The 144,179-nt window shown below is 43.9% G+C and overlaps 1 protein-coding gene and 1 pseudogene across 1 annotated transcript; both read right to left on the reverse strand.

Moving 5' to 3' along the window:
• Positions 1–29,630: 29,630 nt before the first annotated feature.
• On the reverse strand, positions 29,631–120,598 carry LOC124597070 (protein tailless-like). Its single transcript, XM_047135916.1, has 4 exons — positions 120,583–120,598; positions 103,308–103,388; positions 93,389–93,550; positions 29,631–30,025 (listed from the first exon to the last, which is right to left on the reverse strand). The coding sequence occupies exons 1-4, from the start codon at positions 120,596–120,598 to the stop codon at positions 29,631–29,633; spliced, it is 654 nt and encodes a 217-aa protein (XP_046991872.1).
• Positions 35,708–35,825, reverse strand: LOC124559565 (annotated as a pseudogene).
• Positions 120,599–144,179: the final 23,581 nt, after the last annotated feature.

A 144,179-nucleotide genomic window follows, 5' to 3' on the forward strand; every position in this document is an offset into this window, starting at 1 on the left:
TACAAAGTACGAAACTTGTCTAACTTCAAGGGGGAAACCAGATGGCACTATGGTTGGCTCGCTAGATGGCGCTGACATAGATCAAACGAATATCAACTGGGTTTTTTGGAAATAGGAACCACCACTTTTTATTACATATTCGTATAGTACATAAAGAAATATAAATGTTTTAGTTAGACCACCTTTTTTTTCTTTGTGATGGCGCTGTAATAGTCACAAACATATGGCTCACAATTTTCTACGAACAGTTGGTAACAGGTAGGTTTTTTAAATTAAAATACAGAACGTAGGTCTGTTTGAACATTTTATTTCGGTTGTTCCAATGTGATACATGTACCTTTGTGAACTTATCACTTCTGAGAACGCATGCTGTTACAGCGTGATTATCTGTAAATACCAAATTAATGCAATAAATGCTCAAAATGATGTCCCTCTACCTCAATGCATTTGGCAATACGTGTAACGACATTACTCTCAACAGCGAGTAGTTCGTCTTCCGTAATGTTCGCACATGCATTGACAATGCGCTGATGCATGTTGTTAGGCGTTGTCGGTGGATCACGATAGCAAATATCCTTCAACTTTCCCCACAGAAAGAAATCCGGGGATGTCACATCCGGTGAACGTGCGGGCCATGGTATGGTGCTTCGACGACCAATCTACCTGTAATGAAATATGCTATTCAATACCGCTTCAACCGCTCGCGATCAATGTGCCGGACATCCATCATGTTGGAAGTACATCGCCATTCTGTCATGCAGTGAAACATCTTGTAGTAACATCGGTAGAACATTACGTAGAAAATCAGCATACATTGCAACATTTAGATTGCCATCGATATAATGGGGGCCAGTTATCCTTCCTCCCATAATGCCGCACCATGCATTAACCCGTCAAGGTCGCTAGTGTTCCACTTGTCGCACCCATCGTCGATTTTCCCTTGCCCAATAGTGCATATTATGCCGGTTTTTTAATTAATGTCGGTGAGTGACGCTTCGTCGCTAAATAGAACGCTTGCAAAAATGTGTCATCGACCCGTAATTTCTCTTGAGCCCAGTGGCAGAACTGTACACGACGTTCGAAGTCGTCGCCATGCAATTCCTGGTGCATAGAAATTTGGTACGGGTGCAATCAACGTTGATGTAGCATTCTCGACACCGACGTTTTCGAGATTCCCGATTCTCGCGCAATTTGTCTGCTACTGACGTGCGGATTAGCCGCAACAGCAGCTAAAACACCTACTTGGGCATCATCATTTGTTGCAGGTCGTGGTTGACGTTTCACATGTGGCTGAACACTTTCTGGTTCCTTAAATACCGCAACTATCCGGCGAACAGTCCGGACACTTGGATGATGTCGTCCAGGATACCGAGCAGCATACATAGCACACGCCCGTTGGGCATTTTGATCACAATAGCCATACATCAACACGATATCGACGTTTTCTGCAACTGGTAAACGGTCCATTTTAACACGGGTAATGTATCACGAAGCAAATACCGACTGCACTGGCGGAATGTTACGTGATACCACGTACTTATACGTTTGTGACTATTACAGCGCCACCTATCACAAAGCGAAAAAAGTGGTCCAATTAAAACATTTATATTTCTTTAGGTACTAAACGAATATGTAATAAAAAAATGAGGGTCCCTATTTTTAAAAAAATCGGAGTTGATATCCGTTTGACCTATGGCAGCGCCATTTAGCAGGACAACCATAGCGCCATCTGGTTTCCCCCTTCAAGCTAGACACGTTTCGCTCTTTGTAGTTTTTTCGTTTGACGCTTATTTCGTGAGATTTGGCGCGGTCACTAACAATGGGCATATATATGCGCGCCAGTGTTTACTGTTAATCAGTCGTACGTCAGTTGGTAAGGAACAGCTGTCGTGCCCGACACTCGTGTATGTAGTGGCAACGCTGCGAGACGTCGGTCACACTTGCGATCTCGTGTAGACGCTCAGCTTTTTGCGCTGACAGAGTTCACTCGCTGTACCCGATAAGAGACTCGAGACGAGTTCGGAGATGACGTCGCAGGACCCACTGGAGAGTGTAAAGCGACAATACAGGACTCGTCTGTTGTCTGCGCTATTAGAAACACTGTCATTGAAGCAGAACGTCGTGACAAGTGCAGACGTGGTGTGTCAGATGACGTGAGGTGGTGAGGCGCAGCGGCTGTGGCCGGCGTCACCACCGCGGCAGAGAGAGCCAGGGCGGGGCGAGGTGCGAAATCCCCTCCTGCCCTCTGCCCTCTGCTCACGCGCCGTGATCGGCCTGGGCCGTGAGTCACGGCGCGGCGGGCCGTGGGAGGCGCCGGCTGCGGCTGCCAGCCCGGGGCGGCCCACGCCGTTAATTCGCAACACGCGACGCAGCCGCCACCCGACTGCTCTGGATCTGCCTCGCCGCGCCACTCAAGTGTCTCCATCTCTGCGTAACTGCTGCAACCAGCGCACGTTTGAAAGTCCTCATTTCTACTCATCGCACTACCCCTATGGCGGGTTGTTACATTGGACTCATAGACAGCTTTCTGCAGGACAGGAAACTGTATGTCCGAGTCGACAATAAAAACTCCGAAATGAAACTGATCTCCGCAGGAATTCCGCAGGGCTCAGTCATTTCGCCTCTGCTTTTCAATTTATATACAGTGTTACAAAAAGGTACGGCCAAACTTTCAGGAAACATTCCTCGACACACAAAGACAGAAAATATGTTATGTGGACATGTGTCCGGAAAGGCTTACTTTTCCATGTTAGAGCTCATTTTATTACTTCTCTTCAATATTATTAATCATGGAATGGAAACACACAGCAACAGAACGTACCAGCGTGACTTCAAACACTTTGTTACAGGAAATGTTCAAAATGTCCTCCGTTAGCGAGGATACATGCATCCACCCTCCGTCGCATGGAATCCCTGATGCGCTGATGCAGCCCTGAAGAATCGCGTATTGTATCACAGCCGTCCACAATACGAGCACGAACAGTCTCTACATTTGGTACCGGGGTTGTGTAGACAAGAGCTTTCAAATGCCCCCCATAAATGAAAGTCAAGATGGTTGAGGTCAGGAGAGCGTGGAGGCCATGGAATTGGTCAGCCTCTACCAATCCATCGGTCACCGAATCTGTTGTTGAGAAGCGTACGAACACTTCGACTGAAATGTGCAGGAGCTCCATCGTGCATGAACCACATGTTGTGTCGTACTTGTAAAGGCACATGTTCCAGGAGCACAGGTAGAGTATCCCGTATGAAATCATGATAACGTGCTCCATTGAGCGTAGGTGGAAGAACGTGGGGCCCTATCAAGACATCACCAACTATGCCTGCCCAAACGTTCACAGAAAATCTGTTTGATGACGTGATTGCACAATTGCGTGCGGATTCTCGTCAGCCCACACATGTTGACTGTGAAAATTTACAATTTGATCACGTTGGAATGAAGCCTCATCTGTAAAGAGAACATTTGCACTGAAATGAGGATTGACACATTGTTGGATGAACCATTCGCAGAAGTGTACCCGTGGAGGCCAATCAGCTGCTGATAGTGCCTGCCTGGTCCTAGGACCTCTCATGTCCTCCCCTGCCCCCCCCCCCCCTCCTCCCAGCCATTATTTGGCTGCAAAGTCCCTGATTTTCCTGTGGATCATTACTGAAATAGCCAGTTCCATTTCTAGGTATAGGGAATGAAAAGTATTAATTTAAAAAATTGAAGCCTTGTCCTCCCTCTATGACTTCTACACCATTTCCGTCCACTATCAAACGAACCATTCCTTGATGGCTTAGAATGTGTCCTTTCAAGCAATACATTCTTTTGCTCAAGTTGTTCCATAAGGCGCTTTACTACCTAATTTGACAGAGTACCTTTGTGTTAGGTACTCATTCTACCCATCTAATCTTCGGTTCTCTTACTGTCTAACTTCCATACAAGGCTACACTCTAGACAAATACTTCCATAAAAGACATCCTAACACTTAAATCTACGTTCGAACACGGTTGGTCAAGTACCACATCGTCACGATGGAGAAATAACAATCCTCATCTTTGAAATTGTAATACTTCTAACAGTGTCCGATCACAAGCGTTTACTTTGTCCGATAATTAGTTTCAGTCAGTAACGGTCATTTTCAAAACATTGTGTGTCAATAGAATTGTACAAAAAGTGTGAAATTTCTGCCAAGACTGTCAGTGTCAGTGTATAATATATGTGATAAACTAATGTACACATACAGCAACGCTCCAACGAACTCGCTAAGGCAAGCCTGTACTGCGACGCTCAAGTCCGAGCTAGCTGGTTCGAATCCCGGTGCTGCAAGAAATGTTTAGCACCGGTATTCGCTCTGGATGTCCTGGATTAAATCTTATAAGGAGTGTGTCAGAACTCCACACTAAATTGAAAACAATACAGCGAACTTAACGCTATTCTTTGCATTGTGTAAAATTGAAAGTAAATAAGCACTCAGCTATCGATATTAAAAATCTGAGGGCAAAACATGGGAGTGCGATTCTAAGCATTGTTGTAAGTAGTAGTAGTAGTGTCGGTCGAGAGCTCGGAGACAGAAGACGTGTCACGCTGCCATCACGTAGGTGACGGCAGATCTTATCAAACTCAAGACCTGAGTTCATTCATATAGCCAGGAGAGATTGAGATGGCTTAACTACGCTTGAAGATGGAATTCAAGGTAAAATTCGCAAGCTTAGCGCAAAAGTAAATGCAGGGTTAGGCTCGTGATTGTTAGCCCGAGTTTGCAGTAATCCCATGTTTTGCTTGTCAATTAAAGAAGCCTCCTTATCTTCCAAATAATAATAATTATTATTCTCCACATCTAAATAATATGCTGTGGTTACTGAATGTTAATGCAACTTTGAAATTGAAATAATTTGTTAATCTGACACTCAGCCATTATTGATACCTATGTCATTGTAATTGTCATTGACTATTATTGATTATGGGTTATGATGATCCTGAAGTTTTAAGTAGATTGAATTTACGAAACCCCTTCTCAGAAGCTATTTAGTAGTTAGCAGGACCAAAGCAAACTCCTTTTTATTAAATTCATTCTTACTAACAATAAGCTTTAGCCTCTGCTGCTGTAAACCACTTGGAAAAAGGCTGTCATCTTAAGATGTGAGTGCCAGAACAAAGACACTGAGGCACCACAACATGTCACGTGCAAATTCCGTTGCACAAGCCAGATTCTGTATCACTTGTAAATTCTTATTGAAATACGCAGTCAGATAGCTTATCCAAATGCTACTCCAAGTTTTTCATGTAATAATCTGTTGAGGGCTTAAAGGACAGTGAAACTGACACCCATACAACACGTAAACAGTGTTATGCAGGTTAGATTTCGATTACTGATCGGTCAGGTTGCTTATCGAGTTCATTTTCACAGATGAACATGGGCTTTATTTATTGTAGGTACGTTACTATTGCTCACGGGCCTGTCTGCAAGGCATAGTTACTGTCCAACTGAGCATACGAATGAAATTCGCAGGTTTCACGCTGTGGTATCGGAATGTTTCCTGTTTACTGTCTCTGACAGCTGCCCGATGAAACTGCGCTGCAGCGTCACGCGTTCATCCATCGGCCCCCAAAGTTTACAATTTTGCATTTTCCGGCGATACCTGTATGAATATCAGTTTGTGACCAATTTACTTTTTTATCTTAGTGTGTACATAGATAGGTACATCCACTTTCATGAGATACACATACTATTTCTACTATACTATATACCCATTTACCAATATACTACACCTAGCGAGGTGGCGCAGTGGTTAGCACACTGGACTCGCATTCGGGAGGACGACGGTTCAATCCCGCGTCCGGCCATCCTGATTTAGGTTTTCCGTGATTTCCCTAAATCCCTCCAGGCAAATGCTGGAATGGTTCCTTTGAAATGGCACGGCCGACACCCTTCCCCATCCATCCTTAATCTGATGAGGTTACACTCGTCTGGTGTGAGACGTTCCCGGGGGGGTCCTCCGCGGGCCGAACCGCACAATAACCCTGGGTTCGGTGTGGGGCGGCGGAGGGGTGAAGCGGACTGCGGTAGTCGTCGTGGGGTTGTGGACCTCTGCGGCTGCGGCGGGGACGGAGCTTCTCCGTCGTTTCTAGGTCCCCGGGTAACATACAATACAATACAATACCCTCAATACGAAACTGACACAACTCAAAAATCTTCACTTTTGAATTTTTAATGTGACAATGTTGAAGAAACGATACTTGGTCAGATATCAAAATTCTGTTTCTGTAATTTTATGATTTTATCGTTAGACGGCAGTTGTGTCACTTTAATTGTTTGGAATGGGAACATTCTCAGAACAGAAAGAGTGTTGCATTCTTAATTGAATAGTGAATTTCACAGCGAACGGACCGTTGTTAAGAGGAGGTAGGACGTCAAACGGGCCGACTTGGAGCAGGAGAGGCATCACAGGACATTTTAATTTCCAGTGTCTATACTTTTACAAATAAATTCATAAAACTTTGTCAGCATCACCAGGAAGGATTCAGAATTCGCACTCAGCAGTGGAAGTTCGAAAACATAACAAAATATTTTTTTTCATGTGAAATTTCATCATTTTTTCACTTACTACTGGCTGCATTTGTTGATATAGGTACACTTTTCTTCATAAGTTACAGTGATGAATTTTGCTCAGCATACATACCATACTTATAAGTGTATGAAACTCTAGAATTTATTTAATTCATGAAAAAAACGAATGATCTGTTGTATTTTAAACTTCATGTTTAGAAAAAACACAAATTTTGTAGTTAATTACCTCAATTTTTACCACAGTTTTTGATATTTTTGGAAAAGTCTAGAGTTTCATACACCTTTAAGTATGGTTTGTATGCTGTGCAAAATTCATCGAACCATCTCTCTTACTTACGAAGAAAAGTGTACCTATAGCAACAAATGCTGCCATCAGTAAGTGAAAAAATGATGAAATTTTACATGTAACAAAAATTACTTCGTTATGTTTTCGAACTTCCACTGCTATGAATGTGAATTCTGAATCCTTCCTGGTCATGCTGATAAAGTTTTATGAATTTATTTGTAAAAGTATAGACAGTGGAAATTAAAATGTCCTGTGGTGTCTTTCCTGCTCCAAGTCTGCCCGTTTGACGTCCTACACCCCTTAAGAAGTTCAAAATTGTGCTATTTTGAGTTGTTTCGTTCTTTTGGACTAAAGTCACGAAAAACAATGTGCTAGTTTTATTTGTGCCCGTTTGGTTGATGACAGTAATCGTAGAGCGGTTTAATAATATGGATTTACCAATGTGGGATAATCATTTCAGGGAATTTATATTTACTTCAGTTTTAAATAACAGACTGAAATGTCCCATTTCTGTGCTTTGGCCATAAGAAGTTCCTAATTTTCTAATTTAACCATTATTAGCTCACGAAGTAGACACTATACTTTCGATTAGAGCAATCAGTAAACGGAATTTAACCGGTGGAAACGTTAAGCCCGGACTGACGAACATAGGTGTATTTGTTGCAGATACGTAAGATATTGTGTTATGTTATGTTAACCAGGGACCTAGAAACAATGGAGAGGCTCCGTCCCCGCCGCAGCCGCAGTGGTCCGCAACCCCACGACGACTACCGCAGTCCACTTCACCCCTCCGCCCCCCCCCACACCGAACCCAGGGTTATTGTGTGGTTCTGCCCCCGGTGGACCCCCCAGGGAACGTCTCACAAAATGGTGGTGTACGCGTGCGTGGAGAACTTGTTTGCGCAGCAATGGCCGACATAGTGCAGCTGAGGCGGAATAAGGGGAACCAGCCCGCATTCGCCGAGGCACATGGAAAACCGCCTAAAAACCATCCACAGACTGGCCGGTTCACCGGACCTCGACACAAATCCGCCGGGCGGATTCGTGCTGGGGACCAGGCGCTCCGCGACTGCTACGGTCGAAGGTTCGAATCCTGACTCGGGCATGGATGTGTGTGATGTCCTTAGGTTAGTTAGGTTTAACTCGTTCTAAGTTCTAGGGGACTGATGACCACAGCTGTTAAGTCCTTTAGTGCTCAGAGCCATTTTTTGAACCAGGCGCTCCTTCCCTCCCGGAAAGCCGTGCGTTAGACCGCACGGCCATACGTTAGATATTCGTTGCATATACGTTACAATCTCAGATTTCTCGGGAGTTTCTCGTGGAGTGACTACATGTGACGCTGTTGACGATGATCCGTCTGTCCGGTGGAAACGTTAAGCCCTTCGGCAACCTCGGTACTGTTCGAAAGGAGACGGCTGTGTTGGAATCTCCCAGGTTTTCTCGCCGTGACTGCTTAGTGATGTACTTCCTGGTGTTCCGCCGAGTTGTTTCCATTTGGCGCACAATAATGTCGATGACCGACCTAGCCCGCCTCTTCAGGTGTTGCGAGTTTTGCGATTGCGTCTGTTCGCAGCCTGGACTCCAGCCAGAGAACGTGAACTCTTGTTGCTCTCTCGCCGCTCTCTACACCTGATCGTGAGTTCGACTCCCGACGCCAATTTATGCTCTTTTGATTTTCAGACCTGGCCCTGATTCTCTGTAAAGCGCCAGTCCTCCAACTCTGGTGGATACGGATGCCCGACGGTATGTCAATGAACTGAGTGCCCTCCGATAAGCGTTATTTAAACTGAAACCGCCATCCCTGTTTACTATATTTTCTGACATCTTTACTTCGATAGACTCTTTAATTATGCCGTTCCAGATATTGGGCGACTGCACCGTGATGCTGGTGTCACATCGTACTTCGTTTCGTGATTCTATTCGAGGCGGTGCTCGGAGACAGCTGACTGCTCGGCTGTTTTAGGCGGCTGTGTCGCTGATGTTCTTCGCGTCTCTCCTCCACTGCTCTGACCGTGTGCCCCGTGTAAGACGCGCCACTTTTGCGGTGAATGCGATAAACATCTGGCTGTCCCGGATGCTAGATCGTCTTTAACATTGCAAAGAATACTTTTATTAAACACTTGTAGACCGGAGCGAAATATACTCGATTCCATGTTTGCGTAAGGATCTACTGATCTTTCTGGGTACTGGACCAGCATAAGGCAGATAAGCGATTTGTGGCTTCTCTTCCTCGGCCTGTCTTTCTCAGACATTCTTCATTTTGACTGCATCTCCCATTCAGTTTGATGATCTGTGTACCCATTCGTTCGCCACACTATTTCTAAGTGTCTAATTCTTCGGCGAGGCTCTCCTTGTGTGAAAGTGTTGGAGCTCTGTGGATCAGAATCTTCAACGCCGATTTTCTTTCCGAAGACGTGGAGACAGTTGCCAATGTGTGTACGTTGTCTATATACAGTGTGACCTAGTGATCCGCCCGGTTTTCTCTTAACTTATACACACACCAAAAAAGTTTTGCATCACACCAATTCCCAGAATTCCTGAAGATAGACGCTGATTGTGGATATTGTATCAGAGGCACAGTGCCTTTGACTGTTCAGATATGTCACTAAACACGCCCAAAGATGTAAACAATCATGCATGATCAGCGCCTGTTAGACGGAGGGGGTCCGACAGCCGATCAGTTCCGGTCATACCACCAGGAAGGAGGTACACGACTCGTGTTGTCTGTAGTTCAACCGCAGTTCGATCGCGTCCGTATTGTTAATTTGTGCCAGGAAGCGCTCTCAAAAAGGGAAGTGTCCAAGCGTCTCGGAGTGAACCAAAGCGATGTTCTTCGGACATGGAGGAGATACAGAGAGACAGGAACTGTCGATGACATTCCTCGCTCAGGCCGTCCAAGGGCTACTACTGCAGTGGACGACCGCTGCCTAAGGATTATGTCTCGAAGGAACCCTGACAGCAACGCCACCATGTTGAATAATGCTTTTCGTGCAGCCACAGGACGTCGTGTTATGACTCAAACTGTGCGCAATAGGCTGCATGGTGCGCAGCTTCACTCCCGACGTCCATGGCGAGGTCTATCTTTGCAAGCACGACACCATGCAGCGCGGTACAGATGAGCCCAACAACATGCAGAATGGACCGCTCAGGATTGGTATCACGTTCTCTTCACCGATGAGTGTCGCATCTGCCTTCAACCACACAATCGTCGGAGACGTGTCTGGAGGCAACCCGGTCAGCCTGAACGCCTTAGACACACTGTCCAACGAGTGTAGTAAGTTGGAGGTTGCCTGCTGTTTTGGGGTGGCGTTATATGGGGCTGACGTACGCCGCTGTTGGCCATGGAAGGCGCCGTAACTGCTGTACGATACATGAATGCCATCCTCCGATCGATAGTGCAACCATACCGGCAGCATATTGGCGAGGCATTCGTCTTGATGGACGACAATTCGCGTCCCCATCGTGCACATCTTGTGAATGACTGACTTCAGGTTATCGAAATCGCTCGACCAGAGTGGCCAGCATGTTATCCAGGCATGAACCCTATCCAACATACCTGGGATAGATTGAAAAGGGCTGTTTATGGACGACGTGACCCACCAACCACTCTGAGGGATCTACGCGGAATCGCCGTTGAGGAGTGGGACAATCTGGACCATTAGTGCCTTGATGAACTTGTGGATAGTAATCCACAAGGAATACAGTCATGCATTAATGCAAGAGGACGTGCTACTAGGTATTAGACGTACCGGTGTATACAGCAGTCTGGACCACCACCTCTGAAGGTTTCGCTGTATCCACCATACAATGCAATGTGTGGTTTTCATGAGCAATAAAAAGGGCAGAAATGATGTTTATGTTGATCTCTATTTCAATTTTCTATACAGGTGATGCAAAACCTTCTTTTGATGTCTGTAAAACAATTTGTACATGGAATAGTTAGTAAGTTGGATGAAACGTAAGATTACGCGTGTGTTCTGTGTGGCAGTTCTGCTCCTTGCGTCCACGTGTCAGTCCTAAAGCAGTTCTAAACAGACTGCAGTTGGCTGCGCGATGTCCAGTTTACGTCGCTGAACAACGATTTCCGCTTCTTTCTCCGGAGGCAGCTCGACGGGTTGGACGTCTGCATATTGCAGACCGGTGACTGGTAGCGTAATTGGTTGACCATTTGTTGTTGAGCAGTGTGTGCGAGAGCAGGAGCGTACATTGTGAACGACGACCCTGTAGCAGTGCTACATGTTCAGCAGACATGAAACTTGCGAGGTCATGACCTCTCAAACAGTTCGACCTCGGACGACACTGTTAGCCCTCAGTAGCACATTGCGTGCATTACAGTCCTCAGAAAGGAGAAACGGGAGAGAGATTTGTGCTATAAAGTCATTGACAGTTCCTGACGTAGTTCTTCATTCTAGGGACGACAGATGGAGTATGTGGTTATCTCTTATGAAGCGCGAAAGAAATAATAACAGCTTGTAATATGTCGGCGAGGGGGAAAACCGAGAAATGGTATTCTTCGTTGCAAATGCACATCTGTGTCTGTTGTGGACTGGCAAGACAGCCAATCCACAGTGACGGGTAACCGAAAGGCACGCGCTTAAACTCACGCAGGCTGGCGTGAGGTCTGAAACAGGATACGTAATGAAAGCTATAAAGAAAAGTTCGTAGCTGCTGGAATACTTAACTTTAATCCACAATTGGTGAACATTGGTCTTGTTACTGTACATGCTTCATTAGATACATAGCAAAGGACAAATGGCGCCTTGCTAGGTCGTAGCAATTGACTAAGCTGAAGGCTATGCTAACTATCGTCTCGGCAAATTGAGAGCGTAATTCTCAGTGAACCTTTCCTAGCAAAGTCGGCTGTACAACTGGGCGGGTGCTAGTAAGTCTCTCTAGACCTGCCGTGTGGTGGCGCTCGGTCTGCAATTACTGATAGTGGCGACACGCGGCTCCGACGTATACTAATGGACCGCGGCCGATTTAAAGGCTACTACCTAGCAAGTGTGGTGTCTGGCGGTGACACCATAGTGTCTGTAGCGATTGAAGCGAATTTAGCTTACTTCTCTAAACAACATCTTCGAGCTGTCTCTCTCTTTAAAAGGCCCTTTCTAGATGCTTATATTTCTCTCTGTTCACGTAGGAACCTCTTACTGCGTGGCGTGCCTCCCGGCTTCGCCTTCAACGCTGTCAACCCGCAACGCACTTGTGCTTAGCGGGTTAGAGTTAGCTCGGCCCCTGGGTTCGGTCTGGTTCCCGCGGCCTCGCCAGAGGGCCCCCCAGCAACCAGCCAGAGAGCGCAGTGTGTAGCAACGGGGGTCGCTCCAGACAGGCACCTCTTGATGCATCCGCTGCGACTTCAATAGCCAATAGGAAGATTGTAACCTTCCTCCGCACGAGTGTTTCTGCCTGCGCGGTGTTGGCTGGAACCAGTTTCGTCTTCCGCAGCCAGCGACTGATGCACAGTCACCATTTGGACGCCGCCTCGGATCGGACGTCGCCTTCTCCACCTGGACGGCTGCGCTACCACCACCTGTGTCCCGAGCTCGGCGTTTTGCGCCGTGGACAGGGAACTTGCTGCTCCTGACACAGAACTCTGAATATGTACTTTGTATTGAAGACACACCTTTCGTTGGTCAAGGGAACGTAATCTACGCTCTCAAGAATATATTTTCGTTTCGTTGAAGAACCATTGTTTGTGACGAAGTTTTCCTTCACATTTTCTTTTTTTGTACTGTATCAGAAATAGCAGCCTGTTTGTGTTCAAAGTTTACTTGTTCAAATAAACAAAGTTTAATTACTTGTGATCTTGTGGAAGTATAATTCACCGAGAATATATTCGTATTGCTGTTCCACCATCGCAATATGCGAAACAAATTATCAACGACGCAGATTGTACTGAATGTTGTATTTTCCAAATACAATTGTCGTCAAATATATAACTGTGGCAGGGAGAGAACCTCGTGCCACCTAAAATAGTTGCTGTCATTGAGGTGGCTGGCTTGGTTGCATGCAGCAATTGTACAGCTTTGTGACAGCGTCAAATAGGGTTAGGCAACAGCTACGGCAAAAATACATGGCAACGTACTTTAGCAACAATTGTCAGTGATTTATGACACTCACTGGGTTGAAGTTCACTTCTCCCTTGTATTTCAGCACTAATATATTCCGAAATCTAGTGAGCAATTACTGACGTCACTAGTACAATGTCCAGTGTGGCTCTTTTTGGAGGTGACTGTTCGTGAGTCCTGATACTGTCAGTGGAGCTCTATCCAAATAACTACCAGCTAAGTGGAGCCTTGTGTTCTTCACTTTTGCAGCATGGATTTCGACTTGGTAACTATTTGTGTGACGTAAGACGGATGTGTAACATAGCCCTTGTCGTGAGCTCCCTCCCTGGAGTCTGACTTTAATTTTGTTGTGCCTCAGTTACTGGCCTCTTAGAGCTCTGAAATGTAGGCTGTACCGCCATCTTCTGGAGAACATACGGTCGAATACACAAAAAGTCAAAAGATTAGCAAAGGTTTAAACCTTCATCATCAGGCGCATTTACATTTGCTAGTATGACGTGGGTGTGTAGTTTTACGATTTTTTTAGGAACTTATGGCCCTGTCTAGTGGAGAAACAAAACACTACTTCAAAACATCGTTTTGGGTTTCTTTTGACAAAAGACTGAATGTGTATCTAACGATAAAAATAACAATAAAATAAGTAAAATAGAGTACCTCCAATGGTCAGAGGTTTGTTTCACTGTCGTAATACATCACATGTATATGGTTACATTTTGTAAAGAAATATCGCCTTTCGAAACTATTAGATGCAAGGATAATACAGCAGCCGGCCGTTGTGGCCGAGCGGTTCTAGGCGCTCCAGTCCGGAACCGCGCTGCTGCTAAGGTCGCAGGTTCGACTCCTGCCTCGGGCATGGATGTGTGTGATGTCGTTAGGTTAGTTAGGTTCAAGCTGTTCTAAGTCTAGGGGACTGATGACCTCAGATGTTAAGTCCCATAGTGCTCAGAGCCATTTGAACCATTTTTGATAATACAGTTTGTGATGTGTTACGACAGTGAAAGGAACCTGTGACCATTGGAGGTACTCTGTTTTACTTATTTTATTATTTTTACCGTTAGATATACGTTTAGTCTTTTGTCAAAAGAAAGCCAAAACCATGTTCTGAAGTAGTGTTTTGTTTCTCCACTAGACAGGGCCATAAGTTCCTCAAAGAAAAACCACCACGCATACATATACGTCATACTAACAATTATAAATCCACCTGATGATGGAGGTTTAAACATTTGACAAGCACCGTGGAGATAAATAAATAGTGACTAGTAACAGTAAACTTGTTTCATTTAATGTCAATAACAGTCATGGTAAAGGCTAACCTAAAATGTTCGCATTTAAAAATGATCGAAGACAGGCAAGACGGAGCACAGCTTCATCGACTCAAATTTTTGACAACTTCGGGTTTTGTTTCAAGACGTTGCATAAAGAAAAGAGAACGACGCGTGCTTCGTACGCGGGCAGGTCGCGAGGATAAAGAATGAGCTTGTGTTATTTCCGTGCATGTGGCTCTGCGCTCGATTTAGACCGCAGCGTTCGGCACACTCAGAGTCATCCGTTATACGGCGCCGGAAGATTAACAGCTACGATGCGCTGGCGACAAGACAGACTGAACTCGTCAGAAGCAGAAAGCGCGGAGCAGGGAAGAGGCCGTGGGGCGCCGGCAGGCTGCAGAGGGCGCTAATGGAAGCCGCGCGCCGCCAGGGGGGCGCACCTGCCGGCTGTCCGCGGAACTACAGGTCAATTACTCTGCCCTCTGAAAGTGCAGCGCGGCGTGTCACACACACAGGGAGGGACTTGGTAGATCACTAGCGCAACTGAAAGGCTAACCTGGCCTGCTTCTCAGCTACGGTATGATACGTCGATAGCACGAGTCTGTTTCACTAACTGCTGTGTTTTATGTGATGCTTTTCGTTGGGCAAAAGGTGTGCTTACAGTCTGGCCCACTTACACTCACCTTATGAAGTGTGTCTGAATTGAAACGCACATCCCCCTCCCTCCCTCTGTCCTTTTCCTGGACTCCCTCTCCCCCCCTTCCATCCTGTTTTTTCCCCGCCTACCCTCTCTTTGACTCCTTTTTCTTTCCCCACCACTGCCTTACCCACTCCATCTCGTGTCCGCCCTCCACCCTTTTTTTCTGTGTCCTCTCCCTCAATCGGCTCCCCCCTTTTTTTTCCTTTTCCTCTCTCCCCCCCTTTTCTTCCCCCTCATCTGTCCGGGTCCTCCTTCCCCCCCCCCCCCCCCCCCCAATCTGCATTTGTACTCTATAGTGTAGTGTTTTCTGTGAGTGTTTAGTGTTGTGCGTTCCCCTTTTCAAGCTACGTGAACAGAAACCGGACTGTCGCCGTGTTTTTTTAAATTGTGCCTGTCTAATCAATCAGCATCGCCCGCCCTTTGTTTTTTAAATTTTCTTCGCAACTTTTCACCATGTTCGTTTTAAGCAGTCAACGTTTTATCGCCTGTTTTTATTGTTATACCTCCTCATTATATTTTTAACCTTATCTGTAGGTTGCAGAGTGGCGTATTACGCTGCTGCCAACCCCCCCCCCCCCCCCTTTCCTCTTGGGCGGAATCGAAATACAATAAAGGAAAAAAAATGAAACAAACAATTTAATCCTGGATCACTAAAGGGGGAAAATGTCACATTGATACTAAACCGTCGTAAATTTTACTACTCCACATTTTGTTCAATGGAAGTCGTAATTAATAGTCCATAGACTAATTAATTACAACTGTAAGAACTCTAGTGGTACGTGACATACAAAATACAAGCTGTGACATGGTTGCCAATAAAACAGTGACCCGAATATAGAATAAATTTCCTTTGTTGAAAACGATTTCAGGCTTGCAGCTGGTCATCACAAACTTCATTGCACGATATTTCGGCTGGACAACGGCCAGCCATCTTCAGGTGAGCCGAACAAGGACTGACGAAGACTTTTTTTTTCTTTATTGTGATTTTAATACCAGTATAACAGGTAGGCTGGCAGCAGCACAATACGCCGCTCTTCAGCCAAAGTTAGTACAATGATAAAAACAGAGAAGACACATGAGTTGGAACAAAACGGCGGGGAAAAACAGTAGACACAGGAACATAAAAAACATGAAGCCGTTCATACTCGATGACAATCCACACTACAAACTGTTGACATGAAGCACAAACACTGAAGATGTCGATGGCACTGGTGAACAATGGAGTGTGACGGTGAACACTGAACACTAAACACGACGGCACGCACGAGACACTGATGGCGATGATCTCTGGCGTGCGAATGTCCACTTAGCGTGTGCGAGTCTGGGGACCTGCCAAGAGGGGGAGAGGGTGAGGTGGGGGAGGGGAGAACAAGGATGCCAATGGCTGAGGAGATGGGGGGGAGGAGACGAGGGACAGGGGAGGGGAAGCTCGGGGGAAGAGGGGTGGAGGAAGGTGTCGGGGGAAAAGGAAAGAGATGGGAGGGAGGGTGCCTAAAGGAAAGGACAGAGGAAGTGGGGGGGGGGAGGATCAAAGTTGATAAGCGGGTGAGGAGGATCGAGTTTGCGGGAGGTGTACAGGATCCGTATCCTTTCAAGGAAAAGGAGGAGGTGGGGGAACGGAATGAGATCGTACAGGATCCGCGTGGGGGGGAGGGGGGGGAGACGGATGCGATAGGCGACGAAGACGTTCTCCACTCCAGCTTATATAGTGCGCTGATAGTACTGGCGCGCATGCGTTGAAGTTGCGAAGACAGAAGGACCACACCGCCCAGCGGCAGCGCCTTCGCTGGTGGAACTGCAGTACTCAGCTGCCGTCGGTATTGTCGCTGGCCGCAGCTATCGAAGTCTTCTGGCGTCTTCGTCTCGGGGAAATTTCTGAGATGACGGGATTCAATGCTTTATGCAATTGGTGACCACTGTCACGGTTCATTAGATTTCCCGCAATGCGTATTTCAACGGATTCTTTTATAATGGAGTCCCAAAAAGTTGTTGCTGTGGCCAAAATCGAAATTTTGTCGTACTTCATTGAATGTCCGATGGAAATACAATGTCCCTTAATTGCAGAGTGGGTTGCAGTAGGCGAGTGCAACGTTGATGTTCTGTACAACGCTCATCCACTGTACGTGTTGTCTGTCCTATATATGCCATATCACATTGACACGGTATTTTGTAAATTCCCGCCTTCCGCAGTAACAAATCATCCTTCACCGATCCCAGCAAATCCGAAATCTTAGAAGGCGGATGAAAAACCACTTTCACATGAAAATTATTAAGAATATCTGCTATCTTGAAGGAGGTATTTTCAACAAAGGGAAGAAAAGCTAGGGACTTGGCTGGCGCGTTCCCCTCTTTATACACTTCCCGGTTCCTGGCTCTAGTTGAGAAGGCCCTGTCAAATTTTGTATTAAATTTCCTTTGTTTTACGTCTATGGTGGCAAATTTTTTGTCATCAGACTACCGGTTTCGGTCTAAAATGACCATCTTCAGATCTGTTTTAGACAACAGGTCTAAAGCTCGTAATTATAGACCGAAACCGGTAGTCTGATGACAAAAAAAATTTGTGACCATAGGCGTAAAGTGAAGGAAATTTAACTTACAAAATAAGTACAGAATGTCCTGTTTTACCCTATACCGACAATACCAAATTGGCGGGAACCACGAACTGGTACCAACAACTTACGTAAATTTTACGAGTTTCTAGTAATCTAAGGTTAGCCTTCGAATAAAATGAATTACTGACCTGAAACGTTGAACTACTTTTATTTGAAACATGTCAGTATACAGAGTTCTTATGTTCAAATGGTTCAAATAGTTCTGAGCACTATGGGGCTCAACTGCTGAGGTCATTAATCCCCTAGAACTTAGAACGAGTTAAACCTAACTAACCTAAGGACATCACAAACATCCATGCCCGAGGCAGGATCCGAACCTGCGACCGTAGCGGTCTTGCGGTTCCAGACTGCAGCGCCTTTAACCGCACGGACACTTCGGCCGGCTCAGAGTTCTTATGTGGCGAAAATAATATCGGACGAATATCTGCCAAAACTTTGCAGGCAGATTGATGATATTTTCACAAATATCCGCTACGATTCATGCAAACTGCTCCTTTTTTGGTTTACTTGCGTAGACACCTGATTTCATGTAACCCCACGGGAGACTGATACTCGGCACTGCTGTGGTGTGTGTGTGTGTGTGTGTGTGTGTGTGTGTGTGTGTGTGTGTGTGTGTGTGTGGACAGCTCGGCGCAGCCAGCGGACCTAGCGAGACACGCGCGGCCGAGGAGTCAAGGATGCGGACTTTTGGCTGAGACCGTACGCGCGCAGCTCGCCGAAGGGGTGCCAGCTAAGATGGACGAAAAAGATATGTTTTTTTCAACGAACTTATATTACAAACCCTGCAAACCTGACACAGAAAAAGAACCAAGTACATCATAGAAATCATGATGGTGAGACGTCCTCATTGCAATTTCAAGCGTGATTGTAGGATTGTTATTAAGGAAGCTGCAATTGTTTTTAATTACAGTGGGTGTTAGATTATTAACTACTGAGGCAATCTGGTGACGACGTCACTAAACACCAAAACGAGCTAATTTTCAAATCAAACACATGAATGAAGAACAACAGACGAGTGTATTGAAAGCTCTATATGCAAATGTGCCAGTGCTATAAATCCTCTACAGTTACTCTTAGTATGAATGCAGCATGAGATTTCCTGATCCTTACCTCAAGTTCCGAATTGATCAGTAGCCACAATTTACTACTTCATGTCTATTTACATTGAAGAGCCAAAGAAATTGGTACACCTGCCTAATATCGTGTGAGGTCCCCCCGAGTAAGCGGTAGTGCCACAACACGACGTGGTATGAACTCGTCTAACGCCTGAAGTATTGCTGTAGGGAATTGACACCATGAATCTTGCAGGGCTGTCCGTAAATCTGTAAGAATACGAGGGGATGGAGATCTCTTGTGAACAGCACGTTGCAAGGCGTCCCAGATATGCTTAATAATGTTTATGTCTGGGGAGCTTGGTGGCCAGCGGAAGTGTTTAAACTCAGAGGAGTGTTCCTGGAGACCCGGCCGGGGTGGCCGAGTGGTTCTAGGCGCCACAGTCTTGAACCGCGCGACCGCTACGGTCGCAGGTTCGAATCCTGCCTCGGGCATGGATGTGTGTGCTGTCCTTAGGTTAGCTAGGTTTAAGTAGTTCTAAGTTCTAGGGGACTGATGACCTCAGAAGTTAAGTCCCATAGTGCTCAGAGCCATTTGAACCATTTTTTTTTAAAATCCTGGAGCCACTCTACAGCAATTCTGGACGTCTGGGGCATTACATTGTCCTGCCGGAATTTCCCAAGTCCGTCGTAATGCACAATGGAGATGAATGGATGCAGGTGATCAGACAGGATGCTTACGTACGTAGCCTCTGTCACAGTCGTATCTAGACGTATCAGAGGTCCCATATCACCCCAACTGCACAAGCCACACACCATTACACAGCTTCCACCAGCTTGAACAGTCCCTGCTCACATGCGGGGTCCATGGATTCATGAAGTTGTCTCCATACCCGTACACGTCCATCGGCTCGATACAATTTGAAACGAGACTCGTCCGACCAGGCAACATCTCTCAGTCATCAACAATCCAATGTCGGTGTTGATGGGCCCAAGCGAGGCGTAAAGCTTTGTGTCGTGCAGTCATCAAGGGTACACGAGTGGGCCTTCGGTTTCGAAAGCCCATATCGATGATGTTTCGTTGAATGGTTCGCACGCTGACATTTGTTGATGGCCCAGCATTGAAACCTGCATTAATTTGCGGAAGAGTTGCACTTCTGTCACATTGAACAATTTTCTTCAATCGTCATTGGTCCCGTTCTAACAGGATCTTTTTCTGGCCGCAGCGATGCCGTAGGTTTGATGTTTTGCCAGATTCCTGATATTCACGGTACAGTCGTGCAATGATCGTACGGGAAAATTCCCACTTCATCGCTACCTCGGTGATGTTGTGTCCCATCGCTCTTGCGACGACAATAACACCACGTTCAAACTCACTTTTTATGTATCATTTTCCTACTTCCATTACATTAATTGTAAAGTTACTTAAGTGCTGCACAGGAAAACAACTGTTCAGAAACAAAAACAAATAGAGCCCGCCTCCACGTCGCGGGAACCGGGCAACGGTGTGAGCGGCGACCGGTCGGGGTGGTATAATCATCAGCTACTCTAGGCCCCGAACCCAGTCACAGCGGCCGAGTAGCATATAAAGACTCACCATGAAAAATAAGCAGCAAGTGTAACGGCAGAATTGTACGGCCGTAGGGGACAGCACCAGAGTCGCCGCGCTGTGCGCTTATCATGCGGAATGCTGATGGGAAATGCAATCTGAGTCGCGCGCCGTAGCGTGTACACAGCCACCGTCTACGAAGAGCAGTCTGAGACCGGCCAGTTGCGAACATGTATCGCTCGCGACACAGTGATGACGGGTTACCAGACGCGCGTAATGCATTTATTAATAAATGGTAAAACTAAGTTTTCCGTGTTCCACATTCTGCACTCCCGGAACTACCGCCCACGAATCCCATCCTAACAGTAAATGGACGCAATAAAATTTTACTTGGCCGTCCAAAATACCCCGTTAGACAAGTGAACAAAAAAATCATTTCCGTCCCGAAGAGTACAAATTCGTAGAGGTAGCTGGTTATGCAGGAGGACAACACTTACTGCAAAACCAGAAAAATCTTGGAAAACCGACGCTCGGATTTCCTCCACACGTTCGGATTTAGACGATTCCGACGAAGATGCGGAAAGATGAGGTCATTGTGAGGACACTGCATCGGTAGCACTGCGCACAGTAGCAGGAAGTCCGTAAGAGGCGGAAGTGTATTGGAGCAGACGCAGCGGGGAGAGCGGGCGCCCGCTTGCCGGCTGAGGAGGGGCGATTTGCAAATCCCCGGCGAAAGAGCCGCCGGATTAGCCGCTCCATTAATCAGAGCAGCGCGCGCGGCGCGGGGGGGCCGGGGAGCGCTGCTATTAGCGGCCGCTAGGGGCGCTGCGGTCGCCCCGCCTCCAGCTCCGGCTGGCTCACCGCTCCTCGGCGCCCGCGCGTGCCAAGGCGGCGGCGGCGGCGGCAGGCGGAAATTACTGGCACACTAACTGCGTCGATTACAGTCAGCGGAACGCATTCCTATGGCACGCTCTGACCACCACGCATTCTGAAATGAAACATGCAGTCACCAAACATACGATAAGGATGCAAAGGTCCAGGCTGTACGGATTAGGCTGTGTATCGGATACTGCAGCATCATTTCAGGTAGTGTCGTATAGTACTATCCCATGTTAGGCCGTGTATCGGATACTACATTACTGTTCTGTACGCTCAAACATAGGCAAATAAAACTCGTAGATGAAGTAATACACATCAGGTTACTATCTTTCATAATTTTCAATTTATGTTTTAACTTATCGGTAAAGAAATTGAGGTTTCTGAGATATAGAAGTTACAACCATGTTTCCAACAGTCATCACATTTATGTATATAATATCTTGAGAAACAGTTTAATTATGGCTACTATTTTTAACTCACTTCGACGGTGAACACGTCATATGTAAAAATAAAAACACAAAAAAAAGAACAGAAAAGTCAACCAAACTATTAACGAATAAAAAGTGATACCTGATGTGGTGAAACACTTTGTTCTACAATTTGTGTATATACAAAGAATTGAAACTTCCTGGCAGATTAAATCTGTGTGCCGGACCGAGACTCGAACTCGGGACCTTTGCCTTTTGCGGGCAAGTGCTCTACCAACTTAGCTACCCAAGCACGACTCACGCCCCGACCTCACAGCATTACTTCTGCCAGTACCTCTGGATACAAAGAATTATTAGCTTTCCACAATTTATATCTCAGTGAAAACCGTAGAGAACACAGTAAACAGAATGCATTTTACATTATATCAAAACTACGGAGTTAGGATAAAATTCAAATATTAATTACCTAATTTTTGTCCCAAATTGATTATTCTGAAATACTCCTGTCTGCCTGACTGTGCCGACTGACTGTGCCGACTCACTGCACCGACTCACTCCACCGACTACGTCTTTTCTGTCAGAGCAGGCCGGCCGCGGTGGTCTAGCGGTTCTAGGCGCTCAGTCCGGAACCACGCGACTGCTACGGTAGCAGGTTCGAATCCTGCCTCGGGCATGGATGTGTGTGATGTCCTTAGGTTAGTTAGGTTTAAGTAGTTCTAAGTTCTAGGGGACTGATGATCACAGATGTTAAGTCCCATAGTGCTCAGAGCCATTTTTGTCAGAGCAGAACCCGGAAATACTCGCGGTCGCTCCACAGATAGTAACACGAACCTACTATCGATATCGCTGGTGCTGCCACTCACGGGCAAGTAAGGCAGAAGTTCGTGACGCCAGTAAATGGAATAAGAAAACGAGGCGGCAGTACCGTAAAACAAGATGACAAACAATAAATGGCATGAACACGAGCAGCGCACGGCTCAAAAACATGTAGGAAGTGTTCTGAAGAGAATGTCGAAGCCGTCAGTTTTATTTTAAAACACCTCCGGTTTCGGCCTCCAAGGCCATTATCCAGTGGTAGCTACACAGTGTCAAACAACAAAGTACCGGCTGATTATAATTAGAGTGTAGTTAGTGACAGAGGTCCAGTGTGGACTGTAATTTTCGTATGCAGCGAAACTTGGTAGGTATTCTAATGAGTTAATGCGGAAGGAATTTAAGCTGAAAAAATAGTTCCAATTTTTGCTATCAGGTGAAAATCTGGCGCTTTGAATGGAAGAAAGACGTACAGAAATATTTGTTTTGAAATATCGTCGTATGTAATGGATTAGGAACGGGACATGTGAAGAAAGACAAACAAATGAGAAAGGCATATTGTTGATTTTATTACTAACCGCCAATTACACAATTTGTTCAGTATGAGCACCGGAGACATCGACGAGGTGCTGCATCTGTAAAACGACTTGATCAACATTTGCCCTCAGAAGGTCCGGTGGAATCTGAGCTACGTGTTCCTGTATAGTAGCAGTCATATCAGGTAGAGACCGAACGTGTCCATGCTGAACGTGTTCTTTTAGATTTCCCCAAAGCCAAATGACATACGGATTGAGGTCAGATGATCTTGCAGAACATGCGTCTGGTAAACCTCTGAAGATAACTTCTTTGTGGGAGGCTGCGTTAGCAGATCTTTGAATGGGCGAGCGTAACGATGTGGTGTCTCACACAATAGTTTCCACACAGCTGCGCTCTTCCAGAGCGAGAATCACGTGTCGCAGAAGCAGGTCTCGATACACGGTACACTTGATAGGCCGTAAGGGGGTATTCTCTTCATAGAACAACGGACCGAGAATAAGAGTGCTTATGAATCCACTTCATAAAGTCACGTACAGCGAGTGCAGTTGTTCCTCGTGCACAACGCGTGGTTTAACAGTACCCTAAGTTCTGCAGTTCTGTTTATTCCTTGCACCCTGAAGCGTAAATTGCGCCTTCTGACTCCATACAATACCGTATTGCTCGGCCACATCAACTCCGATCAGTGCAAGAAACAGAAGAGCAAATACAAAACCTTGCCTCGGATTCGAATCCTGCCTCGGGCATGGATGTGTGTGATGTCCTTAGGTTAGTTAGGTTTAAGTAGTTCTAAGTTCTAGAGGACTGATGATCTTAGAGGTTAAGTCCCATAGTGCTCAGAGCCAATTTTGTACGGGTACCAGCGAATTTCGCTGCCATACGATAATTACAGATCGCACTGAGCAGCTGCACTTTCGTTGTAACTGCCCGGTACAACACAATTAATTAAATCTACATCTACATCTACATATATACTCCGCTAGCCACCAAGCGGTGTGTGGCGGAGGGCACAGTTCGCGCCAAAGTCATATTTCCCCCCACGCCCGGGTTCCCGGGTTCGATTCCCGGCGGGGTCAGGGATTTTCTCTGCCTCGTGATGGCTGGGTGTTGTGTGCTGTCCTTAGGTTAGTTAGGTTTAAGTAGTTCTAAGTTCTAGGGGACTGATGACCATCGATGTTAAGTCCCATAGTGCTCAGAGCCATTTGAGAGCCATATTTCCCCCCTCTGTTCCACTCGCGGATCGCGCGAGGGAAAAACGACTGTCTGAGTGCCTCAGTACGAGCTCTTATTTCCCTTATCTTTGAATGATGATCATTGCGCGATTTGAAAGTTGGTCGTAATTATATATGCTCTACATCCTCGGTGAAGATTGGATTTCGGAATTTAGTGAGCAGCCCCTTCTGTTTAGGGCGTCGTCTATCTGCAAGTGTGTCCCACTTCAAACTTTCTATGAGATTTGTAACGCTCTCGCGATGGCTAAATGTACCAGGCACGAATCTTTCCACTCTTCTTTGGACCTTCTCAATCTCTTGAATCAGACTCAACTGGTAAGGGTCCCATACAGAAGAACAATACTCCAAGACTGGACGAACTATTTCCTTTGTTGAAGGAATCTAGAGTTCGCATTACCCGTTACTTGTGTAATCTGATCATTCCACATGACATCATTTCGAATAGTCACACCCAGATACTTGACTGATGTTACCGCTTCCAAAGACTGATCATTTATTTTCTACTCGTACATTAATGGGGATTTTCGCCTTGTTATACGCAGTAGGTTACACTTACTAATATTGAGAGATAACTGCCAGTCATTACACCACGGATTTACTTTCTAGAAATCCTCATTGATTTGTTCATAACTTTCGTGTGATACTAGTTTCCTGTAGACTACATTATCATCGGCAAACAGTCTAAGGCCGCTGTCAATACCATCAACCAGATCGTTTATGTAAATCGTAAAAATGGGGAAGAATGTAGCAGTAGGAATAAACAACAACAAATAAAATACATAAATGTTCAAAGCAGCTCGTCCACATGCTTCTCGAAAGCAACAAATTAAAAAATAATTTAGTGTGAACTCATCTACTACTAAAATGGATATATGTTATGTAAACTAAATAATACTGAAAAATAAACATAATAATACATTGTCTTTCATCATCATTTAGTTTACGTAACATATATAGGTTTAATAGTACACGAGTTGACTCTAAGTTATTTTTTTAATTTGTTGGTTTCATGAAGCATGTGGATGAGTTGCTTTGAACATTTATGTATTTTATTTGTTGCTGTTTATGCCTATTGCTACATTCTTCCCCATTTCACCAATGCTGTTGCACTTTGTTGTTTGACACTATGCGGATACCACTGGGTAGTGGACTTGGAGGCCGAAAGCGGTAGTGTTTTAAAACGAAAAGAAAACGGCTTCTGGTGATGATTTTCTCTTCAGAACCATTACTACAGCTGTGTAACCTGCACCAAAGTGCTCCACAGGCTGGACAAGAAATTAATAATACAGCAATAATTAACGCCACACACTACGCAACTTTCTGTCTACAGGAACATTTTAGAGAGAACGCTCCCCTTCAGCTCACTGCGTTGTTGACAGAGCGGATGTCCTCGTCCTGAGATCATTTAAGTGTAGTTTTTTGTAGCTTTAAGTAGGCGGCAACGATGATGCGATTCCATACCTCTCACGGAACTTGTTTCAGTTACTGAAGGCTCTCTTTCAGAAAATAACTGAACTCTGAGGGTAATACTTTTCTGTTCGAGTCTGAAAATTATTGTCTTCTGCTGCTGCTTTATAACTTTCACTGTATAAACCAAATTTGGTCTTGACGTTTTTGATTGCTTTCGAACATGCTAAAGCATCTTGAAATTATAATCATAAGATTCGTGATATTAATGCCGGCACATCGAAAAGTCAGGTACCGATTTTTAACATTAACTATACAAGGAAACCAGTAAAACTTATCACTCAGAGTGAGGAAAAACAATTTGACCAGAAGTGTAGGGCAGAAAGACAGCGCCAAACAAATGAATTTGAGTATGGAAACTAGGGGTCGCAGTTGCTACAGGAACGTTATTTAAATCTGGCACATGGACGTCTGTACTGAAAATGGAATGTAAGTCACACAAAATGTATATGCACACAAAATTTTTGGGCTAGCTGATAGTCACGATGAGAACAAGACAAACTTAAATCATCAGTTACATATGTATCGTATTTAGCTAACTTGCCATACAGCACTTCTTTAGAAATGGCCGACCGTGTGGCCGAGCGGTTCTAGGCGCTACAGTCTGGAACCGCGCGACTGCTCCGCTCGCAGGTTCGAATGCTGCCTCGGGCATGGATGTGTGTGATGTCCTTAGGTTAGTTAGGTTTAAGTAGTTCTAAGTTCTAGGGAACTGATGACCTGAGAAGTTAAGTCCTATAGTGCTCAGAGCCATTTTTTTAGAAATGTAAACAATCGCATCAATATGTTGTGAAAGATCAAAATAGATGAAAAATGAGTATGCTCTTGTACACAAACGTGGCATCACTTATTTAATACAGTTATGTCGTAGTAAATGTTCAAACTGACCACCATTTTCACGCTGGCATAGCGCCGTAACTATTCAACTGCGACCCCAAGTTTCTGCACTCAAATTCCTTCGTTGATGCTGTCTTTCTGCTCTATACTTTTAACTCGCGACACACACACACACACACACACACACACACACACACATCTGTAAGTAGCCGTTAAGAGAGGTAAAAGGAAGTAGACACACAGATGAGAGAAGTTTTCCTGTGTTTCTCTCACTGTTACCAATTTCTGCCGATCAGGTGCTATGGACGAAATGACACATGAACAACATTTCGTGAAATCGCATTCTAGGGACATTGATGTTCGAATATTGCAGAAGGCTCATTTGTTGTAACACACGCATACGCGGCAGCTACAACGTCATTACTGCCAGATAGTTGACGTTGTCAGCTGTGGTAAACAAAACGTCGCAGTAATGAAACGTTTGGGGCAACACAGACTATACGTACCGTGGTTCATTTTTTCTCTTACTTTTGACTAAAAGTAAACGGAACTCAATTTGTTTCCATTTGCCGCCTTTACCACAAAATTTGAAATAAGATCCTAATTTACCCCGCCCGGTTAGCCGAGAGGTCTGACGCACTGCTTTCCGGGCGGGAAGGCGTGCCGATCCCCGGCATTAATTTGCCCGGCGGATCAGTGTCGAGGTCCGGTGTGCCGGCCACTGTGTGGATGGTTTTTAAGGCGGTTTTCCATCTGCCTCGGCGAATGCGGGCTGGTTCCCCTTATTTTGCCTCAGTTAATGTCGGCGATTCCTGCGCAAACACTGTCTCCACGTACGCGTACACCATAATTACTCTACCACGCAAACATTGGAGTTACTTACACTCGTCTGGTGTGAGACGTTCCCTGGGGGGTCCACCGTGGGGCGAACCGAACAATAACCCTGGGTTCGGTGTGGGGCGGCGGTGAGGTGAGTGGACTGCTGTAGCCTGTTGTGGCGTTGTGGACCATTGAGTGCCACGGCGGGTACGAAGCTTCTCCGTCGTTTCTAGGTCCCCAGTTCAATACAATACAAGATCCTAATTTTCAGTTTCTTCTTTTTGAGTAGGGACGACTTCTCTTATTGTACGGAGACAATTTATTTTTTAGGCTATGCCTCATAGAAGAACTGTAACGGGTCGAACTGAAAGACGAAGACCTAGAGAGACAATTTTTGCGTAGACAATGCCTGTTAAATGTTTGTATAATAAAGCTATTCATTGCCAAATTTTAACTGGAATCGCACAAAATAAGCGTATTTCAATTCCGCTTATAAATATGACTCATTCCTGTGCTATTTTATCTTTTGAGTTTCAAGGAAAACAATTGCCGGTTATTCCTGCATTTGCAGTTACCATTAATAAGTCACAGGGAGATACATTACAAAAAGTTGATAATTTATTAGGGCAACCAGTTTTTACGCATGGTCAGTTACTTGTTGTGAGGTGATCTGTCAATGGTCTGAAGTTTTACATTTCTGAACGTAGCGAAAAAGGTCATTTAGCGAATGATGAAAGACTATTTTCGAAAAATATAGCTTACACTGAAGTTTTGTACCGTTAAATTGTAAACTTTTGTAATTACTAGCTGACCCGGCGAACTCTGTTCCTCCTTAAAGCCAATAAATAATCAGATATTGGATGTTAAGTTCAATTTTTTATTAGGAAATACAAATTAAAAAATTAAGTATTTAATGATTCTTTGTTCTTTATGTTTTTTGGTGCATAGCTTCCACTCTTCAATTAAGTACCTCGTGATACACGACATTTTTTGTTTTATTATCAGGCGCAAGAACAAACAACGCGGATGGTCTTCCGACCCGTGAACGTGCCACATATAACTGACCATGTGAAAAACATGGATATTCCAGATTTAAACTACAAACTTTCAAGGATTGTCCTTGTGATTTGTTAATGGTCATGGCGAACGCAAGACGGATCCTAAATTGAAGTCTTTTAAACTCAAGCGGCATATCGGTTGGGATCATCGGGATCCTCGGAATGAGAACTTCCTCACCTTCGAATTTTCCTTTAGGTATCGTCGCATAAATAACATTGTTCATCAATTTACTTACCACCAAATGCGTACCGTTGCACAGTTTTTGTTGGTTTATGTTTCGAACCATGATTACTACGGAACCAGCTTTTAGGCGTAAATTGTGCGGTGGTAAGCCAGGCACATACAAGGAGTTTAAAAATTCAGTTGGATAGTTGGTGGCTTAATCTTCATTTGTTACACAGCCAATAGATTTGAATGAATGCATTTTACCAGTGATCTCATTCTGAATTATGTAGTTTAGGACATCTACATCTTTATTCTTAGCCGTTAAAATTGCTCGCTCACTCAACCATTCATTACTTTTGTAGTTAGTAATTATGTTTGGGAATACTTTGTTGGTAAGTTCGTCTTTCGATGAGACAAAGTTACAGAAACTATAAGGAAATGAAATCAATCCGCTCGATTCTTTGACAGGTACTCGACCATTACCGATGGGCAGCAATTGCTCAGAGAAATCTTCAGCAGATGTATCATTAAACAATGCAACTCTCATATTTGTTGTCAGCTGAAGTTTCTTCGCATAGCGCCATAGATTCGACGATTTGAGGCAAGCATTTATTTCGTCTGCAGCCGTTAATCTAGGAAGTACTGGCAGTGTTTGGCGGACGGCTTTGTCGAGAAATATTCGATCGTCTTGGTCGCGGCATTGTTAATGATGATTCAAAGAAAATAAAAATTATTTCTTTAAATTTTTAATTAATGATATATACTGATACTTAACCATAGACGTTTAGCTGTCATTTGCGTTTCGTTATTCCATGCCAGATGCGTTTTTGTTATACCACGTTTTATAGCGGTCGAACGGGATAAAAAGTATCCTATGTCCGTCTCCTGGTTCTAAGCTACCAATTTTCAGCCAAATCTGTCCAGCCGTTCTTGAGTTATAAATAGTGTAACTAAAACGATTTTCTTTTCTATATATAGATTTCCCTAATTTGCATGTTTAATTTTCTCATGTCCCTCTTCGCCCTTTCTTACTTTTTTCCTTATTGCGTTCAGGTAAGAACTAAAAATCTGCATAGTGTTCAGGTAAGAAGTTAGAATCTGCATACGAACAAATTGCAATTAATTATATAAAATAATTTGACTTTCTATGTTTTAAATTTCGATCACAGGCTATACTAGTGTTCTTGAATCTGCAACAGAGGAACGTTGATGTGGCTAATACGTTAACAAGTTTAGTTGGTAGTGAGCCAGTGTGGTGTGATCTTAACTCTTTAGATGCTCGCCAGTTGCCTGTGTTTGTTGCGTGCCAGATGTTTAGAGAAGTGTGCGGAACGCAAAGTGTTGTCCGGAGCGCCTTGGACCTGCTTTCCACGCTGGGCTGGGCTGGGCTGGTGTGAGAAACTCGACACCTGCAGCACGCGTGTCCGGCAGAGGAAGCTCGGCCCGCTCTCGGCGGCCGGCCGCTGTTTGTTTGCCGTTCGCCAGAAAGCTTTCTGCGGCGGGAGAGCAGAACGTGGCGGCGGTACCAGCGTTGACAGAAAGCCACTGTCTGGCGGAGGACGCAGGGCAAACACCGAGCACGGAAACACTTGCAGCTGTGAAAGGTGGAAGGCGACAGTGTGTAGCGGGAAGGAGAATCTGCCGACTAGACCGCCGCTGCGGTTTCAGGCTATCACGTCGCTCGAAGAGATTCTTAGGCGTACTGTACGCTGTGAATAGGCGAATTGACAGTCATGTAATCCTGGCCTGTTGTGAAGCGGTAAACCGATTTAGTCCCTTAACATGTGCTACGTGGGTCAACGGAACCTTTTGCGATTTCCTTTATCTGGATATAAACAATATTTGCTTTGTAGGTACCAATCCTCGTTATCAGATCATTTACAACTGTTTTCGTTCGAACTGTTGCCAAATTTGAAACTAACACACATTTAAATACAGCGATTCAAACCAAATCTCACTGTGAAACAAACAACTTAAATGAAGACGGAACAGCAGTCATACTTGATACATTGGAGAATAACAAGTACACTACTGGCCATTAAAATTGCTACACCACGAAGTTGACGCGCTATAGACGCGAAATTTAGCCGACAGGAAGAAGATGCTGTGATATGCAAATGATTATCTCAGAGCATTCACACAAGATTGGTGCCGGTGGCGACACCTACAACGTGCTGACATGAGGAAAGTTTCCAACCGATTTCTCATACACAAACAGCAGTTGACCGCCGTCGCCTCGTGAAACGTTGTTGTGATGCGTCGTGTAAACAGTAGAAATGCGTACCATCACGTTTCCGACTTCGATAAAGGTCGGATTGTAGCCTATCGCGATTGCGGTTTGTCATATCGTGACATTGCTGCTCGCGTTGGTCGAGATACAATGACTGTTAGCAGAATATGGAATCGGTGGGTTCAGGAGGGTAATACGGAACGCCGTGCTGGATCCCAACGGCCTCGTATCACTAGCAGTCGAGATGACAGGCATCTTATCCGCATGGCTGTAACGGATCGTGCAGCCATGTCTCGATCTCTGAGATGGGGACGTTTTCAAGACAACAACCATCTGCACAAACAGTTCGACGACGTTTGCAGCAGCATGAACTATCAGCTCGGAGACCATGGCTGCGGTTATCCTTGACGCTGCGTCACAGACAGGAGCGCCTGCGATGGTGTACTCGACGACGAACCTGGGTGCACGAATGGCAAACCGTCATTTATTCGGATGAATCCAGGTTCTGTTTACAGCATCATGATGGTCGAATCCGTGTTTGGTGACATCGCGGTGAACGCACATTGGAAGCGTGTATTCGTCATCGCCATACTGGCGTATCACACGGCGTGATGGTATGGGGTGCCATTGGTTGCACGTCTCGGTCACCTCTTGTTCGCATCGACGGCACTTTGAACAGTGGACGTTACATTTCAGATGTGTTACGACCGTGGCTCTACCCTTCATTCGATCCCTGCGAAACCCTACATTTCAGCAGGACAATGCACGACCGCATGATGCAGGTCCTGTACGGGCCTTTCTGGATACAGAAAATGTTCGACTGCTACCCTGGCCAGCACATTCTCCAGATCTCTGACCAATTGAAAACGTCTGATCAATGGTGGCCGAGCAACTGGCTCGTCACAATGCGCCAGTCACTACTCTTTGATGAACTGTGGTATCGTGTTGAAGCTGCATGGGCAGCTGTACCTGTACACACCATCCAAGCTCTGTTTTCCTCAATGCTCAGGCATATCAAGGCCGTTATTACGGCCAGACGTGGTTGTTCTGAGTAGTGATTTCTCAGGATCTGTGCACTCAAATTGCGTGAAAATGTAATTACATGTCACTTCTAGTATAATATATTTGTCCAATGAATACCCGTTTATCATCTGCATTTCTTCTTGGTGTAGCAATTTTAATGGCCAGCAGTGTTGTTTAGGAAGTTACAAACTATAAATTCTATGGTTTAAATCCTAACTCTCGATAGGACGTCTGGCATATTCATTTCTCTTAAATGCGGAATTCTACATTTTACCAGAATTGTGTTACACTTTAATGAGTGTACCAGATTCAGACCGCAACATTCAGTTTACTTTGCGAATCTGAGCAATCTACATTACACTATGAAGCAAAGACGTGTAGCTTTGATGACAAGGAGACCAAATCGCGCATACTAACAGGTTACTGCTTACGAATGTATTTTCGTTATCTACATCTACATCAGTACTCCGCGAACCACCTGACGGTGTGTGGCGGAGGGTACGTCTATGCCAATAACTGATCCCAATTGGGTTATACAAAGAGTACTCTACGGTATTGGCCCCCTAGCTAGCGTCCATTTTATCGCGACTCTCTCGCCCAGCGTCAACTCCCAATCGACTGCAAGAAAGCGCAAGTGACTTCTGCACATAAGGAGTGTAAAAGGATGGACCTACAAAATTACAGACCGAAACCTCGGACATTAGTTGGCTTCAGAGGCCTTCAACATATCCTTACTTCGAATATAATAAACGTCCTTGACATCGACAAGCTTATGCCCACAAAGCAGCATGGTTTTAGAATGCATCGCTCGTGCAATAAATACTCAGCTTGCCGTTTTCTCTCATGATAATGGATGAATGGCAACAGGCATATTGCATATTTCTAGATTTCCGGAAATAATTTGACACGGTATCCCATTGCTGGCTGTTAACGGAGCTATGAGCATACTGAATGCGTTCCCAGGTATGTGAATGATTTGAAGACTTCTTAAGTAAAAAAAAGCAATATGTTGTCCCCGACGGCGTCTGTTCATCAGAGACGTAACTGTAGGAGGATACAAGATGACCTACATAAAATTTCTAGTTGGTGCGATGAATGGCAGATAGCTCTAAACGTAGAAAAATGTAAGTTAATGCGAATGAATAAGAAAAAGAAACCTGTAATATTCGGATACTGTCCTGCTTGACGTAGTCGCATCGATTAAATGTCTGGGCGTGATGCTGCGAAGCGATATGAAATGGAATGAGCAAGTAAGGATTGTGATAGGGAAGGCGACTTGTCGACTTGGGTTTATTGGGAGGATTTTGGCAAGTGTGTTTCATCTGTAAACGAGACCGCATATAGGACGCTAGTGCGAGCCAATTCTTGAGTACTGCTCGAGTGTTTGGAACACGCACCAGGTCAGATTAAAGGATGATATCGAAGCAGTTCAGAGGCGGGCTGCTAGATTTGTTGCCGGTGGGTTAGAACTACGCGAAAATACTACGGAGATGCTTAATATACTCAAATGGGAATCCCTGGCGGGAAGATGACGTTTCCTTCGAGGAACGTTACTGAGAACATTTCGAGAGGTGAGTTTTTAGGCTGACTGCAGAGCGATCGTACTGCCATCAACGTGGATTTCGCGTAAGGACAATGAATTTAAGATTAGAGAGGTTAGGGCTCGTACAGAGGCATACAGACAGTCGTCTTTCCCTCGCTCTGCTTGCGAGAGGAACAGCAAAGGAAATGACTAGTAGTGGTGCGGGGTACCCTCTGCCACGCACCGTACGGTGACTTGCGGAGTATCTACGTAGATGTAGATGATGCTTCCTTTCCTGTCTCATTCTCGAATGGCACATGGGAGGAATGATTGTCGGTAAGCGTCGGTAATAGCTCTAATTTTTCGCATTTTCTTATTGTGGCCATTTCACGAGACGTGTATGGGAGGAAGCAACTTATTGTCCGGCTCTTCCCGGGAAGTACTCTCTCGAAATCTGAACGTCTCTCCGTGATGCACAAGACCTCTCTTGCAGCGTCTCCGACTGCAGTTTGTTGAGCATCTCTGTAACCCTCTTGCGCCGAGCGACCACCCGTGTCGAAACGCGCCGCTCTTCGTTAGATCTTCTCTATCTCCTCTATCAGACCTACCTCGTAGGGATCTCAGACTGATGAAGAATACTCAAGAATCGGTCGAACAAGCGCCTTATAAGCCATTTCCTTCATGGATGACTTACATTTCCTTAAGATTCTTTCAATGAATCTCAGTATGGCATCTGCTTTTCCCACTATTTGTTTTATATGGCCATTCCACTTAGCATCACTCCATATAGGTAATCCTACGTATTTTACGGTAGATACCTTATGCTTCGCACGCTTTCAGTATTTTTGACCAAATTCTGCTTCAATTTGCCAAGATCAGTTATTTTTATTATTATATTTTCCATATGAAAATGGTCAGTTTTGGTAGCTTTTCAGATATGTGAGTGTCTCGAAGACGCCTTAAGTAACAGAACGGAGTAGTTGTGCTGGAGGGCGAGTACTGTACAGACGGAGGGGTATGGTCGGGAGTCGCTCAGGGAGGCAGGATAGAGCGCTCTTGTTCTCTGTGTACAAGGTGGTTATAATAGAACTTTCGCTACCTGAAAAACGACAGATCGCAGGACAATGACACTTTGTGGCACATTTGTAAGGACATGCGGAATACAAGTAACGAATAAACCGTTGAAAGAAACAAGTTTTAATTTCCTCGTTAGAGGGTAACATTTTTTTAATTGGATACTGTTTACGTGCTGCGTCAGAAATGATGTCAATGTGACGGCCATCTGCAACCGCGACAGCCTGAAACCCCACTAGACAGACTATTTCACAATTGTTCGCAGCACTTTTCGAACGGTGGGCCACGGATTGTTCAGGTGTCGTGAGACACAGCTCCTGCCCTGCTTGAAGATCGCACACTGCGTCAACCATCCTCAGCCATGGCAACAATTTGTGGCGCAACTGGCCGTCGGCCGCTCCCAATGCAATTCCCAAATCTGCAGTTAACTCGAACGTAAAAACTGAGTCACCTGCAGCACTCGTTTTGATATTATTTTATTATCTTGCTACCAGTTTCGGTGACTCAATACACCATCTTCAGGCCTTATCCGACCATGAGAGGGTGATCTCCAATCAACTACCGAGTTGGTAGTCAATGGTTAAAGATACAACATCTCTAATACAGTAGTTCACAGATGTTGGCCACTGATGGGATAGTGTATACGATTTCTGGTCACCTTTTCAGCATCAGTTAATGCCTTAAGTGGTGTATTGAGTCACCGAAACTGGTTGCAACATAATACGAGGGTTGAATAAAAATTAATGCCTCCACCTTCGTTAATTGGGTTTGGATGGGAATATTTTAATAAATCAAACGCAGGAATAATCCTTAGAATGTGATCTTTAATTACCAATAATCACTTTTCCACATAATCACCAGCCAATTGGATACATTTCTGTCAACGCTGAACAAGTTTTCTGAAGAAGTCGACACTTTGTTTCCGCCACCACAGTCTCACAGTGCTCTCAACGTCTTCACCAGAAGCATAATGATATCCCCGCAGATCTTCTTTCATTACCGGGAACAGATGGAAGGCAGACGGTGCTAAATTTGGACCGTATGGAAGATGCTGTACGGTGGTGAGATTCAGTCTCTGAAATTCTGCTGTGGTGGTGACACGTGAAGTGTGTAGTTTGGCACTGTCATACTGCAGGAAAACATTTTCCTTTTCCTTTCGGACCCTTGTTAGCTGTCGTTTCAGAGTTCACAGCGTCGTGATGTAACACTCTGAATTTATTGTTGTTCCACGATCAAGGAAATCGACATGGATAACACCATCTGCGTCACAGAACACTGTGGCCAAGATTTTTACAGCTGAGGGATGCGTCTTGAATTTCTTTTTCTAGGGCGAGTCTTTGTGTCGATATTCCATAGACTGACGTTTCGTCTCTAGATCGTAATGGGGTACCCACGTTTCGTCTCGTGTCACAATTGAATGGAGAAAGGCATGTGGTCAACACACCGCTCTCCCGGCCGTATGTCAGTTTCCGAGACCTGAACCGCTACTTCTCAATCAAGTAGCTCCTCAGTTTGCCTCACAAGAGCTGAGTCCATCCCGCTTGCCAACAGCGCTCGGCAGACCGGATGGTCACCCATCAAAGTGCTAGCCCATCCCGACAGCGCTTAACTTCGGTGATCTGACGGGAACTGGTGTTACCACTGCGGTAAGGCCGTTGGCACCATGGAGAGAAGGTAATAGAAATTAATCTTCGTACATCCATAGTTGAAATGGAGGACAGTGGGATGTCAGCTGGTATAAATTTATATTAAAAATGACGAAATTTGACAAAATAAAATCGACACCTCAAATACAGGTGGAGGAATTTCGTCATTTTTTATATAAATAGAAATTAAGTTTCGTAAGGAGACACACAGACAGTCGTTCTTCAATAGCTCCATTTGCGAGCTAAGCTGTGCTACAAGGGTAGCATTCATCTCACGCTAGATGAGGAGAACCCTGCGTCATAGTGGCGTAAATAACCTAAATCGACTACATGAGTGCGTAAATCGATCTTTGCGGCTGTACCGATAACGTGAAAGCTAAATGTAAATTCATGTGTACAACCGAAGTGACAGGAATTATTTGTTACGCTCATCCCTGTTGGATTAATTATTAAGCTGTGATCCCAACAATTTGAGATGGTATTATGTGTTTCAGGAACATAATGAATGTCTGAACGAAGGAACCATAACGAAAGTAAAAAAAAAAGCTTTTAGTCAATTTTTTTTTTAATCCGATGAATCGTGCATAAATCGTGTGGATAGAAACGTGAAATAATTAATTATTAAGCTGCAATCCAAAGAATGTGGGATATTATTGTGTGTTTCATGTACATAACGAATATCTGAATGATGGAATCATAACCATAATGAAAGTTTCTTGTTATTTTTCTAGCCTGAAATGAATGCTACCCCATTTTGTTTAAGAATCCGATGTATCGTGTCTAAATCCTGTGGATAGAACCATGAAATAATTAATTATTAAGCTGCAATCCAAAGAATGTGAGATGTTATTGTGTGTTTCATAAACATAATGAATATCTGAATGAAGGAATCATAACCATAACGAAAGTGTCTAGGCATTTTTTTAGTTCGATTAATCGTGCATAAATCATGTGGGTAAAAACGTGAAATAGGGAGAAATTAAAGTGTTTCGTATTTTTATAAAAGCCAATGAATTGTACATAAGTCTTGTGGGCAGAAACATTAAATTGAGAAACTGAAATTCGAAGTAATGCCGAATGTTGCTGGAAATATTAAACCATCTAGTTCGATTTAATTTTACCTTCTTGTTGTAAATCAACTAAGAACAATGAACAGTGCAGATTCAAGAAGCACACAACAGTCGATGTATACAGAATGCACACAACAGTCGATGGGACAACTCGTGAAACTCCTAGCGTGAAATGAATGCTACCCGTGCTACAAGGTACCCTCCGCCATGGACCACGCAATGGCTGGCGGAGTCTGCACGAGTACATGTAGGTTACGGAGGCTCCAGTTTCGTCACAGAGGGGTGGGCATCCACACAACATGACGGTAATGTCGATGGTAGTGATGGAGGGTGCCTCTGTTTTGACGCGACAGAAACTCGGACTTTATTCCTGGCAAAGATCGTAAAAGACTTTCTGCTCGGTTTCCAGATACGCCGTCGAAACGGGGAACTCGGTTTGAAGGTGCTGACTTGGAATGTAACGAGACAGATAAGGGACGGCGACGCACAGGCCGCAACAGTAGCGTCGAGTTTGAGCCTCTGGCAGCAGAGTGGTGGGGGGAGAGAGAGTTGTGCCCTGGGGGAAGAAGCTCGGGCTGCGAACGGCAGAGCGCCTCTGTTTGCCCGCGGCACTGCCGCCTTAACTCGGCGCGCCGGAAAACTCGCGGCGAACTTTTTAATGTTAAGTAGCGGCGGCGGCGGGCGGATGTGCGGGCGCCGGGGCCGAGATGGAGCGCCTCCCTTCCCCAGCACGAGCACCAGCCAGCGCAGCGCCGAGTGTCAACATGGCGCGGGCCACGGCGCGTAATTCGCTTTCTATTTGACTTAGTGATTGGCCGGGCGCTCTTCGGGCCGCGCTGTGTGCGCCGGCATTACTGGCGCGGGGGCGGCGGCGGGGGTGGGGGCGGCGAGGGGCGGGACAGTCCCGTGTCCCGAGCGGGGGCTACCGCCAGCAGCACCCCAGCACTACTGCGTCTTCTCGTACATCTGCACTCCCAAAATCGGTTAATCACGGCATCTTCTCTCTCGGCGGACGTACAGACTAACCTGCACAACACAGAAGCCCTAGTATCTCGGCTGTGTGCTTTACCAAAGATCCATAAGAATGACGTTCCATTAAGACCAGCTGTGTGGCTGGATTGAAGAACACAGCATATTGTTCTCAACGGAGAGACGTCTACAGACGTTAAAGTAACCTCCGGCGTGCCACAGGGGAATGTTATGGGACCATTGCTTTTCACAATATACAGGGTGATCAAAAAGTCAGTATAAATTTGAAAACTTAATAAACCACGGAATAATGTAGATACAGAGGTAAAAATTGACACACATGCTTGGAATGACATGGAGTTTTATAAGAACAACAAAAGTTCACTAAATGTCCGACAGATGGCGCTGGACAACAAAATGTCAGTGACTGCGCATGACAATCGTGTATAAAAGGAGCTGTAATGAGAGAATCAGATGCGCCAGCAGTCGCAGCATGTTGACGTCACCTGAAAAGGCACTTTTAGTGAAGCTGTATTAGCAGAATGGGGAATGTGCTAGTTCAACGTTACGATCCGATCGCCATAGGAAGGGGATTGGAATGGCTAAAGGTCGGTTGACAAATGTAGCTGTGGCGAGAATGATTTCGAAGTTCGAAGCCACGGGTTGTTTAGACGATAGACCCCGTAGTGACCGACCGAGCACAGGGCGCAATGCTGCTGAGACAGTTCAGGAAGAAATGGAGACTGTAGCGGGTTCGTCTATGCACGGGGAAGTCAGTGCTCGTGCAGTCGCACGTCGCACCGGCATCCATACACTTCTGTTTGGTTGGCACTTAGGGGTACCCTCCGATGCTATCCGTACAAAATCCATCGGCATCATGAACTGTTACCTGGCGATTTAGTGAAGCGGAGGGCATTTGCGGTGTGGGCGTTTCAAAAGATGGCGGAACATGACGATTGGTTGAGTAACGTGTTGTGGACCGACGACGCTCATTTCAAGCTCCGAGGGTCTGTCAACGCCCACAACTGCAAAATTTGGGCTACCGAAAATCCTAGAACTGTCGTGGAAACTCCATTGCACGACGAGAAAGTCACGGTATGGGTTGGATTTACCACATCTATCGTTATCGGGCCTTTTTTCTTTCTTCGAGGAAATGCGTGATTCTGGTTTTGTAACTGCTACCGTGACAGGTGAGAGGTACGCCGATATGTTACAGGATCGCATCATCCCCAGCCTGGCTGATAAACACCTGCTGGAACGTACGATGTTTATGCAGGATGGCGCTCCACCTCATATTGCTAGAAGCGTGAAAGATCTCTTGCGCGCGCCGTTTGGTGATGATCGTGTGCTCAGCCGCCACTTTCGTCATGCTTGGCCTCCCAGGTCCCCAGACCTCAGTCCGTGCGATTATTGGCTTTGGGGTTACCTAAAGTTGCAAGCAAGTGTGTCGTGATCGACCGACACCTCTAGGGATGCTGAAAGACAACATCCGACGCCAGTGCCTTACCATAACTCCGGACATGCTTTACAGTGCTGTTCACAACATTATTCCTAGACTACAGCTATTGTTGTCGAATGATGGTGGACATATTGAGCATTTCCTGTAAAGAACATCATCTTTGCTTTCTCTTACTTTGTTACGCTAATTATTGCTATTCTGATCAGATGAAACGCCATCTGTCGGACATTTTCTGAACGTTTGCATTTTTTTGGTTCTAGTAAAAGCCCATGTCATTCCAAGCATGTGTGTCAATTTTTACCTCTCTATCTACAGTATTCAGTGATTTATTCAGTTTTCAAATTTATACTGACTTTTTGATCACCCGGTAAATGAGTTAGTAGATAGTGTCGGAAGTTCCATGCGGCTTTTCGCGGATGATGCTGTAGTATACAGAGAAGTTGCAGCATTAGAAAATTGCAGCGAAATGGAGGAAGATCTGCAGCGGATAGGCACTTGGTGCAGGGAGTGGCAACTGACCCTTAACATAGACAAATGTAATGCAGTGCGAATACATAGAAAGAAGGCGCCTTTATTGTGTGATTATATGATAGCGGAACAAACACTGGTAGCAGTTACTTCTGTAAATTATCTGAGAGTATGCGTACAGAATGATTTGAAGTCGAATGATCATATAAAATTTATTGTTGGTTAGGCGGGTGCCAGGTTGAGATTCATTGGGAGAGTCCTTAGAAAATGTAGACCATCAACAAAGGAGGTGGCTTACAAAGCACTCGTTCGACCTGTACTTGAGTATTGCTCATCAGTGTGGGATCCGTACCAGGTCGGATTGACGGAGGAGATAGAGAAGATCCAAAGAAGAGCGGTGCGTCACAGGGTTATTTGGTAACTGTGATAGCGTTACGGAGATGATTAGCAAACTCAAGTGGCAGACTCTACAAGAGAGGCGCTCTGCACCGCGGTGTAGCTTGCTGTCCTGGTTTCGAGAGGGTGCGTTTCTGGATGAGGTATCGAATATATTGCTTCCCCCTACTTATACCTCCCGAGGAGATCACGAATGTAAAATTAGAGAGATTCGAGCGGGCACGGATGCTTTCCGGCAGTTGTTCTTCCCGCGAACCATACGCGACTGGAACAAGAAAGGGAGATATTGACAGTGGCACGTAAAGTGCCCTCCGCCACACACCATTGGGTGGCTTGCGGAGTATAAATGTAGATGTAGATGTAAGACCGACCGTTAGCGCACGTGGTTCACCGACGTATAAACTGGCGAAATATTTGGCCTCTCTGCTCCAGCCGCGCGGGGAAAAGGCTGACAGATAAATAAAGGGTTCAGGACATTTCACTGAGAAGCTGAAGAAACTAAAACTAGGAGCAAACGATATCCTGGTCAACTTCCATGCTGTTTCTTTGTTTACCAAAATGCCACTTGGTGACTCTCCGGAGCATATTGGTTCCATTTTGTCGCAAGATGTCACCAAGCTCTTTATGCAGTCTCATGACGAGCTATTTCATGTGGAAATGCACTCCTACGAAAAGATGGAAGGCGTCGAATGGTGGCCAACTTCTTCGCGGAACATTTCGAAACACAGGCATTGGACGTGGAACATTGTAAACCTAAGGCGTGGTACAGATAGATTGATGATACCTTCATTGTGTGAAACCAGATCGGTGAGTTTCTAAGACCCTTGAACAGCCTCCATGCCAACACAAAATTTTCCATAGAGCTAGAAAAGGACGAAGAGCTGCCCATTTTAGACGAGCTGGTCACGAGCGATGATGAAAACCTGCGACACAGTGTGCATCGAAAACCGACGCACGCGGACCGATACCTGGGAAGACTCAAATTATTGTCCGAGCCAGAAAACAGGCTTGATTAATACGCTTCGAACGCGAGCAAGACGAGTATGTGAGCCACAGCAAATGGTTGAAATGGCTCTGAGCACCATGGGACTCAACTGCTGAGGTCATTAGTCCCCTAGAACTTAGAACTAGTTAAACCTAACTAACCTAAGGACATCACAAACATCCATGCCCGAGGCAGGATTCGAACCTGCGACCGTAGCGGTCTTGCGGTTCCAGACTGCAGCGCCTTTAACCGCACGGCCACTTCGGCCGGCGAGCCACAGCACCTCAGTCGAGAAATGCAACACCTGGAAACCGGACTAAGGAGAATGCTTACTCCACCAGTTATGTAAGAGGTGTAACAGAGTCAAACACTCAGCAAAGTGACACATTGGAGAAAGAAATGTCGGGTACGGCCTTTCTGCCGCACATTCCCTGAGTGACGGACAGAATCGGCCGTATTTTGCGCAAAGAGGACGTAAACACTATTTGTAAGCTGACAAAGAAGATGGCGCGTGTTCATCGGAGGTGAGGGTATAATCTGGAGTGCCCCAGGGAAGTGTGGTAGGTCCGCTGTTGTTTTCTATCTACATAAATGATCTTTTCGATGGTGTGGATAGCAACGTGCGGCTGTTTGCTGACGATGCTGTGGTGTACGGGAAGGTGTCGTCGTTGAGTGACTGTAGGAGGATACAAGATGACTTGGACAGGATTTGTGATTGGTGTAAAGAATGGCAGCTAACTCTAAATACAGATTAATGTAAATTAATGCAGATGAATGGGAAAAAGAATCCCGTAATGTTTCACTACTCCATTAGTAGTGTAGCGCTTGACACAGTCACGTCGATTAAATATTTGGGCGTAACATTGCAGAGCGATATGAAGTGGGACAAGCATGTGATGGCAGTTGTGGGGAAGGCGGATAGTCGTCTTCGGTTCATTGCTAGAATTTTGGGAAATCTGTAAAGGAGACCGCTTATAAAACACTAATGCGATCTATTCTTGAGTACTGCTCTAGCGTTTGGGATCCCTATCGGTTCGGATTGAGGGAGGACATGGAAGCAATTCAGAGGCGGGCTGCTAGATTTGTTACTGGTAGGTTTGATCATCACGCGAGCGTTACGGAAATGCTTCAGGAACTCGGGTGGGAGTCTCTGGCGGAAAGGAGGCGTTCTTTTCGTGAATCGCTACTGCGGAAATTTAGAGAACCAGCATTTGAGGCTGACTGCAGTACAATTTTACTGCCGCCAACTTATATTTCGTGGAAAGCCCACAAAGATAAAATAAGAGAGATTAGGGATCGTACAGAGGCATATAGGCAGTCATTTCTCCCTCGTTCTGTTTGGGAGTGGAACAGGAAGAGAAGATGCTAGTTGTGGTACGAGGTACCCTCAGCCGCGCACCGTATGGTAGATTGCGGAGTATCTATATAGATAGATAGATGAAAGTGTGTCTTATGTCGGCAAAAGAGAAAAGGGACCCACTTGAAATGTCGGGAATATACCGAATACCCTGTACATGCGGGAAAGTTGCGTTGGAATGACTGGACTATCAGTCAGCACCAGGATCACCGAAAATATGCAGCATTGCAGGTTGCGACAGGTGGAGAAATCGGCCACGGCAGAGCACACGCTCTGCTACATAGTAAAATTCGCCTAGTCGGAAAAGTGTTATCATACCCCCTTGTTCAAAGGACACAAACACGAGAATAGCTATAACAAGAAAGAAGAAAACCTCAAGGTGAACGGAACCTGGATTTCCGTACTGCAGCGAACGATCGTTGCGGGCAGCAAGAGGAGAACCGCAGCGGTAATGACCACGCAAAAGCCCTTGGACGTTGGCGCGCCAGGTACATACAGTCTGCGCCCACGAGCTCGGTTGCAGTCCTCCACCAATAATGGAGGGTGAAGCTTTGACAACGCCAGCCACTAGTGCCGGTGAAACGTCAGAAAAATCATCAAACAATCGTTGTCCGAAGAACCCGAGTCAGAAGCCAACAGGCAGCTTGTCAAGAAGTAGCCACGAAAGTCTTAACAATTTTGTACCAGCATTACATCTGTTAGACTCTAAAACCGATGAAATGGCAGTTATACATTTACATACTTTTAAAAACTTTTTTATTTGTACGTCACATTCCAGTGTACATTCATTAGTTAACGTTTTAGTGGAGACTATATTGCACATTCATTGTTACTGTTGTTGTGGTCTTCAGTCCACAAACTGGTTTGATGCAGCTCTCCATGCTGCTCTATCCTGTGCAAACCTCTTCATCTCCGACTAACTACTGCAACCTATAACCTTCTTAATCTCCTTAATGTATTCATCTCTTAGTCTCCCTCTACTATTTTTACCCTGCACGCTTCCCTCCAGTACTAAGTTGGTGATCCCTTGATGCCTCAGAACGTCTCCTACCAACTAATCTCGTCTTCTAGTCAAGTTGTGCCACAAATTCCTCTTCTCCCCAATTCTATTCAATACCTCTTTATTAGCTACGTGATCTATCTATCTAATCTTCAGCATTCTTCTGTAACACCACATTTCGAAAGCTTCTATTCTCTATTTATCGTCCATGTTTCACATCCATACATGGCTACACTCCATACAAATACTTTCAGAAACGACTTCCTGACATTTAAATCTATACTCGATGTTAACAAATTTTTCTTCTTCAAAAACGCTTTCCTTGCAATAGCCAGTCTACATTTTATATCCTCTCTACTTCGCCCATTATTTGCTTCCGAAATAGCGAAACTCATTTACTCATGGGCGCCACGTGGTTCATGTAACTTTAACTGTGTTCTTCCATGGAACATGAGTTTTGTTTCTGTACTGAAAAATAATCAGCAACTGATAGACGATCTTTCTGCATTTTTTCACGCTCTCTTCCTTTATCAAATTGAGAGCATTTATACATCGTTCTTTTCAACTACCGTAGCCATGTGGTCATGAACTTATACAGAAGTGGGGATCCCACCCAGGTGATACGCCTTTAGCAAATTACTAGAAGGATATTACGTGCGCTCATTTCAGGTTCCAGAAGGTAAGTATGCATTGAGATCATTGTGGCAGCGAATTAGACGTTAAATGAAGTTCAGTTTCCCTGAAGAAAAGTGTTTAAATTACAATTGTGATCCACGTATGCTCAGTGTACATGCTTCCTCAATAACGTGGATCATTCTAAACATTTTTATAGGTCAAGCGATGCTCTGATTGATGGGAAACTGCCAGCCGCGGTGGCCGTGCGGCTCTAGGCGCTCCAGTCCGGAGCTGCGCTGCTGCTACAGTCGCAGGTTCGAATCCTGCCTCGGGCATGGGTGTGTGTGATGTCCTTAGGTTAGTTAGGTTTAAGTAGTTCTAAGTTCTAGGGGACTGATGACCACAGCAGTTGAGTCCCATAGTGCTCAGAGCCATTTGAACCATTTGATGGGAAACTGGATGATTCAAGTGTGCTTAAATATTCTTTTAAGTCATTGCTCAATGTTAGTGCTACCTGTGCCCATTTATCCTTTAAATGCAGTCCGACCGTGTCCTAATAATATTTTCATGGGTCAATATTCACAGATATAAAAGAGTTTTAGTCATCGCAGTTTCCTGTAGTCATTGTCACAAGAACTCATAGTTACACAAGACACAATCCGCTTACAAATTAAAAAAAAAAAAAAAATCTTCGACACATAGATACTTGCGATTTGCGGCAACACGTAAAGCAACTCAAAACTCTAAACGATTCATTTTGTTTTGTTTCAGTTGCTAAGGAAAGAGCCCATTGGGTGGTGCGGTTTGCAGAAATTAAATCACCCGTTGCTCTCCATAGAAATTTCCGACGTGAATTTCAAAGGTGGCCATCGGACGTTAAGACGATTACGGCTCAGTGTGACAAGTTCCTAGCCATTGGCAGTGTAAAGGGACTTAGATTCTGGCAGAAAATGCACATCTGATGAAATGACAGAGGACATCAGAAATACCTTCCAAGTGTGCCCATCAAATTCAGTCCGCCAAGCATCAAGAGAGCTGAACAGCCCCCTTTCAAAAGTTCAAATTGTGCGAGCATTGAAGGAAAACGGCTTTCAGATTCGTCACTAATCTGCAATCGAGATGTTGGACTGGGTCGGGCAAAACCCTAACTATCACGGAAATGTCGTTTCCGTGACGAAGAAACCTTACACACTCGTGGGAAGGTTATCTGGCACTACATTCGCATCTGGGATTCGTAAAACCTACTTAGTTTTCGGAAGCGTGTCATAGACAGAGAAAATCTGACTGTGTAGTGTGTGCTGATGAAAGACTGCATAGTTGGACCATTTTTCTTCGTCGAGCAGACGGCAACAGGAACAGTTTGGCTGAGCAGTTCACTGTCCTTCCTCTTCAGTCGAGTGTGATCTTCCAGCAGGACGGTGCTCCACCGCACTGCAGTTTACGTCTTCGTGACTCGCTGGCCCGAATATTTCCACAGCAATAAATAGGAGAGGATGGACCAAACATGTGTTCACCACGATCTCTGGACATAGACCTACTGGATTTCTTCCTGTGGGCGAAAGTGAAAGCCAGAGTGTATATCCGGCTTGTGCGTAAACTAGACGAACTATGCAGAAGAACTGTGGATGGAAGAGCCTCCATCACCCCACAAATACTTGTGCGCACATAGAGTATCGTCCGGACATTTTACGGGTTACGAAAGAGGCCCATGTAGAAGTATACAAATCTTTTTGAGTTACTTTACATGGTGACGCAAACCGCAAATATCTACGCCTCATCGCTGGCCGGTGAAGCCAAGCGGTTCTAGGCGCTTCAGTCTGGAACCGCGAGACCGCTACGGACGCAGGTTCGAACCCTGCCTCGGGCATGGATGTATGTGATGTCCTTACGTTAGTTAGGTTTAAGTAGTTCTAAGTTCTAGAGGACTGAGGACCTCAGATGTTAAGTCCCATAGTGCTCTACGACTCATCCTTTTTTTTATTACATTTGTAGATCAAAAATGTTTCATTTGAACACCCTGCATTATCGACTTTGTTTCCTGTTCCAAAGGCGCAGACGAGAATCCAAAGAAAACCATGAAAAATTGGATTGCTTTTCTGCGGGAGTCGCAGAAGGACGTGGAAGAGAGTTGTACACACAAAGGTATTGTCACAGACAGTGTTCACCAAGTGAATAAGGCAAGACGATTTTTGGAAGGTCACGGGAAAGATGCGCAACACGTTAAGGAGCATCTCTACAGGGAACAGAACGAAAGAACCAGGCGTTCTGGAAACTCATGCTGTCAGTCCACACGATAGCACCAGGGAAAGTGTGAGTCAGTGAAGCTGCGAGACTGAGTAGCGTTACACGTATTCTTCTGAACCATCATTATGAGGCACTATATCCAGCACCGACGCCTGCATCCATCCGCATGTGATCTGTTACTCAGTACTGTTTCAGCATTCGAAAATGTTACCAAGTACACATTGTAATGGTACTTGAATTACGCAACCATTATGGTACCTCACCTCAACCTCCCGATACCAGTAATATTCTACTGTATTTCTGTTAACTACTTAACATACTTCTGAGACAATATTCAGATTTTATTTCACTTTTGATACACCGATATGTTTATATTGCAATGATATTATTCTTATGTGTATTCTTTCTTTTGTCACTACGATCTTTGACGTACTTGTAACTCTGATTTTTGGGCGCGTAAGCGATTATTAGTTAGTTGTTAAGTTGTTAGAGAGTTGGACGTTGAGAAAGTCGAGTCGTGGACGTCATGTTGGAGAGACGAATATTGTCGTCAGCTTATAAAATCTGAACTTTAACAGTGACTGTGAGGAAGATGTTTTCAAGTATGTTTTGTATTGTGAAGTGATGTTTTGTGTGTTACGTGATATTGCAATAAAAGCAATTAAAAGGAAATGTAACTTAAATTCGGAGTGCTGATTATTTTTTTACATCACCATTGTGCTAACTTTGAAAGGTTTAATCTCCAAGAATGGTTTGAGAAGCGCATCTACAAAACTTTTGAATATAGCACAATAAAACCTAGGCCTCTTTGCATCCGAGCTTGGAATCATAACCACCTAGACTTTCAACGATTGAGCCGTGATTTTACGACGAGACCAGCGTGGGAAACACAAAAAGATGAGTGCCTAGTTTTTTCATTATTACATGAAATGACTAATAACTGTGCTGTAATGACACCTGCCACGTAATATGACTGTTGTTGCCCGAAAATGCAGTGTTTAGCAGCGTGAGCAACACCACAATCGTTATAAAATTTTGACCTTTGTTGTGTTAGGGTTGTTAGAACATGACGGTACACAAAGAACGAATTCTTATACGCTATGGTTCAAATGGCTCTGAGCACTATGGGACTTAACTTCTGAGGTCATCAGTCCCCTAGAACTTAGAACTACATAAACCTAACTAACCTAAGGACATTACACACATCCATGCCCGAGGCAGGATTCGAACCTGCGACCGTAGCGGTCGCGCGGCACCAGAATGTAGCGCCTAGAAACCCTCGGCCGCTCCGGCCGGCCTGATACGCTATGCTAGACAGGATCTTAACAGGCGAGTACAGTCCAGACGAAAGCGTAGCTCTGGAAACTAAAATAAGAGATTCAGGAAGAATGACGCGGTTGTTCTGGGAGGCCCTGTTGGATAAATTTAGAGAGTCGTCGCTGGAGGACGACGGCATATCTCCCGCAGAGATTGAGAGTATGAGATCAGAGACCGCTTTCCGCATACTCAGGCGTATAACTATTGTCCGATTACAATTACTCGATAGTTAATACTTCACGCGTTGTTGCTGGTTTCCTCCATTCAGAGCGCTCCATCTTACAACTGAATCGTTCGCCGTTGCCAAACAGCTGCAACAGTTGGTCAGTTCACCTCCAATTCCTTGTCCGGCATTCTTTCTTGATGTGATCGTCTACGTCTACATCTACATACATACTCCGCAAGCCACCTGACGGTGTGTGGCGGAGGGTACCTGGAGTACCTCTATCGGTTCTCCCTTCTATTCCAGTCTCGTATTGTTCGTGGAAAGAAAGATTGTCGGTATGTCTCTGTGTGGGCTCTAATCTCTCTGATTTTATCCTCATGGTCTCTTCGCGAGATATAAGTAGGAGGGAGCAATATACTGCTTGACTCCTCGGTGAAGGTAAGTTCTCGAAACTTCAACAAAAGCCCGTACGGAGCTACTGAGCGTCTCTCTTGCAGAGTCTTCCACTGGAGTTTATCTATCATCTCTGTAACTCTTTCGCGATTACTAAATGATCCTTTAGCGAAGCGCACTGCTCCCCGTTGGAACTTCTCTATCTCTGCTATCAACCCTATCTGGTACGGATCCTACGCCGGTGAGCAATATTCAAGCAGTGGGCGAACAAGTGTACTGTAACCTACTTCTTTTGTTTTCGGACTGCATTTCCTTAGGATTCTTCCAATGAATCTCAGTCTGGCATCTACTTTACAGACGATTAATTTTATGTGGTCATTACATTTCAAATTACTCCTAATGCTCACCCCCAGATAATTCATGGAATTAACTGCTTCCAGTTGCTGACCATCCCGAATCATGGTTCTGGCACTTTTATTTCACACATGATAACCTCACCAAAAACAACACTCTCTCTCTCACACACACACACACACACACACACACAACCGATGCTAATGAAATACGTACTTCTCATACACAGCACTTAGCAAACACTACTGAATATTTCTGCATAAGACTCGATTCAGCGACGCATTTAGCGCTATCGTAATCACAGGACTTACACTAGATAAGTTTCGCACGACACTGCGCGAAACCGAATTTTTTTAGGCTACAAAACGTCGTCGCCATAGGCAGCGTTGTGTCGTTGCAGAGTTGTTAGCCTATTAATTGGACGTGTAGAATTACGGTATATTGATAATTTTTACTTATGGACCGTCTGACAGCAACTGAATAAAACACAACTTTAGTGCCATACGCGTTTCGTCTTTATTTTCTGCAAGGCATCATCAGTGGCCTGGAATATGTACATATGTTTGCTATTTAATTTACATTTTGGTCACTGTACCTATAGGTTATAAGCAGTTCTGGTGGTTGGTATTTCCTATTAAGTAGTAATGCTTTGAACTGTACTTACAGGTTGCGTGGACGATTTCCTACATATTACGCTCCTGTTGCATTCTTGGTGTTGTTCTAATTCTTATGAATGGCAATTTGAGATTTTTTCACACATTCCACAGCACTATGAACTGAACACTTGTTTCGATGCAAATGTTTCGGTTTCTGTTGCCGACTGTCAAATGTTTTTGCCAAAGATCGAATGTTATTGTCAAACTTTCGAGCGTAATTACTGAAGTATCTGTGATCTGTTCGTGTATGCATTTGTGCGTGCGTTTGTGTGTGTGTGTGTGTGTGTGTGTGTGTGTGTGTGTGTTTGTGTTTGTGTGTGTGTGTCGGTCCATCAGTAAAAATTATCAATATACCGTAATATTACATGCAACTGAGGAAGACAGGACTACAAATGTTGAGGACGTGTAGAAGGTCGTATGCTCGAAATTTTTTTTTTTATATTTAACCAAAAGAGTTTAATTATCACGTTTATTCAATTGAATGGTTTAATTGCATTTTTTATTTATAATTCTTTGTCGCGTCATTTTTCGTCACTGTATCTATTTCGTAGTTGCTCTTATTTTTCTTCCCGTCATTCATTATTCGTTTGGAATGTACCTTTGTCGCCTATAATTTGCAACTATGTGCCACCGAGGGATGTTCATCTGTTGGTAACGCGGCAGCTTTTGTACTGGTAGCCACTGGGAGGATAGTTTCAGGTAACAAATGATAGCGAGTAATTACAGTTTGCATTTAGCGCTAAACCTGAATTTTTTCTGTCTTGAGTTTGCTCGTAGAAGTTAGCTTTAATCCCGGTGAACAAAACAATCGTGATTTTAGTTCTGCCGCAGGTTGTGACCGCCGATTCCTCGGATATATCGCTCATCACGAGGTTGTGGATAGCTTAGGACGCGAGTTTAAATTGAAGGCTACAAACCCGCATCGTCCGCCGCAATTCAGTCAGTGGTCACTTAAACTCTCACATTTCCGATACATCTCGCGGTCGCCACTTCCTGCATTGCTCTGTGTTACGCATTAAAAGCATTTGCGAAGTGATCTGCTGTGTTTGTGCGTCGCATATAACCGAGCGGTAGCCGGCAGCCGATGTGGCAACACTGTAGCGGCAAGTGGCGGGCGATAAGTGTCAAGATATTTTAATCTGACTACAGTCGCTTTCGCCTCGCTCCATACGCCAACATGACAGAACAAAAGTGATCAGTACTGGCACGGAATATCCTCCGCCATCGCCCGCACTTTATTTATTTTTATTTATTAGTGTCAAAAGTGTTGCAAGCAAAATATACAAAAAGAGAGCCTGCACTGTGACTTCGGATTGTACTGTGAACAGAGAAAACTTGATAATAAGATTAGATTAGGGTGGCGATGTTAATTTCAGGAAAGTTTGCCAGAAAACTGTTGGCAAAAAACAGAACTACAGGCAACTACAGGAGCCCTCACACATCCATTATTTATTGCACAATAATATTGTGTCAATGTAAAGTGCGAGGCCAAGGACAGCACAATATTATTATCTAGTGTTTTACCCTAGACACGTCAGTTGAAACTCTGCTTGTGTAGTGGAGATGCCAGTGCTCCATGATGTAGAACTCTCGTGTACTGCTAGTGCAGTCGCTAAGTGCTGGAAAATGAAAAGCAAGTGGAAGAAACGGCGATGGGCGGGAAAGTGACTTGGAAAGGCTTTTACTCACGGCCGTACAAACGTTCTGACAGAACTTACAGCAGAGCCGGATGATTATCGAATGTTTTAAGAGGAGGTTTACTGTCTTTGGCTCGAAAAACATGTTCTTTGAGAATTTCTTTCTCAGGATGTGTTATAGATATCATTACAAATGTGGTCAAAATGTTTATTGATATTTCCTCTACAAACTGGAATTTTTTCGACTGGAAATGTTGAAGAGCAAAGGCGGAAGTGCCGTCGGAACGAAGCAAAATTTCGATGTAGACCTCCACGCGCGGTATGTTACAGGTCAGCCGGCTCGTCTGAAATCAAAATTGAGTTGACGTTAGCGAAGTATATAAGATTCTTTGGGAGTTGTGCCTCGCTTAAGTTATTTGGACCATAGGAAACAAAATGGCGGCCATTTAAAAAAAATAGGTTTTTTTTTTATCGATGTTTCGACTTCGTCGGCCAAGTAAAAATATTTATAGTTGATGGATCGGAATTAAAGTGGTACAACTCTTAGGCAAATTTAGTTAGCTTCGTCGGAAACAAAGAATCATGTCAATCGGTTCAGTAGATTTGAAGTTACCATACCGCGCGATAAAAAAAAAAGTCATTTCGAGAAAAAACACGTTCGAAATTTCGACTATATATAAATGCAATATTATGCAACTTATGTTGAATATGTTATTGCGGGTCCATAAACTAGTCCTTCCTTTTCCTCATACAGGGCGTTCTGCTCGATCTGGGCCATCCTGCGCTGCTCCAGAGCCGCTCGTACGGCCGGTGACAAGCGGTTTCCGGCCGCTTGAATTCGGTGGTGCTTGGCGAACTGCGTCGAATAGACCTAGGGTGACGTCCATTGTTGTCATGGTCTTCAGAATTGCTGAATACCCTTCGCTGGAGCTGCTCACTGACTGGAAAGTCGCAATCTCCATAGTCTTCGCACCAGAATGCAAATGCTTGGGGGCTAACTTCAAAACACACGCGTTCAAACTTTGATTTGAATTTTGTGTGTTTCCTCCCAAGCACCGGTACAATAATTCGTCCTCCAAAAGTAAAAAAAAAACTAGTGTGTGAAAAAGGCCGATTTCAGGCAGATGCATTTTTTTATTCAACCGCGAATAACAAACATTTCCGCTCCGTATTTGGAAAAACCGTTTCAGGGGTGGATTCTAAACACTTATATGGATCCAAAAAGGCAATTTAAAAAATTCGAATTTTTGAACCAAAAGATAGTAAACCTCCCCTTAAGGATGAATGAGGAATCTTTCAAAGAATTGGTGAACTTTGTTGCACCTTATAGACAAAGAAAAGACACCGTTAATATACTCGTGGAATTTCACTTTCTACAATGCTGAAGCGATCTATGAACCTGGAAATGAGCGAGACGTTATGGTAGGGGATCGGTAGTGGTGCTGTTACGTATTTCCAAAACGAAGAAATAAGCAGTTGCAGTATTATTTTACTGTACTTTTGTCGAATGTGTCTACAGCTAATTACTGAAGGTTAAAGATGTAACCAAAGTGCCGCCATGAATGCAATTCAACAGATGATCCCCTTCCTCTGTCTTTCCGATGAATTCATATGCGGTCGCTGTATCAGTCGTTTGCATGTATGCAAATCACGAAGTCTCGGCAGGAACTTCCGTATATTGCACAATATGACTCTCACACGACACAATATACACTTGCCCGCGAAAGGCAAAGGTCCCGAGTTCGAGTCTCGGTCGGGCACACAGTTTTAATCTGCCAGGAAGTTTCACAATATACAATACATTGCGCAATATCTAGAGCTGCCGTCAGAGTTTTTAAAGCTCTGCATTCTGCTTCCATATATTGCGCAGACCGTCATGCCGCTCCTAGACGGTCAACGTTATTGTGTAATACTCAATCTTGTGCAATAAATATTGAGCTTTCGAGGGCCCCTTAAGACCACGTAACGGAAGACCACCAGCGACCAGAGCGAGGAAGTCGTCGCTCGTTGACAGCTGATCGCAAGAGTGTTTGAGATGGTGAGAAACATTCGCAACACGCCAGGAGTTTGAGCGTAGTGGCTGATGATGTCCCGACAGAGTGAATCCAGTAGTTTGCTTTGTGCTGGCGGCTCTACGTGAGCGCCCATCGTCACGCAACAAGCACAAAAATAGTTCAAATGGCTCTAAGCACTATGGGACTTAACATCTGAGGTCATCAGTCCCCTAGACATACAACTACTTAAAACTTACTAACCTAAGGACATCACACACATCCATGCCTGAGGCAGGATTCGAACCTGCAAACGTAGTAGCAGCACGGTTACGGACTGAAGTGCCCAGAGCCGCTCGGCCACAGCCACCGGCCAACAAGCACAGACCCTCACTTAATATTCCCCTGTTTTGTTTCGTATCGCCTTCCGAAGGTGTTTTTTAGCGTTTCCACAGTACCGTACCGCAGTTGATCGTCTCCTGCTGGAGCAACAGCTCAGTGAGGAGAATGAATCCCTTTACGTCACAAAACACGGAGGCCACGATGTTTCGCTGATGATGAGGGGGGATGTCGCCACTGTACTGGTTGTCTCTTCTTGTCGGCTGTGTAAACCGCCGCCCAAGTTTCGTCGCCAGTCACGGGATTTGTTCACCGTACAGTTGGAAGCGCTCGAGAAATCTCCATAAAGATGAGATTCTGTCGACTTCGTGCTGATCTGTGAGCTGTTTTGGTACCCAGATAGAATAGAATATTAAAAGTAATCATTTCATGCAGCAGAGATGGGGAGATTTCTAGAAACCTCTCTTTCATCTCCTCCAAAATCAATCAAAAGAAGCCTCGAATCGTTTCTTCGGTCTTATTCATCCCATCAGTCAGGATTTAGCGACACCCACTCCTTTGTTCTTCCTGAGTATTCGTTGTCTCAGTTCCAATCTCGCAACACCACGTGTACATTCTAATGCAATTCATCCCACCATAAACAGCTCTGATTTCGTAAAAAATACCGAGGAGTCCAGAATAATGCAGATACTCTTTGATATTCAGAAAGGTATCTTCCGTCTATGGAACTCAATGAAAGATAGTTTGTTTTTTGTGATACGCGTTTCGCTTCTTTTATTTATGAAGCCTGTAACACATGTTTCTTTTGATACATATAACAAACGTATTATGTGGTAGTTACAATATGCTACTATGTTACAGTTTGTCATGTTTTTATCTTGTTTTACGGATTAGAAACGAGTTTTGTAGCACAAATTTCGTGATTTTCCAGCAGATGATAGTGCAGCAATGAATGAAGTAAGATGGTCGTCTGAGCAACGCAAGGCCGTATTGAACTGGTACTAGAAGTACGAAAACATGATCGAGGTACAACGACAATGGTGTAATGTGTACGGAACTCACGTGCAACAATTCATCATAGTCGGGATAAATTTTAAGCCGATGATACTGTTCGGCATGTCCATAAAGAGAGGTCTGGGGGACCGAAAACATTAACAAGTTCAGCTTCCAGCGCTGTTGTGTTGCAAAATTCTACTAGGTCACTTCAGAAATTGCGAAGCAGGGTGCACTTGAAAGCAAGGTAAGCCGGTCAAGCATACGACGAATTCTGAAGACTGCAAAGTGGGAAGTGTACATTCCGAGATCGGTGCACGCTGTGAACGAGGACGACCCGGATAGAAGAATCGAGTACTGCCAGTGGTTGCAAGGTATGCTTCACGAGGACGAACGGTTTGTAGGGATGGTTATCTGGTCTGACGAGGCGCAATTCGAGCTGAACGCCTACTGTGCACCGCCACAACGCCGTGTACTAGACTCCTGGAAATCCTCACGTTTACTTGGACAAACATGTTCATCTACCGGGTGTTAAGGTGTGGCGGGGTTTGTCACTGCGTTGTTTGACTGGCCCATTCTTTTCTGAAGGTATCGTAAGTGGTCAGGTGCAACTGCACATGCTGCAAACATCTATTTTACCTGCCATCCGATAGGTGTTTAGAAATAAAAGATTTTATGTACAACAAGATGAAGCTCCGCGTGACCACCACAGGGATGTCGGAGCCTACTTGGATGTAAATCTACCCGGACGGTGGATAGATCGAAGAGGAGCTGTTGAGTACCAACCATGGTCTCCAGACATTACACTTCTGGACTTCTACCTATGGGCGACCTTGAATAATGAAGTTTTACCAACAGAGCCATCTACACTGAACGAGCTACGAGAAACCATCGAGGCGTCATGTGCAACTATCACGTTGGCAACACTGACAGCCGTAGTTCGTTGAACAGTTCAACGGCATCGACGTTCTTTAGCTGCTAAGAGGGGTCACTTTGAACACATAAAATATCCTTTCCCCCGTGCAAGAATTCTAACGGTGTGTCATTTTCTTTCAGTAATAGAGACTATCAATGAGTGTCTATATTTTTCTGGACCCCTCTCTATAGAACGGCCCGTTCCCCGTTGCAAAGAGGATTCGGACTACGCTACTCGCTTTGCAGTTGGAGGGACTCGGAACAGAGAGAGGCAGTTCAGCACGGTACGCACTTCCGTACCACTAGAGTCTTGAGCCGACGGAGAGAAACGAGCGTGAGTTCTACATTGACGGGTCAAGAGAATGGTTCAAATGGCTCTGAGCACTATGGGACTGAACACCTGAGGTTCAAAAATGTTCAGATGTGTATGAAATCTTATGGGACTTAACTGCTAAGGTCATCGGTCCCTAAGCTTACACACCGAGCGAGGTGGCGCAGTGGTTACACACTGGACTCGCATTCGGGAGGACGACGGTTCAATCCCGCGTCCGGCCGTCCTGATTTAGGTTTTCCGTGATTTCCCTCAATCACTCCAGGCAAATGCCGGGATGGTTCCTCTGAAAGGGCACGGCCGACTTCCTTCCCCATCCTTCCCTAATCCGGTGAGACCGATGACCACGCTGTCTGGTCTCCTTCCCCAAACCAACCAAGCAACCTAAGCTTACACACTACTTAACCTAAATTATCCTAACGAGAAACACAGACACTCATGGCCAAGGGAGGACTCGAACCTCCGCCGGGACCAGCCGCACAGTCCATGACTGCAGCGCCGAAGACCGCTCGGCTATTCCCGCGCGGCTGAACATCTGAGGTCATCAGTCCCATAGACTTAGAACTACTTAAACCTAACTAACCTAAGGACATCACACACATCCATGCCCGAGACAGGATTCGAACCTGCGACCTTAGCAGCAGCGCAGTTTCGGACGGAACCGCCTAGAACCGATCGGCCACATCGGCCGGCTGACAGGTCAAAGGTCATGGGATAGCGATATGCGCATGGCGGTAGTATCGCGAACACAAGGTATAAAAGGGGAGTGCATTAGCGGAGCTGTCATCTTATGGCCGCACGACGGATATTAACAGACTGAACGCGGAGTGGTAGTTGCAGCTAACATCATGGAACATTCAATTACGGAAATCGTCAGGGAATTCAATATTCCGAGATCCACAGTGTCAAGAGTGTGCCGAGAATACCAAATTTCAGGCATTACCTCTCACCATGGACTTCACTTAACGTCTGGGAGCAGCGGCATTGGGTAGAGCTCTCAGTATTAACAGACAAGCAACAGTAACTGGAATAACTGCAGAAATCAATGTGGGATGTACGATGAACGTATCCGTTAGGACAGTGCGGAGAAATTTGGCATTAATGGGCTATGGCAGCAGACGACCGACGCGAATACCTTCGCTGATAGCACGACATCCACTCCAGCGCCTCTCTTGGGCTCGTGGCCATATCGGTTGGACCCTAGATGACTGAAAACCTTGGCCTGCTACGATGATTCCCGATTTCAGTCGGTAAGAGCTGATGGTTGGGTTCGAGTGGGGCGCAGACCTCACGAAGCCATGGACCCAAGTTGTCAACAAGGTACTGTGCAAGCTGGTGGTGAATCCATAATGGTGAGGGCTGAGGACTGCGTCCTCTGGTCCAACTGAACCTATCATTGACTGGAAAGTCGAGAGAGCGTTACGGAGATGCTAAACAAACTCCACTGACAGAAGAGAGGCGTTGTGCATCACAGAGAGATTTAATATTATAATTTCGGGACAGTACTTTTCAGGAGGAGTCGGACAACATATTACTTCCTCCCACATACATCTCGCGTACTGACCACGAGGAGCAAATTCGAGAAATTAGAGCTAATACAGAGGCTTACCGACAGTCATTCTTTCCACGCACTGTTCGCTAGTGGAACGTGTTTGGAGGGATGAGATAGTGGTACCGAAAGTACCCACCGCCACACACTATTAGGTGGCTTGCGAAGTATAATGTAGATGTAGATGTTCCGCTACCTGCAGACTATTTGCATACACTCATGGACTTCATATTGCCAAACAACGTTGAGAATCGCCACCATGTGACAATCGTTCGTGATTGGTTTGAAGAACATATGGACAATTCCAGCGAATTATTTGGCCATTCAAATCATCCGACATGAATCACATCCAATATTTATAGGACATAATTGACAGGTAGCACTAAGCCGAAAGAAGGTCCCGGGAGTAGACAACATTCCATTAGAACTACTGATAGCCTTGGGAGAGCCAGCCCTGACAAAACTACAGACCATCTGGTGAGCAAGATGTATGAGACAGGCGAAATACCCTCAGACTTCAAGAAGAATATAATAATTCCAATCCCAAAGAAAGCAGGTGTTGACAGATGTGAAAATTACCGAACTATCAGTTTAATAAGCCACGGCTGCAAAATACTAACAGGAATTCTTTACAGACGAATGGAAAAAACTGGTAGAAGCCGACCTCGGGGAAGAGCAGTTTGGATTCCGTAGAAATGTTGAAACACGTGAGGCAATACTGACCCTACTACTTATCTTAGAAAATAGATTAAGGAAAGGCAAACCTACGTTTCTGGAATCTGTAGACTTAGAGAAAGTTTTTGACAATGTTGATTGAAATACTCTCTTTAAAATTCTGAAGGTGGCAGGGGTAAAACACAGGGAGCGAAAGGTTATTTACAATTCGTACAGAAAGCAGATGGCAGTTATAAAAATCGAGGAGCATGAAAGGGAAACAGTGGTTGGGAAGGGAGTGAGACAGAGCTGTACCCTATCACCGATGTTATTCAATCTGTATATTGAGCAAGCAGTAAAGGAAACAAAAGAAAAATTCGGAGTAGAAATTAAAATCCGTGGAGAAGTAATAAAAACTTTGAGGTTCGCTGATGACATTGTAATTCTGTCAGAGACAGCAAAGGACTTGGAAGAGCAGTTGAACGGAATGGACAGTGTCTTGAAAGGAGGATATAAGATGAACATCAACAAAAGCAAAACGAGGATAATGGAATGTAGTCGAATTAAGTCGGGTGATGCTGCGGGAACTAGATTAGGAATTGAGACACTTAAAGTGGTAAAGGAGTTTTGCTATTTGGGGAGCAAAATTACTGATGATGGTCGAAGTAGAGAGGATATAAAATATAGACTGCCAATGGCAAGGAAAGCGTTTCTGAAGAAGGGAAATTTATTAACATCGAGTATAGATTTAAGTGTCAGGAAGTCGTTTCTGAAAGTATTTGTATGGAGTGTAGCCATGTATGGAAGTGAAATGTGGACGATATATAGTTTAGACAAGAAGAGAATAGAAGCTTTCGAGCCGGCCGAAGTGGCCGTGCGGTTAAAGGCGCTGCAGTCTGGAACCGCAAGACCGCTACGGTCACAGGTTCGAATCCTGCCTCGGGCATGGATGTTTGTCATGTCCTTAGGTTAGTTAGGTTTAACTAGTTCTAAGTTCTAGTGGACTAATGACCTCAGCAGTTGAGCCCCATAGTGCTCAGAGCCATTTTGAAGCTTTCGAATTGTGGTGCTACAGAAGTGAACTGTGAATTTACTTTCAAAACTTTTTCTTAAGAATTTACTTTGTTTACTAGCGATTCTTCAAGAACATTAACACATTTAATCACACTATGTGAGCGTGGAAGTAGTTGCTAGTGGGTAACTGATGAAAACAAATAAAATTTCTTTCAACAACTGGAAATTTTATTCCTAAAAGCCCTTTTTTTAAACAGATTTAAAATTATAATCAGAAAGCGCCCTCTAAATATCAAGTTACAATTTATTCAGAGGCAGAAAGAAGAAATTTTGACAGTATGAGCTTTCGGGCTGAGAACCTTGTCGCTGCCATTTGACACAGCCGTAGTCACGACCGCTCACAACCTCTGAAAGACTACACTGGTGCAAATCTGCAACACACCAGATAATTTAAAATAAAAATTTTAACAACTCACACAAGCACATAAACTATGCACCCCGTAGGAGGGGTGGAAATGGTACAAAACACTAACATTAAAAAAATTAACTTGCCACCGAAGGTGCAATTTGATTAAAAAAAAAAAACTTTTACGGTGGAAGAGTGGCAAATTTATATACTAAAATGACCATTTAAATAAAAATACCCATGAAATGCAGTCTTACATAAAATGTACAAACATGCTCTACATTACACATATACCGCCTCTCAAGATGATAGGCAAGATAAAAACATATTTCAGTAATTCGGACGTTACACTTCAAGCAATAATTTCGTTACCACCGAATCCGACAAACATGACAGAGGCAGCTGTTAACGTACGGCAGACCAACAGACAGGCATCAGACACTAACTGCCTAAAAATGAAACAACATATCACGAATCGCTTAACTTCTAATAAACTGCGATGTCTGGCGAAGACATTGCGCAGCACCCCCAAAACGCTCTCCCGAACCGTCCGCTGCCATCCGCTCAAACGGACGCAGGAAGGCGCGCCGATCTCCCGTCTCACGGCGTCGCAGCTCGCACCGGCCAGCCCGATGTCGTGGGTTGGCTTCTGTTGCTCTCGTGTCGGCCGCGAAGCCACTACCCATCGCTATACGGCGCGGCCCACTGGACTGACGTGGCGACCTCACATGCGCCGACGCCCAAGACGGACAAGTCATCTTGTTTCCCAAGGCGCGACCGACCAACAGATCGATCCAACCGCCAATGACCATTGCCTGAACAAACTCGAGCAGACTGGCGCCCTAACACATACTAGCACTCCGGACGACAGACAGGCACTGGCTGGCCCACACTGACCCGGCTGACCAACTGACCAGACTCGCCTAGCGAGCTCATAGCGCCCCTTAAATGCACGTGATCAGGCTACCTTTCCCCTTTCCCACCAGGGGGAGACATCAAAGCTGTGATTGCCACAGCGGCACCACCGCCAGAAACGGAGGGTAACTGCTTCACAACAGACGCTGCGGCGCGCTCTTCAAAACAGCATTTTTTACCACTGCTCAAGAAGAATGCTGAAGATTAGATGGGTAGATCACATAACTAATGAGGAGATATTGAATAGAATTGGGGAGAAGAGAAATTTGTGGCACAACTTGACTAGAAGAAGGGATCGGTTGGTAGGACATATTCTGAGGCATCTAGGGATCGGCAATTTAGTATTGGAGGGCAGCATGGAGGGTAAAAATCGTGGAGGGAGACCAAGAGATGAATACACTAAACAGATTCAGAAGGATGTAGGTTGCAATAGGTACTGGGAGATGAAGAAGCTTGCAGAGGATAGAGCAGCATGGAGATCTGCATCAAACCAGCAGCTGGACTGAAGACCACAACAACAACAACAATTGAAAGGTTACTTTGCGCACAAATTCCTGCACTTGCAACACTTTCGCAGTTTTACAGGGCTGTAGAGGCAGCATGGCTGGATATTTCTGCAGGAGGCTTCCAACGATTTGTCGAGTGCACGTCACGTCGCTTTGTTGCACTACTCCGTGAAAATGGAGGCCCTACACGATATTAGGAGGTATCCCATGACTTTTGTCACATCAGTGTATTACCAGCATCTTGCCGCTGAACAGAGTGCTGCTAACTTTTGTAGAAAACAAACCCATTTGAGAGTCGGAGACTCTGTACTCCTCCTTTCCGGACAGGAATCGTTGGCGCTAGGATTTCACCCGGAACAAGTCCCGCCCACTCACTCGCGGTTTTCCCGGTCTTTGCTCGGCGCCTGGGCTTCGTTTCAGTTGACCCACGTGGTTTACCGCGTTTGGCTGCACTTGGAGTGAATGTTAAATTAATACCTTGCTAGGCCTTAAATTTTGCCAGATAGTTAAAAGACACGTTACAAAAAAGTGCATAATTGGCCTCAGCTGCGCCAGGTACTTCCACAGCAAACATAAGAGAAAACAATTTAGCTCTGAATTCTTTAAATACGAGAACTCAGTATTCGAATGAAAAGCCTATGAAGAAACATAGTTTTATGTGAGAAAAAGCACCCAAAGCTACAACAGGAAAAACCTACCCTCAAAGAATAATTTGCTAGGAGAAAGAGGAACCACAGTATACTTGACACTTAAGCTTCAGAGCTCAGACAGTATATGTGAAACAAGCACCAATGTTCACTATACTTCCAGAGGGCATCAAAATTACTTTGTTCTTGCTAATCGATCCAAGCTGTTTTTGCGTGTTATTCACTGAATAGTTTTGCGTGTTATTCACTGAATAGTTTTGCTGAAAAGTTTTAGGGGTGGAAGAAGAACTAGCACAGCATGAAGGAAGTTTTACAGCCGTGAAACACTGCAGTATTTATTTCCTCTAGAACAGGTCTGTGACAAACATATACATCATCATTATTATTGTTTTTAAAAAATGGTTTGAATGACATTTACGAAATTAATAAACCTTTTGGCTAAAAACAGACAGGACAAAGAATAACGACAGATTATTTTCCTGAAACGTTCGAAACAGCATATAGCACACTAATCATACAGAAACAGCCACAATTCTTTATAACCTCGTTTATAATGTGCAGGTATGGCATTGGAAGAATTTACAATTTAAAATTCATCCATTACCCATGGAAATACTAACGAAATATGTCATATAAGCAAATATCTTACTGCTTTCATTAGGCTTTTCTGCTTTATGGCATTCTTATATTCTTTAATTTTCGTGAGCTACTATGAGGGCCTACGTAAACAAAACGACTTTGACTTATTTCTATATAACGTTGATTTTAGACAACAGAGTTATTTGACTGCATCCGTGGCTTTACTACCGACAGGACAGACTCAAGACCATTGTTTTCGCATCGTATGTTTGCCCGGCTGTTTCCCTCAGATAAACCTATTATAATAAGTGAATTAGTTAATGAAAATTTGTCCTTATTGCCCTTAAATAACATCACGTTATTTTTTGTTTTCTATTGCTGGCGATGCTTTCAATTCTCTATAAATGTTTTTATTTCTTTAATAATGCACATTCATATTATATTACTATCCAGGAAAACTTAAATTTGTTATCATTACTGAATTTCATCACAGTGTAACGTGTGTTGGACTGTAACGATAACAACTTTGAAGTAGCTTCCAGTTTGCGGAACTGTTTAGGGGAGGGCCTTACACTGTGGAGAGGCATGGAGGGGGGTGAATGGGCGGGACTTGTTCCGGGTGAAATCCTAGCCCTAAGGGCACGTTTTCCGGACTTGCCTCGTATTTTGGACCACGTGACTGCGGAAGCGGGGTAGCAGGCTACAGTGTTACTGACAGCGCCGGCGACGGCCTCGTCGCAGAGACACGCCTCAGGGTGGGCGTGGCAGGCAGGGCGTCCTATTGTGGCGGCCCATTGTGCGCCCCTGTGCCTTGATTTGTGCCCGCCTGACCGCGATTACTTCGGGCGGCGCCCCGCCGACCGCACCCTTCTTCCAATTCCGCGCGGGTATAGGTTTCTATCCGAGGCGCTCGCGAGTTGCCGCGTGAAAAACGCCGTTAGCGGGGAGAGCCGGACATTTACGGCCCGTCTGATGTACAGGAAACGGTAGTCCGGAGGGCCTTCCGTAACAGATGAATACACTAAAGGTGGCGCCGGTCGGATTGAATTTCTCAGAAAGAATGCCGTTGTCTGCATCAGCACACTTCGTCACAGTTCCGACAGGCAAGATCGTTTCGAGTAAATGTGATCACCAGTCGTTTGACAATCACATCGGTAGAACTACTCAGCCACCTTTCCGTTAATCATCAAATCGACTAAAACACTGACAGAAAAAAATCGCAACACCAAAAACTAATTAATGTGGAGCAATGAAATTTCAGGAATATATTGGCCTACATCTACATCTACATGTATACTCCGCAAGCCACCCAACGGTTGCGGCGGCGCGGTTCTTTCCATCCCTTTACGACGAACCTGCACCTACCTGTGAACATTGTCTCAGCAGATCATTAGTAGGGAAGCCGAGTGAAATCTACTGTACTTCGACGTGAACCAGGCTGCAACTAAAGTCACGAATCTACGTTTCGAGAGAAACACGTAATGAAAGGTTGGAAATTTTGTCCTCAATTAATATATTCTGAAACTTAGGTGAACAAGTATCAGTGCCAAGACCGTGCTAGTCTTAACACAGTCAGTCACAATCCCTTTCTCTCACGTTAGCAAGTTTATGGTGTTGCATTTCCCGGAAACGTAATAGCTACAAAAATACTAATTATTTTTGATTGAGAACGCTCGCCAAATATTACGTCTGTCGGTACCTAATGCAGTCACAGTTTTTAGCCACCGACCTGCTCAATACGCCACGCGGAATATATGTCTTTTGTCGTCACAAAATTCACTTAAAAATTCTGAAATTTCTACACACACATCGGAAAAATTATGCAACACTTTCCAACACTTTTGATGTATGAAACACTGCTAGATCCGGCAACTTATCATTTCCATCGGAACTACTACTGCACACGTCCGATCTCTTTCATGGCTGGGCTTCGACTCCTCTCTAGAACACTCTAAGTCTTCTCTACCTGCAGAGCAAGGCGCGCGAAGAATATTGCTTTACCATTGGCCAGTTTACTCAACAGCCAATAGCAAAACAACATTCTCCCGCGTCAGTCCGCGCTTTTTATCAATAACCAATCGCAAAATAGTAAACTAACGACTGCACTTTTTACCGACGTAATTATCTAATATGCTGAAGTTTTGCTTATGCATAAAATTATTTACTATTGTTATTTATACCTGAATTAACTTTCCCTTTACCATAAACTTACTTTACAAATCTATTCTACAAAAATCCCCTTTGTTCATATCCATACTTCTTCGAAATGTTCCCACACTAAATCCTACTACATAACTCGTTAAACAACTATATTTATATTAACCGTAAACCACACTGACGCATCATTCATACTGCTAAAACACATTTATAACATTTTACATACGCAAAAAGACATAATAACACTTTATTCAATTACTTTAGTGCACTCTAGTGGGCCCAATCGAAACTAAAATCACATTCCCCCTATCCAATATTGTCCTCTATCGGGTGATACATAAACTACGTGCGCGTCCAGTCTCGCGTCATCATCTGTCACTATCCAGCTCTGAGACACATCTCCCACTTAACCGCCTCCAAGGCAGGATCGGTATACGGCGGTAAGCCTCACGGTGTGCGGCGGAGGGCACTTTACCTCCCTTTCCTGTTCCAGTCGCGTATGTTTCGCGGCAAGAACGACTGCCGGAAGGCCTCCGTGCGCACTCGACTCTCTAGTTTTACATTCGTGATCTCCTCGGGAGGTATAAGTAGGGGGAAGCAATACATTCGATACCTCATCCAGAAACGCACCCTCTCGACACCTCGACAGCAAGCTACACCGCGATGCAGAACGCTTCTCTTGCAGAGTCTGCCACTTGAGTTTGCTAATCATCTCCGTAACGCTATCACGGTTACCAAATAACCCTGTGACGAAACGCGCCGCTCTTCTTTGGATCTTCTCTATCTCCTCTGTCAATCCGACCTGGTACGGATCCCACACTGATGAGCAATACTCAAGTATAAGTCGAACGAGTGTTTTGTAAGCCACCTCTTTTGTTGATGGATTACATTTTCTAAGGACTCTCCCAATGAATCTCAACCTGGCACCCGCCTTACCAACAATTAATTTTATATGATCATTCCACTTCGAATCGTTCCGTACGCATAGTCCCAGATATTTTACAGAAGTAACTGCTACCAGTGTTTGTTCCGCTATCATATAATCATACAATAAAGGATCCTTCTTTCTATGTATTCGCAATACATTATATTTGTCTATGTTAAGGGTCAGTTGCCGCTCCCTGCACCAAGTGCCTATCCGCTGCAGATCTTCCTGCATTTCTCTGCAATTTTCTAATGCTGCAATTTCTCTGTGTACAACAGCATCATCCGCGAAAAGCCGCATGGAACTTCCGACACTATCTAGTAGGTCATTTATATATATTGTGAAAAGCAATGGTCCCATAACACTCCCCTGTGGCACGCCAGAGATTACTTTAACGTCTGTAGACGTCTCTCCATTGAGAACAACATGCTGTGTTCTGTTTGCTAAAAACACTTCATTCCAGCCACACAGCTAGTCTGATATTCCGTAGGCTCTTACTTTGTTTATCAGGTGACAATGCGGAACTGTATCGAACGCCTTCCGGAAGTCAAGGAAAGTGGCATCTACCTGGGAGCCTGTATCTAATATTTTCTGGGTCTCATGAGCAAATAAAGGTCCCACACGATCGCTGTTTCCTGAATCCATGTTGATTCCTACAGAGTAGATTTTGGGTTTCCAGAAATGACATGATACACGAGCAAAAAAACATGTTCTAAAATTCTACAACATATCGATGTCAGAGATATAGGCCTATAGTTTTGCACATCTTCTGGACGACCCTTCTTGAAAACTGGAACTACCTGTGCTCTTTTCCAATCATTTGGAACCTTCCGTTCCTCTAGAGACTTGTGGTACACGGCTGTTAGAAGGGGGGCAAGTTCTTTCGCGTTCTCTGTGTAGAATCGAATTGGTATCCCGTCAGGTCCAGTGGACTTTCCTCTGTTGAGTGATTTCAATTTGTTTTCTATTTCTTGGACATTTATTTCGATGTCAGCCATTTTTTCGTTAGTGCGAGGATTTAGAGAAGGAACTGCAGTGCAGTCTTCCTCTGTGAAACAACTTTGGAAAAAGGTGTTTAATATTTCAGCTTTACGCGTGTAATCCTCTGTTTCAATGCCATTATCATCCCAGAGTGTCTGGATATGCTGTTTCAATCCACTTACTGATTTAACTTAAAACCAGAACTTAGGCAACATATTAAAGTGATGAAGATTGCAAGATCACAGGTTTAAAGAAAGCGCGAGATAAGTCATTACAAATGTGAACTGATGGTACATTAAAAACAGGTGTAACCGTCAGAATATTGAAGGCAAGCGTACGTGCATGTATTATATCGTACAGTTTCCGGCTGTCAGTTTGTGGGATGGAGTTCCATGCCTGTAGCACTTGGTCGGTCAATATAGGGACTGTTAATGCTGATTGTGGATGACTCTGGATTTGTCGTCGATGATGTTCCACACGTGCTCTATTGGAGACGGATCCGGTGATCGAGCGGGCCAAGTACGCTCTGTACAGCACGTTGGGTTACGACAGCGGTACGAGAACGAGCGTTATCCTCTTTGAAAACACCCCCTGGAATGCTGTTCATGAATGACAGCGCAACAGATCGAACCACCAGAATGACGTACAGTTTTGCAGTCAGCGTGCGTGGGATAACCACGAAGTGCCCCTGGTGTCATTTGAAATCGCACCCCAGGCCGTAACACTAGGTCTAGGTTGTAATGGTATTCTAATTACGTAACCATTACGGCAGCTCGTCTGAACCTCTCGATACCAGCAATATTCTATTGTGTTTCTGTAAAGTAGTTGACATGTTTCCGAGACAACATTCATATTTGATTTCATTAATGTAGACGTATTTTGATACATTGATATGTTTATATTGCAATGATATTAGTTTTATGTGTATTCTTTCTTTTGTCACTATGATCTTTGACGTACTTGTAACTCTGATTTTTGGGCGCGTAAGCGATTATTAAAGTGCGCGTCATTTATGTTGGCGGCCGAGTTTAGGTTCGTTCTGCGCATCTGACGTCACAAAACACAGTCAGCCAATGAACAGAGAACGACGTTGCCACATCTCGACTGCAGTGCAGAGCATGGACGAGCGTCTGCAGTTTTAGAAACGTTCAGTCATAAATAAAGTAATAGAACAAAAGCAATGTCTTGATAGCAGACACTCTTTTATAGAAAGTTTGGAAAAAGCATTCTTTATACCAATTGCTTCATATTGTATTAATTAATTAAACCAAACAAGCAATAAGATTCCTAATTCCAGTGATAGCAAGGAAAGGTGTTTGTATCACTCTCACGAACCGCTTTTTCGCAATAAAGAACAGCGGTAATTGTTTATTTCCTATTGTACTTCGACAAAACATGAGTAATTCATAGTCATACGAACAGTGTTTGTCAGTATTTTGCGTGATGTGGCGTTAGGTAGTAAGACGAGGTGCGTTAGCGTAACGGTTAAGGTGTTGGGCTGCTACGCGAAAGGTTATGAGTTCAAATCAGATCCCGCTGACCGCCGCCTTCAGGGACGCCCTGTCTGCCGCCACGTGACGTGTCCGCCACCGCCACCGCCGTTGCCACCGCCGCCGCCGCCGCTGCCGCTGCCATCGCCGCCGTCCACCGCCACAAACCCCCCCACGCCCTTGCCGCAGTCACAGATGTCCTCCCACATCCCAAAAGCACCAACAGTGATGCGTGTGTTAAAGTGCTAAAGTGCTTTTTATTAAAAAAAAGTGACAGTGAAAAGTGATCGAACGCGTAAAAGTTTACAATATAGTGTCAATATAACCGTAGCTCCGAGTGTCCTTTTGTCTTTTGTGTTTTTGTGCTTTTTTTGTTTTTCTACCTTCCATCGTGTGCAGTCGAGAGGTGTGCGAAACTGTGAGTACCACAAAACTATTACAGGCCTATCAGTACAACACACTAGTGATTTACATGCTTATATATGTCTGTCTCTCCACCACGAATAGTTTCCTCCTTTCAGTCTTCCTCACTTTCACACACCACCGATAGTAAACTAGCTCTAAAATTGCACTATATAATGCTTCCTAGTGAATTGCTCTTTGCTCAATCGAAAAAAATAGGTTTAATAATTCGCTAAAATAGTAATGTCCTTTTTCTTTTGTCATGGATTGTTTAATACGTTAAGATAGTTTTTCATGAGGGTTTCCCCTTTGGATACCACTTTACTCATCAAACAAGAGCTGACAACTGATACACTCGTTAATATTTCTATCAAACTGATTTCATGCCTAGTGCATGTCCCACTAAGGTCTCGTTTTTCAAGACCCAACGTAAAATGCCTCCCCCTTGTTTTCTAACATAAGATTTAATAAGAGGATAATAATAACACAACATTATTTTAAAATGAATAGAGCACATCCTCCACTCAAAACATCTACAAAAATAATAGCAATAATAATACCATAACTAGTAATAAGTAAAATTCCATAAAATAACTTTGTTTTCTTATATACTAATTATTCTCTGTAAAAAACTAGATCGTACAATCAATGCTTACTCCAAATTCACTCTGCCATACGTATAAATGTAGCGTACAAAGGCTCAGAAAAGCTAAATTGCTAAACTACAACAATAAACGGTGCAAGAAACAACTAAAAAACCTCTGACTGACAGACTTTCGAAAAATATTTAAAAATAAATAAAAATATAAAAAAAACACCAAATGAAATAATTACCTGGACAGTACAGTAACAGAAAAATAAAAGCAAAGAATGGATTGTCTCGTCTTTACAAGTAAAATGTAAACTGTATTTTGTAAAACGAAATTGTTATTTTGTAAATAAAAGTCTATATACGTTAAAAAAAAAATCTTGTGCGGTGCTTAATATTTTCATTATTTGAAAACAATATCGAAGTGCCTTACTTCACGAATTATATTCGTTTGAATGCAATTTTTTGAAATTTCTAGTGCTTTGTCTCTTCATTAACCCTTTAGCTGCTGCAGACACATGCTCCCCGCATTCCGCGCTGTACGCGATTTTGTCATCACTGCACTGCTCGCCTGTGCGGACACATGGTGTTCCCACTGCTTTGACACACTCATCATTCGATTTCACAAAAACTATTTGGCCCAAAAATTAGATTTTTACACGTCTTCTTGACTGATACCTTCCCCCCATAAATGACTTAATTTTGTTTCGATGTTCAACGCAGTTATTATGCAGCATTAAATGTAGTAAACCATTGCACGAAATTTTGGAGAGTTTGCAGAGGTAGAAGTCCATAGCGTATACTTTCCGTATGGTCGATTTTAGTTGCCACAATGTTCAGAATGAAATGTGGACAAGATACCTAAATTTCATATAAAATTTACTGTATAACACTATCTCATTTAATTGAAGTACGACATAGGTGTCGTATGTAATATTGAGAAATATTCCGTCTTTCGCGACTGTAATAAAAGTATTATTTACACCGGACGCGTTTGGCTTTATTTTAAAGCACTTCAATCAAGGAAAGGTATGGCACATACACAATGGTACTCATGTTCTCTTTCTCGTTTTTGTTCCACAGTCGCAGTTTTACGAATGGTACTGAAATATATTCCTCTTCTGCAACTATAATAAGGGACTTATTTAGACCAGACGCGTTTCTCTCTTTTGAAGCATCTTCAGTGGACAGTATTTTGTCTTCTCCATTGCCAAGTCACCTTTCGTAGTTTTGTGCTGCGGTAACACAATATTCAACGTTTGTGTTGGCAGATCAGTGTTTTAGCAAATAAATGATGTTTGTGTGTGCCACACACAAAAATTATATTTGACGTAGCTCAGAGCACTTCACTGATAGACGGTATATTCAAGTCCTAATGTTTTTGTGAGTCCACAGTTTTGTTTAATGTATTTTGTCTACTTCCTTTTGATTGATTGAAGTGCTTTAAAATAAAGCCAAACGTGCTCAGTGTAAATAAAACTTTTGTTACAGTCGCGAAAGACGGAATATTTGTCAATATTACATACGACACCTACGTCGTACTTCAATTAAATGAGCTATTGTTATACAGTAAATTTTATATGAAATGTAGGTATCTTGTCCACATTTCATTCTCAACATTGTGGCAACTAAAATCGACCATACGGAAAGTATACTCTATGGACTTTTACCTCTGCAAACTCTTCAAAATTTCATGCAATGGTTTACTACATTTAATGCTGCATAATAACTGCGTTGAACATGGAAACAAAATTAAGTCATTTATGGGGGGAAGGTATCAGTCAAGAAGATGTGTAAAAACCTAATTTTTGGGCCAAATAGGTTTTGTGGAATCGATTGATAAGAGTGTCAAAGCAGTCGGAACACCATGTGTCTGCACAGGCGAGCAGTGCAGTGACAAAATCGCGCACAGCGCGGAATGCAGGGACCACGTCTTTGTAGCAGCGAAAGGGTTAATGCGGCCGTGGTGGCTTTACTTCATGAACTGCGTGCTCCCCCCCTACACGTAAGCTTGCGAACTATGCTATACTATGGCGCTGCTTCTATTGGCGCGTGCGTCGTGTGCAACTGGCAACGCAGCAATCTTCCGCGTCTGGGCGGGCATGCGCGAGCCGCCAAGATAAAAGAATTGAACTATAGTTTTGCTAGAGAGAGTCTTGGACGTCATGTTGGAAAAACGCATATTGTAGTCAGCTTATAAAATGTGAAGTTTAACACTGAGGAAGATATTTTCAAGTATGTTTTATATTGTGATGTTTTGTGTGTAACGTTATATTGCAACAAAAGCAATAAAAAGGAAGTGTAACTTAAATTCGGAGTGCTGATTATTTTTTTACATCACCATTGTCCTGGAAAAGTGTAATCTTCAAGAATGAATTGTGAAGCGTATCTACAAAACTTTTGAATATCGCAGAATAAAACGTAGGCCTCTTTGCATCCGAGCTTGGAATCATCACCACCTAGATTTTCGACGATTGAGCCATGATTTTACAACGAGACTAGCGTGGGAAACACGAAAAGATGAGTGCCTAGTTTATTCATTACTACATGAAATGACTTTATTAACTGTGCTCTAATGACACCTGCCACATAATAGCTTTGTTGTTGCCCGAAAATGCAATATTTAGCAGCGTGAACAACATCACAGTCATTATTAAATTTTGAACTTTGTTGTGGTTGGGTTGTTAGGAGGTGCGGTGTGTCTAGCAACCAGACAGGTTGGTTGAAGGCCCCCTAATGGCCTCCTCCTAACCAACACCCGGCCACCACTGGCAGCGAGGCAGCGCCAACTTTCATCAGAAAACACAACTGACCTCCACCGTGCTCTCCAATCAGCTCTCGCTTGACACCACTAAAGTAGCAAATGGCGTTGCTTTGGGGTCTGTGGAAAGCACGCTACAAGGCGTCTGGCTCGGTTCTGCCCTTGAAGTAACCGATTTGTAACAGTACGTTGTGTCACTGTGGTGCCAACTGGTGCTCAAACTGCTGCTGCAGATGCAGTAGTATTCGCCACAGGCATTCGCCGAACACAAGAGTCTGCCCTTTCGGTAGTGCCACCTGACCGTCCGGAACCCGGTCTTCTTGCGACCGTACATTGTCGTGACAACCGGTGCCAGCAATCATGTACGGTGCCTACATTCCTGCCAAGTCTTTCTGCGACATCGCGGAAGCAACATCCAGCTTCTCATAGCCCTATTACACAGCCTCGTTCAAATTCAGCAAGGTGTTGATAATGGCGTCTTTGCTTAATAGAATCAACTTAACACGTCCAATTTCAAAGCTAAGTAACGTTCACGACCGTTACAGCGTGTGTGACCTCTTAGGAACAAATAATCCTGAAGAAACAGGGAGTATCACGACGAATACCGGCATTAGCGACAGCAAGGCAGTTGCTGCTAGGCTGAATACCGTAGCACCCACAACTATCAAAAAGAAACGCAAAGTACATCTTTTAAAAAATCTGATAAAATTCCTCTTAACCCCTTTTTGAGGGACAGTCTCCACTCCTTCCGATCTCATAACGTAAGCGTAGAAAACATGTGGAATGATTGCAAAGAAACAGTGTCGACAACAGTTCAAAGATGTATACCACACAAATTAATAAGCGATGGTACTCTTCCCCCATGGTACACAAAACGGGTAAGATCGCTGTTGCAGAAGCAACGGAAAAAATGCAAATTTAAAAGATTGGCAAAGTTTTGCAGAAGTTCGAAATATAGCGCGTACTTCAATGCGAGATGCTTGTAATAATTTCCACAACGAAACTCTGTCTCAGAATCTGGCAGGAAACCCAAAGAGATTCTGGTCATACATAAAGCATACCAGTGGCAAGACACAACCACTGCGTGATAACAACTAAAGCAGAGTTATTAAACACGGTTTTCCGAAACTCCTTCACCAAAGAAGACGAAGTAAATATTCCTCAATTCCGATCAATAACAACTGCCAAGATGAGAAACATATAAGTAGATATCCTCGGTGTAGCAAAGCAATTTAAATCACTTAATAAAGGCAAGGCCTCCGGTCCAGATTGTGTACCAGTCAGGTTTCTTTCAGAGTAAGCTGATGCAATAGCTCCATATTTAGCAATTACATACAACCGCTCGTTCACAGAAAGTTCCGTACCTAAACACTGGAAAATTGCTCAAGTCACACCAATACCCGAAGAGGGAAATAGGAGTAATCTGCTGAATTACAGGTACATATCACTAACGTCGATTTGCGGTAGGGTTTGGAACAAATACTGTATTAGAACGTTATGAATTACCTCGAAGAAAATAATTTATTGACACATAGTCAGCACGGAATCAGAAAATATCGTTCTTGTGAAACACAACTAGCTCTTTATACTCGTCAAGCAATGAGTGCTATCGACAGGGGATGTCAAATTGATTCCACATTTTTAGATTTCCAGAAGGCTTTCGACACCGTTCCTCACAAACGTCTTCTAACGAAACAGCGCGCCTATGAAATATCGCCTCAGTTATGCGACTGCATTCGTGATTTACTGTCAGAAAGGTCAAAGTTCGTAGTAACAGACGGAAAGGCATCGAATGAAACAGAAGTGATATCCCGGCGTTCCCCAAGGAAGTGTTATAGACCCTCTATTGTTCCTGATCTATATTATTGACATAGGACACAATGTGAGTAGCCCTCTTAGATTATTTGCAGATGATGCATTCATTTACCGTCTTGTAAAGTCACCAGATGACGAAAACGAATTGTAAAAGGATTTAGATAAGATATCTGTATGGTGCGAAAAGTGACAAGTGACCCTGAATAAAGAAAAGTGTGAAGTTATTCACATGAGTACTAAAAGGAATCCGCTAAATTTCGATTACGCGATAAGTTACACAAATCTGAAGGCTGTAAATTAGGGATTACAATTAACCTAAATTGGGAAGATCACATAGATAATGTTGTGGATAGAGCAAATCAAAGACTGCGATTCATTGGCAGAACACTTAGAAGGTGCAACAGATCTACTAAAGAGACTGCTTACACTACACTTGTCCGCCCCATTCTGGAGTATTGCTGTGCGGTGTGGGATCCACATCAGTTGGGACTGACGGATGACGTCGAAAAACTTCAGAAAACGGCGGCTCGTTTTGCACTATCGCAAAATAGGGGATATAGTGCCACAGACATGATACGTGAACTGCAGTGGCAATCATTAAAACAAAGGCGTTTTTCGGTGCGACGAGAACTTCTCATGAAATTTCAATCACCAGTTTTCTCCTCTGAGTGCGAAAACATTCTGTTGGCACCCACCTACATACGGAGAAATGATCATCACGATAAAATAAGAGAAATCAGGGCTCGTACAGAAAAAAATTAAGTGTTCGTTTTTCCCGCGCGCCGTTCGAATGTGGAACGGTAGAGAGACAGCTTGAAGGTGGTTCATTGAACCTCTGCCAGACACTGAATTGTGAATAGTAGAGTTATCACATAGACGTAGATGTAGACCTATTTACAGGAGACCTGATTTGCATCCTCATAGTGGCGCTATTGGCGCCTCTTTTATCCGACTGTCGCGAAATCTGAATAGACTTCATCTTTCGGATGTAGAAACACCCCTACCAATTTTCGTTTATGTCGCACAAGTCGTTAGTCTTCTGTATGGTTTGATGTCGCCCGCCACGAATATCTCTCCTGTGCCAGCCTCTTCATCTTAGAGTACCACTTGAAACCTACTAGGTTTAGGCACAAAACGTGATTCCCTGTCAGTAGATCATCGATTAAAATGGTTCAGATGCCTCTGAGCACTATGGGACTTAACATCTGAGGTCATTAGTCCCCTAGACTTAGAACTACTTAAACCTAACTAACCTAAGGACATTACACACATCCATGCCCGAGGCAGGATACGAACCTGCGACCGTAGCAGCAGCGCGGTTCCGAACTGAAGCGCCTAGAACCGCTCAGTCACAACGGCCGGCGATTATCAATTACACAGGTTCTCTGCATATACGTATACTCATCCTGACTGGTCCCTGGCTTCATGTGTCTGAAATGATTTGGAATGGTTGAAAAACAAGCAAAACCTTGCCTGATGTTTTTTTAATCTCATTCAGTACAGATCAAATGCATTTTGCTCCACTTCACCACGACGTTGTCAGTGTTGCCACCACACCGTCTGAAACTGTTGCTACTGTTGTGAGGAGATTCTGTCCTCACGTGGGGTGTGATTTATGTAGATACATGTACATTCTACCTGTAGTCGTTCACTTATTCTGTCACGCGAAAGGCTCGTGATTACAGAAACACTGTGTCGCGGTGTTTAAAGCAAGGGGTGGTGGGCAGTCTGTGTCCGAAGAGGGTTGTCGTCAGCCGGTGTCCAATGGGCACAGAGGTGTTATTTGTACCGGAATATTCAAGTTGGAGAACGAAGAGTGTAAAAGATTAGCGACAGAGGTAGAGTCGAAGGAAATGCGGTTATTTACCGTAATTCAAAAGTTTCAGTCTTAGAGTTAGGACAATAATCGTGGACTTAGTAGACTTGCGTGTGATACATTTCACTTAATCTGTCTGGAAGAACAAATAATCACTGTTTTCATGTTAATTCTGTTCAAACATTACAAATATAACCTGTCATGAGCCATTTTCCTGTTTAACAATCACGATGATAACAAAGAAATGTAAGTCATGAAACAACGACAATAGGTGATTGTCAGTAATGGAAAGTCAGTACTACAAAGATAATTACAAACTTGAACATAAATTAAAGAATATATTACAATGCGACGTGAGCCGAATGTGACCAGACAGGGTAGTACAGTAGTAGGCCAATGAGGGAGAGCACCTGGCGCCTTACACGCTCGCTCTGGTAGTAAACTCTAGACAAGAGCCGAACTTCTACTGAGCCGTCAGCTTTCGTAATGGTGGCTTGCAGTGTAACGTCATTCTTATGGCGTCACCTTAGGACTTAACGTCTTTCATAAATTACAGTGGTAGTGAAGGCCAGTTTTGAGCATGATTCAGTGAATAAAAGTCGAATTCGGCAACTGTCACAGATTAGCAGTTGTGTTTGCATGAAAATGATGCTCGTAATATATTCGGCTGACACGAACATGGAAGGGCTAAAAATATACGAAAACGGAAAGCACTACAAAAATGTTAAACTCATACACTATGTGATCAAAAGCATCCGGCCAACCCCAACAACATGCGTTTTTTTTTTATATTAGGTGCATTGTGCTGCCACCTACTGCCAGGTACTCCATACCAGCGACCTATAGATATCGTGAGAGAGCAGAATGGGGCGCCCTGCGGAACTCACTGACTTCGAATGTGGTCAGGTGATTGGGTGTCACTTGTGTCACACGTCTGTATCCGAGATTTTCACACTTATAAACGTCGCTACGTCCACTGTTTCCGATGAGACAGTGAAGTGGAAACGTGAAGGGACGCGTACGGCACAAAAGCGTACAGGCTGATCTCGTCTGTTGACTGACAGAGACCGCCGACAGTTGAAGAAGGTCGTAACGTGTAATAGGCAGACATCTATCCAGACCATCACACAGGAATTCCAAACTGCATCAGGATCCACTGCAAGTACTATGACGTTAGGCGGGAGGTGAGAAAACTTGGATTTCAGGGTCGAGCGACTGCTCATAAGCCACGCATCACGTCGGTAAATGCCAAACGATTCCTCGCTTGGTGTAAGGAGCGTAAACACTGGACGATTGAATAGTGGGAAAACGTTGTATGGAGAGACGAATCACGGTACATAATGATTAATCAGTTCTGCACTTACAGCTGGACGTCATCGTCTGAGGTAAATCGTTTGCCCCTCAGAGCCTTCTTAAGGGGAGCAAAAATGGCCCCCTTCTGATTTACTTCCTGCAGCACGGGACAACAGTGAATGCCCAGCGTTACTTGCAAACCTTTACCACACTTCGCCAAGCGATCAATTCAAAACAACCATGCAATCTCACCCTCGAGGTCATTCTGTTCCACGACAACACAAAGCCTCATACGGCCAACACAGTCGCGGCACTCCTGCAGAAATTCAAATGGAAGGTCGTCGGCTACAGTCCGGACCTCTCTCCCTGTGATTACGTCATTTTTGGCCCCCTCAAAAAGGCTCTGAGGGGCAAACGATTCACTTCGGACGACGACGTCAAGCTGTACGTCCGGTACTGATTAACATCGCACTCTCGGTAATTTTTTGAGACAGCCATTCACCGCCTTGTGTCACAGTGGGACAAGTGTCTCAACAGTCAGGGACAGTACTTCTGACATACAGGTATTGGTTTCCGTAACGATGCCTCTGGCTCGTTTCTTTCTGAATGCCCCTTATATAATATAAATATTGGAAGTATTGCATTTCAATCATATTTTACAAATCTGGACTTTGATTTTTCCAGGGAAAATTATCTTGCAAGTCATTGACGAATCTTTATCAATTATTCAATAATAGTAATTAATATTAATTGAAGCATCTTATTTTTTTGGATGAAGCAAATTGATGGTATCGAGGTATTTGGACTTAGGACATCTTGGACATCGACTGTGATACATTAATTGCTTCGGAATGTTTTTCAAGGAAACTTGAAAAGTAGGTTGACCAGTGCTCTCATATCAGAATTCGCTGTATTCATGGAAAAGCTGTTATATCAATGCGAATATGAACTCATTCTGACATCCAAAAAATATTAATAATGCTGGGGATAATTACTAAAAGGCAAACGAAATACGAAAACTGAAAGCTGATAAAGTAAACTCAATAAGACACAGAAAACTTGGAGTGACTTTACATAGTAGCAAAAAGTGTCTCTCATGCTACATCGGAACCAACATTTATTACAGAAAAAGTACCTTCCTTCTGAAGCAATAGATTAGGTACCAAACGTGTCCCCGCCACCTGTCTGTGATATACGAAAAGACGGAAAATACAACTCCATTACAGCACGCTCCTGATTACCGTGGTGCGATTAACAACTTTCTATATTACTCGTGCGTATTTTGGCTGTTTTTGAAACAATGAGAAACGATGCGTAAGGTATTAATTTACAATGACAACGAATATTCTCGTTTAAAATACACTGTTACGCTTGTATCCAGTGCCATTGTCGGATACTCTTCAGATATGCAAACGTTCAAGATTGGAAAGGTTGAAGTTACTAAAATCCTCTGGGCTATTATGCCGCGCTCATCTAAGATGTGTTACGTAACGCAACGTTTTGTGGCCGCGTGGGGAGGAAATCTTCAGGGAGGTCATGGATTCGATGATGGTCTGGAACACGCCATGGTTTGCCACTTGCCGCTGTTCCTGGATGACCAAATTATCGCGGGACTAGGAAGTCACGTCTTTTGGGCACTGATAACAATTCGATATACAATGCATATTAACTTAACAAATGGTCGAGAGTAGATAGATAAGAACAGTTCCAGAACAATGTGTGTCACCAATGGCGTTACCAGTGACGTTATCAAAGAATCATGGGATTTCCTCAACACTACCCCCTTGCCCTTCTGACAAAGGCCAATTGCCCCATGTATAACATAGCCGGGAATGCAAATTTTGGTGGGAAATTCAAAAAAAGATCAATTACACTGACGTTTTTCCCACTCCTATGGAAGTAGGGCTGATGTTCTGAGTATAAATTGGCGGGAAATTAAAAAAACCAATATCCCGCCTAGTCATGCTGATTGACCAGGAATACTGGGAAAGCCTTTATGACATCGGAATACAAGTTCCAGAATACAGGCTCAGGCTCAGTGACGTTGGAATCTGAGATGGCAATGCAAGATGGCTAACATGGAATGCTAGCACTGGCTTTGTGATGTCACTATTCAAGACACAGGATAATGACACTGGCTCTGTGACATCAGAACGCAAGTTCTGGAATACTGCCAATATCACATCAGATTTCCTGAGACAAACGCTTTTTGTGCAGGTCCAGGTCTGCCTGCTGGACACAGGATGTCCTACTTGACATGTTTCCTCCCCCAAGCTGAAGTCTAAACTGTATGCATCTTAATAAGAACACTTGCGTCTTTATTTAAACTAATAACTTGCCAGGGAGAGCTCGGTATTTCACGGTCGTGAAGTTCACGATCACCAAAAGGTCGACAAGTCCACTGCCACATCGTCCATGATTCTCCGCTAAGGACCAACCGCATTACATCAGTCCCACTCGCCGTGGAGTTATGGTCACGCCCCGTGTTCTGGTGACAGATTTGATAATCTAATGTGGAATGGAGTGTACAAGTTCTGATTACGAACGTGTGGTGTGCGTACTGTAAGACCTTCGGTACACACACCATCAGATTATTTGACTTGTCGCTCTAACAAAGTAGGTGAGTGTCAGCAATATGTCTCGTGGTCTTATCGTGGCGTGTTTATCTTCTGCCGTTAGGTCAGACGATAGAAATGCCACTTGCATGCTTAAAGTAGCAGATTGACGGTGACCAACTTTAAACAGAACTTGATTAATTTTCACACACATTTATTAAAATAATAAAGAGCATAGACATTACATAACTTGATTCTGGATGCTGTTTACAATTGACAATCTGAAGTTCCTTTGGTCTTGGTACGTCAATCTTATTCTCACATATCTCTGATACTTGACAAAGTGTCTATTCATTTATCTTCATGGCTATGTACAGGAATATGATAATCTTATTAGGCGCAGACTGAAACTTGACTATAGACTGGTACAGACTAATGTAGACTGGTACAGACCAATGCAGACTAATGCAGACTGACTAATCGGAGGTCTGTACACTCGTTATAATACCTTGCGCATTCAGGTATCACTGCATGAGTGTGATCCGCAAGGAGAAAAGGTTCTACGTTAGCAGCAATCTCATTGGCTGCGTTACATAGTAATACGTGGATTGACGGAAGCAGAATTTGGTCCGTCTCTAAGGCAGCGCCATCTCGTAGTGCTGCGCCTGCGTTGTGCTTAGCGGGGCGCGCTCTAGTGGGAAAATTGTGTATGCGCTGACTATGCGTACCTATGTAAACAAAAGAACGCTAGTGTGTCGTTGTGATGGCAGTGCAGCACAGCCTGCATGACCCGAGTTTAAATGACAGATAACTACACAAATGCAGGAACCACACTTGTACTTTAACCAGAATGACATGTAGTCGAAATTCACATAAGTTGAAAATAATTTATGTGGAAACATTCATTCTGCATGAAAATTCAGATACCTAGAGATGCTCATTTGTCCTTATGGCAGAGGACACTTGTACAGTGGCTCTCCAGCAAAAAAAAAAAAAAAAAAAAAAAAAAAAAAAAAAAAAAAAAAAAAAAAAAAATTGATTCAGGTACTACGCTCGTAAAATTCACCACAGAAATTTATGTTTGGAATGAACGGTCGCTATTTCATCAGCAGAAGTGTAAACAACAATCACGGAGCTGTCTTTTTTCCGTTCTTCTTTATTGTATTTCAATTCCCCATCGGGGTGGGCTGCCAGCAGCAAATGCGCTGCTCTTCAGCCGAAAGACATAGAACATACAGTAGAAGACATTTAAAAATAACGTAAGGGAGAAAACATGGTGTACATAGATATAAAAAGGGGGGTAAAATTATGGAAGACAATAGACAAAAAGGGGCGACTGCAAAATGGAGATAAAACCGTAAAAAAGTAGTGCACACAAAAAACCACACTGGGACAATTAAAAGAACACAAGGCGCAGTATGGCCGGAGTATAAAAGTATCGACGGATGGCGTAGCACATAACAATCACTGACAGTAAGACTGAGTACCAGGCCAGCACACAATTAAAATCACACCTCTCGACGCACAGGAGAACAGCACCAAACACAACACTGACGTGGCACACTGATGGCCATGATCAAAACGGAGGATCTGCCAGGCGCAAGGAGGTAAGGGAGATGGGAAGAAGGGAGAAAGGCGAGAATGGGATGCAAAGTCTCAAGAGGGGTGGGGGGGAGGAAGAAAGTCCGCTCTGAGAAAAGGAGCGGAGAGGAAAAAGCGGGCCCTGGGGAGGGGGGGGGGGGGGCACGGAGCTGTTAAACACGTGAACTTATATGTACCAGGCATGTAACAGCAACATTTGAGAATGAAACATGCTGACTCTTATTTAAAGGTCGAATTGTAGCCATAAAAGTATGGCGAATACATTCAACGGGAAAGTATAATATTTTCTACGAGAATAGTGGTCAAGACCATACTTGTGCAGCACATTTCAAGACGAAAAACTGAACTGCCATCTCCAGCAGAGTCTGTCGTCAGCTGGAGGACACAATACTTAATTGAGAGACCCACACAACGCTATTTCAGTTCAAAAATGGTTCAAATGGCTCTGAGCACTAAGGGGCTTAACAACATCTGATGTCATCAGTACCCTAGAACTTAGAACTACTTAAACCTAACTAACTTAAGGACATGACATACATCCATTTCCGAGGCAGGATTCGAACCTGCGGTCTCGCGGTTCCAGACTGCAGCGCCTAGAACCGCACGGCCACTTCGGTCGGCTTTTCAATGTCCTCCGTCAATCGTACCTGGTAAGGATCACATACCGCGCAGCAATATTACAGCAGAGGACGGACAAGTGTAATGTAGGCTGTCTCTTTAGTGGGTTTATCGCATCTTCTAAGTGTTCTACCAACAAAGCGCAGTCTTTGTTTCGCCTTCCCCACAATATTATCTATGTCTTTCCAATTAAAGTTGCTCGTAATTGTAATTCCTAGGTGTTTAGTCGAATTGACAGCCTTTAGATTTGTGCGAGTTATCGTATACCCAAAATTTATCTGATTTCTTTTAGTACCCATGTGGATGACCTCGCACTTTTCTTTGTTTCGTGCTAATTGCCACTTAGGTTTAAGTAGTTCTAAGTTCTAGGGGAGTAATGACCTCAGAAGTTGAGTCCCATAGTGCTCAGAGCCATTTTAACCATTTTTTGACATTGAAAAAGTGCAAAGAAGAGCAGCTCGGTTCGTGTTATCGCGCAGTAGGGGTGAGAGTGTCACTGACATGATACGCGAGTTGGGGTGGCAGTCACTGAAACAAAGGCGGTTTTCTTTGCGGCGAGATCTATTTACGAAAATTCAATCACCAACTTTCTCTTCCGAATGCGTAAATATTTTGTTGACACCCACCTACGTAGTGAGAAATGATCATCAAAATAAAATAAAAATTAGAGCTCGAAAGTAAAGATTTAGGTGTTCCTTTTCCCCACGCGCCATTCGAGAGTGGAATGGTAGAGAAGTAGTACGAAAATGGTTCGAACAACCCTCTGCCAGGCAGTTAATTGGGAATTGCACAGTAACCATGTAGATGTAGATATAGGAGTGTTTGGTGCAGTTTGTGAGTTCAGACACAGTTGTACTCTGCCCAGCATTAAAGTCTAATGTTAGTTCCGGCACAGCGCACGGCCTGTCCTGTTTTACCCGACTGCCCAGCCTACGACGTTCGACATCTGTAATGAGGGGTGGCCTCCCTACCCTACGACGTCTGGACGTGTTTCCCCCTTGGTTTCTCCACGTGATGAAGACACTCACCGCAGAACTTCCCGGACACCCGGCAAGTCGTGGAGTTTCCGAAACGCTCGTGCCGCGCCTCCAGGCCATCACAATCCGCCCTCTGTTAAACTCAGATCGCGCGCCTTTCCCGTTCTACGCTCACTGGTACTACATGCACCGTGCGTCTCTGACTGACGAACCCTCACTCGTCGCAACGTGACGCTTCTATTTCTTACATCGACGGTAGGGCGGTGGTCCTAATGTTCTGACTGATCGGTGTGTTTGAATCTTGCGGTTCTCCTTGTAGCACAGACGGCTAGCAGCTGCCGACACCGTACGCAAGCCTGTTATTTAGCTGACATTTTTGGCCTTGTCATGGAGCTTTTCATCTGAGGGTTCCCACCTCACTATCCGTTTACTGTGCATACTTAAAGAAAAATTTGGAGTAGGTATTAAAATCCATGGAGAAGAAATAAAAACTTTGAGGTTCGCCGATGACATTGTAATTCTGTCAGAGCCACCAAAGGACTTGGAAGAGCAGTTGAACGGAATGGATGGTGTCTTGAAGGGAGGATATAAGATGAACATCAACAAAAGCAAAACGAGGATACTGGAAAGTAGTCGAGTTAAGTCGGGTGATGCTGAGGGTATTAGATTAGGAAATGAGACACTTAAAGTAGTAAAGGAGTTTTGCTATTTGGGGAGCAAAATAACTGATGATGGACGAAGTAGAGAGGATATAAAATGTAGACTGGCAATGGCAAGGAAAGCGTTTCTGAAGAAGAGAAATTTGTTAACATCGAGTATAGATTTAAGTGTCAGGAAGTGATTTCTGAAAGTATTCGTATGGAGTGTAGCCATGTATGGAAGTGAAACATGGACGGTAAATAGTTTGGACAAGAAGAGAATAGAAGCTTTTGAAATGTGGTGCTACAGAAGAATGCTGAAGATTAGATGGGTAGATCACATAACTAATGAGAAAGTATTGAATAGGATTGGGGAGAAGAGAAGTTTGTGGCACAACTTGACCAGAAGAAGGGATCGGTTGGTAGGACATGTTCTGAGGCATCAAGGGATCACCAATTTAGTATTGGAGGGCAGCGTGGAGGGTAAAAATCATAGGGGGAGACCAAGAGATGAATACACTAAGCAGATTCAGAAGGATGTAGGTTGCCGTAGGTACTGGGAGATGAAGAAGCTTGCACAGGATAGAGTAGCATGGAGAGCTGCATCAAACCAGTCTCAGGACTGATGACCACAACAACAACAACAACTTAAATGTCTCCATAGGATTTCTAAATGGCAGCAGGTGACATTCATACTGCAAGACATTAAATTTTCACGCCAGTTTTATGGTGAAATCAATGAATAACATATCGAAATCAATGAAATTTACATCTAAATGAGTGTGATCCTCCTTTTCCAGGTGTCTTCTTACGCCAACCTTACCGGCAAGGGTACCCGGCATGATGCAGTGCTGTAGACAGAGGCAATGCCCGGCACAGCACGTTGCAGTACGGTTGATTATGGGATGTGCGGTGTGGTTCTCTGGATACAAAACCCAAATTATATGGCGTGTGGAGCAAACGACGAACGCATTACCTCAATGTGGTAGCGGGTGCAGTGCCGATCGGTGTGGTGTAGAATCCCTGTACTGTGTGAAATGTCCCATTTTCAAACAGCTGAGAAAAATTGAACGTACTCAGACAGTTCTCTCTTTGCTTATTTTGATCATCACTAAACTGGCACACAATATTTTTAGCGCAACGCAATCTCACTTTCAATAATCCCTACAAAAGAATGGCCCTGACTAACAATAACCTATACCTTTCATGAATCACTTACCTCACAAAAATCTTCGTTACTCGAACTACTGCAATACTGTTAAATAAAAGATTGCAACTACTGAAGGCACTAACTACTGATAGGCATAGTTAGCAAATGAAAGATTTGGATAGAGAACAAACAATGTATGTACCTTAATAGCGTTCAAAAATCATAACATATATATAATTTTGTGACATCCAACTAACAAATTTCCTTTTTCTGACGGACACACGTCCAGATCGTCCGCTCAAAACCCTGGCATCTCTCTCCTCACACCCACCACTGTTGGCGGCTCACCTCTAACTGCCCAGCGCTACGTGGTGTCCACATCCAACTGCCCAACACTGCACAAGCAAATATTCCAACAATGAGTCCAACCAGCCACAGACTGCACACAGCGCAGGCAGCGATTTTCATACGTGCCGTTATCAACATAAAAACCTAAACAGCCTACTTACATGTGTAATGCACGACGCCGCATTCGCATGCGGGACTGGGAGTGGCTCACTCACAAGGGGAGCGGTTCCACTCCCTCCCTCCCACAGACATCTTGAGTAGTTCACCTGTATCTAGTTTGATATATGAGCACCTATGAGGGTTATGATTCGAGTTGTAAATAAATAAAAGCATTGGAAGGAAAATCAGCATTGACCGTATTTTATTGTTTTATTGTCAGGAAAATCGATTTTCGGTCACTTAGTGACCATCCTCAGTGCTGTAATATGCAATTAAAATTGGTAGGCACTGGTATCAAGCTATAACCACAAGCTTAGGGCGATTACATAAACTCACAGTTTATCGTACCTATCATATGTTTGAAATTGGAAGTAAAGATGTTGGTAAATCAGCTTATGAATCTACATCTCCTCTTGTATACTCGTAGCAAAAGAAAAATTAATCAAAATGAGTCTGTATTTATTTGGGTTAAAGGTAAAGGTGTATGTGAATATGTAAAATTTGTTTCTGATTGTACTGTATATTTCCATAAATAAAGTTCTGTAGCGTCAGCCACTAACCGGACAAGGGTACATCTAGAACCGGAGGTTCAAGGATGCAACGCTTTTGTTATGTAAACATACTTATCGCTTGGCGTTGGCGGTGCGCCAGCGGGGACGCGCACACTTATAACAACCAGTGTGCGCGTCCGGGATGAAGTTCCGCTGGCCACTGCTAAACTGCTAAGTCCCTTATCTATGGTCAAAGTCCTCTCACAGTATATAAGCAGTTTATGTGACCGCTCTAAGCTTGTGGTTATAGCTTGATTCCAGTGCCTACCAATTTTAATTGTATATTACAGCACTGAGGATGGTCACTAAGTGACCGAAAATCGATTTTCCTGACAATAAAACAACAAAATACGGCCACTGCTGATTTTGGCTGGCTCAAATGGCTCTGAGCAGTATGAGACTTAACATCGGAGGTCATCAGTCCCCTAGAACTTAGAACTAATTAAACCTAACTAACCTAAGGACATCACACACATTCATGGCCGAGGCAGGATTCGAACCTGCGACCGTAAGAACCGCGTGGTTTCGGACTGAAGCGCCTAGGACCGCTCGGCCACATCGGCCGGCAATGCTGATTTTCCTTCCGATTCTATCCACTATTTTGTCGTGGTGCACAGAACACTCCATGGAGTTGCCAATCAATAAATAAAAGCATGTTTAATTCTCAAACGTTGCTGGTTCATGCCTGGTACAAATAAGTTCACGTGTTTGACAGCTCTATGGTGGTTGCTTATGTTACTGTTGACGAAATAGCGACTGTCCATTCCACACAGAAATTATTGTGGTGAATTTTACAAGCATACCACCTGAATATTTTTTGTATCTGCTTTCTGAACAGTGTTCACGGTCTGCCCCTTGTCGACCACTGACTGCCTGTGATATCTCTGGTGGCGCCAGTTAGTACTTCTTTGATTTGTGCTTAACCGAGTCGTAAAGGTTTTTACTTGCAACCTACATTTGATGAACAGATCATTACTTTTAACTACAATTGTGCCTGTGTGGCAACTTTGTTCATTACAGTAAGAAATTCTTATCTAACAACTGAAATGTTACTGCGTTATCTCTTCCTATCTCCCGACACGTAGGCCACCGATTTCTTAAACCACCAGTCCCTAAGTTCCAATTTTCTGTGAACTGGGTGTGGCACACAACCACCACTAGCCGACGTTGATTCCGCTCAGTCACGTGCTGCAACATGGAGGCGTGACGTAACATTAAGGACGCTGACAACTTTAATGGGAAGAATAACGCGTCAAGTTGAACAGCATCTACGTGGCTATCGGTTCTGAAGAAACCCGCAAGTCTTCCGCAGTGGGATGACGAGAACGGTGACACCGACGGCCAACGCCGCTAAGGGCCGAACCGCGGCCCTGTTCAGAACTCACGTGACTTGTCGTCACCGTGCAGCAGTACGCGACACAGCAGTTTGTCAGCGGTGGCTACCGACCGTGTTCTCTGGACCGGCAACCACGACAACCCCCCCCCCCCCCCCCCCCCCAACCCCAAGTCCTCTGCATACGAACACAAAACATAAGATCGTGCAACAGATCCAAGAATACTATGGCAGAGACTCCTGAGGAAGTTAGTAATCTCTGAAACATTTATTTGTTGGCTTCCTTTTCATTTACTGCGAAATGTGAGAAATCTACCCTTGCACGTGAGGGCGGTCGATTTCCTCTCTATATGCAGTAATTATGGGTCGGTCGGTAATTTCCAAGCCGTTACCTCTAGCGATTAACGCTTAAGTAACGCACTGAAATGTGACGTACGGTATACAGACAGTTTGCTTCCTGGTTGGGTGGTTTGTGGGGGTTGAACGGACCAGACTACAAAGGCCATCGGTCCCAGTTTGCTTCCTCCTGTTGTATAAAATCATGGTTCAAATGGTTCAAATGGCTCTGAGCACTATGGGACTTAACATCTGAGGTCATCCGTCCTCTAGAACTTAGAACTACTCCAACCTAACTAACCTAAGGACATCACACACATCCATGCCTGAGACAGGATTCGAACCTGCGACCGTAGCAGTCACGCGGTTCCGGACTAAAGCGCCTAGAACTGCTCGGCCACACCGGCCGGCTAAAGTCATAGCTTATATATTTTAACAGTGTTGGTTTCCTTCTCCGGATGACTTGTGCTGTTGACAGAAGCTGTACTTAAAAGTCACATTTGATCTTACCATATGAGAGTTATCATTTATTGCCATTATTGGCTTGTAGTGTGTTGCCACATTTTTGTAAACCTCGACAAGGTAGGCTTTGACCCGTTTCTCTTTCATGGCTATTGCCAGTTATATTGTATAAGACCTAATGTCGTTCTTGTTTTAGGTACAAATTGCCACCATAGGCATTGTTCCGTATTTTAGCGCTATACATGCACTTTACCCATTCTTTCCGGGGTGTAATTTTATGCGTTTGATTTCTGATTTCACGTCAACATTATGTATCCAAAGTTCGGTAAGTATTAAATTTTATATTGCATACTATAGGAGCTAGTACAATCTTTAATCCCCCGAACCTAAACGCAATTTAGGACCTGTAACTTTTACATGGTTTTGTGCTTTTACAATTTTTTTATATGGCCACTACATTTGTATCGGAGTTTGTAATTTTCATAGACAGTCTACGGGTGCCTTTCAATACAGGCGAAATGTGTCGCAAATGAAGAACTCATAAATCCATCTTTATTGCAACCACGATTGAATTCTCTCTATACAACATGTTTTGTAAGTACTGTAAACAGCAGTTTGCCATATAAATATGCCTATTTAGAATTAACCTTGCAGTCTAGGTTCCGCATTAAAATGAGTAAAACGGAGTTTGCTATATGTTATAAAAATATACCTCTCGGGAGCCCATATAAATATTTTTCCTTTATTATGTTCAGCAATAAATGTAAATAGATTCAAATATTGCAATAACATATGCTTCAATGTATCTGTGTGCATCTTTGAAATATGAGAGCCTGTTTTCGACTATCGAAACCGAATAATCGAGTGTTAGGCCAGTGACGAGAAGAACGCTCATTGTTGACGAGTGGCGCAGTTGGTGTGTTGGTTTTCGTGCGTAAAGACACAGAGAAAACATTTAAATCAATGTGTGCACAGCAAGGTCCGTGCACAGTACCGTATGGCCTGCAGAGAGACAGCTACTAATATTCAGTAAACTGTAAACAGAACTTTCTGCTTTTATTCGTGGATGAACTAAAACAGTTTACGCGGATGCAAACAAGGGGGTCACTTGTGGAACAATGCGTGTGCGCAGTATCAAGTTTGAACGTTTCGATGACTGTGCTCTGACGTGAATATGCCTTGAACTGTGTCGTGTCACTCAGTGAACTGAAACTGTTTCACAGGTGCCACAGAGTAGGATGTTGTGCTCACTTTGGTACTGCATTCCCGCGACATCAGAGTCGCCTTACAGTTGCCACAGTTCTGGAGTCCTATCATTACCTCCAACACATGTATAATGGATCTGGAGACATTATTTTCCACGGAGGTCCAGGCGCATGTGTCACTGAACTGTCTCTGGATCCTGCTTCAATAAAGATCGCGAAATCAGATCGAGCTCTCAGTTTCAAAAGTAACGTACTTACAGTATTTGTTTTCCCTTTGAAATGAAATGTTGTTTCAGTCGTAATATTGCAATTTATCGATCTTTGACAACATTATCGTTGCAATAGTGCCAACATATAAATGGAGTGTTTAATGAAAATACGTAAAACTGCAACTAGTCAGTTTTTTGAAATAGTTTTTTTTTTCATTCAATGAACCGGTTTTCGAATCTTTTCAGTCTCACCTTCAGATGGCATACAGGAAGCTACATAGCTATTTCAAGCAGTTCATTAGAAAAGCTATAACTTTTATACTTGTTGCCTCTAACTGAAATAAACACAGTCTGCGTTTACTAATATTCCAAGACCATATTCTTGTTGAACAGAAATAAGCAAGCAGTTCATTTGAAATTTTGTTCTTCTTCTTAAATTTATATATATAAAGTTCATGGTCATACAAACAACTGCAGTTCATTGCAAATACCACAACTCTATTATTTTATTCCTGAGCATTCATGTTAATGCCAACCTTGATTCAAGTATTTGCTCGTAAATTGACTGTATTATATGTCCTTGTCGTAATTTATTTATTTTGTTTTCATGTTAACGTCAGTTTTGGTTAAATTATTTGACCATAAATCGAATTTAGTACATGCAAACAAAAACAAATAATATCTCTGAGCAACGTAGGCCTATGCCGTATCTTTGTGTAAAGACCTTTGTAACTAGTAACAGTTGTATACACAGGCTGGATGTTGGCGAAATTTTGTAATCACAGCGTACGTCCATACATATTCTGTAACACATGTGGTACCAAGACGATGTAAAGAGATGGATATTAACAGCAGCCGCCCATACTGTGTGAGTAAATACAAAACTAAATTTTGGGTCCAAATCGTCAGATAAACAATGCTCATGGCAAAGTATTAAAGCATGTTCCATCTTGTCCCAGAGCCAGAACCCAGCATTAAGCTTGAAACAGCTATGTACCTTCCTGTACACCATCTGAAGATGAGACTGAAAAGGTTCGAAAATGAATAAATACCTATTTCAAAAAAGTGAGTGGTTGGAGTTTTATGTATTTACGTTCAATAAACAGTCACAGGTTATTAAACAACCGCAATGGTAAGCTTAATGTAGAGTTTGCTCCACCTCCTCACTACTATTTTTGTACTCCTTAGTAAAATAATAGTCATAATTACTCCCATTCATTCAGTGTATCTGCCATGTTTCGCAGATTCTGATTTACCACGTAATAAGTAAATAACTTTTTAGCAGGAAAAGATTTGTAAACTGTTATCACACGGCGTGTGAGCAAACCCGTAATAAATGTGCTTTCTTGTGGTTGGCTGAGAACCATAGTCCGGAAGTGTTCTAATTTGACAGCTGTTGAACATGTGTTTCTGGCAAGTTTCTTTACAGTGTCACACAGGTTGCATGGGTTAACGTGACAGTGTATTTGGAGTAACTGAATCCATTTCTCGATGCATACACACTTATTATTCAAGAATATACTTGTGGTAACATTTAATTCAAGAAAACGTTTGTTTAACTTTCTTGATCCTGGTTTTTGCTTGTTAGAATAAAGGTACCGAGTGAGTATATGAGTACAGTTTTATTGCTTTTGAATTGTACAGTAAATTTTAATTTCACTCTTATGGCGCAGCCATACATTGAATTAATTCTCAATGGAGAGAAGTCTTCTGAAGTAAGAGTGATTTCAGGTGCGCCACAGGGGAGTGTCATGGGACCGTTGCTGTTCGCAATATACATAAATGACCTTGTGGATGACATCGGAAGTTCACTGAGGCTTTTTGCAGATGATGCTGTGGTGTATCGAGAGGTTGTAACAATGGAAAATTGTACTGAAATGCAGGAGGATCTGCAGCGAATTGACGCATGGTGCAGGAAACGGCAATTGAATCTCAATGTAGACAAGTGTAATGTGCTGCGAATACATAGAAAGATAGATCCCTATCATTTAGCTACAAAATAGCAGGTCAGCAACTGGAAGCAGTTAATTCCATAAATTATCTGGGAGTAGGCATTAGGAGTGATTTAAAATGGAATGATCATATAAAGTTGATCGTTGGTAAAGCAGATGCCAGACTGAGATTCATTGGAAGAATCCTAAGGAAATGCAATCCGAAAACAAAGGAAGTAGGTTACAGCACGCTTGTTCGCCCACTGCTTGAATACTGCTCAGCAGTGTGGGATCCGTACCAGATAGGGTTGATAGAAGAGATAGAGAAGATCCAACGGAGAGCAGCGCGCTTCGTTACAGGATCATTTAGTAATCGCGAAAGCGTTACGGAGATGATAGATAAACTCCAGTGGAAGACTCTGCAAGAGAGACGCTCAGTAGCTCGGTACGGGCTTTTGTTAAAGTTTCGAGAACATACCTTCACCGAAGAGTCCAGCAGTATATTGCTCCCTCCTACGTATATCTCGCGAAGAGACCATGAGGATAAAATCAGAGAGATTAGAGCCCACACAGAAGCATACAGACAATCCTTCTTTCCACGAACAATACGAGACTGGAATAGAAGGGATAACCGATAGAGGTACTCAGGGTACCCTCCGCCACACACCGTCAGGTGGCTTGCGGAGTATGGATGCAGATGTAGATGTAATCACCGTTAAGTAACCCCCTTAAGTTTGTGACGGGTCCACTTGTACGTGGAGACCGATTTTGCAATATAATTCATGAAAAATGACTTGAAACAGTTGTCATACGTAGAAGAGATTGTGTCTTTGACACCACTGAACCAAAGATATTGTCTGAGGGTCAGAATCGATTGTAAGTAGGAGCGCGCGGAGCGCAGTAGCAGTCGACGTTGCAATGTGTCATAGCTAGAATATAAGACTTAAAGCTGCTGGCTAGCTGTGAGAATGTAGTTCTGTGGACGTAGCATAATATAGCTTTTATAAAACGAAGTGATGAATGATGTTTACGCTCACAGGGAGCCAGTAAATGCTAGGTCGTAGTTATTTCTATAAAAGTTTAAAGTGTGTATTATTAATTTGTAAGGATATAAGATTATCAAGATTTGAAGTGATACTGATCGTTGACAAATATTGACCATCGTGCATGGAAATTAGAGAAGAGTAATGAATTGATATTGTAACTCAAAGGGAAAGCAACGGGAACAAATTTGTAAGGTAATGAAATTTTCTATATTTAGTTTTAAGTATGCAGCAATGCGACTTGCGGATTTCATTCAGTTTTACAATAGTGATCCCTGAATGTAGGAACCAGGTATTTTCCATCAGATTTAATGTATAGTTTGATTAGGTGTATCCAATTTGTAATATTTTGAGGTTTTTGTAATCCTGGTACAGAGAAGTTAAATTTTGGAATCTATTTTGTCAAACGATGTCAGACTTTTTCTCGTGTAACAATCCAAGTACTTTTTAATTACGACAGTTAGTTGAGGAGTTCACTGATTTTGAAATTAATGTCAAATGTTTCTTATCAGATTTTGTGAACGAGAAACTTTATTTTGATTACAATTTTCAAACTGAAGCATTTGGTATTAGCATATCCCCTTATCAGTACCTCATCCTCTTCCATGTCATGTTTATTTAAATCTAATGAATATTTTTCTAAAAGAAATAGTTTTAAAATCATAATAAAAATGTGAATGTGCCAGAATCAGAATTTTTGTGACAGTTTGAACGCGGGCAGCATTGCACAGCGCTGAGCCAATATCCAATATTTTTAGTACACATTTGCAAGGTTATCCATTTATCAGATAATCTACTGATTTTTTACGGCCGGCATTGCACTTCCCAGCGCCAAGATTGAATATTTTGTATACCTACTGTGGAGAGGACAGAATACCAATATTACATGCGTTGCGACTCTAGAGATAAGGAAAATTTATTTCGCTGTTTATTTGCGCAGGTAGTTTTGTCAGTTTACTGAACAGGGCCATAAAAAACTCGGTACTCACGAGACTGGGTAAATTTAAGAGGGACTGATTTCATTATGGGCATTACGTATTGGTTTTTCAGATTAAGTTATTTGCTCAACGACACATCACAAAAAAATTACGCATTTCATATTCATTGGCAGACAAACATGCATAAAATTGAGTAAAGAACGTTACAAGTTCACGAGATTAGTTTGCCATGACCATTTTCGCTATTGAATTTTAGGTCGACGGTTACCGTTGTTTTATAACGTGAGAAACAATGAACCAGGGATCACGACCTGGTATCAATGCGTCCATCTCAGTGCTCGGAAAGTGGGGTTGTGACCGACTCACCGTCCTCGTTCATGGCGGCCAGGAAGCACTTGTTACAGTGGTAGGCGATTTACCATCCTTGTTAATGGCAGCCTGGAAGCACTTGTAGAGGCGGCAGGTGACTTACCAGCGTTGCTCATGGCAGCCAGAAGCAGTTGCTGAGGTAACAGACGACTTACTGTCCTTTTTCATGCTAGCCTGGAAGCACTTGCTGATGTGGAAAGCGACTTACCGTATTTGTTGATGGCAGCCAGAAGCACTTGTTGAGGTGGCAGCGACTCACCGTCCTTGTTCATGGTATAGCGGTAGCAGTTGTTGAGGCCGCAGGCGACTCACCGTCCTTGTCCATGGCGGCCTGGAAGCACTTGTTGAGGTGATAGGCGACTTGTTGTTCTCGTTCATGACGGCCAGAGGCCTTGTTGAGGTGGAAGGCGACTTACCATTGTTGTTCATGGCTGCCTGAAAGCACTTACTGAGACGGCAGACGACTTACCATCCTTGTTCATGGCGGCCTGGAAGCACTTGTTGATGCGGCCGGCGACTTACCATCCTTGTTCATGGCGGCCTGGAAGCACTTGTTGAGGCGGCAGGCGACTTACCATCCTTGTTCATGGCGGCCTGGAAGCACTTGTTGAGGCGGCAGGCGACTTACTGTCCTTGTTCATGGCGGCCTGGAATCACTTGTTGAGGTGGCAGGCAACTTACCATCCTTGTTCATGGCGGCCTGGAAGCACTTGTTGAGGCGGCAGGCGACTTACTGTCCTTGTTCATGGCGGCCTGGAATCACTTGTTGAGGTGGCAGGCAACTTACCATCCTTGTTCATGGCGGCCTGGAAGCACTTGTTGAGGCGGCAGGCGACTTACCATCCTTGTTCATGGCGGCCTGGAAGCACTTGTTGAGGCGGCAGGCGACTTACTGTCCTTGTTCATGGCGGCCTGGAATCACTTGTTGAGGTGGCAGGCAACTTACCATCCTTGTTCATGGCGGCCTGGAAGCACTTGTTGAGGCGGCAGGCGACTTACCATCCTTGTTCATGGCGGCCTGGAAGCACTTGTTGAGGCGGCAGGCGCGGCACTGGTTGCGGTGCGTCTTGTCGATGGGGCAGCGGCCCTTCAGCTCGCCCGCCGCCTTGCACGTGTAGACGCGGTTCCGGTGGATCGACCGCTTGAAGAAGCCCGAGCAGCCTGCGCAGCACAACACACATCACACTGCTGCGGCTGCCCGCCCGCTGCAGAACACGTCTGCACCTTCCTCGTGACTGAGTGGTGGCTTCGTACTCACAACATCTCATCATTCTAGTGTTTGCCACGAAATAAAAGACTGGCAGCATCTGTACTTACACACGGTTGCTGCTACCAATTAAGCATTTCGATGTATACCAGTGATGCCCATCTAAACTGGATGTCTAACCGTGGCTGCCTACGCGTGCCGGCCAAAGAGCCCCACACTTCGTGCCCAGCTACAGCACGGCGGGCGGGCACTAAGCGCATTAGAATGTGAAAGGAAATAATTTCCGATTCTACGCTCATTTTGGGCCGATTACACTGCATACTCCAGATTTCTGGAGAAGAACAAGATGAAGTATTTCAAGAGTAGTGCAGAAACCGGTGATAATTCTGGTGCATCATAGCAAAAATCTAGTCTGATCCATATTTGAGAGGCAGATCAGAAAACTGATCACTATTATTCTTCTTATACTCTACTTACGCCTTGCAAAACAACGATATGAGATGCAGAAGATATATATCTCTTCTGTAAAGTAACTAGTGCCCGATACGTAACGCAGGTTGTTATCCCCGCGCTACTGCCATTTCTTCGACAGGAAGGTGAAGTGCTTTTCTAGCAGGACAGTGCACATCCACATACGGCCGTTGTTACGCAACTTGCTCTTCGTGGCGCACAACAACTATCCTGACCAGCAAGATCACATGATCTCTCTCCAGTCCAACGCTTACTCAGTAGGGTGAAGGGGGAACTTACTTGTTCTCCAAAACCTGCAGAAACCATTATCAAATAGTAATAAAAGGTATAAGGTGCTTGAGACAGTCTATCGCAGGATGCCATTCGGCATCTTTATGGTAGTTTGCATGTAAGAATACACGTCTACGTTGCAGCCAGAGGGGAGGATATACAACGTATGGATGCAACTGTTTGGGCCCCATTTGCTGTGACGCGTGCGTTTCATTTGGTATGAAATTGTTGTCATATTCATACTGGATTTCCTGTCTGTCACATTACTTGTTAATAAAACGATCTTGTTGTTGACGACGTTGCATTTTTTCCCGGCAGCATAGATGGATTTTGTCGCAATAGTCTGTCAGTTTTCTGCAGAATACACCCAGAAAAGATATATAAAGTGCACGAAATATTTAGCAGCACTAAATTTTCTGAAAAAACAATTACTTTAGACTATGGTCGCCAGTTTTGGCTAGAAGCACCAGTATAATGCCATATATGTGGGCGCAGTAGTCATGCTGTTTCCCAAGGCGGCGAGCCATATGCTCGAGAAATCGCAAACAAGTAGAAAATTAAGAAGGAGAGATCAGGATAAACTGAAAGAACGAGAGGTTGTTAAAAATTGCAGAAGCAGCATTAGAAAGAAAAAAAATGACCGAAACAGTCGGAAAGGGAAGACAGTAGAAGATCAATGGATGGCTTCGACAGAGAAAATAATGAAGGTAGCAATGGATGCAACAGGTAAAAAGACAAAGCCCATGAAAATTCTTGGGTAACGTACGAGATGTTAAATATAATTGACGAAAGGGGCGAATGTAAAAATGTAGAAAATGAAGCAGGCAAAAGGAAAAACAGACGTCTAAAAATGAGATTGACGGCAAATGCAAAATGGAAAAGAAGGAATGACTAAACGAGAAATGCAAGTATGTAGAAGAATACGTAACTAGGGGAAAGGTAGATGTGATCTACAGGAAAATTAAAGTTCAAATGGTTAAAATGGCACTGAGCACTATGGGACTTAACACCTGAGGTCATCAGTCGCCTAGAACTTAGAACTACTTACATCTAACTAACCTAAGGACATCACACACATCCATGCTCGAGGCAGGATTCGAACCTGCGACCGTAGCGGTCGCGCGGTTCCGGAATGAAGCGCCTAGAACCGCTTGGCCACAACGGCCGGCTGAAATTAAAGTGACCATTGGAGAAATGAAATGCAACTCAGTCAATATCAATAGCCTGATATCAAGCCAGCGCTAAGCTATTGCACGCCAGTACTAAACAGAAAAGGGAAAGCTCAAACGTGGAAGAAATATATAGAAGTGCTACACAAGGAACCATGAGCAGCTTGCATGCCTCAGCGATACAGATAGCCCTACCGTAGGTACAACCACAACGGAGGGTATCTGTTGAGACACCAGACAAACGTGTGGTTCCTGAAGAGCGTCATCAGCCCTTTCCGTATATTCAGGAACAACGGTCTAGATGATTGACTGATCTGATCTTGTGATATCAATCAAAACGGCCTTGCTGCGCTGGTAGTGCGAACGGCTGAAAGCAAGGGGAAACTACAGTCGTAATTTTTCGCGAGGGCATTCAGCTTTACTGTATGGTTAAATGATGATGGCGGACTCTGGGGGTAAAATACTACGGAGGTAAAATAGTCCCCTACGGATCTCCGGGTGAGGACTACTCACGAGATGTCGTCAACAGGAGAAACAAAACTGTGCATTTTACAGATCGGAGCGTGGAATGTCAGATCCCTTAATCGGGCAGATAGGTTAGAAAATTTAAAAATGGAAATGGATAGGTTGAAGTCAGATATAGTGGGAATTAATGAAGTTCGGTCAGGTGAATACAGGACTTATGGTCAGGCGAATACATGGTTATAAAGACAAAATCAAATAGGGGCAATGCAACAGTAGGTTTAATAATGAATAAGAAAATAGAAATGCGGGAAAGCCACCACTAACAGGACAGTGAACGCATTACTGTAGCCAAAATAGACACGAAGCCCACAAGCAACACGGTAGTACAAGTTTATATGTCAACTAACTCCGCAGATAATGAAGAGATCGAAGAAATGTATGACGAGATAAAAGAAATTATTCAGATACTTAAGGGTGAAATGAGTATACTGGGGCAGACCCAGAGATACTGCTTCTGGTCTGAGATTGTAGTGTTGGAGTAAGGGAGCGCTGTCTGTGAGGGAAACACGACCAACATAAATGCAAATCATTAAACTAAATGTAGCTCTGTTAACAAATCTTAGACACATTCCAAAGTGAAATATCTAACTAGTCTTCTTATCAAAACGGTTTACATACATTCTGGGATCACTCAACAATTACGGGTTATCAGCCAACTCATCTATACTAACGTACTGGCAAAAACAGAAATCATAATCATTTAACATGTTTACCTTGCTTGCATGAAGACTTCTGCTTCCAAGTTCAACAATATTGACACACCTACATTAATCTAACACTTGGTGGCTTCACACAGCACACCACAAAACCGCCCAGACCATCCTCTTTCGCTCACAGACAGCTGCCTACAACTGAGCGCCAAGCGCTGTCTTGCTCCAACACTGCAGTCTCAGACCAGAATCAGTATCTCTGGGTCTGCGGTCTTATACAAGTGTGCCCCAGTATACTCCTTTCATGGGAGACCAAAATTTGAGAGTCATGGGCGACTGAAATTATATAGCAGTAAAAGGAAGAGAAGGAAAAATAGTAGATCAATATGGACTGGGAGAAAGGAATGCATGAAGAACACGCCTAATACAGTTTCGCACAGAGGATAATTAAATAATCGCTAATACTTCGTTTAAGAATCATAAAAGAAGACTGTATACGTGGAAAAGACCTGGAGACAATAGAAAGTTTCAGCTTGATTGTATATGGTAAGAAAGAGATTTAGGAACCTGATTTTAAATTGCAAGACATTTGCAGGGGCAGATGTTGACTCTGACTGAACCGTAGATTGGTTATGAACCGTAGATTAAAACTGAATAAATTGGAAAACGATAGGAAAATAATGAGATGGGACCTGGATAAGTTGAATCAACCACAGGTTGCTGAGAGTTTCAGAGAGACCATTAGGCAACGGTTGACTAGAACAAGGGAAAGAAATACAGTAGAAGGAGAATGGGTAGCTTCAAGAAATGAAATAATGAAGGCAGCAGAGGACAAGTAGGTAAATAGACAAGGCCTAGCAGATATCCTTGAATAACAAAGAGATATTGAATTTCTTTGATGAACGGAGAAAATATAAAAATTCAGAAAGTGAAGTAGGAGGAAGGGAATACACACGTTTAAAAAATGAGGTTGACAATAAGTGCAAAATGGCTAAGCAGGAAAGGCCAGAAGACAAATGTGAGGGTTTAGAAGCATATTTCACTAGGGGAAAGATAGATACTGCCTACAGAAAAGTCAAAAAGGCCTTTGGATAAAAAACCAAGCAGCTGTATGAATGGAAAACCAGCTGAAAGGTGAAAGGAATATATAGAGTGTCTATACAAGGGAGATGTACTTGAGGGCAATATTATAGAAAGGGCAGCGGATGCAGATGAAGGTGAGATGGAAGCTATGATACTATGAGAAGAATTTGACAGAATAAAGCTTAGGCAGTAGACAACATTCCGTTAGGACTACTGATAGCCTTGAGTGAGCCAACCGCAAGAAAGTCTCCCGTCTGGTGTGGAAGAAGTATGAGGCAGGCGAAATACCCTTAGACTTAAACAAGGCTGTAATAATTCCAATTTCAAAGAAAGCAGTTGCTGGCAGGTATGAAAATTTCCGAACTATCTGTTTAATAAGTCTTGGTTCCAAAATGCTGTTGTGATCAGTTATGATTTCGGAGAATCATAGGAACGCTCGAGACAATACTACCCTACGACTTATCTTAGAAGATAGATTAAAGAAAGACAAATCCACGTTTATAGCATTTGTAGACTTATAGAAAGCTGTCGACAATGTTGACTGGAATACTCTCTTTGAAATTCTGAAGGTAGCAGGGGTAAAATACAAGGAGCGAAAGGCGATTTACAGCTTGTATAGAAACCAGACGGCAATTGTAAGAGTCGAAAGGCACGAAACGGAAGGAGTGGTTGAGAGAAGAGTGAGGCGGGGTTGCAGCTTATTCCCGATGTTATTCAATGTGTACATTGCACAAACAGTAAAGGAAACTGAAGAAAAATTAGGAGCAGGAATTAAAGTGCAGGGCTACGAAATAAAAACTTTATAGTTTGCCGTTGACATTGTAATAGTGTCAGAGACAGCAGAGGACCTGGAAGAGCACTTGAACGGAATGGACAGAGTCTTGAAAGGAGGATACAAGATGAACAAGAAAAGAAAAACAAGGATAATGGCTTATAGTCGAATTAAATCAGGTGTTGCTGAGGGAATTAGATTAGGAAACAAGACGCTTAAAGTAGTGGATGAGTTTTGCGATTTGGGTAGAGAAAAAAAAAAAAAAAGATGACGGCCGAAGTAGAGAGGATATAAAATGTAGACTGGTAATGGCAAGAAAACTATTTCTGAAGAAGAGAAATTTATTAACATCGAATACAGATTTAAGTGCTAGGAAGTCTTTTCTGAAAGTATTTGTCTGGAGTGTAGCCATATATGGAAGTATATCACGAACGATAAACTGTTTAGATAAGAAGAGAACAGAAGTGTTTAAAATGTGGTGTTACTGAAGAATGATGAAGATTAGATGAGTAGATCACGTAACTAATGAGGAGGTACTGAGTGGAACAGAGGAGGCAAGAAATTTGTGGCACATTTTGATACATCAAGGGGTGACCAATATAGTATCTGAGGGAAGTGTTGGGGGGGGGGGGGGGGTTAGGGTAAATACAATAGAGGGAGACCAAGAGATGAATACAGTGAGGAGATTCTGGAAGACGTAGGTTGCAGTGGTTATTCGGAGATGAAGAGTCTCGCACAGAATAGAGTAACATGGAGAGCTGCATCAAACCAGTCTCCGGACTGAAGACCACAACAGCAATTAATTGTTAAACTTGAGATATCAGTGTATTTGTTAAAATATCACACTGTGATAATTGTTAAGCATTTAAAGTCTAGTACTTTCGTATTTGTGTTTGGTTGGCAATCTCGATAAATGTGAGAAAATCGGTAAAAAAATGTTAGAAACAACCTTAAAATTGTAAAAAGCAGTGGGAGGTGGTCATACGTTAGAGTGCTTACAGAAAATGCCAAGTAGTCTGCTCCTAATATAGCTAATTAAAATAAGAAATTTGAGGTCAGTCATTTCATATAATTAATTACGGCAATTACATAATATTTGACGCCAATTTGAAGTAGGATAACATCCTGACACGCAATTCGGCCTACAGGAATGGGTGAAGGAAACCACTGTACTGAAACTTCTTATTCTGTCCGGATATGGTGGCTGATATCTGATGACTCTTCATGGTGTTGCTTTTTCCACAGTGTAAAAACCTCGAATGACGAAACACACACAACTGGTTTAGAGAGAGAAGGGAGCGGGAAGGAGGAGCGGTTGACGTGTATTTAATGTATTCTGCAGCAGAATGTAGAGCCAAAGAAGGGTGACATAGGTATAGTAAAAAGTTTTGTGGCAGGCGTACTCGTAACTGAAAAAAAAATTACTGCCATGAGTAGAAACTTACAAGAAAGTGGGTTGTTCACGTCACACACAGTTGGCCGAGGAATTATTCGCACGGTAGAATTCGCGGAGTGCTGCTGGATCGTGTTAATAAGTAGTCATCAATTTGCACGTTTATCGGATACTTCAAAGAATACTGTACAGAAAGCACTCTCATAAACAACGTGTGTGCAAGAGCTGTGGCCGAGGCCCACGAGAAAGATAGGCCGCGGCGAAGGTAGTCCTGAACTCGCTCGCTCGCTCAGCTCAGCAGACAAAATGCGTTTCTAAACCTGTTAACTCGCAGCGGGGCGTGTAAGTACTAACGAGAATTGAATATTCCACTGGAATCTGCTATTATGAAGTCGTTATGATTAACAGTACTACAGCAAAATTTAATTTAAGATCAATACTCGATGTTGTTGTTGTTGTTGTTGTGGTCTTCAGTCCTGAGACTGGTTTGATGCAGCTCTCCATGCTACTCTATCCTGTGCAAGCTTTTTCATCTCCCAGTACCTACTGCAACCTACATCCTTCTTAATCTGCTTTGTGTATTCATCTCTTGGTCTCCCTCTACGATTTTTACCCTCCACGCTGCCCTCCAATACTAAATTGGTGATCCCTTCATGCCTCAGAACATGTCCTACCAACCGATCCCTTCTTCTGGTCAAGTTGTGCCACAAACTTCTCTTCTCCCCAATCCTATTCAATACTTCCTCATTAGTTATGTGATCTACCCATCTAATCTTCAGCATTCTTCTGTAGCACCACATTTCGAAAGCTTCTATTCTCTTCTTGTCCAAACTATTTATCGTCCATGTTTCACTTCCATACATGGCTACACTCCATACGAATACTTTCAGAAATGACTTCCTGACACATAAATCTATACTCGATGTTAACAAATTTCTCTTCTTCAGAAACGCTTTCCTTGCCATTGCCAGCCTACATTTTATATCCTCTCTACTTCGACCATCATCAGTTATTTTGCTCCCCAAATAGCAAAACTCCTTTACTACTTTAAGTGTCTCATTTCCTAATCTAATCCCCTCAGCATCACCCGATTTAATTTGACTACATTCCATTATCCTCGTTTTGCTTTTGTTGATGTTCATCTTATATCCTCCTTTCAAGACACTGTCCATTCCGTTCAACTGCTCTTCCAAGTCCTTTGCTGTCTCTGACAGAATTACAATGTCATCGGCGAACCTCAAAGTTTTTATTTCTTCTCCATGAATTTTAATACCTACTCCGAATTTTTCTTTTGTTTCCTTTACTGCTTGCTCAATATACAGATTGAACAACATCGGGGAGATAAATACACTCCTGGAAATGGAAAAAAGAACACATTGACACCGGTGTGTCAGACCCACCATACTTGCTCCGGACACTGCGAGAGGGCTGTACAAGCAATGATCACACGCACGGCACAGCGGACACACCAGGAACCGCGGTGTTGGCCGTCGAATGGCGCTAGCTGCGCAGCTTTTGTGCACCGCCGCCGTCAGTGTCAGCCAGTTTGCCGTGGCATACGGAGCTCCATCGCAGTCTTTAACACTGGTAGCATGCCGCGACAGCGTGGACGTGAACCGTACGTGCAGTTGACGGACTTTGAGCGAGGGCGTATAGTGGGCATGCGGGAGGCCGGGTGGACGTACCGCCGAATTGCTCAACACGTGGGGCGTGAGGTCTCCACAGTACATCGATGTTGTCGCCAGTGGTCGGCGGAAGGTGCACGTGCCCGTCGACCTGGGACCGGACCGCAGCGACGCGCGGATGCACGCCAAGACCGTAGGATCCTACGCAGTGCCGTAGGGGACCGCACCGCCACTTCCCAGCAAATTAGGGACACTGTTGCTCCTGGGGTATCGGCGAGGACCATTCGCAACCGTCTCCATGAAGCTGGGCTACGGTCCCGCACACCGTTAGGCCGTCTTCCGCTCACGCCCCAACATCGTGCAGCCCGCCTCCAGTGGTGTCGCGACAGGCGTGAATGGAGGGACGAATGGAGACGTGTCGTCTTCAGCGATGAGAGTCGCTTCTGCCTTGGTGCCAATGATGGTCGTATGCGTGTTTGGCGCCGTGCAGGTGAGCGCCACAATCAGGACTGCATACGACCGAGGCACACAGGGCCAACACCCGGCATCATGGTGTGGGGAGCGATCTCCTACACTGGCCGTACACCACTGGTGATCGTCGAGGGGACACTGAATAGTGCACGGTACATCCAAACCGTCATCGAACCCATCGTTCTACCATTCCTAGACCGGCAAGGGAACTTGCTGTTCCAACAGGACAATGCACGTCCGCATGTATCCCGTGCCACCCAACGTGCTCTAGAAGGTGTAAGTCAACTACCCTGGCCAGCAAGATCTCCGGATCTGTCCCCCATTGAGCATGTTTGGGACTGGATGAAGCGTCGTCTCACGCGGTCTGCACGTCCAGCACGAACGCTGGTCCAACTGAGGCGCCAGGTGGAAATGGCATGGCAATCCGTTCCACAGGACTACATCCAGCATCTCTACGATCGTCTCCATGGGAGAATAGCAGCCTGCATTGCTGCGAAAGGTGGATATACACTGTACTAGTGCCGACATTGTGCATGCTCTGTTGCCTGTGTCTATGTGCCTGTGGTTCTGTCAGTGTGATCATGTGATGTATCTGACCCCAGGAATGTGTCAATAAAGTTTCCCCTTCCTGGGACAACGAATTCACGGTGTTCTTATTTCAATTTCCAGGAGTGTATAAATGGTATAACGGCTTGTTAATAACATTTAGTCTCTTCTGCTTAACAGTAGTCATTACATGTTGGAAGTGGTGCCTTATGCAACTGATCATTTTAGTATGATTTTATTTTATTTTATTTTACGGCAGTTCAGCCGTAACAAATTATAAGTAGGCCCATGGACTTCTCATCATTATAGGACTAATAACAGTAAGATTGCATAATAGCGGATTCCAGCAGAAGATTCAGTTTTAGTTTGTACGGATCCGCCTAGTTACGAGTTAACAGGTGTAGAAAAGTAGTTTGTCAGCTGATTTGAGCGAGCGAGCACAGGCCTACGTTCGTGACGTACGCCCCGCGCCAGTCTTTCTCGTAGGCCTCGGCTGTGGCCAGGTGACGTGGAAGCCTGAGTTCAGTCATGCCAGTGGACTATCCATCGCCAGTCTAATGCATGCACCACTCTGAACAAGAACTAAAAAGTCATTATTGGCCATTAGTTCCACATGTGAAAGTACTGAGTTTACCGACAAAACGATAATTTCCGGCCTACGCTTTTGGGAAGGCCTTTTTATTTTTATAGTAAGTATGAGAGAGCAAGATGAGCAGGTGCAGGGTGAGGCGCTCACCGTCACAGCTGTAGATGCCGTAGTGCTTGCCGGAGCTGCGGTCGCCGCACACTTTGCAGGGGATGTCCAGGAGGCGGTCCCCTGCGAACAGGAAAGACCGACCTTCACCAATAGAACAACAACAACAACAACAACAACAACAACAACAAAGCGTGTCTCACGTGAGTGGCGTGGAATAGTACATTAGTTGCGCGTGGCAGTGAGAATTACAGCGGTGGACAAAGATATGGAAACTCCACAACACATTACCGTGCCTGGTACGGTGTACGAAGCGCCATTGGCATTCAAAGCAGTTTCCAGTCGTCTCGGAGTAGATAACTACAGGTGCTGTTTGGTTTTGAAGGGTATCTTACGAGGGTAAGTCAATTATTATCGGCGATTTAGTTATATTTTTGTTTATTTTGGTAGTACTGTTGTTTTACGTTGATGACGCATGCTTTGTTTATTTGTTGTTATATCTTTGCAATTTTCAAGCTGCTAGGTTAGTTTCGTTATCGCTGCCTTGCTGTTAATCATGGCTGCTCCGCTGTCTATTTGAACCAAAGCAGAGCAACGTTCAGTGATCCGTTTTTTGTGGTCGGAAGGTGTATCAGGGGCCGAAATTCATCGAAGACTTTCGGTACAGTACGGTAACAGCGTTTTGCCACTACGGAGTGTCTACGAATGGATTGAAAAATAAAATTCCCAAGTGGTTGCACAAGTGTTACGCACGACGAAGGAACCGGACGGCCGTTTACCGCCACAAATAGAAACCATTGAGCGTTCACGTGAAATGATTCTCTTAGACAGACGATTAACTGTTGACTGCAAATTAGCCACGGTTCTGCCTACGTGCCGCCCGTTGTGGCCGAGCGGTTCTAGGCGCTTCATTCCGGAACCGCGCTGCTGCTACGGTTGCAGGTTGGAATTTTGCCTCGGGCATGGATGTGTGTGATGTTCTTAGGTTAGTTAGGTTTAAGTAGTTCTAAGTCTAGGGGACTGATGACCTCAGATGATAAGTCCCATAGTGCTAAAGAGCCATTTGAAGCATTTTTCGGCCTACGAAATCATCCACAACAGACTTGGGTTTCATAAGGTTTGTGCAAGATGGGTCCCAAAAAAACTCACACAGTCGCATAAACAAACGCGCTTGGACATCTGCAAAAACATTTGGGTATCTATGGTAACGAAGGGGACAACTTCTTAGACAGGATCATTACTGGTGACGAAACATGGATCCATCATTACGAGCCGGAGAGTAAAGGGCAGAGTATGGAATGGAAACATCCAAATTCGCCGTCCAAGAAAAAGTTCAAGAGCCAACCGTCCGCAGGAAAACTGATGCTTACGGTTTTTTGGGACGCACAGTGTCCGTTACTGGAACATTATGGGGAAAGGGGCACAACAATAAACAGTGTACGTTACAATGAGATGCTTACTGCCAAGCTAAAGGCTGTAATGCGAAGCAAACGCCGAGGATTGCTGTCAAAAGGTGTTGTGTTGTTGCACGACAATGCCCGTCCGCATACTGCTGTCCACACTTCTGAAACGCTCCAGAAACTTAAATTTGAAGTACTGGATCATATAGTCCCGATATTGTCCCCTCTGACTGTCACTTGTTTGGTCCATTCAAACAGGCATTAAGGGGCCGTCGATTTGTCTCGGACGAATCAGTGAAAGAAGCGGTGCATTCCTGGCTCGCATCTCAACAGAGAACCTTCTTTTATGGGGGCATCAGCAAGCTTGTACAACGATGGACTAAGAGCGTTGTAACGCAAGGAGACTATGTCGAAAAATGATGTTCTTGTAATTTTCCTATTGATTACAATAAACTTTTATAACTATTTTGCGGATAATAATTGGCTTACCCTCGTATATAATGCTTCCTGCGTAACAATGGCAGGTTGAGGAAACAATGACACGGACCAAGCAGCCTTTTGTCGGATGTAGACCGCAAACGCTCAATAATGTTGACACCTGGTGACTGTGGCGGCCACGGCAGACGCTACAATTCATCCTTGTGTTCACAAAACCAGTCCAGGACGATGTGAGCTGTGTGAAGAGGGGCCCTGTCGTCTTACAACACAGCAGCACCATTTAGGAACTAACAGTGGAACATGCGATCGACCTGGTCAGCGAAAATGGTCACATAATCCTTGGCAGTAATGCAGCCTTGCATGCTAACCATCGGGTCATGGAATATCACGACAGCGCTTCCAAAATCATCACGGTAACCCTGCAGTATTTCACTCCTGGGACAACTCAGCCAGTAACTGGAAACAGTGTGACACACGAGGCGTGTTTTTTAAGTAAGTACCGTTTTGAAATTAAAAAAAAGACGTGCTAAGGTATCTCAATAATTTTATTTTCACATGAAAGCCTGTACCTTAAATTACTTCTCTACATAATTTCCGTCAATATTGAGACACTTGTCATAGCGTTGTTGAAATGGTTCAAATGGCTCTGAGCACTATGGAACTTAACTTCTAAGGTCATCAGTCCCCTAGAACTTACAACTACTTAAACCTGACCAACCTAATGACATCACACACATGCATGCCCGAGGCAGGATTCGAACCTGCGACCGTAGCAGTCCCCCGGTTCCGGACTGCGCGCCTAGAACCGCTAGACCACCGCGGCCGGCTAATATCGATCGCTTTCAGGCCTTTAGCACTAAGAAATCTTATAACAGCCCGTACTTCACAGTCGGCGGTACTCACGATTATCGGAAGCAACACTCAGTACACAATGTATATAAGGAAGAATCAGACTGTAATGGCGTCAGTTTGTAGATTAAGGTACAGGCTTTGATGTAAAAGTAAAATTATTGAGATATCTTAGCAGGTCTTTTTTAGTTTCAAAACGGTACTTACTTAAAAAACACGCCTCGTAAGACTTATCAAACTTAAAAATAACGTTTTGCTGTTACGGGGATTTGAATCGTTGGTGAGTGGTTTTGGAATTCTAGCTAGCTCTGAAGTTCCCGGCTTATGGAGCCCCATTCATGCTGCTTTGGTGCTGACAGGGTTCGCAAGTGCGACATCCAGCTCTGCACTGACTTGTGTAGCTGTCACACACACACAATCATCTTGAATGGACGTCAGTCCGTCACCATCACTCAACACAGACCTTCGTCCGCTTTCTGACTTAGCGGATTACGTTTTTCAAGCTTCCTTGTACGCATTACAAATGTACGATGCGGTGCCTCTTGAAACTCCCAAACACTTCGGTTGCCTCGGTTACGGACGCCATGCGAGTATGAAATAATATACCCACATCACAACTCATTCCAACCGTAGCTCCGACCTGACGCATTGACAGCTACACACATTACAAAAAAATTAAGCTGATCCTGTATTATATTGTCGATTGCGTTTACATAAACTTATCGCTTGCCTTTTTTGGTTCATAAACATTTTATTTTATTTGTTATTACTTTTATGTGGTAATTTTATGTACTGACAAGTTCAATAACCTTGCAGATTTGCTCCCCAGTCTGGTCCTACGGAACTAGACGTGTAAAATAATAATAAAAAAAACACATTGAACACTGCAACGCTTTCAGGGCACTGCAGTGGCGCAGTTCCTGATCAAATGAAACGGCCCACCCTACAGGCTTGGCCAGCATCTGCTTTTATCGCTGAGCGCGCATTTCTCGTTGTATTTACGTAACTTTGACCAGCTCCGGTATATTGACAACGTCTGGGAGAGACCGAAAAACAAGTAGACCAGCGAACAGGCTGGAGAGGGAGACGCATTTAAGACTGTAATGAAGAAGAAATGAAGGTGGGTGGTATAGCAAAGCGAATGGATTGTACCTGCCCTACGAAAGTTCTTTGTTGAATTTAAGAAGACAGGAGAAGATTATCTGATGGGTGCTGGAAAAGATGCAGTGGAAAAGTTTGGGGGACGCCTTTACCCAGCAGTCCATGTCAGAGGGTTAGTTACGACGATTTAAATGCTCAGGGATATTTGCATATACCTCAGGAGCTTGAGGAGACAGCTACCAGAGAAGTGTGAGACGTACAGAAAAACGACCTGTGCCAGTGGCCAGAGTAGCCCTCCAAACCTCGATTCGTAGTTCTCGCCGTGACGTCATTGCAATAGGGCCACGGGAGTGTCACAACATGGGCACAAATCACCTGCTCCGTTTTGCAGCAGCGAATTAGCTCCCGCCTGCGAGTAGGCAACCGAATGAACAGATCCACAAAGCGGGCCGCTGTCATAGTGCCTTCCCAAGCGGCTGCAGCTTCTAAGCAGCAGCGGCAACTTCAAAGAAGTGCACACACGAGTTGACGTTAGCTGCGTCACAGGCCGAGCCAACACTGAGCACCTGTAATGTGAGCTACAAACTGAGAGGGATGCTCTCTCCACTGGCACGTGTCCATTTCCTTGTAGTCATGTGGTTACTTCTGATTCATCAGAGGTACTTACGAATAATTTAGTACAGAGTGAGACGGGACTTAACCTTGCTGCAAGCATATCCATCCAGGAACATCAAGTCGGCTATCTGTCAACAAAGTGAGGGGCGGGGCTTTCAGAAACAAAGCGAACACTGGTGCAGTTAAGTAGAAAGGAAGCAAATACTGGCCTGTTAACCAGATAATGAACAAACACACTGTAAGTCTGTGTTGATGACTCTTCACAAATGTAGACCCATTCGTGACTGTTACGACTATTTAGCATTGCGTCTCCGGTGAAACAGACATCACACGAGGAAAAATTCACTTCGGAAAGTGAGGCTGCACCATAGAGCACTACATCAACCATCGGCTCAACACGATATGACGTCCATAGTCAGAGCATTTTATGTTAATAGTAGCACCGTAGCTACTGTTTCCGTATTACGCGCCACACACAACAGTGCGTAACGGACATCTGAATCGTAACTGATAGAATACCAACTAAATGAAATGATTGTATGGCATTGTTGGCTGGGAGGCCCCAGTCCTTTTTTTTTTTTTTTTTTTCTCTTTTAGTTGACGCCACTTCGGCGACTTGCGAGTCACTGATGATGAAATGATGATGAAGAACACACAACACCCAGTCATCACGAGACAGAGAAAATCCATGACCCCGCCGGGAATCGAACCCGGGACCGCGTGCGCGGGAAGCGAGAACGCTACCGCAAGACCACGAGCTGCGGACAGAGTACAAACTGAAGGCTGCTGATCCACGAGGACAATCACGGCTTTTCCCAAGAAGGCAGTCTGCGAGTACTAACGTGTTCCTCGAACGCTGTGCTGTGGTGTCGCTTGCTTAGGCTCTCTTGGCAGTCGGAACAGTGTCTGAACTATGGCGTGCTTCCGGCGTCTCCTACATTGGATACGGTCAGCCTCCAAGTGATTCTCATTTGCTTGTCCTTACACGAAAACCATGCCAGATAATTCCTTAACCGATAATAACGCTTATTTCACTGCGCCTCGTCTACTGTACGCTGCTGTTGTAAACAACAGAAACTGCAGTCTTACACCGTTTCACATGAGGATAGACGACGCCAGTGGACACATCACACAGTCTTGAGTGCGTTAGCGGAATTTCCTATCTCCGGCCCTCAGACAAACCATACTGCAACATCTCCAGCGGTTTCAAACAAAATAGTAGTTAGACCATTATTTGTTCACCTTTCAGAGTCTTCAGTCTGTTTGTTGAGTTCCTTTCATACTTATTTTTAGGCCTTCCGTAAATTTTGTGAAAAAAGTAATCCAGATATCCTTGACTGAGTACAACTTTCTTTTTCAATTTAGTGTCTCGTTGTAGTCGTAATCGTGTAGTTACTACGAATCTGAATTGGCTTGTAACTGATGCTTCTTTAAGAATTGATTTGATAATCGATAAAATATCATTAATCTTATTTTAACTCTATCTAATGGTATCCCAATACACGAATGTATTCTGAGTCCCCTCACCCTTAATACATTTATTCCATCACTTTTAAGTTCTGTTTTAGCGTCGTCATTATTTCTTTTCCCGGCAGATGAGACGTTAATTGTCAAAGTGGCTGTTAGTCCTCAAATAGCTGCAAGATTTAACTAAATTTGTGGTCCATCTCCGTAACTGGTTAAGACTTGAGACAGTTAGTCGTTACATTGCTAGAGTACATTAAAGGCGACTTGTCATAACAATGCTTCTTGCACATTTTAGTGACATATGTAGAAAAACAACTTTAAAATTTTGAAGATTACTTATAGCGCCGCCACCTATAAGAACTTCATGAAACTATAGGGGCTGAAGCGGGAATATTCCGCGAAGTCCGAGAACAAATTCCTCATTTTGGTTGTTGGGGCTGAAAGAGAAGCGTACCTCACGGTGAGCGAATAGCCACACTACATTGAGAATGAGAGCACTTCGTGACTTGCAACAAACTTTACACACAATTTCAAACCACGAAATGATGAAAGGAAAAAAAAATTACAGCCTACTGCTAGGGGCGTTCAATAAGTAACGCAGGACATTTTTCTCTGAAAGCAGCTTGATTTTCTTCAGGATTTCAATACAGTACATTATTCCCCACTCTTTTGGCTACAGAACCCTATTTTCAACATAATCTCCGTTCAATGTGAGGGCTAAACTAAACGCCAGCTTCCATGGAGGTCCTATTTGCCAGCCTGGTACCACACTTCTGGTCGACGTTGGAGGCAACCTTTTGCTGCCTCAGTAACCTCCACATCAACCACGTACTGCTTCCCGCGGGGTGAATCCTCCATTGAGCCAAACAGACAAAAGGTCTGCTGTCATTTGCCGAGGAACACAGCGGGCACAGCCGGCCGGTGTGGCCGTGCGGTTCTAGGCGCTTCAGTCTGGAACCGCGTGACCGCTACGGTCGCAGGTTCGAATCCTGCCTCGGGCATGGTTGTGTGTGATGTCCTTAGGTTAGTTAGGTTTAAGTAGTTCTAAATTCTAGGGGACTGATGACCACCGAAGTTAAGTCCCATAGTGCTCAGAGCCATTTGAACCATTTGAACCACAGCGGGCACACACGTTTGAGTACCCCAACCTCGTGGACGACTGCTTCAGCACTACCAACAGAGACGTCCAGTTGACCAACGAGATGTTTGTGATCCGTCAATTACCTCGAATGAGAGTGTCCACACGTACCCACATCACAGGAGTCACAGCTGTGTGCCGCCGGCCGACACGCGAGAGATAGGGCAGGTTTGCGCGATCTCGTTGCGATGGTGACAGACACCTCGCTTAAAGACTCACCGTGCTTTTGTTCACTGCCAGGAATTCGTAGACATTCTGCGAGCACCTGTGGATGTCTACGATGCACAGGTTTTCCACCAAAAGAAACCCAATGAAAGCTCTCTGCTCGGAAAGCACATCCATTACAGACGCCATGTTGAAGGCTACGTATAGTGCCGCCAACTATCACAACGTCATGTAACTATAGGGGCTGAAGCGGTCCCACAACAAATTCTGAACTTTTTCAACCGAAATTGGCAGAGAAAATAATGTGCTGCATTAGTTACAGGACGCCCGTGGTATATACACTAAAACTTCAGGGTCAGGCATGACTTTTTTATTACTTCTTTACCATTGACTCCATTCACAACAGATTTCGCTGAATGTATTCATATATACCAATGAATGACGCTGAAAAAAATCTCATTATAAGACACATAGTTCAGGAGTTATGACGTCATAAACACTGAGATGCGTCAAAAATCTCCGCACCCTGCGTGAAGTTTTAATTTACAATTTTTTTCTACTAATTGTAGTAGCAATACGTTTCGCAGACAATATCCGCATATATCACTGAATGTAAATGCAAAAATACATGATTGTACGACACGTAGTTCAGGAGATATGACATCATAAACATTGAGCTCTTGAAATTGAAAAGACAGTGCGAAATATGTGGACAAATGCGAGTGAAATATGTTAAATATAGGTGAAATATGCGTGGATGCGCGAACCTGTGCAAAGCCGCGGGTAGAAAGCTACTCCTAAACTCTTCGATCGATCGCAGTCCATCTTGCACACGTCTTATTTAATATCTGGGAAGAAATACTGAGGGGTGAAAACCATAAGCTTTATTACGGTGGGGATGGTAACTTGGTGATGGAGAGAGAAAGGGGGGTGGGCAGGAGATGGTCAGGTAGATTGGGAGATGAAGAAGATGGACAGACAGAGAGACGGAAGGGGAGTTCTACAGACAGAGAGATGGGTAGGAGGCAATGGGCAGGAAAAGGGTGAAGGAAGCGATGGACTAATACACTACTGCGCATTAAAATTGCTACACAAAGAAGAAATGCAGATGATAAACGGGTATTCATTGGACAAATATATTATACTAGAACTGACATGTGATTACATTTTCACGCAATTCGGGTGTACAGATCCTGAGAAATCAGTACCCAGAACAACCACCTCTGGCCGTAATAACGGCCTTGGTATACCTGGGCATTGAGTCAAACAGAGCTTGGATGGCGTGTACAGGTACAGCTGCCCATGCACCTTCAGTGTTATACGACAGTTCATCAAAAGTGGTGACTGGCGTATTGCGACGAGCCAGTTGCTCGGCCAACATTGACCAGACGTTCTCAATTGGTGAGAGATCTGGAGAATGTGCTGGCCAGGGCAACAGTCGAACATTTTCTGTGTCCCGAAAGGCCCGTACAGGACCTGCAACATGCAGTCCTGCATTATCCTGCTGAAATGAAGGGTTTCGCAGGGATCGAATGAAGGGTAGAGCCACGGGTCGTAACACATCTGAAATGTAACGTCCACTGTTCAAAGTGCTGTCAATGCGAACACGAGGTGATCGAGACGTGTAACCAATGGCACCCCATACGATCACGCCGGGTGATACGCCAGTATGGCGATGACGAATACACGCTACCAATGTGCGTTCATCGCGATGTCGCCAAACACGGATGCGACCATCATGATGCTGTAAACAGAACCTGGATTCATCCAAAAAAATGACGTTTCACCATTCGTGCACCCAGGTTCGTCGTTGAGTACACCATCGCAGGCGCTCCTCCCTGTGATGCAGCATCAAGGGTAACCGCAGCCATGGTCTCCGAGCTGATAATCCATGCTGCTGCAAACGTCGTCGAACTGTTCGTGCACATGGTTGTTGTCTTGCAAACGTCCCCATCTGTTGACTCAGGGAGCGAGACGTGGCTGCACGATCCGTTGCAGCCATGCGGATAAGATGCCTGTCATCTCGACTGTTAGTGATACGAGGCCGTTGGGATCCAGCACGGCGTTCCGTATTACCCTCCTGAACCCACCGATTCCGTATTCTGCTAACAGTCATTGGATCTCGACCAACACGAGCAGCAGTGTCGCGATACGATAAACCGCAATGGCGATAGGCTACTATCCGACCTTTATCAAAGTAGGAAACGTGATGGTACGCATTTCTCCTCTTTACACGAGGCATCACAACAACGTTTCACCAGGCAACACCGTTCGACTGCTGTTTGTGTATGAGAAATCGGTGAAAACTTTCCTCATGTCAGCACGTGTGAAAGCTCTGAAAAGCTAATCATTTGCATATCACCACATGTTCTTCCTGTCGGTTAAATTTCGCGTCTGTAGCACGTCATCTTCGTGGTGTAGCAATTTTAATGGCCAGTAGTGTAGTTCCGGGGATATGACGTCATAAACATTGGGCTGTGTGAAAATGAAAAGGCAGGGCGAAATTCGTTAGAGATAACGATGAAATAAGTGTAGAAATGTGTGTGAATATGTTAAATATAGGTGAGATATACGTGGATATGAGAACCTGTGCAAAGCCGCGTGTAGAAAGCTTCTCCTAAACTCTTCGATCGATCGCAGTCCAACTACGTGTTATTTACTATCTGGAAGAAATACTGTGAGGGTGAGAACCATAAGCTTCCTATTAGGGTGGGGATGGTAACTTTGTGAGGGAGAGAGAAAGGGGGGGGGGGATGGACGATATATTGGGAGATGAAGAAGATGGACAGACAGAGAGACGGAAGATTGGAATAAATACATACCTGGGCGACCCCAGGTGCTCAACGAGTTGGAAAAATGTAAACGAAGCTCAGTCCTGTCCAGAAGTAAGTAGAGTGTCATAAGTGACACACTCATAATTTAATGCAGTTCACAACCTATTTGAACGAGTTGATGACTACTTTGGTGTAACGATAACTGCACGAAAAGAGTTAAACAGATTTGAGAGTGATAATAAGTCTACATGTGTACTGTTAAATAAGTAAGTAGTGGTTGTTGTGACTGAAGATTCGCAATTTTTCACAAACGCAACTTTTGTTGATGTAAGTCCACAGGGTTGATGACTGAACATACAAACGAAAGGTAACAATAACGAAAAAAGTCTCCTGATCGAGGTAAACAGAAGTTCACTTCTTATTTTCTACAAAGGTTCGTCGTAACACACACACTAGTAACAGTCCAATTCCGAGACGAAGAGGTAATCTTCGACGGTCGCTGTACACGAGGTCGGCATCCGGCGTGAACTGAACGTCGGGGCTGGTTCTAGCCCCTAAATAGCTGTCTCCAGCCAGTCAGGTTTTGGCGTAGTGATACTTCCTGCAGGCCGTGGCTCGAGCTCCCCCTGCAGGAAGTAGTGCTCGGAATGTCTGTTTCCATTATCTTGTATGTATCGGGTGATCAAAAAGTCAGTATAAATTTGAAAACTGAATAAGTCACGGAATAAAGTAGATAGAGAGGTACAAATTTACACACATGCTTGCAATGACATGGGGTTTTATTAGAACCGAAAAAATTCAAAAGTTCAAAGAATGTCCGACAGATGCCGCTTCATCTGATCAGAATAGCAATAATTAGCATAACAAAGAAAGACAAAGCAAAGATGATGTTCTTTACAGGAAATGCTCAATATGTCCACCATCATTCCTCAACAATAGCTGTAGTCGAGGAATAATGTTGTGAACAGCACTGTAAAGTATGTCCGGAGTTATAGTGAGGCATTGGCGTCGGATGTTGTCTTTCAGCATCCCTAGAGATGTCGGTCGATCACGATACACTTGCGACTTCAAGTAACCCCAAAGCCAATAATCGCACAGACTGAGGTCTGGGGACCTGGGAGGCCAAGCATGACGAAAGTGGCGGCTGAGCACACGATCATCACCAAACGACGCGCGCAAGAGATCTTTCACGAGGCTAGCAATATGGGGTGGTTCTAATAAAACACCATGTCATTCCAAGCATGTTTGTCAATTTTTACCTCTCTATCTACATTATTCCGTGGTTTCTTAAGTTTTCAATTTTATACTGACTTTTTGATTTCGGTAAATAGCCGGTGTTTACCATGGTGCTTTTGGGTGCGCCTTGGGCATATACAACCTCGTCCTCTGTGGTGTTATATGGATTGCCGGCCCTCAGGGGCTACCTTGGCTCCGGTATAACAGTGGTTATAGGTAGCATCAGATTATGTTCACCTGTTCATAATGATCTTCGACTGAAATCGGTAGCATCATTACCACGTTTGTTCTTTTGTTTTAACCCTTGACCGTTCCGCAGAAATGAAGTACACTGAAACAAAGACTGCCACACAGATACACGCACGGGAACGCCGGTATGTAAATTTTCATCTGCAGTGCAGAATTTGGATCGAGAGGAATATCGACCGCAGCGACGCGTCCCACGTCGGCCACCTCCGTCGCTGAACAGGAGAAATTAATTGGAAAATTCCCCGCTGCGTGCCGGACCCTGTAATCCTTGCCGTGTGTGTGCACCGCCTTCTTCCGCAGCGCTCCCAGCCGTGGGAAAATGGGTGCACAGTGCTGCTGGCTGCGACGCGACGTCTGCTGTGTGTGTCCGGTCAATCCGTGGCTTTTTATTCGCAATGTGCGTACACGCGCCGAACTAGCGACAGCTCGAAGCCCCAATTCAAAGTCAGAGTTAGATGGAAGCGAGAGTTCCGGCGAAAGAGAAATACGCTCGCACGCGTTTGTTCTTTCACGTCGCACGTATTTGGTCGTTATTCGGTTTACGCAAAGCGCTGCGAAGCTTGCATAGCTTCGTATTTGTTCGCCGACAAACTGTGGAAATTTAAAACCGTGCGCCGCCAGCTACCGCATAAAACAGTCTCGCCACTGCTCTGTGGCAAAAGTGCGTCCTTTATTTCTTGTTTTAGAGCTTTTCACTTTGACAAAGTGGTCTACAGATAAATGTTCTGTAACGCGAGATTCACTCTGGGAACTATTTTATTTATTGCTGCGTGATGTTGCGTCTACAGCATACTGTGAGCTACGACGAATTTGATATGTTTCCCTGTAAATATTCTCTACTGCGGACACAATGCAGCTATTCTGCATCTAAACGAGTGAACTGAGGCAAAAGAAGGGAAAGAAAACTTAAAAGAAGTTTAAAACAGAAACAGTACAGGGAAAGTATGCTGCTTCTATCTATATCGTTCTTCCAATAATATCGCAGTTTCTATTTCGGTTGCGGTTATCCCTATCCCAATCTCACTTACAACTTTTGCACTAATAATTTAACTTCTCGAACGACTACTTTCATTTTCCAAACTGTGTAACACTATTATCGACATTACTTATAATTATCTTATCTAACTTCTTTGTCTCTTTTTATTTAACGTGACTTCTGTATAACCGTGTTCTTTGATGTAACATCGGTGTAAATATTTTATTCATTGCGTATGACGATTTATGTAATTGTAACTAAGCTATGGATGTAACTTCAAAACTAACGTGCTGTAAAAGAATGGAAGTATTTCCGAGTATCCTATTTTATTGAACTGAAAAGTAATTACATTCCTTAAGTTAATAAACTTTGGGAAGTAGTAAAGTACATAATTATTTAGTGGGAGTTATGATGGAAATACTCCACGTAAATTTCATTAAAGGGTAGTTAAAGTTCCACCAAGGTGCAATATGCAAAGAGAAGATTTGAAGCATTCAGTTTAAAGATCCTTCTTATTGAAACCTCAGTACAGTGTTACAATTACCTGCAAAAGAACTGTGCTGATTCATAACAGACACTGCATAGTAGACTTTGGAGGGCCAGCGTAAGGATTACTGTGTTATATGGTTAAGTGTTTCTAATATTGTGTTACTAAAATGTTCAGCCTAGATGTGAGTCTACTGGGGTCCCCATGCTAATAGTTGAGCCAAATTTAAATTTCATGTTACAATAACAGTACTCAGGGAGTACAACTTTCATTCTTATAACTTGTGCTTACGATAATAAGCAAACAGCTACAACTATTCAAACTATACTAGATCCAGGTAGCTATCACATGTCCGATTTGAGATAAATAGTGCAAGAAGTGAATGCTCCTTGAGAATACAAATAATAATCAGTACGGATTATACAGTGCCTGAATACTATTTCAGTGGTAGTAATTTCCAACAATTGAACTGACAAAAGAACCTCTTGTCCAAGTTAGTAGTGCTACATCATTAGTAATCATTTACCTATAACGATCATTAGCTTCCTACTCTATTGTACGGACAGTAAGTCTTATTGACAGCCAGTTTTTCCCAAAACGTATTTGTGCTCCTCATGTGTAGTTCATGTCAAACCACTGGTACGTTACTTGCTAAACTGTGCTACTGCCTTCTATCCTATGAGCAAAATAGAATTTCACTATCAAATCAAGTCAGTCTTAATAGTTAACTTGCTTTATGAACAGTGCTAGTATTTTGGATAACATTGCCTAATTTAGGCTGGCGACTGTTTCCTTCGATATAATCTTCATAATTAATGGGGACCTTGGTTCGATTCCCATTTGTTTTAAAATCCGATACCTTTCCATTGCACACACTCATGGTCAAAAATTAAAATACTTTCACAGGAGTAACATTATTGCTATTTTAGTAGTAGCCTATAGTGTTATATGGTATTATTTCCGATAACACGTGGACCGCTTTTATTCGCTGAAATTTTAAAAACATGTTGTTCGTAATTAGCAAACCAGTTTTCTGATTAACGGCTATACACGAACGTTCAGAGAGTTATGCTGTATGACTAATACTTCGTAGCAGTCTGTACTACCGACAGGGAGACGTGTGTGTATGGTGGCATCATATGAATAATGTGATTTGATATGCAAATGATTCTACTTGCTTGTGCAGTCACTCGTGAAAGAAATGCACACGATTTAGTTTCTCGGTTGCAGTTTGTGCGAAAGGGAATCATACCGGAAAGTCAGGAAGATGTCTTCCTAGATACTTCCATTCAGCTATTAACGAGCTAAATATAGAAACACTCGAGAAATCCAAGCTTCAACATAAATGCAGTTGCCAGGCAAGCCTGCAACTTGCACTGTCGTATTTGACTACGAACGGACCCTGTGCAGTGCCTTCAGTATGTTGCCAGTGTTGGTCGAAGTCAGACCAGTGTTCCGTGTAGTTGTTAGAGCGTTGTGAGGGGCTAAGTGAATTCGAACATGGGCAAATAGTTGGTGCTCTTGTGGTGGGTGTTTCCGTAGTTACGGCACTCAAAGTGTTTGGTGTTTCAAGAGGCACTGTAGCGAAGATTTATACCACCTACAGAAAAAGCTGAAAAACGTCATTCGCTAGTCACAAAGCGGTCGAGAGTATACACTATGTGATCAAAAGTATACGGACAACCCAAAAAAATATACGTTTTTCATATTAGGTGCATTGTGCTGCCACCTACTGCCAGGTACTCCATATCACCTACCTCAGTAGTCATTAGACATCGTGAGAGAACAGATTGGGCCGCTCCGCGGAACTCACGGACCTCGAACGTGGTCAGCTGATTGGTTGTCACTTGCGTCATACGTATGTACGAGAGATTTCCACACTCCTAAACATCCCTAGGTCCACTGTTTCCGATGTGATAGAGAAGTGGAAACGTGAAGGGACACGTACAGCGCAAAATCGCACAGGCCGACCTCGTCTGTTGAGTGACAGAGACAGCCGACGTTTGAAGAGGGTCGTAATGTGTAAGACAGACATCTATCCAGGCCATCACACAGGAATTCCAAACTGAATCCGGATCCACTGCAAGTACTATGATAGTTAGGCAGGAGGTGAGAAAACTTGGATTTCATGGTCGAGCGGCTGCTCATAAGGCACGCATCTCGCCGGTAAATGCCAAACGATGGCTCACTTGGTGTAAGGAGTGCAAACACTGGACGATTGAACAGTGGAAAAACGTTGTGGGGAGTGACGAATCACGGTACACAATGTGGCGATCCGATGGCAGGGTGTGGGTGCGCGAATTCCCGGTGAACATCGTCTGCCAGCGTGTGTGGTACCAACAGTAAAATTCGGAAGCGGTGATGTTATGGTGTGGTTGTGTTTTTCATGGAGGGGGCTTGCTTACCTTGTTGTTTTGCGTGGCACTATCACAGCACAAGCCTACATTGATGTTTTAAGGACCTTCTTGCTTCCCACTGCTGAAGAGCAATTCGGGGATGGCGACTGGATCTTTCAACACGATCGAGCATCTGTTCATAATGCATGTCCTGTGGCGGAGTGGCTACACGACAATAAAACCCCAGTAATGGACTGGCCTGCACAGAGTTGCGACCTAAATCTTGCAGAACACCTATGGGACGTTTCGGAACACCGACTTCCTGCCGCCGGCCGGAGTGGCCGAGCGGTTCTAGGCGCCACAGTCTGGAACCGCGCGACCGCTGCGGTCGCAGGTTCGAATCCTGCCTCGGGCATGGATGTGTGTGATGTCCCTAGGTTAGTTAGGTTTAAGTAGTTCTAAGTCCTAGGAGACTGATGACCTCTGCAGTTAAGTCCCATAGTGCTCAGAGCCATTTGAACCATTTGACTTCGTGCCAGGCCTCAACAACCGACATCGACACCTCCCCTCAGTACAACACTCCGTGAAGAATTAGCGTACATTCCCCAAGAAACCTCCCAGAATCTGATTGAACGTATGCCTGCGAGAGTGGAAGCTGTCATCAAGCCTTAGGTTGGACGAACACCATACTGAAGTCCAGCAATACCGATGGAGGACGCCACGAACTTGTAAGTAATTTTCAGCCAGGTGTCAGGATATTTTTGATCACCTAATGTATCTCCATTCAGTCATTTACTTTTCAATAACGAGATTAAACATCTTTTCAAATTACCATATCTGAGTATTAGCGGTATAAGATAATTGCCTTCTTAGTTCATTAGTATTTCTTAACGTTTTGTGTTGTCAGAAGCCTATGTCAATCTTCTGTTGCCTCACGTACACTCAAACAGTTTCGTATTATCGCTTAATTATCGAACAGACAATACGCATTTGGGCTTATGACTGTATTAATTAATTTCTGCATTATTTCAATTAGACTTGCGGTGGACTCTAGTCATTTGGTACCGCTTTTTATTTCGCAGTTTAGATGATTGATGGGACTGTTTTAAGTATCAAACAAAATTCATACAAGTAGAAAGTGCTGGAGTAGGATATGGTGTTCAAAAAAATGGTTCAAATGGCTCTGAGCACTATGGGACTTAACATCTATGGTCATCAGTCCCCTAGAACTTAGAACTACTTAAACCTAACTAACCTAAGGACAGCACACAACACCCAGCCATCACGAGGCAGAGAAAATCCCTGACCCCGCCGGGAATCGAACCCGGGAACCCGGGCGTGGGAAGCGAGAACGCTACCGCACGACCACGAGATGCGGGCGATATGGTGTTCATTAGAATAGCTTGTACACTTCTCTTCTCCAACCGGTCAAAGCGGAAACGATAGCCTCGTCCAAAATAATATTCATTAGATATATGCGATCAGTCATATTATCGCTCTAACCGACAAGTAAGAGGGCAAGTTACAATCATACTCAAGATATTCCACACTCGGCGCAGTCAATTGATCAGTTATGTCACTGACCTGCTCACGACCTGAATGGTGGCTTATTTACACGCAAGAATGTGACGCGCACACACGGCGACTAGCCGATTTTGACCAGAGAGATGCTCGTGTGGAACGGGCTTTAAAATCGGTTTTCCAACTAGCAGTGCAGCTGTGTGTGCGGTGATTTACGAAGATTCTGTTCACGCGATGCATGCGTTAGTTGTGAGAGTTTCTAAATTCTGTCTTTCTGTCCGCAGCTCGTGGTCTCATGGTCGCGTTCTCGCTTTCCGAGCACGTGGTCCCGGGTTCGATTCCCGGCGGGGTCAGAGATTTTCACCTGCCTCGAGATAACTGGGTGTTTGTCAGAATTTCATTATCATTCATGAAAGTGGCGAGATTGGACTGAGTGAAGGTTGGGAATTTGTGCTGACGCTGATAACCGCGCAGCTGAGCGCCACACAAACCAAACATCATCATCATCATCATCATCATCATCATCATCTGTATTCCTCGTAGGGTAGCGCGAATAGGGTCTCACCTCCCCGCACGCACATGGTCCCCTTCATATACTACGCTACGAGAGAAGCTGTGGGTATGTCTCTTTCAAAGGCATAGTTTGGCTTTGTCGAAGGCACCGACAGATGTCTGTTGTCACTGTATCGTCGTGACTGTGCTAGCTAAACTCGAGAACGACCTTCACAAGCTGCACATTATATTTTCAGTTGGTGCTTTCGTTGCAATTTTCGGAACTATTCCTGCCTTTTTTTCTTTGGATATGAGAATCCGACAACCTAATATTCGTTGTATATGTATTACGAAAAGTACCTAATATTAAATGAGTGTGCTGGTTGTGTCAGGTATGTTCTGATTTTTGCGAAAAATTACAATTGGGTACGAGAAAAACGAACTACTTCCTTCGCACTCGGAAGTAACTGAAACAACGGGGACAAACATCGCCAGTAACATTCCTGCACCGGTGCCAAAGTACGTTTCGTTAGCGTATGTACTTTAACTGAAGAAGTTTGGAAAAGAGGTATTGTAAAATAACTAGGTTGTAATTTTTGTTTTACACTTTATAGACAGCTCAGAATAAGTTACCTTTTCGTTCTGTTTCAAATGTCTTCTCTACGCTTCCAATTCTGAGTGGCAGTTTGTTTTAGCAAACGATCAGTGAGTTTCGAATATCTACCCGCATTTGCACGTTTTGTTGTGACTTGGCAAGACAGCCAAGCCACTATGAGGTGAAGCCGAAAGGCACGCGTTTAAGCTCACGCAGGCTGGCGTGAGGTCTGGAACAAGGCCAAGGTATTTAGACTAGCAAAAAAGGTACGTAGCTTCTGGAATACTTAACTTTAATCCATAATTGGTGAACATCGGTCTGGCGGTACATGCATCACAAGATAAATAGCAAATGATAATGGCGCCATGCTAGGTCGTAGCAAACGACGTAGCTGAAGGCTATACAAACTATCGTCTCGGCAAATGAGAGCGTAATTTGTCAGTGAACCATCGCTAGCAAAGTCGGCTGTACAACTGGGCGAGTGCTAGGAAGTCTCTCTAGACTTGCCGTGCGGCGGCGCTCGGTCTGCAATCACTGATAGTGGCGACACGCGGGTCCGACGTATACTAACGGACCGCGGCCGATTTAAAGGCTACCACCTAGCAAGTTTGGTGTCTGGCGGTGGCACCACACGCTTCATTCTTAATTTGTAAATTACTAACAAATGACAGCTCACTACTAAGAGAGAGCCCCATTGTATCAGATAAAACATCGAATACTGCAGAAAATGCTTCTATTAAATTAACTAAATCGCAGAATCCTTTAGAAACGCGAAGTTGCAATATGCAAACCATTTGCTTTAGGCTTCGTAACTCAATGCCTGTGACCACTACACGGCAGTGGACGCGTTCAGCTTGTGGGAGTGTCCCTTATCTTAGAGCTCCTAAAGGCTCTAATTGTCCGTATTTAATTATTACGGATCATACCATGAAGACGGGTTTTTGATAAATCTTCGACGTGCCATTGCATTGAAATGGCATAGTTTCACGACACGCAAGTTATATTAAGAAAACAACCAAATACCGAAAGTGTTTAACGACCAATATGACGTTTTTGGTCATTTGATTACAAGAATTTGTACCAGTACCGACACATATTTGAGAGATCTATGTGCTGGTATTTTGAAAAAGCGTTTATTCGTAGGAGGTAAGTTGTTATGTGAAACAGACCAAATGCAATCTTCAGCTAAAGACGGCGAAATCCAGTAAGGCGTCTCTCAAGTTCACAGCGGATATTAGAAAGCAGCAGACTCACAGAACCTGTTCCAGCGTGTATGTAGGTAAGGGTACGTCCGTAGCGCACACACTGACTGTCTGGTGCCCGTTATTGGGCGACAGGAGAGGTTCATTTCACGCACATCTTGCCGTTAAGTGACGTCAGAATGACTGCTGTCGAGTTTCGCAGCCACACGTGACATCGAGATACGAGTGGAAGTGGCTTCTCTCCTCGGCATTATTTGTGACAAGCAACAATACATGACCTATGCTGTGTTCTCAGGTTTTGGCCTAAAATCACAAAGTATTCGGAAATATGACAGCCAAATATTTGAGACAAGCGAGGTTACAAATGTTTCACTCGCAGCAATTTGAACCTATCGTTAGTTAATCAGAGCGAAGTCACAGAATCCAAGAAACTACCTTTTCTTAAATTAAAAAGAAAGTGGCAGAAACATTTATCAGCATGAAGGTAAAGAAGTACTAGAATATAGCAAGACGTGGAACCTGTTCCTTATACTTTGTAACGCCACGCTTCTGTTGACTAGGCTATAGCGAATTCATTGAATTGCCGACTTTACCTTTAATCTTGCGATCTCTTAAGAGCTTTCACTAGCGATCTGGTGTTAATTGACGTTCAGTCATAACAAACCGCACCGAGAGCGACGCGGTCGTGCTAAATCTTTAACGCGCCGCTACGTCGGAACGGCGTACTATGATAACACGCAAGTTGTTATTTATTCATTTATTGCCACATTATAGTCCTGTTACCTGACGTTTTAAAAGGCGTCTTATATCTTAGTTTTTGATTTTCATCTCTTTTGCAGTTTTCTTTTCTTTTGTTTTCATCTACAACATTTTACGAAGAATAATACTTTTCGAAATGACAATACTGTAAGCATGATACATAAATAAAATTTTGTTGTTTTTTAGAAGAATATGAAGAATGATAGGAGAGGACAGATTTTTTAGCGCTATCACCAATTCTGAAGTTGGCAGGGGTAAAATACAGGGAGCGAAAGGCTGTTTACAATTTGTACAGAAACCAGATGGCAGTTATAAGAGTCGAGGGGCATGAAAGGGAAGCAGTGGTTGGGAAGGGAGTGAGACTGGGTTGTAACCTCTCCCCGACGTTATACAATCTGTATATTGAGCAAGCAGTGAAGGAAACAAAGGCCGGCCGGAGTGGCTGTGCGGTTCTAGGCGCTACAGTCTGGAACCGCGTGACCACTACGGTCGCAGGTTCGAATCCTGCCTCGGGCATGGATGTGTGTGCTGTCCTTAGGTTAAATAGGTTTAAGTAGTTCTAAGTTCTAGGGGACTTATGACCTCAGCAGTTGAGTCCCATAGTGCTCAGAGCCATTTGAACCATTTGAAGGAAACAAAAGAAAAATTCGGAGTAGGTATTAAAATCCATGGAGAAGAAATAAAAACTTTGAGGTTTGCCGACGACGTTGTAATTCTGTCAGAGACAGCAAAGGACTTGGAAGAGCAGTTGAACGGAATGGACAGTTTCATGAAAGGAGGGTATAAGATGAACATGAACAAAAGCAAAATGATGATAATGGAATGTAGTCGAATTTAGTCGGGTGATGCTGAGGGAATTAGATTAGGAAATGAGACACTTAAAGTAGTAAAGGAGTTTTGGTATCTGGGGAGCAAAATAACTGAGGATGGTCGAAGTAGAGAGGTAATCAAATGTAGACTGGCAATGGCAAGGAAAGCGTTTCTGAAGAAGAGAAATCTGTTAACATCGAGGATAGATTTAAGTGTCAGGAAGTCGTTTCTGAAAGTATTTGTATGGAGTGTAGCCATGTATGGAAGTGAAACATGGACGATAACTAATTTGGACAAGAAGAGAATACAACCTTTTGAAATGTGGTGTTACAGAAGAATGCTGAAGACTTGATGGGTAGATCATATAACTAATGAGGAGGTATTGAATAGAATTGGGGAGAAGAGAAGTTTGTGGCACGACTTGACTAGAAGAATGGATCGGTTGGTAGGACACGTTCTGAGGCATCAAGGGATCACCAATTTAGCATTGGAGGGCAGCGTGGAGGGTAAAAATCGTAGAGGGAGACCAAGAGATGAATACACCAAGCAGATTCAGAAGTATGTAGGTTGCAGTAGGTACTGGGAGATAAAGAAGCTTGCACAGGATAGAGTAGCATGGAGAGCTGCACCAAACCAGTCTCAGGACTGAAGACCACAACAACAACAACATCACCGATTGTGACTGACGGTGTTAGACGCAAACGACGAAATACGTAAGTCCAATATGGCGTCTCCAGAGTTCTTCATTTGTCGGCTCTATGGAAGGCGCGCCACTGTGACGTCAGTTCCCAGCGAGGTTCAGGTGAGACGGAGTCGCCGCCTCGGGCGCCGAGCAGAGGTCGCGCGTGCCGGTGTGGAACCAGACGGCGGGCGGCAGGAAGGGAGCGTGCTATATGCGAGAGTCGCCCCGGCGCGGCGCGGCGCCCCCGGCGTGGCGCGTATTGACCGCGGCGGCCGCTCGATACCCGCGGCCGGCCCGGCGGCCCTCAAGACGCCAGCCGCAGCAGGCAGCAGGCAGCAGGTGCCCCCCCCCCCCCCCCTGGCAACTTGTCGCGCCGCGCACAGAACACGCCGAGCGCCGCCCAGGGCCCAGCCAGCCAGCCTGCCGCCTCAGCCCCCCACCCCTCCACTCTCACCGTCGGCGGTCACCACAGCCCAGCACAGTCGTGTCTCCGCTCCAGTCCTGTCCCGCTGACATCCGAGGCGGTTCCTTTCGAGACGAAGCACTTTCCGCACACTTTTTAAAATCTTATCGCCTAACTTCGGTTGTTTTCACAACCAGCCTTATGCAAACACAGTTAATTACTTTTTTATTTTATTTTTATATTTACCCAGACATGTTTCGACACCCATAGGTCATCTTCTGTAGATGAAATTTTTATTTCTGTAAAGTACAATATCAAATTTATAATAATTTATCTATTGAATGCCTGTTTTTGTTGTGGTCTTCAGTCCTGAGACTGGTTTGATGCAACTCTCCATGCTACTCCATCCTGTGCAAGCTTCTTCATCTCCCAGTACCTACTGCAGCCTACATCCTTCTGAATCTGCTTAGTGTATTCATCTCTTAGTCTCCCTCTACGACTTTTACCCTCCACGCTGCCCCCCAGTACTAAGTTAGTCGCTCAGTCCGGAACAGCCGGCCGGTGTGGCCGTGCGGTTAAAGGCGCTTCAGTCTGGAACCGTGTGACCGCTACGGTCGCAGGTTCGAATCCTGCCTCGGGCATGGATATGTGTGATGTCCTTAGGTTAGTTAGGTTTAATTAGTTCTAAGTTCTAGGCGACTCATGACCTCAGCAGTTGAGTCGCATAGTACTCAGAGCCATTTGAACCATCAGTCCGGAACCGCGCGACTGCTACGGTCGCGGGTTCGAATCCTGCCTCGGGGATGGATGTGTGTGATGTCCTTAGGTTAGTTAGGTTTAAGTAGTTCTAAGTTCTAGGGGACTGATGACCACAGATGTTAAGTCCCATAGTGCTCAGATCCATTTAAACCATTTTTTTACAAAGTTGGTGATCCCTTGATGCCGCAGAACATGTCCTACCAACCGGTCCCTTCTTCTAGTCAAGTTGTGCCACAAACTCCTTTTCTCCCCAATTCTATTCAATACCTCCTCATTAGTTATGTGATCTACCCATCTAATCTTCAGCATTCTTCTGTAGCACCACATTTCGAGGGCTTCTCTTCTCTTCCTGTCTAAACTATTTATCGTCCACGTTTCACTTCCATACATGGCTACACTCCATACAAATATTTCCAAAAACGACCTCCTCACACTTAAATCTGAACTCGATGATAAAAAATTTCCCTTCTTCAGAAATGCTTTCCCTGCCATTGCCAGTCTACATTTTATATCCTCTCTACTTCGGCCATCATCAGTTATTTTGCTCCCCAAATAGCAAAACTCCTTTACTACTTTAAGTGTCTCAATTCCTAATCTAAGACCCTCAGCATGACCCGATTTAATTCGACTACATTCCATTATCCTCGTTTTGCTTTTGTTGATGTTCATCTTATACCCTCCTTTCAAAACACTGTCCGTTTCGTTCAACTGCTCTTCCAAGTCTTTTGCTGTCACTGACAGAATTACAATCTCATCGGCGAACCTCAAAGTTTTTATTTCTTCTCCATGGAGTTTAATACCTACTCCGAGCTTTTCTTTTGTTTCCTTTACTGCTTGCTCAATATACAGATTGAATAGTATCGGGGACAGGCTACAACCCTGTCTCACTCCCTTCCCAACCACTGCTTCCAATTCATGCCCCTCGACTTTTATAACTGCCATCTGGTTTCTGTACAAATTGTAAATAGCCTTTCGCTTCCTGTATTTTACCCCTGCCACCTTCAGAATTTGAAAGAGAGTATTCCAGTCAACATTGCCAAAAGCTCCTCTAAGTCTACAAATGCTAGCAACGTAGGTTTGCCTTTCATTAATCTTTTTTCTAAGATAAGTCGTAGGGTCAGTATTGCCTCACGTGTTCCAACATTTCTACGGAATCCAAGCTGATCTTCCCCGAGGTCGTCTTCTATTAGTATTTCCATTCGTCTGTAACGAATTCGTGTTAGTATTTTGCAGCTGTGAATTATTAAACTGATAGTTCGGTAATTTTCACATCTGTCAACACCTGCTTTCTTTGGGATTGGAATTACTATATTCTTCTTGAAGTGTGAAGGTATTTCGCCTGTCTCATACATCTTGCTCTCCAGATGGTAGAGTTTTGTCAGGGCGGCTCTCCCAAGGCTGCCAGTAGTTCTAATGGAATGTTGTTTACTCCCGGGGCCTTGTTTCGACTTAGGTCTTTCAATGCTGTGTCAAACTCTTCACGCAGTATCATATCTCCCATTTCATCTTCATCTACATCTTCTTCCATTTCCATAATATTGTCCTCAAGTACATCGCCCCTGTATAGAGCCTCTATATACTCCTTCCACCTTTCTGCTTTCCCTTCTTTGCTTAGAACTGGGTTTCCATCTGAGCTTTTGATATTCATGGAAGTGGTTCTATTTTCTCCAAAGGTCTCTTTAATTTTCCTGTAGGCAGTATCTATCTTACCCCTCGTGAGATAAGCCTCTACATCCTTAAATTTGTCCTCTGGCCATCCGTGCTTAGCCATTTTGCACTTCCTGTCGAACTCATTTTTGAGACGTTTGCATTCCTTTTTACCTGCTTCACTTACTGCATTTTTGCATTGTAGGCATTGTATGCCTATGAATTGTAATATCTGCATTTTGATTTGTTTTATTTAGAGGCTAAGCTTAAAATTACGTTGCTAAATGAACTGCACTTTTATACATCGGTTTTTGCGCCCTTTCTCGTTGGGCTGTTCTCTTTTTTTTCGCATTGAAGTGTTTTGGGGCGGTGGGTGGAAATTTTATTTCTTTTGCATTGTTGCTGTTCTCAAAACAGGCTCTCTATCTACAATGTTGGCAACCAGAAAGTGATTAGCAAAAACGTGATGCCTGTAATTAAAGTTCACTGTGCCCACTCTGATGGAGAATAAAAGTTGTTGATCATTGGAGTTCGTTACTCTGAGGATTTAGGATGTCTGGGATTCATAGAAAATGCAGTTTACTGTAACAATTTTCGCTATATTCTGAAAACGATAAAGCGTAAATTTCCATACAAATAAATGTTTAACCCAGCAATGCTACTATCAGCTATTATACCATCAGAGCTGTTCAGAGTCTGTTGTGCAGATCCTATTATCCCTAGATAACGAAACTGTCCAGTAACCGTTATCGATGTAAATGTTCAAAGTGAATGCTCGCCAAAATTTGATGTTAATACTCATCAAACGCCACGCTAACAATGATAGAAGGTCTGTCCTGTGGCGACACGTGAAAATACGACATACGCAAACTGAGAATAAATCACTGGAGTCATTCTGCAATTAACACCTTACCACAATGCGATCTCATTGTTACGTGCATACCGAGTTACGGAATACGGCATCCAAGGGTGTTCCTTGCAACTGCACAAACACGAGACGGCTTCCGACACTGAGTGCGCTCTGATACGAATCTAGAAGAGAACTGGGGCCTGCTTCTAGCTCGCAGCGCTCTTATTTATATAGCCGCGGTGCGGACCGTTGAAGGCGCAGCCGACGAAATTTGCCTTCCTAACTAGGCGTTCGGGCTAGTAAAGCACCACTTAAAGTTATTAAATAATTAACTGCTTCATTCCCTAAAGGCCAATGAAGCTCTCAATTTAATTGTGCAATCAGCACACAGGTAAGTATCCATAATAAAATTCTGATGTGGCTAGGCTAAATACTTTTGTCGAGAGAATTATTTTAGTTGCACTGCACGCAGTAGATGAGCATTGAACTTGCCCTTTGGAGAGACGCTACAGCTATAGTTTTATAGCTATCTTTTAGAAACTTCTCACACCTTTGTTATTGTAGCGTATCTCCTAAATCTAAACATCCTAGCTTTATTTAATCACTTACTTAATCTATCTTGCTTCCTTACTTTTAGGACATAAAAACAGAAAATCATGAATTTCAACCAAAATATTATTTTGTGAGATCCAGCAAGCTGTTTCCATCAAATTACAATGAAAAAATAATCCGACTATAAATTTTGAAGTTTCTAACTCCTTCTTGTTGTGCCGATGATTTCTACGTAAAATGTCCAAATTTCGAAAACTGCTAAAGTTACTAAACTAACATCATGCCTGACATGCTATTAACTTTTTGATCATTTACTTTACTTTTAAGGTATTGTGCAACCTTCGTGACGTCATAGCTAGTTATAGCAGACTAGGCTGGCACACAATGGAAAGCATATGAATTCTATATGGCGTGAGTAGGGTGCTTCCCTACAGTGTCAAAACACCTCTTACTGAGTATGGAGTCAGAAGTGTCTGCTCAGATGACGTTTTCGCCACATTTTGTGGAAGTACAGGTGAGGTGAACTAGTGAGAGAAAATTATGTGAAAAACTGTGTGAAAACGGTGCACTGAGTAGCAGTTGATCGAGACGTCAACCAGATTAAGTGCGGTACATTAACGCACATACCCTCTACCCATGAGACAGTTCTTCACAGATACAGAATAATTTTCTTCATGGCTAGTTTGCAGATGACATGCTGTCGTAAAAAGAAACCCAACGAAAAAGGGGGCAAATACCGATGTATAATAATACAGTTCATTTAGCGATGTAATTTTAAGGTGAGACTCTAAACAAAACATATCAAAATGCAGATATTGCAACTCTTGGGCCTACAATAGATAAATTATCATAAATTTGATATTCTACTTTACAGAAATAAAAATTTGATCCACAGAAGATGACATATAGGTGTCGAAACATGTTTGGGTCAATATAAAAATAAAAAAGTAAATTGTGTTTGCGTAAGGCTGATTTTCAAAACAACCCAATATTAAATGGCAGACAGAGAAAAAGATCAAGAGGAGCTTTAAATCTCAGTAAGATGAGTTTATCGGCTATCTGTAATCTGAAATCATCACCAGGGGGCTCGGGCTGGCAGTAGACATGTTGCTACTCTCCAGTCTTTCATTAAAGCAACTACTTACATAATTTTAAAGGAAAAAAAGTAGTTAGGTCCGGATAGGACTCACGCCCTGAGGATTCCGTACATATTTCGTTAAGTCTGTACACATCCCGTCCATTCCGGGAATCGAGAATCTGGACGGTTTTTGGCTGTTATCGACCTCGATACTGGCGAGATTTCGTCCCAGAGATTCCAAAACTTTCGAGAATGCTTTAATTTCAAGTCTGAAGTCGAATAACACATGACGAAAGAAATATTCTTTTCGTGAGCTATAATTACAAAAAAAAGTTTTCGGATTGTTTCCTTTACTTGTACTGTGAAACATCCTTTTGCCAAATTTCATGATTCTATATGAGCGGGAAGTACCTTATAACTTTTAAAAAGCGAGTGTGCGAGTATCAAAACATGTGACATAAACTTCCTGGCAGATTAAAACTGTGTACCGGACCGAGACTCGAACTCGGGACCTTTGCCTTTCGCGGGCAAGTGTTCTACCATATGAGTTACCCAAGCACGACTCACGACCCCTCCTCACGACCGTATCTTTTGATTGCAGTGACTTACAATCTTAACTTCTTTACACAATCAAAGGACCCTAGACCTCAGTATGTGACATAAATTTCTTGACACGTCTACCCAATTCCTGAGAAAATGGGATTTTCAAAAGTCGGACAACAAAGTGATCCTGAGGTACGAAACCTAAAAAAAAAACTTAAAAAAAACGGTCAAACTTATCGGTCTAATAGCGAAAACTAAATAAAAATTTTAAAATGATGCAGGCTGCAAACTACACACAATCCATCGGACAAATACCCTGTAGTACATTTTAAAATTCTACTTTAAACAGTGAACTTTAAATTCTGAATTGGCATCTCATTTGCTGCACACGATTTCGACCTTCATTCAGCGGTGCTGCAGATGTTTCCCTAATCCAACTTACTTAATTTCCTTTTACACAAATAAATTCACTTAACATTTGACCGTTCTTCTTCTCAAATGTTTTTGTCCGTTTTTTTTTCTTTTCAGGCAGCATTCTGGAAACGGAATAGAAAAAAAAGTACCTACATCACTGAAACTTTTTTTTATTTTTCAATGTAGTCTCCTTATGGATTGATGCACTTGGTCCAGCGATGTTCCACTGCCTTGATGCCATTTCGAAAATGAGTTTCCTCCAGGCCTGCAAAATAGATGTCAACTCCGGCTATCAGTTCTTCGTTTGAAATGAATCTTCGTCCACCAAGAAAAATTTTCCGTTTTGGGATGAGATGAGAGTCTGAAGGAGCCATATCAGGTGAATAAGGCGGGTTCAAATGGTTCAAACGGCTCTGAGCACAATGGGACTTAACATCTATGGTCATCAGTCCCCTAGAACTTAGAACTACTTAAACCTAACTAACCTAAGGACATCACACAACACCCAGTCATCACGAGGCAGAGAAAATACCTGACCCCGCCGGGAAACGAACCCGGAAACCCGGGCGCGGAAAGCGAGAACGCTACCGCGCGACCACGAGCTGCGGACATTAAAGGCGGGTGTGGTAACAATTCATACCGTAGTTCGTGTAATTTTGCTATGGCGACGGCACATGTGTGCGGGCGCGCGTTGTCTTGATGGGAGATGGCTTTCTTTCTTGCTAAGCCTGGCCTTTTTTCGCGTATCTTTTGTTGCAGTTTGTCCAGCAATGGTTCAAATGGCTCTAAGCAGTATGGGACTTAACATTTGAGGTCATCAGTCCCCTAGACGTAGGACTACTTAAACCTAACTAACCTAAGGACGTCACAGACATCCATGCCCGACGTAGGATTCGAACCTGCGACCATAGCAGCAGCGCGGTTCCGGACTGAAGAGCCTAGAAACGCTCGGCCACAGCGGCCGGCTTTTTCCAGGAGGTTAGCTTAGTATTCTCCAGTAATTGTTTGCCAAGGGGGTAGATAATATACAAATAGAATGCTCTTCGGATCCCAGAAAATTGATGCCATGACCCTTCCCGCCGAAGGAATTCTTTGCTTTCTTTGGTGGCGGAGAATCAGCATGTTTCCACTGCTTTGACTGTTGCTTTGTCTCTGGGGTATAGTAGTGCACCCAAGTTTCATCTGTGGTCACAAACCGGTGCAAAAAATCTTGTTCGTTTCTGCTAAAACGGGCCAAACGTTTTTCCGATATGTCCATTCTTATACACTTTTGATCCAGCGTTAAGAGTCGCGGCAATCGTCTAGCAGGTAATTTTTTATTTCTAATTTTTTAGTTATAATGTGATATATCCTTTCAGATGACATCTGGCAAATGTGAGCAAGTCACGGACTTTCAATCGGCGATCCTCCATGACCATTTTGTGCACTTTTGCAATGATTTCTGGAGTAGTGACACATCTTGGCCGATGTGCGGATCATCATCTAAGCTCTCCTAACCAAATTTAAATTCATTTGTCCACTTGGCAACAGTTGAATATGAAGGAGCGGAGTCCCCCAGTGTATTCTGTAAGTCGGCATGAATGTCCTTTGCTTTCATACCTTTCTCTACGAAGTACTTAACCACTGCTCGAATCTCGATTTTTTCCATGTTCGCAAATCATTTCGCGGGAACAACAAGAGAGCTACGTCACCGCCACAGCTCTCTTCCAAGAGCGCTGGCGTGGATCGTCTTTACAGGCAACGGTCCAATGAATATCACGCGGACAACTCATTGCCCTAGCGCTGACCTCTCCTGATGATCCCGAGAACTTTTCAAACCACCCTCGTTTAATACTTGTTCTCGAAATATCCTGAATTTAGGATCTGATTCGAAGGAAGCCATTCTGGCTGTTAAATATCACGCCAACACAACTTTCTATGCTCGAAACAGTCTGGCCTTGAAGAGATGTACATTCTGTATCTCATTTGCCTTGCTGGCGTTTCCTTTCACCAAATGTTCTAAATTTAGTACTTGATTAGGACGCGTTTTTGATAGTTAAACATCGCAGCAATGTAACCTCTTATGCTATAAATAGCGAGACCTCGAAGAGATGAACTTTTTGGTATTTCACTTACATAGCTAGTAGCAGCAGCAGTTCTTCGATTATTTTCAACCAATTAAATCTTCTCTGTGTAAAACTAGACCTCACGCTGGTCAGATTGATACACTATTTGCCCATTTCCCAATTTTCGCTCGACTATGAAAAATCTGACAAAAATCCACTGTGTAACTTCTAGAGTATTGCTTTTGCTCCGCCCAAACATATGACCAAAAATATATTTTTTACTTAATTTTAGATGCCACAGGCTATTTATACGATTAATCTTAACTATACCACCAATCATGAGCGATAAACGTTCGCGTAACTTGACTCGGGTGAACTACAGTAATAAGATGCGCAAATGAACACAAAAACCTGGAAAAATTGTACAAAAATCGTACGATCTCTGCAACAAAATGACGAGTTTCTAGCTCTGGCCCATAGAAACCGTTACACTTAGGCACATGCGGGAAACTGCGCGTTCTACAGAAATAATTATTGTGAGACAATCCGTGTGGCTAGTGTAAGGAGTTTAAACGAACTATCTTTCGTGGCGTGACTGTGCAGAAACGGCGGGTCCGATGCTTCTGCCGGCTGCACCTGGTTTCACACGTTATCTTTACAAAAGGACTTCTTGAGGCGGCTTTAGAGTTTTACAGCACATAACCCAGCCCCTGAGCCACCCACTGGGCTGAGATGGGACCAAGCGAATTCTGTCCCATCTACGGGCTCCTAAGACGTTTATAGCTCTGTGGTCCTTTTAAGCAAGCTTCCACATTGTGTGATCAGCTAGAAAGAACTCTCCAAAGTTGCTCAAACTGTCTCGCCGTCATAATAGGAAACGAAGAGGAGAAGTAATTACACAACTGGCCATTAAAATTCCTACATCAGGAAGATGACGTGCTACAGACGCGAAATTTTACCGACACGAAGAAGATGCTGTGATATTGCAAATGATTAACTTTTCAGAGCGTTCACACAGGGTTGGCGCCGCTGGCGACACCTACAACGTGCTGACATGAGGGAAGTTTCCAAGCGATTTCTCATACACATACAGCAGTTGACCGGCGTTGCCTGGTGAAACGTAATTGTTATGCCTCGTGTAAGGAGGAGAAATGCGTACCATCACGTTTCCGACTTTGATAAAGGTCGAATTGTAGCCTATCGCGGCTGCGGTTTATCGTATCGCGACATTGCTGCTCGCGTTGGTCGAGATCCAATGACTGTTAGCAGAATATGGAATCGGTGGGTTCAGGAGGGTAATACGGAACGCCGTGCTGGATCACAACGGCCTCGTATCACTAGCAGTCGAGATGAACGGCATCTTATACGCGTGGCTGTAACGGATCGTGCAGCCACGTCTCGATCCCTGAGTCAACAGATGGAGACGTTTGCAAGACAACAACCATGTGCACGAACAGTTCGACGACGTTTGCAGCAGCATGGACTATCAGCTCGGAGACCATGGCTGCGGTTACCCTTGACGCTGCATCACAGACAGGAGCGCCTGCGATGGTGTACTCAACGACGAACCTGGGTGCACGAATGGCAAAGCGTCATTTTTTCGGATTAATCGAGGTTCTGTTTGCAGCATCATGATGGTCGCATCCGTGTTTGGCGACATCGCGGTGAACGCACATTGGAAGCATGTATTCGCCATTGCCATACTGGCGTGTGACCCGGCGTGATGGTATGGGGTGCCATTGGTTACACGTCTCGGTCGCCTCTTGTTCACACTGACGGCACTTTGAACAGTGGACGTTACATTTCAGATGAGTTACGGCCCGTGTCTCTACCCTTCATTCGATCCCTGCGAAATCCTACATTTCAGCAGGATAATGCACGACCGCATATTGCAGGTCCTGTACGGGCCTTTCTGGATACAGAAAATGTTCGACTGTTGCTCTGGCCAGCACATTCTCCAGATCTCTCACCAATTGAAAGCGTCTGGTCAATCAATGGTGGCCGAGCAACTGGCTCGTCACAATATGGGGGTCACTACTGTGGTATCTTGTTGAAGCTGCATGGGCAGCTGTACCTGTACACGCCATCCAAGCTCTGTTTGACTCAATGCCCAGGCGTATCAAGGTCGTTACTACGGCCATAGGTGGTTGTTCTGGATACTGATTTCTCTGGATCTATGCACCCAAATTGCGTGAAAATGTTATCACTTGTCAGTTCTAGTATAATATATTTGTCTAATGAATACCCGTTTATCATCTGCATTTCTTCTTGGTGTAGCAATTCTAATGGTCAGTAGTGTAGGTGAGCAGTCTCTGGTAGTGCTGAATATTGTCTGCAGTTGTGATGCGACGTAGATTACATTGACATGGAGACGAGCATCTAGCAAAACAAAACATGTTGCACAGCCGAAGCAAGGAGGAATGTAAGAAGCCGACTGAAAGAGGCAAGGAGAGCATTCCTCGCAAAACAGTCTACTAGTTTGAAATATAGGACTCAATTTGAGGAACAAATTTTTGAAAATGTATGATTAGAACACCTCATTATATGGCAGTGAATCATGAACTATATGAAAACCAGAGGGGAAAAGAATCGAAGCTCTCGAGGTGTGCTGCTATAGAAGGTATGTGGACTGATCTGCATCACTAAACGGCTAAAACAGGCACCCAGTCGCAGTTTCAGGTTGCCTGTGTAACGACCTCCAGGGGCAACTAAAATTTGATTTCCAGCATTTGATATAATCATATTGCTGGGGTTGGAAGCTCCTCTTGGCGTTTTCCGTGTCTGGGTTTATTCTAAACGCCACCTGATGCAAAACACCATTTATTTCTTTTCATTCATCCTGACGTGTTCGAAGACGACATATAGGTATCGAAACGTGCCTGGGTGAATGAAAAGAAATAAATGTTGTTTTGCATGAGCCAAATTTGTAATATTTGTTAACGGCTTAACGCAATAAGACAAGCAATAAAGGTAGGCGCTTGAGGCAGCGTAACTGCAGAGTACCCAGACAGTATTCAATCAAAATTTCAGAATGGGAACAGTTATCGACTTCCAACAAACTTAACACGAGATCTCAAATCTTTTCTTAACTTTCTCCCCTGATATCTCCCACAAAATAATGAAACGAAAATTTGTCGTTTACTACATGTTCGCCTCTCATGCAGTTCTAGACATGACGTTTTAATGGACTCGCATCTGCCCCAGAATGCACCAGCAAAATAACGTCATTGTGCGACACATACCTCAGGAGATATGACGTCATAAACGTGTAAGTAGGCTGTTTAGGTTTTTGTGTTGGTAACGCCACGTAGCGCTCTGTATGAAAATCACTGACTGTGCTGTGTGCAGTCTGTGGCTGGTTGGACTCATTGTTGGAATATTTGCTATTGTAGTGTTGAGCAGCAGGATGTGAACAGTGCGTAGCGTTGCGCAGTTGCAGGTGAGCCGCCAGCAGTGGTGGATGTGGGGAGAGAGAAGCCAGAGTTTTGAGAGCGGACGATCTGGACGTGTGTCCGTCAGAAGAACGAAATTTGTAAGACTGGATGTCATGAAGTGATATATGTATATTATGACCTTTGAACACTATTAAGGTAAATACATTGTTTGTTCTTTATCAAAATCTTTCATTTGCTAACTATGCCTATCAGTAGTTAGTGCCTTCAGTAGTTATAATCTTTTATTTAGCTGGCAGTATTGGCGCTCGCTGTGTTACAGTAGTTCGAGTAACGAAGATTTTTGTGAGGTTAGTGATTCATGAAAGGTATAGATTATTGTTAGTCAGGGCCATTCTTTTGTAGGGATTATTGAAAGTCAGATTGCGTTACACTAAAAATATTGTGTTTCAGTTTAGTGTTGATCAGAATAAGTAAAGAGAGAAATGTCTGAGTACGTTCAGTTTTGCTCAGCTATTTGAAATTCAAATAACGTAAGAGGTTTACCAGCATTGTCATTCATAATTTTTCGAAGGGGACGTTTCAAACATTGAGAAGTAAAACTAACGTTTCTTAAAACTGGACTGTTTCATACAGGGAAGTTTGTTTTTTTTAAGAAACGAGGAGGTTCTTCGCACAACTGGCAAGGTTAAGAACGTGTAGAACACATTGACAAGAGGAAGGGACAAGATGGTAGAGTATGCATTAAGACATGAAGTAATTACCACCATGGTAGTGGAGAGAGCTGCGCAGGGTAAAAAAAATATCGTGGCAGACGGAGATTAGAATACGACCAACGAACGGTTGGGGGCGCTGGGTGCAAGGGCTTTGGGTGAAGACGTCGGTGCAGGACAGCAAGTCGTTGTGGGCCGTATCGAGACTGATGACGCAGAAAAAATAAATGCAGCGTTCTTCACAGCAGGATGTGTAGGCCCAAAAGCTGAACTAACGTCCGGAGCAAACGAGTCCTCTTAACCGTACCAAACTGCAGCCGAGGTGCGACGCGAGCTCGTTTAGGCCGCAAAGAACCAACCGAGACTCTCGACACAGAATTACTCCCACTGTAGGATTTGAGGAGATCGTGTTCGCTCATTTGGGAGCAGATTCTTCAGTGAGCACCCAACACTCAGTACAATTCATAAAAAGCACATTTGTAAAATACCACGTGGAGAAGACAGTTTGAAGCTTGGTGCTGGGATTGGCAGTTGACGCTCTACGTCAACAAATGTGACGCATTTGACACAAAGAGCCAGAAAAACCCATTCTTGTACGGCTACAGCAATGCACTGGAACCATTCTCATCCACAAAGTACCTAGGAGTATACGTAGCGAGAGCAGTTTAAACTGGAACGACGACATAAATGAAATCGTAGCTAAGGCAGATGCCAGACCGAGGTCCATTGGAAGAATCCTCAGTATGTGTGGTACATCCATAAAGGTGTTCGACCAATACCTGAAAATTGTCTTGTAGATGTGGTGCTTTGCAGCTAGTAGAAATCGTAAATATATCGTATTAATAATTAATTATTTGACAAACTACTCTCTAATTAATTAGAAAATTAATTTTTAAAATGAAATGTTTACCTGAAAAATAATCGCTAGTTTGGGATTCGAACCAGATAGGTCTGATAGAAAAAATAGAGAAGACACAGAGAAAAGCAGTGAGTTTCGTTACAGGTTAATTTAGTTAGCCCGCAAGCGTCACACAGATGCTCAGCGAACGAATGTGGCAGACGTTACAAGAAAGCCGTTCTGCGTCAAGGCGTGGAAAATTTTGGAAATTTGTGGTAAGGTCTTACGGGACAAAACTGCTGAGGTCATCGGCCTCTAAGTGTACACACTACTTAATCGAACTTAAACTAACTTGTGCTATGGACAACACACACACACACACACACACACACACACACACACACACACACACACACACACACACACACATGCCCGAGGGAGGACTCGAACCTCCGATTGGGGGAGCCAGTTGCACGTTTATTTGAAATATTTACAGGATGTGGGCTACCGCGCGCGGTCAAGGCGTGGTTTAGTACTCAAGTTAAGAGAGTGCCCGTTCCTAGAGAAGTCAACAGATATATTGCTTCGTGCTACGTAGATCTCGAGAAAAGGCTATGAAGTAAAATTTGAGACATTCGAGCTCACCCGGACGCTTATCACCAATCTTTCTCCCCGTAGACCTTCCGTCACTGGAAGAAGAAAAATGGTACATAAAGCTCCCTTCGCCACGCACCGTGAAGTGGTTTGAGGAGTATAGATATACATGTACTAAGCAAAGATGAAATTCGTAGGACAGAGCAGGGATCGAACCTGAGACCTCTGAATCCTAAGTCTGGCGTTTTACGGTGTGGTGCCCCACACCCTGTAAATATTTCAAATAAACGTGTATCATAACCACCAAGATTTTTTCCTACGAAATAAAACCTTATTAACTATCACTTCGACGAAACTAGCATCATTAGAGTACCATAAAATTATCTACTTCAGCCTTCACAACAAGGTTGTTACAGTGGCATCAAAAATAAAATAAAACACTATCCTGCTTCACCAGCTGCTGATTCTATTAGAGGATATCTCAGTGACACTTGATGGTTTTTTTAAATTTTATTTTTGCCGGTACAATAGAAACACTGCCATACAGGGTAATGCAATAATTTTATGGTGCTTGATGATTGAAGGTTGACCTAAATTGATAGTCACTAAACATTCATTTGATCAGCACCTTCTGGTAATTCTGAAACATGACTTTTTTCACACAAATTTCAGTTTGCTCTTACATGAGATCGGATACCAGGCGTACCCTTCCTTTCACATATTGCATCGTTACTCTCCGTGAACTGATGTAAAAATGTGAAAGAAATGAGGAATGTTCCTCCTGTGTTCTCATCAGCCCAATGTTAGGGATCATCAAGGTACAAAGAAATTGTCGTTTCCTGTATTATCCATACTTTTCCACGTATTGTGCAAGACACAGCTTCTTTAATGCTGTAAAGATTGGTAGAAATAAATAAACTATTCTGAAATAATTTTTTTTCTATCATAATTTCACGTCTAGCTCTCAGTGATTGGGGAGAGGATTACTTTAAATACGTCAAACGACGGAAATGGATTGGTAGAAGTCTAGAACGGAGTGTAACACTACAGGCTGCTATTATATTAGTCCTATACCGATAATGTTATTCCTGTGAAAGGATTTTTCTGACCATGACTGTGTCTAATGGAAAGCGTATCGAACTGTTTATCGATTCTAGAAAGATTGTTGTTGACAGGAAAGAAACAAGGTTCTATTAGTAATCAAATAATAAAGAATAAAACATTTACATTGATGTTACATCGAAGAGAGTAATTATACAGAAGTCGCATTAGGTAAAAACAGAAAACCAATTTAGATGAGACTACTATAGTTAATATCGATAACTGTGCTACAAGAACCAGTGGGGTACTTTCGTGTATCGTGCAGAAATGTTGTCAGAGCTTGTCGTGAGGTATGAGGGGAACGAAGCGAGGTGTGTCAGCTGTTTGTGTTACGCAGTCAATGAGAGCTGCAGGCAGACGACGTGTTTCGAAGTAATACGAGGGCAGTTCAATAAGTAATGCAACACATTTTTTTTCTCGGCCAATTTTGGTTGAAAAAACCGGAAATTTCTTGTGGAATATTTTCAATCATTCCCGCTTCGTCTCGTATAGTTTCATTGACTTCCGACAGGTGGCAGCGCTGTACGGAGCTGTTAAAATGGCGTCTGTAACGGATGTGCGTTGCGAACAACGGGCAGTGATCGAGTTTCTTTTGGCGGAAAACCAGGGCATCTCAGATATTCATAGGAGCTTGCAGAATGTATACGGTGATCTGGCAGTGGACAAAAGCACGGTGAGTCATTGGGCAAAGCGTGTGTCATCATCGCCGCAAGGTCAAGCAAGACTGTCTGATCTCCCGCGTGCGGGCCGGCCGTGCACAACTGTGACTCCTGCAATGGCGGAGCGTGCGAACACACTCGTTCGAGATGATCGACGGATCACCATCAAACAACTCAGTGCTCAACTTGACATCTCTGTTGGTAGTGCTGTCACAATTGTTCACCAGTTGGGATATTCAAAGGTTTGTTCCCGCTGGGTCCCTCGTTGTCTAACCGAACACCATAAAGAGCAAAGGAGAACCATCTGTGCGGAATTGCTTGCTCGTCATGTGGCTGAGGGTGACAATTTCTTGTCAAAGATTGTTACAGGCGATGAAACATGGGTTCATCACTTCGAACCTGAAACAAAACGGCAATCAATGGCGCCACACCCACTCCCCTTCCAAGCAAAAGTTTAAAGCCATACCCTCAGCCGGTAAAGTCATGGTTACAGTCTTCTGGGACGCTGAAGGGGTTATTCTGTTCGATGTCCTTCCCCATGGTCAAACGATCAACTCTGAAGTGTATTGTGCTACTCTTCAGAAATTGAAGAAACGACTTCAGCGTGTTTGTAGGCACAAAAATCTGAACGAACTTTTCCTTCTTCATGACAACGCAAGACCTCACACAAGTCTTCGCACCCGAGAGGAGCTCACAAAACTTCAGTGGACTGTTCTTCCTCATGCACCCTACAGCCCCGATCTCGCACCGTCGGATTTCCATATGTTTGGCCCAATGAAGGACGCAATCCGTGGGAGGCACTACGCGGATGATGAAGAAGTTATTGATGCAGTACGACGTTGGCTCCGACATCGACCAGTGGAATGGTACCGTGCAGGCATACAGGCCCTCATTTGAAGGTGGCGTAAGGCCGTAGCATTGAATGGAGATTACGTTGAAAAATAGTGTTGTGTAGCTAAAAGATTGGGGAATAACCTGGTGTATTTCAATGCTGAATAAAACAACCCCTGTTTCAGAAAAAAAAAATGTGTTGCATTACTTATTGAACTGCCCTCGTACATTCGTAAAGAAGGGTTATACATTGCTGTAAACGAGGATTATAAAATGAAGGACAGGTTCGCAACGCGTGTTACATTCGAAAAAGCACCAAAACATTTCTGTGCTGTGTTGCTAAGCAATCGATCTGCACAAGCACACTAAGAGGATCAATGGAAGAAGGTAGGTGGATCAGTATTTTTTTTGTGTTTGTGATAAATCATGGGAGAAGGTAAGTGGATCACCGAACGTGAGACTCTGTTATTAATAAACATATCACGGCTGAATTAAAAACAGCGACCCACTTACACAAAGTGGCGGCTTTTGGAAATTTGTGGTAAGGTCTTGTGGGACCAAACTACTGAGGTCATCGGTCCCCAAGCTTACACACTACTTAATCTACCTTAAACTAACTTATGCTAAGGACGACACACACACCCATGCTCGAGGGAGCATTCGAACCTCCGACGGGGGCAGCCCCGTGGACCGTGACAAGACGCCTGAGACCGCACGGCTGGCGGCTTTTGCTGCACTTTTAGATTATTGCATCCACACAACCCTGTGACTTTTTACGAGTCATTTCACCGTCACTCTTGACACATTTTCGTATCACTACAATTAATGTGTGAGACACGCACCAAAGGACCACGTCGCCGTACCGAACTTAATCGCATAAATCAGTCCACTTTATAACACTCACTACCATAATCGCGAAATATTTCTCTCGAAACTTACTCATACACCGAAAAACAATAAAGGAGACAATGGTTTCAATTTTGGAACTAGAAATACGTTGCCTCTATTCTCGCCTCTCATTGCTTATGTCAAAGAATCATCCCGCTGGCTACGCGAAACTGACGTGTTGCCGAGCTGTGAGCGGTAGATAGCCAACGCCTGACTGCCGCTGGTCCTGGTCTAGACTGTAGCCAATAGATTTATAGTGTAACTGAAGAAAAAGTGTAGTCGTACACAGTCTTTTTAAAATAATTTCATCTCAAAAAAATGTTCTTCTGTTGTTATGTTAAGGCACAATAAACTACCGATAGTCACTCCTAAAGTTACTAATTTATCGTACCTATATAGGGGATCGAAAACAGTCAAAATTTTCCCGGCGGGGTCAGGGATTTTCTCTGCCTCGTGATGACTGGGTGTTGTGTGCTGTCCTTAGGTTAGTTAGGTGTAAGTAGTTCTAAGTTCTAGGGGACTGATGACCATAGATGTTAAGTCCCATATGCTCAGAGCCATTTGAACAGTCAAAATTTTAGAATCAAAACCACATTCGTCCCATCCTCAGATCAAATAGAGGACATATTAGACAATGACACATTTAGAACTGCTTGTGTTGCATAAAATTTGTGTTCTGCCTTACGGCAGGTCTTATCATGGGGGAAGCCTCGTCAGAGAGGTCCACCGCATGAGCGTCTAGGGAAGTGATTCCAGTGGTGGTTTCCCGTTGCCTTCCACTGATGAGGATGAAAGGATAATGAGGAAAACTCAACACCCAGTCCCTGAGCGGAGAAAATCTCCGTCCCAGCCGGGAGTCGAACCCGGGCTCCTTGGCGTGACAGAACGCCGCGCTGACCACTCACCTATCGGGGAGGACTGTCACTACATTTATTTAAAATGTGGCGTATGTGTGTGCAACCACAGTGCATTGAAGAGTTCTCTTAACAATGAGTCCGTACGTCAAAGAGCAGTACCCCGGTGAAGAAATGTACTGAATGGTGAAGCCTGGGTTCAAACTCCGCTTCCTCTCCAAGTGTTTCATGTGTTTATATAGGGTTGCTGTGTGTAATTTTGATAGTAAATCCAATAAACTTTTGCTCTGGAAGATTGCAATGTTCTATTCAACACACGAAATTAATGTTTAAAATCCTAAAGAATAACGTAACAAAGTTTTAATATTTCTCTGAATTAGTTTCAAAGAAACTGCGGTTCTACTGACATGTAATGCATGTTGAAGTCTTCTTTCCAAAGTACACATTAAAATGCATAAAATTCCACAAACCGGATGATAATATGATGAAGAAGCCATCACTCGGTTCAGTATATCTGCTACTAAAGCTGCACTTTGGAATTAAATATTAGTATATAGGGCATTTGTCGTACACAAAAATAATTTATGTTATTCTCTTAGTTCAAATGATTCAAATGGCTCTAACCACTATGGGAATTAATATCTGAGGTCATCAGACCCCTAGACTACTAAACTACGTAAACCTAACTAACCTAAGGACATCACACACATCCAGGCCCAAGTCAGGATTCGAACCTGCGACCGTAGCAGCCGGACTGAAGCGCCTAGAACCGCTCGGCCACCGCTATACTCTTAGTTTTGCGGTTTACATTTTCAAAGTGCTATTTCCTATTTTACTTGATCTCCAACTGTGTACGGTATTCCGCTATTTATATTTCCTTGCTGTTTCATTGTGCGGACAGATAATTATGAGTCTGATGCGATACCCAAGATCTTAAACAGCTGCTCACTGGTATCGCCAGAGATGGTACAGTCTATATTTATTGACGCAAGAAACAAACTAACGAAATCACTGCATTAGTACATAATTGCTATTCTATATTGCGATCCTCCGCATCTTATGCTGCTTGTTGCGACAGTTTGTTACTGCAGATATAGGTAAATGTAAATCACTCAGATTCGTAAGGCAATTACGTACGTAAGTGAGACTTGATGAATTATTTTATAACTATTCGAATCAAACTGAAACCGATTGTTGGAGGTCGTGGAGGTTTAGTCAAATATACTGAAGTTAAAATTTCGGGGTACAGTTAGATTGTGATTCGGTGATTGTTCTCGTAAGCATATTAGGCTCTTTGTGTGGGGCTGGTAATAGTGAATAGTATGCCTAAAGACTATATTAGTGGACCGTGAATACCTGGCGGGTGCTGCTATCGGCAATATCTGGTGTATCGGGCTGGAATTACTTTCAAAATAACGCAATACCAGACAGCTCAGAGAAATTATTGTGCTGTAAAATACG

The sequence above is a fragment of the Schistocerca americana genome, chromosome 1 (assembly GCF_021461395.2).
Source record: "Schistocerca americana isolate TAMUIC-IGC-003095 chromosome 1, iqSchAmer2.1, whole genome shotgun sequence".
Taxonomy (NCBI): Eukaryota; Metazoa; Arthropoda; class Insecta; order Orthoptera; family Acrididae; genus Schistocerca; species Schistocerca americana.

Excerpts from the sequence above, each read along its gene's own strand:
- LOC124597070 (XM_047135916.1), bottom strand. Across the intron at positions 93,551-103,307 it reads CGGCATCTACAGCTGTGACG|GCTGCTCGGGCTTCTTCAAG; the intron begins GTGAGCGCCTCA and ends TGTGCTGCGCAG. Across the intron at positions 30,026-93,388 it reads GGCCGCCATGAACAAGGATG|CGTACAGTACGCCTAAGAAT; the intron begins GTAAGTCGCCTG and ends GCCTATTCACAG.